Source organism: Citrus clementina, unplaced genomic scaffold (assembly GCF_000493195.1).
Source record: "Citrus clementina cultivar Clemenules unplaced genomic scaffold, Citrus_clementina_v1.0 scaffold_9, whole genome shotgun sequence".
Lineage (NCBI taxonomy): Eukaryota > Viridiplantae > Streptophyta > Magnoliopsida > Sapindales > Rutaceae > Citrus > Citrus x clementina.
In genome coordinates, this window is record NW_006261964.1 from 2,619,077 (window position 1) to 2,761,596 (window position 142,520).

General features: G+C 34.6%; 15 protein-coding genes across 25 annotated transcripts; 6 read left to right on the plus strand and 9 right to left on the minus strand.

Moving 5' to 3' along the window:
- The first annotated feature begins 5,385 nt into the window (after nt 1–5,385).
- On the plus strand, nt 5,386–12,534 carry LOC112096619 (H/ACA ribonucleoprotein complex subunit 1-like). The gene is made up of 4 exons (XM_024179977.1): nt 5,386–5,673; nt 6,194–6,285; nt 6,708–6,858; nt 12,250–12,534. Exons 1-4 carry the CDS (start codon nt 5,386–5,388, stop codon nt 12,532–12,534), a joined length of 816 nt encoding a protein of 271 aa, XP_024035745.1.
- A 1,691-nt stretch (nt 12,535–14,225) lies between these two features.
- On the plus strand, nt 14,226–20,122 carry LOC18032245 (translation initiation factor IF-2). Its single transcript, XM_024179978.1, has 2 exons — nt 14,226–14,553; nt 19,752–20,122. The coding sequence occupies exons 1-2, from the start codon at nt 14,226–14,228 to the stop codon at nt 20,120–20,122; spliced, it is 699 nt and encodes a 232-aa protein (XP_024035746.1).
- Nucleotides 20,123–20,956: 834 nt separating this feature from the next.
- Nucleotides 20,957–25,403, minus strand: LOC18032243 (protein ABCI12, chloroplastic). Its single transcript, XM_006419708.2, has 7 exons — nt 24,741–25,403; nt 24,239–24,355; nt 23,346–23,582; nt 22,885–23,049; nt 22,675–22,750; nt 21,759–21,823; nt 20,957–21,291 (listed from the first exon to the last, which is right to left on the minus strand). The coding sequence occupies exons 1-7, from the start codon at nt 25,119–25,121 to the stop codon at nt 21,139–21,141; spliced, it is 1,194 nt and encodes a 397-aa protein (XP_006419771.1). The 5' UTR covers nt 25,122–25,403; the 3' UTR covers nt 20,957–21,138.
- A 3,410-nt stretch (nt 25,404–28,813) lies between these two features.
- Nucleotides 28,814–33,357, minus strand: LOC18032236 (galactokinase). Of its 3 annotated transcripts, none has more exons than XM_006419712.2 (13): nt 33,069–33,357; nt 32,478–32,662; nt 32,329–32,375; nt 31,977–32,071; nt 31,771–31,853; nt 31,552–31,620; nt 30,799–30,984; nt 30,452–30,586; nt 30,145–30,279; nt 29,925–29,995; nt 29,753–29,830; nt 29,295–29,436; nt 28,814–29,203 (listed from the first exon to the last, which is right to left on the minus strand). In XM_006419712.2, exons 1-13 carry the CDS (start codon nt 33,229–33,231, stop codon nt 29,093–29,095), a joined length of 1,500 nt encoding a protein of 499 aa, XP_006419775.1. In that variant the 5' UTR covers nt 33,232–33,357; the 3' UTR covers nt 28,814–29,092. The 3 variants fall into 3 exon arrangements, with proteins under 3 accessions (XP_006419775.1, XP_024047135.1, XP_024047140.1); XM_024191367.1 differs by having other exon boundaries at nt 29,753–29,842; XM_024191372.1 differs by lacking the exon at nt 31,552–31,620 and having other exon boundaries at nt 29,753–29,842.
- Nucleotides 33,358–36,311: 2,954 nt separating this feature from the next.
- On the plus strand, nt 36,312–39,533 carry LOC18032231. Its single transcript, XM_006419713.2, has 2 exons — nt 36,312–38,866; nt 38,959–39,533. Exons 1-2 carry the CDS (start codon nt 36,812–36,814, stop codon nt 39,382–39,384), a joined length of 2,481 nt encoding a protein of 826 aa, XP_006419776.1. The 5' UTR covers nt 36,312–36,811; the 3' UTR covers nt 39,385–39,533.
- Nucleotides 39,534–40,166: 633 nt separating this feature from the next.
- On the minus strand, nt 40,167–49,300 carry LOC18032224. 3 transcript variants are annotated; one of them, XM_024179104.1, is made up of 15 exons: nt 49,196–49,288; nt 48,837–48,962; nt 48,130–48,211; nt 47,246–47,349; nt 46,892–47,018; nt 46,630–46,724; nt 45,627–45,750; nt 44,429–44,509; nt 43,216–43,314; nt 42,716–42,874; nt 42,547–42,607; nt 42,394–42,464; nt 41,809–41,853; nt 41,031–41,207; nt 40,167–40,932 (listed from the first exon to the last, which is right to left on the minus strand). In XM_024179104.1, exons 2-15 carry the CDS (start codon nt 48,872–48,874, stop codon nt 40,429–40,431), a joined length of 1,767 nt encoding a protein of 588 aa, XP_024034872.1. In that variant the 5' UTR covers nt 48,875–48,962; nt 49,196–49,288; the 3' UTR covers nt 40,167–40,428. The 3 variants fall into 3 exon arrangements, with proteins under 3 accessions (XP_024034872.1, XP_006419777.1, XP_024034873.1); XM_006419714.2 differs by having other exon boundaries at nt 48,837–49,300; XM_024179105.1 differs by having other exon boundaries at nt 48,130–48,278; nt 48,837–49,300.
- A 2,396-nt stretch (nt 49,301–51,696) lies between these two features.
- On the plus strand, nt 51,697–56,998 carry LOC18032221 (glutamine synthetase leaf isozyme, chloroplastic). Its single transcript, XM_006419715.2, has 14 exons — nt 51,697–52,025; nt 53,057–53,326; nt 53,509–53,548; nt 53,648–53,751; nt 53,830–53,878; nt 53,967–54,073; nt 54,355–54,442; nt 54,578–54,706; nt 54,798–54,872; nt 55,290–55,343; nt 55,423–55,460; nt 55,559–55,718; nt 55,803–55,863; nt 56,428–56,998. Exons 2-14 carry the CDS (start codon nt 53,073–53,075, stop codon nt 56,565–56,567), a joined length of 1,299 nt encoding a protein of 432 aa, XP_006419778.1. The 5' UTR covers nt 51,697–52,025; nt 53,057–53,072; the 3' UTR covers nt 56,568–56,998.
- A 388-nt stretch (nt 56,999–57,386) lies between these two features.
- LOC18032220 (membrane protein PM19L) lies at nt 57,387–58,368 on the plus strand. Its single transcript, XM_006419716.2, has 4 exons — nt 57,387–57,543; nt 57,636–57,855; nt 57,967–58,012; nt 58,126–58,368. Exons 1-4 carry the CDS (start codon nt 57,417–57,419, stop codon nt 58,243–58,245), a joined length of 513 nt encoding a protein of 170 aa, XP_006419779.1. The 5' UTR covers nt 57,387–57,416; the 3' UTR covers nt 58,246–58,368.
- Nucleotides 58,369–66,825: 8,457 nt separating this feature from the next.
- Nucleotides 66,826–67,935, minus strand: LOC112096696 (F-box/kelch-repeat protein At3g23880-like). The gene has a single exon (XM_024179993.1). The coding sequence runs from the start codon at nt 67,933–67,935 to the stop codon at nt 66,826–66,828; it is 1,110 nt and encodes a 369-aa protein (XP_024035761.1).
- A 35,912-nt stretch (nt 67,936–103,847) lies between these two features.
- LOC18032218 (guanylate kinase 3, chloroplastic) lies at nt 103,848–106,239 on the minus strand. 3 transcript variants are annotated; one of them, XR_002904952.1, is made up of 3 exons: nt 105,201–106,239; nt 104,197–104,267; nt 103,849–104,093 (listed from the first exon to the last, which is right to left on the minus strand). XR_002904952.1 is itself a non-coding variant. In XM_006419718.2 (2 exons), exon 1 carries the CDS (start codon nt 106,068–106,070, stop codon nt 105,210–105,212), a length of 861 nt encoding a protein of 286 aa, XP_006419781.1. In that variant the 5' UTR covers nt 106,071–106,239; the 3' UTR covers nt 103,848–104,267; nt 105,201–105,209. The 3 variants fall into 3 exon arrangements, 2 of the variants coding, with proteins under 2 accessions (XP_006419781.1, XP_024038406.1); XM_006419718.2 differs by having other exon boundaries at nt 103,848–104,267; XM_024182638.1 differs by lacking the exons at nt 103,849–104,093; nt 104,197–104,267 and adding an exon at nt 104,592–104,813.
- An 812-nt stretch (nt 106,240–107,051) lies between these two features.
- On the minus strand, nt 107,052–107,534 carry LOC112096697. Its single transcript, XM_024179998.1, has one exon. The coding sequence runs from the start codon at nt 107,532–107,534 to the stop codon at nt 107,052–107,054; it is 483 nt and encodes a 160-aa protein (XP_024035766.1).
- A 562-nt stretch (nt 107,535–108,096) lies between these two features.
- Nucleotides 108,097–112,538, plus strand: LOC18032217 (BTB/POZ and MATH domain-containing protein 2). Of its 2 annotated transcripts, none has more exons than XR_002904787.1 (4): nt 108,097–109,008; nt 109,659–110,007; nt 110,821–110,974; nt 111,522–111,601. XR_002904787.1 is itself a non-coding variant. In XM_006419719.2 (4 exons), exons 1-4 carry the CDS (start codon nt 108,605–108,607, stop codon nt 112,079–112,081), a joined length of 1,212 nt encoding a protein of 403 aa, XP_006419782.1. In that variant the 5' UTR covers nt 108,102–108,604; the 3' UTR covers nt 112,082–112,538. The 2 variants fall into 2 exon arrangements, 1 of the variants encoding a protein (XP_006419782.1); XM_006419719.2 differs by lacking the exon at nt 110,821–110,974 and adding an exon at nt 111,900–112,538 and having other exon boundaries at nt 108,102–109,008; nt 111,522–111,798.
- A 1,711-nt stretch (nt 112,539–114,249) lies between these two features.
- Nucleotides 114,250–119,884, minus strand: LOC18032214 (mitogen-activated protein kinase 15). 3 transcript variants are annotated; one of them, XM_024178235.1, is made up of 11 exons: nt 118,482–118,812; nt 118,328–118,332; nt 117,670–118,078; nt 117,382–117,509; nt 117,208–117,267; nt 116,672–116,821; nt 116,385–116,540; nt 116,085–116,296; nt 115,539–115,640; nt 115,227–115,387; nt 114,250–114,941 (listed from the first exon to the last, which is right to left on the minus strand). In XM_024178235.1, exons 1-11 carry the CDS (start codon nt 118,585–118,587, stop codon nt 114,661–114,663), a joined length of 1,770 nt encoding a protein of 589 aa, XP_024034003.1. In that variant the 5' UTR covers nt 118,588–118,812; the 3' UTR covers nt 114,250–114,660. The 3 variants fall into 3 exon arrangements, with proteins under 3 accessions (XP_024034003.1, XP_006419783.1, XP_024033935.1); XM_006419720.2 differs by lacking the exons at nt 118,328–118,332; nt 118,482–118,812 and adding an exon at nt 119,097–119,884 and having other exon boundaries at nt 115,236–115,387; XM_024178167.1 differs by lacking the exons at nt 118,328–118,332; nt 118,482–118,812 and adding an exon at nt 119,097–119,884.
- Nucleotides 119,885–124,094: 4,210 nt separating this feature from the next.
- LOC18032209 (endo-1,3;1,4-beta-D-glucanase) lies at nt 124,095–127,043 on the minus strand. Its single transcript, XM_006419721.2, has 7 exons — nt 126,818–127,043; nt 126,430–126,451; nt 125,781–125,904; nt 125,584–125,674; nt 125,361–125,450; nt 124,995–125,095; nt 124,095–124,425 (listed from the first exon to the last, which is right to left on the minus strand). Exons 1-7 carry the CDS (start codon nt 126,963–126,965, stop codon nt 124,285–124,287), a joined length of 717 nt encoding a protein of 238 aa, XP_006419784.1. The 5' UTR covers nt 126,966–127,043; the 3' UTR covers nt 124,095–124,284.
- Nucleotides 127,044–135,155: 8,112 nt separating this feature from the next.
- On the minus strand, nt 135,156–137,757 carry LOC18032205 (endo-1,3;1,4-beta-D-glucanase). 2 transcript variants are annotated; one of them, XM_024185092.1, is made up of 7 exons: nt 137,610–137,757; nt 137,215–137,236; nt 136,723–136,843; nt 136,526–136,616; nt 136,253–136,333; nt 135,876–135,976; nt 135,156–135,305 (listed from the first exon to the last, which is right to left on the minus strand). In XM_024185092.1, the coding sequence occupies exons 1-7, from the start codon at nt 137,755–137,757 to the stop codon at nt 135,165–135,167; spliced, it is 705 nt and encodes a 234-aa protein (XP_024040860.1). In that variant the 3' UTR covers nt 135,156–135,164. The 2 variants fall into 2 exon arrangements, with proteins under 2 accessions (XP_024040860.1, XP_006419786.1); XM_006419723.2 differs by having other exon boundaries at nt 136,253–136,342.
- Between the last annotated feature and the right edge of the window lie 4,763 nt (nt 137,758–142,520).

Sequence of the window (142,520 nt, forward strand, 5' to 3'; positions counted from 1 at the left end):
ATAGAGTCAAGCAGATGGTGGGACCCGGAGCTTACAAGCTGGTTCGCACGGACGGCCACGAGGTGAAACGCCCATGGAACGCAGCACACCTCCGAAAATACATCCAGTAAGACTTGTTCACATTTTAAAGCAATTTCTGCTTGTGCTCTTTATCTTTTATTTTTATGTTTTATGTCAAAGCAAGTTCATGTAAAATCAAAACCTGCAATTAATGGAATGTCGAGGAATGTCATTCACTTGAAACTGTGATAAATCTTCTAAGGCATGCAAAGGCTCACCAAGTCTCAAAGCCTGTTTTATGGCGAGACAGAAGCCAAGCATGCCAGGATCTGCTCGGCCGCGAGAAGGCTAGCAGAATCCCAAGCTTTGAAGAAATTACCTAAGGCATGCAAAGGCTCGACAAAGTCTCAAAGCCTATTTTATGGCGAGACAGAAGCCAAGCATGCCAGGATCTGCTCGACCACGTGAAGGCGAGCAGAATCCCCAAGCATCGAAGAAGTCACTAAGGCATGCAAAGGCTCGACAAAGTCTCAAAGCCTGTTTTATGGCGAGACAAAAGCCAAGCATGCCAGGATCTGCTCGGCCGCGAGAAGGCTAACAGAATCCCAAGCTTTGAAGAAATTACCTAAGGCATGCAAAGGCTCACCAAGTCTCAAAGCCTGTTTATGGCGAGACAGAAGCCAAGCGTGCCAGGATCTGCTCGGCCGCGAGAAGGCTAGCAGAATCCCAAGCTTTGAAGAAATTACCTAAGGCATGCAAAGGCTCGACAAAGTCTCAAAGCCTGTTTATGGCGAGACCAGAAGCCAAGCATGCCAGGATCTGCTCGGCCGCGAGAAGGCTAGCAGAATCCCAAGCTTTGAAGAAATTATCTAAGGCATGCAAAGGCTCGACAAAGTCTCAAAGCCTGTTTTATGGCGAGACAGAAGCCAAGCGTGCCAGGATCTGCTCGGCCGCGAGAAGGCTAGCAGAATCCCAAGCTTTGAAGAAATTACCTAAGGCATGCAAAGGCTCGACAAAGTCTCAAAGCCTGTTTATGGCGAGACCAGAAGCCAAGCATGCCAGGATCTGCTCGGCCGCGAGAAGGCTAGCAGAATCCCAAGTTTTGAAGAAATTACCTAAGGCATGCAAAGGCTCGACAAAGTCTCAAAGCCTGTTTATGGCGAGACCAGAAGCCAAGCATGCTAGGATCTGCTCGACCACGAGAAGGCGAATAGAATCTCAATCCTTGAAGAATCAAAGGCAGGTAAAGGCTCATCAAGTCTCAAAGCCTGTTTTATGGGGAGACAGAAGCCAAGCGTGCCAGGATCTGCTCGACAACGAGAAGGCGAGCAGAATCCCAATCCTTGAAGAATCAAAGGCATGCAAAGGCTCGTCAAGTCTCAAAGCCTATTTTATGGCGAGACAGAAGCCAAGCGTGCCAGGATCTGCTCGACCATGAGAAGGCGAGTAGAATCCCAATCCTTGGAGAATCAAAGGCAGGCAAAGTCTCATCAAGTCTCAAAGCCTGATTTATGGCGAGACAGAAGCCAAGCGTGCCAAGATCTGCTCGACCACGAGAAGGCGAGCAGAATCCCAATCTTTGAAGAATTGAAGGCACGCAAAGGTTCGTCAAGTCTAAAAGTCTGTTTTATGGCGAGACCCGAAGCCAAACATGCCAGGATCTGCTCGACCACGCGAAGGCGAGCAGAATCCCAAGCACTGAAGAATTTTCAAAGGCATGTGGCAAAACCATGTGCCAAGCCAGAACCTGCTCGACCAGACAAAGACGAGCAGATTCTCAAACGAAAAATAACTCGTAATTACAACACAAGAGAGTAATAAAAAATATTTCTATTAATTTGTTAATAATTAACAGAGGAGATAATCTTCACAAACATTGTTCATTACAATACAAGAAATATATCAAGAAGATGGTGGATCAGTAAGCCGAGCAGCATCGGTTGGCTGGACCTCCTCAGGTGCAGGGGGGGTATCACCAGTTGCGTCCGGGGGTGGTGCTCGCCTCGCCAACATCAGCAGGTACTGCACGAGGAGGAGAGTTTTCCTCCTCAATCACGATCGGCTCTACCCCTTCAGCGTCTTCCTTGGCCGCCTCCTCGTCCATATGTCGAGCAACACCAGCTGCAAGGTCATCCATCTTCAGATCAGGGTGTTGCTTCCCGAGGACGGCCATGATGCAACGATAGGAATGCCGAAGTCCCTGGTCGTACTGGTTGTCAGTCTCCTTCTCTAAGTTCTCGACCCGAACCCGGTGGGAATCACAGAGAGATTTGAGCTGAGCCTCATGCATAGCCTTCTGCCTTTGAAGATCCTCCTTGACCCTGGTCAGCTCTTCCTCGAGGCCTCTTCCAGTCCCACGCGACCAAGAACCGCTAAGTTTCTACTGCTGGTCCATTACATTACCCAACACCAGAAATTGGGGGACCGGTGTTTGAGGGAAATACTTCGACGAGACCAGACGTGATGAGCAGATGTTTGGTGGCAGAAGTCTGCGAGCAGGTGTGTCCTGTAAGAGCCAGGTAGCAGGGAAACAGGGGTAGGAATATCCTGCTCATCCACGAGCACGTCATCCGCGAGGCCAATTTCCCGTTAGAGGCATAAGGCCATTCCTGCTAGGAGTCGAGGCGAGGAGACCCGGTCAACGACAGTTGGAAAGACGTGCGTTCCTATCCGAGAATCAAGGCATGAAGTCCATCTTCATTCGCCCACAAATGACTACAATGGGGCATCCACATCCGAGGGTGGGGAGAATAATGGGCGTGGACTACGGAAAACTGGGATTCAGAGGAAGCCTATAAAAAGGTAGCCAACGAAGGTAAAAGGGTTAGCAATTTTGATTCTCAAAGAGAGAAAACAACCTAACAGCCATAAGATTTGTGGCAAGCGTTCCCCGAACCTTCATATCTGACTTGAGCGTCGGAGGGTTTGCGCCGGGAAAACAACCGGTGTACTCTGACCTGTCTGTGTGCGCAGGAACCTCTGGAGAAGAAGCTTTACGAGGAGAGATCTTGGTCGTGGTGAAGTTGATCGAGCAGAGACCCTGGTCGTAGAACGAGGAGAACCAGAATCTCGCATCAACACCAACAAAATTTAGTTGTTGGAATCACTCTATATAAAACATTAAAAAAAAAAAAACAACTAGCAAGCGGTTGAATTTTACATAGGCTACACATTTGTCAAATAATAATTAAGAAAACCAAACATAAGCATTTTTCTCGACAAAAACCATGCATTCTCATAAAAAGCAATTTGAAAAATAGATCAAGCAAATTTCAGTAAACATTCCAGATCACGGTCCAAAATCATCAAGAATTAATCCATTTTCATAGTTTACATAACATATCCAATGGTTATCAACTTAAAAATCAATTCATTTTCGGTCACTGCTTCAATTTGTCAAAATCTTAAAACAAAATCCAAGAAAATAATAAAACCCAACTTCAATTTTAAACTTCCACAGAAATACACATCTTCCACGCTCTTCAATCAGTGGCTGTTCAGATGTCGGTCATCATTAAAATTCAGTTCAAAATATAGTTGATCTCATAGATTTGTTAGTTTAGTGTATCACATAGTGCCTCAGCTATTGCTAAATTCAGAGGGTATTAAGTTATGTTCAGAAAAAACAAGAAGAAATGAAGCTAAGCATTGTCCGTGGGTTTGAAAATGGGTTACTACCCCCCTCGGGTTTCACTAGCTTCAAAAGCATCATGTGCATTCTCTAGTTGCTCTTGTCTAATCATTTACCGTATATCAGCTTTTGTAAGATTTAAAAATTAAAAAATGGGGCATTTACGTTGTTGCCCTCGACTATCTAACGGGTGCCTAACTCTTATACACAGCCAGGGGGAATATTGTCAATATATGCATACATTCTATCTAGGTGTAGTAAAGGCAAACCTCAGGAGTGGTTTTTAAAAATTACCCTGCCATCAAAACTTCAATCTTTTCACTATTATTCAATCCAAGGGCTTAAAATTATATTCATTTTAAATTTATGCTCATTTAATCGGTATATGGCATATGAGACTATTTGTACTCTAAATTTTATTTTAAATATTTTAATTTTTAATAAAAATATTCTTAATATAATTAACTTATTAACAAGGACAATTTAATAGAGTATTATTAGAGCATCACCAAAAATTTCTTTAAATAAGATTTTATTACTTATTTGATAAACCACATTGATATTTAAGGCTCCAAAAGACACTCAAATAAAAATCTTCAAATAAAAAATTATTCTCTTTCTTTAAATTTGGAGAGTTGATTTCTCTCTCTTCAATTTATATTTTATTACTTTTCATTGGAGAAAGAGAAAAAAGTACTTTAATTGCTATTAACTTTTCCTTTCAAAAATAATTATTTGATTAAAATAATATTAACTTATTTCTATTTAAAGAGTTTTTTTGAAAAATATCATATTTTTTCACCTTTTTATTTACCACATAAGTAAACAAATAGATATTTGAAAAGTAAAATTTATAAAAAATTTTAGAGATGCTCGTACTCTTGAACCTTGGCACCATTTAATGTGCACTCACTTCATTAATGCTATTATATAATCCTATAACTTTCTTCAATATCAAACATAATTTGTTATTTGTAAAAGAAAATACTAAAGGTTAATAAATATCCAATAAGTTGCCGACTACAGAAATTGAAAAATAGTTTTTGTTTATGTAGGAAAAATAAGTATCATTATTTTGTTTTAGAGAAATTAAAAAAAAAAACCTGTAAGTTCCAAAAAGAAGAAAAAGAAAAAGAAATCAGCTGCATATAGCTGTTGCTTGAAGATTTTCAAATAGAAATATAAAGTCATGTACTATTTAACAAAACCAAGATAAGAAACTTTAGTAATTTTATATGATTTATTGAACAAATTTGCCCCAACTAGAACAGAAAACCTAATCTAAAACTGAATAGAACAGAAAAATTATCGAAATTAGTTGCACTAGGGATTTCTATGTTTGCATTTTGACTGAATGATTTTTTTTTTTCAAGAATTTTACTTAATTCTTTTTTTTTTCATTTAATTAAACTGAATAGAACAGAAAGCCTCTGCCATGTTAGCTGCGACGAGTGGATACGACACATCGTTATCAATTAATTAAAGACTCCACGTTCTATTCAGAAGCTTTATTAGCCAAGAATAGCTAAAGCTAGTTGCAACAACTTAATTGACCAAAGAGGAAACCCCACCAAACAAACAAACAAATCCTTACCATAAATTGATTCATAATATATTAGTATTTCAATTAGAAATATAAATTGAATTCACACTTTGTTTTAGGGAGGTGCCAAATGGTCCCACTGGTTACTTATTTACATTTACGTGTTATCGGTTTCTCTAATTTGAGTGGAAAAAAAAAGAAGATAAAAATCATGAGGTCGCCGAAGCTCACAAAATTGTTAGTTGTCATCTCAATTATTGTCCTCGTCTCATCAACAGAGGCTGCCAAAGGTGGTGGAGGCGGCGGCGGACGCGGTGGAGGCGGCCGCGGACCCAGAAGCGGTGGAGGGATGCGCGGCATAGGCGGACACGGTTATGGCGGCGCGCGAGGAGCTGGTGCAGTTGGCGGCAGTCATGGGACTCATGGCGGGAGTCATTCATCTGCATCCTCAAGGCTATCGCTCAGTTGGATTACAAGTTTATTTTCTTACGCTGCATTGGTTTTATGTGTTCTTAATTTCTAATTCATACCATCAACTACTAAGATTTGAAATTTTACCTTGCAAATCTTTTTTTTTTTTTTAATTTTATGTCTCTGAATTTTATCCTTATATATTTCAATCTTGTTTTCTCAATTTTATTTTGAGAATACAAGTCTGAATTTTTTTTCTAAGATATTAATATATGCTCACTTACAATTGATTTAGAGAAATAACTAGCCATTATCAAAGAGAGCCACTTGTTTTCTCTCAAACCCATCCCTTTCTCTCTCCTCTTCTCCAGCCTTCTGTTTGCTCCATCTTCAACCGCTCCTCAGTTTCGCCATAGTTGGCTCTTCATCCGGTGGAAATTTTGGAGGGTAAGTTTTAAAAACCACCCTGAGGTTTGCCTTTCCTACGCCTAGAGAGAATATATGCATATATTGACAACATCTCCCTGGCCGTGTATAAGAGTTAGTCATCCGTTAGGTAGTTGAGGGCAATAACGTAAATGGTCTATTTTTTTATTTTTAAATCTTAGAAAAATAACAAGTCTATGAGATCAACTACGTTTCTATCTGAATTCCGGCGACGACCGGCATCTGAACAGTCAGTGATTGAAGAGCGTAGCAGGTGTGTATTTATGTGAAAGATTAAAACTAAAGTTGGGTTATATTATATTCTTGGATTTTGTTGAATTGTTGCTAGTTATATACTTGACTTTTTTATATAGTTAATTAAAATTTTTACAAATTGAAGCAATGACCGAAAATGAACTGATTTTTAAGTTGATAATAATTGGATATATTATGTAAACTATGAAAACAGATTAATTCTTGATGATTTTGGACCATGATCTGTGAATGTTTACTGAAATTTTACAGCCAAAATATATATTTCCAGGTTTAGTGATAATCTTTCTTCATGTATAATCTGCAATGTTAGAGCTCGTGCCATTGCTTATCTAATTTTGTATTGCTACATCTAAGATTGTTCGTATAAAAGATGGCATTTATTGAACTTGTTAAGCTAAATATTTATGTTAATGTATGCAGCTTAGTGTACTTTGACATTGAGGCAGTAATTGATGATGAAGTATTTGTAGTTGGTTTAGCTATTTCAGAGCAGTATAGTTTGCACAAGATGTGGACTGATATTAGGGATGTTTGCTGGGGTCACTCTATTAGGGATGCGAATGGGATCAAGGTTCAAGTGATGTTATTACCTAATTGTCACTGTTAAAATACTTAGTTTAAAGGGCATTTCAGTCTTTTTAACACTCAATTCAATTTTGTTTTATATATGATTGTGTATTGTCAAAAAATAAATTCATAAGGGTATAATAGTCTTTCCACTACTCTAAACCATTTGGCTCCAAATGTAAAAATCATATACAGTATCAAATTATCTTGTCATTCCTTGAAATGTGTTGTGAAGGGCATTTTTGAACATTCCCTCAACTGCCTAACGGATCCTAACTCTTATACACAGTCAGGGGGGATGTTGTCAATATATATATATATTCTCTCTAGGTGTAGTAAAGGAAAACCTCAGGGGTAGTTTTTAAAACTTACCCAAATTTTGGATGATGTAATTTTATTTTTCTTTTGAGTAGGACTATTAGCACCCCTTCAAAATATTTTTTAAACCTTTTTTTTTCAATTATATTTTATTTAATACTAAAAATACCCTTTTTCTAAATAAACACTATTTTTATTTATAAATCTTACAATTTTCTAATAACTTTCTCACTCTTTTAGTCTTAATAATTATATTCCTCTCTTCAAACTTTCTTTATCATTTAATTTTTTTAAAAAAAATCTAAAGGAAAAAGTAAGAAAAATCTTATAAAATATTGAATATTTTATGGGTCCAATACAATTTCATCGTACATATAAACTTTGGGTGCAATAATTAGTTTGAGAATCCTTAAAAAATTATATGTAGTGAGATAAAATTTTATTTAATATATTTTCTCTCAATGTTGTATCCTAATTTTGTTGCTACATATATTACAAGAGCATTATTTTGGCTTAAAAATTTGCTTCTTAAATTTAGATTAATTTAATGATTAAATTTTTTTTTATAGATCGCTTCTTAAATTTAGATTATTCTAATGATTAAAAAAAATTTATATTGTGCAAGCAAAATGAAATTGAAGAGAGAAAGAAAATATAAATAAGATTAAAATTTTATTTATATTTATCCTTTAATGTAATTATAATATCACAGGGATTTTATAAGATGAATGAAGGGGTGCCAATAGTTCAACTCTTTTTTTTTTGTCCCCTCACTATGTGTACGGTCCCAGATCTTGATCTTGATCCGCTCAGGCCCAGATTCTGATTTGGAGTGGGTATATACTTCGTACCCATATTTTGATCCGGTGTGCGTATGGCTTTATCTACTGTTTTTTTTTTTTTTTTTTTTTTTTGCAGTTTTCTACTGTTTTTATATGTTATGGTATGTTTGTTTTCTAGTTTTGCAGATTCACATCTTGAAAAAGTTAGAGGATTTCATGCTATAACAAATGGGTGAAGACATAAAATATGCTCCTGTACAAATTGGAAAAATCAAATTTAAAGATGGAGAGTATTATATAATAGAGCTTCATCTAGTGAATGACTCTTTGTTGGGTGCTCTTCTTTGTTGGAAGATTTACTTCACTCGAATAACTTTAATACACTGGTTTTTGCTCTTATTCTTCAGTGTGGAAATGTATTGATTCAACCAATTGTGTATTTGTAATAGATATCTATTGAGATCATTTGTATAATATTTTGTGTGTATTAGATGTGATGGTGTACTGATTTTCAATTTTTCACTTATGGTGAACGAAATGTTAGCTTATTTCCAAAAAAAAAAAAAAACCATTATCAAAACTGAACTCATCAATGGGAAAAAGAATAGCATATGAAGGAAAAAAGAAAAAAAAAAGGAAGATGACATTAATGAAATGGCATGTCGCATACATTAATTCGAAGATTTTAAGGAATTAAACTTTAAAATGTAAGTGTTCGACTTCTAGTTATAAAATGAGCCTGTAATTTAGGGTATGCCATAGGTTGGGAACAAGGTTTGGATCTTTGAATGACATCTTACCAAATAACAATCGCAATGTATTTAATAATAGTTTACTTTTTATTTCATCATTAATGAGATAATTCATAACATTATCAATAAATTAATGAAGCCTTAATGACATGTCATGTAACATATCATTGAAAAATATTCTTTAAATAAGATAAATTTAAACATGTAATTAATACTTATTATTAAGGTTTTTTTTTTTTTTAGAAATGGGAACTCCTTAAAGGGAGTTAAGATAAAATAAACTGGGAATAGGTGAACTCATACCTATCATGGAGAAAAATGTGATTAATAGAAGATAGAAGAGAACTAAAAATATGAAAACTCAAAGGCAGAAAGTGTGCATAATTAGCAAGAGCATCAACAACAAAATTCGTTCGACGATAAATATGCTTAATTTCCACATGCCACTCTGGTTTCAAAGGTCCTGAATAGATTGGACAAGCTGAGAACAGCCATTAGTGGGAATAGAAGAGCTAGCAACTAATTGAGTTACACATAAACTATCCACTTCCAACAATATCCACCGAATTCTAATCTCCCCAACAATCAGCAAACTTTGATAAAGACCCCAAAACTCAGCAATCGTAATCGAGCAACAATCAAACCCATATTTAACCCAAATCCCCGAATCCACTTGCCGTTATAATCCCGAATGATACCTCCAGCACTTGAAAAGCCAGACCTTTTGCAAGAGCTATCCGAATTGAGTTTACACCAAGGCCATACAGGAGGCGACCGATGAATCCATACTTCTTTCATTTTGGCTGCCGTAACTAACAAAGAATCATTAACACCTTGATTTTCCTTAGCCCGCACATAATGTCCTAAATCATGTAATTGCTATAAACATAAATTATTCTTAGTACAAGAGTTTCTTATGAATAATTTATGGAATAAACAAATATATAAAGTAACTAAATAACATCCATACCATGCACTATATCCATCTATCCTGCCCTAATACTCAAGAGAAACTAACATTTCCTCCTTCACAAAGGAAAAACAATTAATTCTCTCATGACAGAGTCACATTATTCTGGGTATTACTGTTAAAACCCTCCTGGTTTGTTTGTTTCCATTTCCATTATTCGCGTGTGATATTAATTGACCTTTTAGTTTATTTGAGTTGATAATAAAGATGAGGTCTCACTTGTCACCGAATAGCTCACAAAATTGCTAGTTGTCATCTCCTCCTCTCATCCTTAGTGACTGCCACAGGTGGTGGACACGGCAGCGGTGGGGACATGGTGGTGAAGGCAGTGGACGCAGTAACAGTGGCGGTGGCCGCGGTATTCATGGCAATAACCATTCATCTGCTCCTTTCTGGGCTATCGCTTAATTGGTTAACAACTTTGTTTTTGAAAGCAGCATTAGTAATACTCCATTATGCCATGTAGAAGATTTGAAATTTCTTTTCTATAATTTTTATTTTGTTTTGTTTCTAGTATTCTTGTTATTGTTGGACTGGATATTATCAACCAAAAGGATTTTGTAACGATGATGTGGTTAGGGAGTACGTATTTGGTGATTTGTTATAATTCTCCAGTGTGATTGAAATTATATTATCAGATATTTCATATTTGTAATGAAGGTGGTAGCTTCAGAGTGGCCTAATTTATTATTATAATTAATTAGATGCAAACAAAATCAAACGAATTCACATTTTGTAGAAGAAGGTTTGTTAATTATAAAATATTGTTGTTTTACGCGCATCATTTTATGATTATTTTTTATATGATTTTAATATTATGTAGTAAAGATCATAAAAATTGGAAATTAACATGAAAGATACCAAGCAATTATAAAAGATGTTCTTATGCCTTCTTATAAGAAATTACATGCGCAATTGGAAAAGAAATGAGGTCCTCACTTAGCACCATCTCTCGCAATATTGTTGGTAGTGCTATCAATTGTTGTCCTGTGATTATCACGAACCATGTAATTTCGGAAAATTTGCTTACAGTCCCTTGCGAGAGCTTCTTCGTCAGTGCCTCTATTTTCAACAGGTTGCAATGCTAGCTTGTTCGATTTGTTGATTAAATTCCAAGGTCTTCTTTTTTTGTTTCCTTTAATTTATTAGCGAGTGATTTTGGTTTCTTTATAATTTGAGTTGAAACGATCAATGAGGTCTCCTTCTTATTTCTTGTTACCGAAGGTCAGGAAATTGCCGGTTGTCCTCTCGCTTATTGTCCGCATATTCTCATCCTTAGTGGCTGCCAAAGGCGGAGGACATGGCGGTTGCCGAGGACGCAGAGCTGGTGGACAGAGTAGAGGTGGCACAAGCAGGAACCATAACCATACATCAACTGCTGCTTCTAAGCTATCGCTTTGCTGGATTACACATGCTGCATTAGTTTTACTCCATTGTAAGTGATTCAGATGTAACGATAATGTGACTACCCATTGCGGTTGAAAGTATTGTATATATTAAAGCAATGATCACGCTTTAGATTCGAGAATTAACTCCGAAAGATACGAAGCAACTATAAAAAGATCGATGTTCTTCTGCAATTCTCATAAGAAATTCTCCTAATTGGATTGGGCAAAATGAAGTCATCCTTAGCAGCAAAGCTCACAAAATTCTTGGTGGTGGTATCAATTACTGTCCTGATAATCATATCATTGTCGTCCTCATTAGTAGCCGCCAAAGGTGATGATAGCGGTAGACTTGGTGGAAGCCGCCGCTGCGGCGGTCATGCCAAGAATCATTCATCTACTTCCGCAAGGCCACTGCTTAGTTCAATAACAAGTTTCCTTTTTTACGCTGCGTTGGTTTTACACTATGCCATGGAACATTATGCATGCATGAACATTTGAAAGTTCTTTAATATCTAGTTTTTTTGTTTTTTTTATTATTTGCTGGACTGGATGCCGTTAACTGATTAAATAAAAGAGTTTGTTTCATTTTCATTCCCTAGTTTTAATTTTATGTCTAATTTGCGATGAGAAAGACATAGATTAACGAAGTTCAACACTTGTTTTCTGGTCCTTTGTTTATTTCTCTGTATGTCATTATCTAACACATATGTAATATGTAAGTACCAATTTGTAACAACAATAGATTTTGACATTAATTTCGCAGTCTTTTCCTTTCTAATTAAATTTCTGTGTCATTTAATTCTTTGACCATTGGATATATAAATCTTCTCCTCAAAGTGTTTAAGCGCGTGTTTCAATCTCCCAAGCAATTCAGTCTAGCATTAAATTAATATGAAATAAATTAAAAAAACAACGTTGACAATATATTTTTTATGCAATTTTATTTAGGTCTTTCTCTCATTACAGGAATTTGTATGTTCAAGTTATATGACTCTCCATCTTTTCTTTCCTCTCTATAAATAACAACCCTCTACCTCTTGTAAACATTTGCTATTTATTCTTCAAAAGCTAGCTCAAATAAAGGGTTCTCACTGCAGCTGAAAATCTGTAAGCTTTCTTTTCTTTCCATTTCTGCGAGATACTGATTTAAGACACTTCTGTGACTTGGTTTCGTTTGGCATGCAGTTGATGTACATGGGGCCTCATAAGCTCATGAAGTTCTTGCCGGTGTTCATCATAATTGTGATTGTTCTTACGTCATCTGTTGCTTCTGCTCAACGTGGTGGTGGTGGTGGTGGTGGTGGTGGTGGTGGCGGTGGAAGAGGTGGAGGCGGCCGAGGTGGAGGCACAACAAATCGCGGAACCGGAGGAAGCTCCGGTGTAGATAGAGGGAATATGGCTCCGTTTAGCTTGACTATTATATGCTTATCATCTTATGTTGCATTTGTTTTACGGCATGATGCCATGTAACTCTTTGGAAGCTCATTTATGACTTTGCTTTTTATTTAATTTTTACATTCGTCACATTATTATGATAATATATTAAAAGCATGCGCAACAGCGCAAGATAAAATAAGAAAAGTAGTTAGAGAAGATAAATGTTGATTATAATATGATTTCCTTTTGTCCGTGGTTTTATTATGGTGTTAAAACAGTAAGTAATTGTAGATTTGGTAATTAACACGAAAGATACGAATCCCATAGCCCTTTTTTCAACCCAAAAAATTCTACCTACTAAATAGTTAATTGATACCCACCGTTAAAGAATGGGAATTAAAATGGTGTAGCAATATTTACGGATCATATTATAATTTTAGAGGAAAAATAATAACGATAACAAAGAAGGCAAGACATTGTGCATCACAGAAAAATGTGTAATTTCAGTCTATCTCTCTCTTTAAAAATTGGTTTTTCTTACTAGTTTTAGTAGAAATAAGAAATTAAATATCGACTAGGATCCCCCCATTCTAAACTTTTCCTCAGCCAAATTCATTTCCGTAATTGATGCATGATTAATAAATGTGATTGATAAGTAAGAAAACATGAGTACTAAAATATTAATGATGCACTAATATTAGTCATAGATACACGACAAAATCTTTAAAAATATCAAGAGAACCAACTTATGAGTGGACCATAATTCTTTAACTTTAGGGGTATGATACAAGATTTATAAGCATCCAACCAAAAGATCAATTTTACTAATCAATGTGGACATAATTTAATAATCTCTCAATAAAACTATTACCAGACCTCGGTTTTTTTTTTTTTTTTCCTCTAACACAATTAGTGAGTTGTTCTACCACTACATTCTGACTACTAAGATTTGACTATAATACTCATTTTTTAGGAGCTGAAGCTTGAATTTTTAAATATCTAATTTTAAAAAGACTAATTTATTAGATAGAGAGATATATAATCCTCATATAAACTTAAATAAATATTTTTTCTTAATCAATATAAATCACAACTCAACACGTAATTTTGTTTTTTACTGAAGATAGATTTGGTTTCCATCCATTCAATATTCTCATTTAAAAAAAAAAAAACGAACTCTTTGTACTTGTCAGCTTGATAAAGGAAAACAAGTTGGGTTCACTCAGTGGATGGTCCATTGGATATATCACTAACCAAATCAATTCAATGTTGGAGACTTTCAATTCAAATCGATTGGCCATACAGAATACAATTAAGAGATAGGCATGTGCGGCTATCGTATTTGACTTTTCGTAGTCTGTTGTTTCTGGTCACTTCGTAGTGTTTTCCTTATTGCTTTACCATGTCATTGTTTGACTGACCACAAGATGAATACAAGTCTCCTGATCAATTATTTAAGCGCATGTTCCATTCATACAAGTCCCCATATATATATATATATATATATATACATGAACCAATAAATAAGTTCTTCATCAATCATCATCGTAAGGATTTACATCCACACAATTTCTGAGCCTATCGACGTTTTCCTTTTTCTCACAAGTTTGAGTCTATCGACAATTTCTTTCTTCTCTGTAAATAATCCTTTACTAGATATATTACAGACTAATTTGCTCAATCCCTCAAAGCTAGCTATCTAGCTATAGCTACTAAAAAGGCTTTTCAATATTAATTTCTAATACCTGACCTTCTTTGTCGCGGTTGATAAGACGACGCGTCACATGAGGCCTAATAACAAGCTCATTAAGTTCTTGGCAGTCTTCCTCATAGTGATCGTCCTCATGTCACCTATAGCTGCTGCTCAACGTGGTGGCGGTGGCGGTGGCGGAGGTGGTCGAGGAGGCGGAGGCAGTGGCGGCGGTGGAGGCAGCCGAGGAGGAGGAGGCGGAGGAAGTAGACCAATTGGTGGAGGCACACCAACCAGAGGTGGAGGTAGGCCAGTCAATGGAGGCACACCTGCCGGCGGAGGAAGAATACCGATTGGTGGAGGCACAGTTACCCGCGGTGGCGGAAATGGAAACGCAGGAGGAAGCTCTGGTGTTGGTAGAGGCAATATGGCAAAGCTTAGCTTGACTACTATAAGTTTATTATCTTATGTTGCGTTTATTTTACTGCATGGCGCCTTGTAAATTGTTTGAGAGTTCTTTTTCTGTATTCCATATTCTTTGTATTCTTGAATATTTTTTCAATCGTTCAATTTGTCAATAATATATACTCAATAGGAACTGCAATATGTTATTTACCTTGAAGGCTTGATCTATATATCAAACTTTGTTCTATATTTCATACTCATTTATACTCTTTATTGAGGAATATATATAATCAACTTTAGTAATATATATTTTAAGTAACAATTACATCAAGAAATGTTTTGAATTCATCTACAACTTGTTGGTATGTGGTTGCTGGTTAGTTTGATTTACAAATTATGTGAATTCAGCTTATCCAGCTGGCTTCTTCAATATATGAGGAGACACAATTGATGTCGATTTATTTTTGGATTTTTATTCTTCTGTGTATGTCTCTTCATTTAGAAATGCATGACATATAAGATTAATCGACGAATTGGAGATGCTTTACATATACTTGCTTTAATCGACGAATTGGAGATGCTATACGTATACTTGCTAAGAATGAAAGACGCTATCTGGTTATGAATGGTTTTATAGAAATGGCATGATAATATATTCAAAATTAGTTGAAACCGCCCAGCTTTTCTTATGTACAACATTAAAACAGCACGTCGTTGCGTGTTTTACACTTCATTGATTATAACCCTCCCCTACCAAATTGGGCAACGAGCTTACGACTACATTACCCTAAAGTTGTCGCTAATCACCTTTAATAATAATAATAATAAATCTTCAAACTTAATTAATAGCAATAAAATTAAAGTGAAAATAAGAGATTTAAGGTTTAAACTCCAGTCTCATAAGCCAGGAGGAATTTGGATTGTTATTAAGCTATAATTTGAAATAATATTAATCTTAAAAAATATATGAATCTTTTAAATGATTTCTTTAATTGAGAAAACATATGATTTTTTTTTGACAAGGTCACTTTAGTAATTCTAACTAAAGTATTCAAAGAAATCTTTTCTTGTCGAACTGACTCCACTCACTTGAAAGTTTTCGAATATTTTCACTTTTTTCATTTTTTTTAAATGAATGAACCATCACAAACTACTTCTCATATTTCATAATCTAAGGTTTCTAAATAAATTCTCATCCTAATATTTCAAGATCACTCAACAAATTCTAATGTGTATTTTACATAAATTTTACACTTGTCACAAAAAGAAATGATAAGAATTTTTTATGAGTTGATTAAAGAATATTAAAAAAGACTGAATTTATTTGATTGAATCAATTAAAAATTATGGGAACATAGAGAATTATGCTGACTGATCCCTACTATATCATTTTAGAAATCAAAACCTTGACACGTATCATATGAATGAAGTTATTGTTTAGGTTATGATGTTAATAAATGTTGTTCGATAGCTCAAAGGATTAAATTGTAATAATTTAAATGTTATATTTCGTACGATAAACGTAGTCTATTATCAAAAACAATGAGGCGGCAGAGGTAATGGTGGAGGTGGCTCTAGATCAGCCATCGTAGTGCTATATATGGGTATGAGATAACGCGATTCAAACTGCTTAAGAACAACCATTACGATCACGTGACGTGAGCACATTTTTGTCCCTCGAATTTTGAATTTGTTGTCAACAATTTAATGGTAGAAAAAAAGGCAACTACAGAGAGAATGTTCTTTTAATTCCTGCCCAAAAAATAAAAACAAAAATTGTTCCGAATTTTAATTTTTAGGCAATCGTATAACTGAAGTAGAAAGAGAGATCGGACAAAAATATGACACCATTTATTTGTTCAACTGGTAAATTAATCCTCTATATATGTAGTATAAAATTTCTGCTCGAAAGAAAATTAAATTTTACCAATTTACTTGATTGACTCAAATAAAGAATTGATGTTGACAACTCTTACAATTATTTAGTTTTAGAAACTAAAACCTTGACACGTATCCTATCAATGAAGTGTATAGCCAGCTAAAGGTTTTGATGTTGTTCTTTGATAGCTCAACGTATTATATTAGTTTTAAATTCAAATGTTACATGCATACACGAAACATTTATCGGTGCCGATATTCTTACAACACTTTGTACAAAACTTTGCACAAAACGGTGCGTTTTGTACAAAGTATAAAACCCACTTTTTACTGCACAGTTTAACAACACACACACATAAGGGGAACAAAACTCAGCGTCTCTCTCTCCCATCTTCTTTCTTTCTCACGAAACCTCACCAAACAGCTCAGATCTTTCTCTCTCATTCCCACGCCAGTAACAGTCTCATCTCCGTTCTCCCTTGTCGCGTAAATGATGAAAAAAATGTGCTATAAATGAGGGAGACGCATAAATTATAGCATAAGCTCAATGTTTAGGGGCTGTAATTTTTTTAAAAATTCTTTTCAAATAATGGTAAATATAATTTATTCAACAGAGTAAAATAATTTGAGAGAACAAACTAAATTTTCCAGGTATTTCATCAAACAATCAAATCATAACATGAAAGGTTGAAATAAACATGATTCCCAAAGGCATCGGGTTTTGCATAATTTGATTCTAATTTACAACACTCAAGCAAAAGACCACCACCATCCATAGGTAATTCAGCACAATGTCTTAAACGAGTTAAAGATTTCAATTAGAACAATGAATTGAAACGGGTGAGAGAGAGATCTTATGGTTGCTGCGCGGCGAGAGAGGTTAGAATTGGGACTATTAGCGGCGTGGAGACTGGAGAGAGAGATCCGAACTGTCTTGTGAGGGAGAAAGGAGGCCAGAGAGAGAGACCCGGGTTGTCTCGTAAGGAAGAAAGGAGGACGGAGGGAGAGAGATCGGAGCTATCTCGTGAGGAAAAATGGAGGAAGAAAGGAGACTTCTGTTGGGTTTATTATATAATATTATATTAATAAGGAGACTTCTTGTTGTGTGGAGAACGAAGCTACTGGGTTTTTGTTGCAGTGAAAGGAGGCAGACGCGAGTGGAAAAATTATATTGTGAATTGGCGTGTGTGTCCGTTGTTACAAAGAGCATTTGAAAAGTTGCACAAAACGCACCGTTTTGTGTAAATCTTTGTGCGCAAATTTGTGAGAACATCATTTTCCAACATTTATTATATTGAATTTAAAGCGACATCCTATCCTTAAAAAATAATAATAAAAAATAAAAAGACATAATCTGTTTCAAGTGATCAGTGATCACTTAGTTTTATATTATATGTCCAGAAATAATCATCGACCCTCATTTCCTCCCTCTCTATGAATATATGACCCATTAATAAACCTCTACTTACGTGTTATAGTTTCTGCGTGCGTTTATTGACATTTCAAAGACTTGCGATTCGTTCATTCTATGCGCAGTCGAAGAGATGAAGCCTCACTTGGCACCTAAGCTCTCAAAAGTCAAAAGTTTTGGTCGCCGTCAGCATAACTGTACTGTCTTCAGCGGCGGCTCTTGGAGACCGTGGGGGAGGCAGAGGAGGTGGTGGTGGAGGCGGTTCTGGCGGCAGCCTCGGTGGTGGCAGATGAGTTATTGGAAACGGAGGAAGAGTTTATGGTGAATGCAATACGGCCTTGCTCAGTTTAACTAAGTTTGTGTGCTGCCCTATTTTAGTTTTATTAGTCAGGGAAAACTTTTGAGTAGTCTTGTTGTATATACCTTTTTTTTTTTTTCTCCCGTTGGATCTTACTATGTATATCTTCCAATTAATTATATAAAAGTAATTATTTACTTTACTAAATTTTAATGCGAGAAGGGGTGAATAAAGAAAGTGTTGTTACTAAAACCCGATCGAGCTAATGAGAATGATCAGATTGTCTTGTCAACGCTTTAATTTATTAGTTGTAATAAAATTTGAGTTGTATTAATGCTCCCAATGATATGCAACAACAATAAATAGTGAGGGATGCTGGATTTTTTTTCCAATAATAATTCTCTGACGCTCAAGTCAGTTATCAGGTTTTTTTATCCAAAAAAGGAATGATATCTCAAAAATTTGTAATTCTAATATTTTCAGACTGTTTACTCACTTGAAAAAAGAGACCCCATTTTAGAATTTTTCTCTATTTTTATAGACAATTGTCAGTGTTGATTGTTCTTCAATGTGTGACTGTTGTCCAATCGAATTCGCTACTTGAATGCAAGAGTTAATACGCCTGTTTGTGTGATTACTATGCTACTGTTATAACGCTTGATTGCTTTAATCATCGTATCAGATTATGCCTACACGTTACGAGCGTTAAATAAATCCTAACGATCTAAAATTCGAGATAAAACAAATGCGACCTAATTATGTTCTCCTTACTGAGTGTTGATCGAGTATAAATATGCGACTTGATTCTTTTCTCCTTACTGAGCGTTGATCGAGCCGGAACATGTGACCAAATGTTCTTCACCTCGAGCTATGTAGCTCTATCTTTTTACGCCCTAAACAGAAAGTATCAAAAATTTTATCGTATATGCATAATAACAATTATGTCGTAGAATAATGTTGTTTCCCATTACCTTGTATACTTTATAATTACTTATTCTGGAATCAACGCAAAATATGTAACTCATGTAACTCAAAATAACTGATATTTAATATTTAGTCTATTTTATTTTTGCTCCATGCAACACGTCAATCAAACCATTCAACCTAGGACTTCACATAAAAATATCAACCTATGTTTTAAAACTCACTATTATTATTATTGTTTTAAAGCATGGCATAAAGCCATAAATATCTCCTAAAAAATGTATTAGAAGTATTAGAAAGTTATGTAAATATTCTTTTAATCCCTATAGTTTTATCTAATTATATTTGGTGAGTGAACTCAAATATGATAAGTGAAAACCAGACCCTCATATTTTCATCATCGTCTACCATTCAATCTGTCGACTTGGAAGCATCTGAAATCAAAGCAATAAACCTTGATATTCCCACACAAACTGCTCAGGGTTTCAAAAATAATTGGTTCTTGCAACGGCTTGTTATGAATTGCTATTATACGACAAGCTATAGGATTCCTGTTATGGAATCCGTGGACAAGATGATATGAGGAAGTATCAGTATCTAACTCTCACAAATTTCTGATCAAATTGGATTTGACTACGATCGATTCACCGATGACTATGTGATTCTGAGGATCCACAATGATGGAAAACACCATGTCTTGACAGGAAGGGAATTTGTGGTCTTTTCACTGAAAACAGAATCCTGGAAGAAGGGCAATCTCCCCTGGGAAATTGTTTCTCTTGCTAAGGCACAGTCAGGGATTTTGGTGAATGAAGCTCTCCGTTGGAAGATAGAATATGCCTGTTTAGAAAGCATTGTTTTGTTTTCAGCTTTGATGCAATCCTCCGTTACGTTTGCAACTACATATAAGCAGTTTCGTACTTTTCTACCACCTAAATGTATAGGCAAAGAACTTGATATTGGTGCTTTTGGCGGTGTCCTTTGTGTCCTTCTTAATCATGATGGAGGCTATTTTGAAATGTGGACAATGGAAGACGGCCAGAAGCAAAATTGGATTAAGTTGATTGATGAGTAATCCAAAGTTGACGAGTGCTCCTCGTTTTTGAAGAATTGCTCCTGCTGTACTACTACTTGGTACCTGTTTGTTTTACGAAAAGTGGTCAAAATCCTTGTGAAGATAATGATCGGAGCCTGAATTCGGTTTTAAGGATCACATGTTTCTTTTATACGATCCGGAAGAAAAGGCATTCAAAAATTATTTTCAATTATGATATAATTATTTTCTCCTCTTATTTTTGTCATCTTTATGATATAATTATTTTCAATTTCATTGATGACAAGAATCTTTTACAGGCAATCACAAGAAGAGGAGAATAGTTCTGCCTTCTGCGAGGCATCTCAAATAAAGCAGAGCCTTCCTATAGTTCCATTAGGAGGAGTGTCCCTGTATTTGGCTTTTTCTATAATCTACCGTTAACAGTTTTATATTTATTTTAAGAGGTAAATCACACCGTTCGCCGTTTAAGTGCTATTATTTGTTTCTTCTCCCCTTCAACCCTTAAAAAATAAAAATAAAATTAAAGACCTCGCCTCGAGCCCTCGACAAGGTTCATTAAAATAAAATAATATTAATATAATATCTCAAATAAAACAGCCTAATAATTGAGCACTTGTTATTGAAAAACTCATGAGTAAACCAAATCAGGAATTACACATGAATTAAAGCATTTTTAATTGTTACATTCTAAATTTAGTGCAAAAATGCTTTCTGTTACCATTTGGATATTGTTGGTTGGCCACATCTCATATGCATGTTCAATAACATAGCTTTGAAAATTCTATTCTTGAATCATCATGCAGTAAAATTTGTTAATTCTATTCTTGAATCATGCAGTAAAATTTGTTCTAAATGTAACTATATTGAATCATCCACTAAAAAGATTATCCTGTCAAGATTACAGCACCAAAGTATCAACATGAGTTCAGATCATATCAAATCCAGAACTACAGAATAAAAACAAGAACCCAATTACTCTCAACTGGTATTTTGATACAAAAAGAAAATTACCGCGGCGAGCGTGAACATGGGTATCAAAGAAGGAAGCGGTCTGACACAAGTGCAGCACCTACAACACCAACCAGGCAAAACAAGGACACAAAATCTGCCACCCCAATGGACGAATTTGAAAAGGAGTAAATTTTGTGAGTGCTGCTGTCCCCCCGAAAGCCTCTAACAATCATTGCCTGTAAGAACAATAAAGAAGGTAAACAACTATTTCAGAATTTCTAAAATTAGCAATCTTCCAGCTACTTATGGCAAAGAGTCAAAGACTAGTGATAAACTATGAGATCGAAACTTATTTAGAATTTAAAAAATGAAGCAATCTTTCAGAATCTCAAGACATGTGAAAAAGGTTAACAAACCCAGACATTTTTCTTGCAAAAGGTCTCAACTCTCGAAAACAATTTCTTCCATACATCCTCTAACCCACTCATTCAATGAATTCTAACTGACGACAGTAGTTTCAATTATTCCCAAGTCTGTATGATTTGAAATTATGCATTGCCAATATATAAAAGCAATTTAAGAGAGCTGATAACCCATTGAAAGATTGTCCATGAGCCACATATTCTTGGAAACTACTAGAGCTCAGATCAAGAAACATCATAACTATGTAATCGAACAAAAAGGCATAATGTGTCCAATAAACCTGAGATATTTGCTCAGCGTGGCCGAAAATATTTTTGAAGATCCGGCGAATGTAGGAAGCAAAAACTGCAAATCCAAGAGAAATTTGAAAAATGTGTTAGGATTCAATTATACAAGCAAAAGTAGATAAGACCAGAATGTATACTACTGTTAGATACGATTGTCATTGCAGATATACCCAGATAAGGTTTCATAGTCATTTATTTTCACTGACAGAAAGTGCCGAAAACCGACAAACCAATCTCAATCTGAAACAGAGGTAAGGAAAATTATTCATTCACACATTCTTGTTACTTGTATCATCATATAATTATTAAATACAAGTTCACACTAATGCAGGAAAACATTAGAGATAGAAAGGGTGCTGCTACAACAGACACAGGACCATATTCAAATAAAATCTAATGGAGATCTCAGAAATAAGAAAAAAGACTCAGAAACCGTTTGACATAAATATGAGCCGCAGCTCGGTATGTATCAACAATCCAGCGATGCCCATATCATTTTTGGCTAAAAGTTTGAATTTAAAACAGCAAAGCCTAGTAGGTTTGGGATTTCAGAATTGTTGTAAACATTCTAAACTATGATGTATTCGATCATGAAAATAAGATTAGAGAAGGAAAGTGTTCCCAGACAACCTTAATATTCAGAGTTATTCAACAGTACAATAAAGTTATGAATAGTTTGAAACTTCAGAATACTAGACAAACCAGGATTACAAGTTTTGTGACCAAAACATATTTTTCCATGAAGCAAAAAATGATGGAACGCATAATTGAAAATTTGCCATGCATCCAAGGAAAATTCTAAAGTTTTCATTAGCCGCTAATGCTGAATAGCAGTGCAAATATAAAAATTGGAAACAAAAAATAACAGAAGCAAAAGAAAAAAAAATGCCCTTCGAATATAGAACTTACTATCAATCGTCTCCAGCATTGTCAATTGTCTCCAATTTATCCTACGAGATACTATTCCCAATGCGACATTACGTACCTACCAACACAAATAGTGAGAATTCTTTCTTATAAAAAAAAGAAGCAGTAAATAGATATTGCGAACAATTACATATTCATATAAATCTTTGATAATATTAATATTAGAAAAGGAACAACCATTCCCTCTCTTACCTCATCAAACACTAGACTGATGAATCTCAATGAAAGCAAAAGGGTAAGCACTATCTCAGCCACCGGAACACCAATGTATGTCAGAGGAAGCATAAACCACCGCAAAGCAAATGCAAGTTGTTCAGGGGTAGTGGTTGCCAGGCAAAGGCTTGAGCTTTGGAAGATCTTTCACAAAAATAGAGACCTAAATCTCAGAATAATCAAGAGTTCATTTGTTTTGAGAAAATCAAGTCTAGTATGCCCCATATATATGAATGTTCTGTATATTCAACAAGTCATTTCAGATATTCACATAATCCTCTTCTCTTTTTGATTTGTCATGCAACTCCATATTGAAGATATGTATTTGCAGGTTGGTTTACTAATTCAAATGTTTAAAGAAGGATTGCAGGAGCCATCCCCGCCCCAACCCCACAAGAAAAGAATAAAAATTAAGAGAGAAATAAGGGGAAAAAGCTTACAGTGAAGGTTAAGCAGGCAGCTGTGCTTGCAACTGACAAGCCTTTCCTCGTAAACTGTAATGGTCCTAGCTTCATTATTAAATAAGAATAACCTCCCAGAGAAATAGGAAGATTAGGCAAACCCGTGATTGCAGAGGGAGGGGTTCTTGACTGGACCAGAGAAGGTACACCATCTGAACCTAGCCCCAACATTATAAATAAAACTCCAGAAAGCAGCGAGACTCTTCCCAGTTGATCCTACAAGTGTCATTCAAAATTTTACAAGATAATAATGTGAAACATTTATTAAAAGAAAAAAAAATTGCATGGATTAGCAACATGTAGAAAATTACATCTACATTACATACGATTGCCAAGATCACCATTCAAATATAGATATGCTGGTATTAACTTAAAAATAAAAAAAAAATACCATAGGGAAAATCAAATAAAATCAATCAGCAGGGGATGGAGTCAGCAAGAAACATGACATTTCAGACTAAAGAAACTATATTTTTCTTTACATTCATGATGAGTTAACATAACCCAGCAGACCACAGATCTCAACATCTTATACAATTTTATCAATACATCCATCAACGTTGTACCACTTGTCCAAAGCAAGCCAATTTTCTTAGAACTCATTGTATCATCTAGCAAGAATCAGAAGAATTCGCCTGCAGTTGTACAATCACACTTGCAAAGCCAGATTTTCATATCAATGAACTAATCACCTATTCATGATGCAATGGTTTAACAGCCTTTTTGAAAGATACTGCCTTATTGTAACATGTCGGTTTAACCCAATAGATTAAGCAACAGAATAATACACGTCAGAGAGTTATACACGGACACCACAGCTTTGTCCAAACACATCGGCCTTTATAGTTAAAACATGAAAGAAAAACACTTACCATCCACACTTGTTTTGGGAGGATCCATATTGACAGAAGAGCTGTGAATACCACCAGCCCAAACCGCATTAATATATGTGATCGAGCTGGTAACAAAACAAGAGCCAAGAGCCATACCTGAAGAGTCAATGTAATTGGATATCCAAATTAGAACTTTTAAAAGTAAAAGGTTCCATCAGCAGATATATATAAGTTACTCAATTTGATTATTACACAAAATCAACCACGTTTAAAATCAGGCACAATTGGAACTTTAGAGTAAAACAATCTGTCCATAACACAAATGTCTCTAATTAAAAGTCATAATCTTAAAACCAATTTAAAAAAGAACTAAAAACCAATTTAAAAAGAACTAAAATTTGTATCCACCAAAAAAAAAGAAAAGAAAAATTCATTTCTTGAACAAGCCCGCATATTTTTGAACATTAACAAACAAAAACATCAAGTAAAAGCAACAATAAAGCAAGACAACAACAAAACTAAGATTAAAAATAGAAATTACCAATTTGATTCTAGCGTCCACGGAATGCAAGAATGTGGAAGGGGAAGCAATGAACTGGTAAATGGGACTGGCAGTGGCAGTTGAAATCAACCTGAAAACTTTATCAGCCGAAAAAGCTTCGGTGGGCAACCAATTCACCCAATTACTAGCTCCGTTATTATTGTTTTTGTCCCGCACTGAAGCCCTAATTACAAAATCTCCATTTTTTTTTAAAATTCGTTTCTGGGTTTTGCTCAGCGGAAGATATAACCTAGGGTTCGAGCAATTTCGGGCGAGAATCAGAGTAGAATTTGAAGGAATTGTGGTTTTAGGATTTGGGGAGAGAAATTGGAAAGATAAACTGAAACTGGCCGTTGGATTTGAACTGTGAGTGCAACTCATGAGCCTGACTCTCAGACTGCCCCCCAGAAGGAAAGAAACTATATTCGTTGACGGTTGAGTTGGTGCAGTACTTCTGCTTTATTGTGGCGGGAATATGGTGATAACTGATACGAGGATAATTGATAATTCAGGAAAAAAAAAAAAGGATATCAAGACTTTTAAAGCACGCCCAAGTTCAAGCCCAAAGCCCAGTTGTTCTTACCTCATTTCAACTTTCAGATTAAAAAAAAAAAATGATATGGAGATGAACTTTTAATTAGTTTGGATAATCGACTTCTGAGTCCTAATAGCTGACTTGAGCCTACAATAAGTTCAAATGATCATGTATAAGTGTCAAGATTCGAACTATTCACTAATTTACCATTCCCAACTATTAACTAGTGCTTCATTAGTGAAAATAATGTGGTGTATTACTCATAGCTTAACTCAATAAATTATTTCTCTACCAATATACAAAATGGAATTGGTACCATATATTGAGTCAAAATCAGTATAGTGACAAAATTCTTTTATCAACACATGAGGGGAAAGTTTTTCAGCTTCATTCACTAGTCTCTGCAATAAAGTCTTTTCAGTGATGACCGACTGCATGCGCAAGAAGCAGAACTGACCAAGCTAAAGGTATATGATAAACTAAGCCTCCTTAAATTCAGTTGAATTAAGATTGATCCTGTATAATTTTAAATCCCGTATAGTGATCAAGTGATAACGCGATTGGTTCACATCCTGATCCTTTGTTTTGCCAAATTAGAAGAGGCTAGGACTTCCCTACCATCTATAGATTATACACAAATACCTTAGTCTGAAATTTCAGCTCAGTATATAGATAAAACAATGTTGCATTTTCCCCATGAAATCTTAGTTGAGATATTTTTCACATTGCCTGTCAAGTCTCTGGTCGGTACAGCTCGAGTGTGAATCTAAGCCATGGCTTTCTCTAATTTCAGATCCTAAGTTTGCTCTATTGCGACAACAGCAAGCGTCTCAAGAAGATAAAATCAACACTCACAGAATCCTTCTAGCAACAACACTAATCTTAAATCCTTAGACTGCTTGACAGAATCTTTAGAAAGCCTTCATTTTCCCTGGAGGTTACCAGATTCCATTGAAATCATAGATTCATGTAATGGCTTGGTCGTCTAGCTCTCACTCATAATAGCACAAGGATTACTTTATATGGAAGCCATCAACTGGTATTTATAGAAAATTACCAGATCTTGAAGTTCCATTTGTGGAAGTTTTTATCTATGGTTTTGGCTATGATTTATTCTCCAACGAGTACGGGGTTTTTGTCAGAGTGCTGTCAATGAAAGCTAATACATGGAGAAAGATACATTATTATGATGCGATTAGTTACATATGCCCTAGAAGATTAGATGGGTGCTTTGTCAATGGAGCCATCCACTGGCTTGGCAGTTTGCCTGATTTATCGTATGTCCAAATAGCCAATGTTCCTTCAGCCATTGTGGCTCTTGATTCAGCAAAGGAGAGTTTTTATTTCATCTTGCTGCCCATTATTGATGGATTGCTTTATCTAAAATTTATTGACTTGAGCATTATTGATGGATTGCTTTGTCTAATCCGTAGTCAATATGAAGGATACTCTTGTTTGAGCTGTTGTCAATCTCAATTTTGGATAATGAGGGAACATGCAGTATGGCTTTCCTGGTTTAGATTAGCCAAAATTGAAACTTGTAACGAACTTGATGATCATTGCAAGTTAGGTGACCCTGTGCTCACCAAAATATGATGAATTGATTATGAAAAAACGGTGGCATGAATTGATAAGATGCAATCGAATAAAAAAGACCATTGAGATGAGTTCTTATAAATTGAGGTGGTGTGAAGATAATGAATGCTGTGTAGCAGTTGCTTGCACTGTCTAGTCTCAGCCAATGTTTCTTTATGACCAATTGACCATACAACAACTTGGCTTTGTTTTGGTTTATATTTAGTATTTTTTATCCCTTTGTATTGAGTTTCATGTTCCTTTTACTTGCATTGTGCCATTGTGATGTGCATGCTTAACTGACAAAGCCATTTAGGCTTATTGGAAATCAAAATTTTGCATGTTCTGCCTAAAATTTTTATCAAACTGGTTACTCTTTCTCCTGGCCGATGTTTCTACAAATTCCCAAGGTACAAAATGAGCTTAGCATCCTTAAATACAGTTGAGTTAAGATTAGGCAGTACCTTTACAATGTCATGTAAAAGTGCGATATATGCACACAAAACCTGATGAATTAATTTTGTTGTTAAACTGGGATTAATAGGTTGTTAGTAAAGTTTAATTTCGGACCCAATAGCCAATAGATAAACAATGGTGAATCTTCCGCATGACATCTTAGTTGAGATATTTGTAAGATTGCCCATAAAGTATCCTGTTCGGTTCAAGTGCGTATCGAAGTCATTGCTTTCTCTGATTTCAGATCCCAAGTTTGCTGTATCACAACAACAGCAAGCATCTCAATGCTCTGAATCAACACCCAGAGGATCCTTTTAGGAACAATATCTAGTCTCAAATTCCTTTTGACTGTTCAACAACATCTTTAATAAGCCTTGATTTTCCATTGACTTGTTTATTCAGCATCGTAGGTTAGTGCAATGGCTTGGTCTGTATAGTTCTTGACGGCTAATAAAGATTTCTTTATATGGAATCCATAAACAGGTGTATACTTAAAAATATCATATTGGATATGATTGCTCCCCTAATGATTACAAGGTTTTCGATGCTGATGGCAATGGCAGTCGTCAGGTTCTTGATCCCAACTATCAAAGCGTTGTCCAGGTTTACTCACTGAAAACTAATTCACATAACTTTAGTTTGATAAACTGTAATATGCTATGCGAGTGCTTTTCCAATGGTGCTGTCCATTGGCTTGGCAGGATTCCTGAACATCAAGAAGGAATTGCCTATTCTGCTTTGCGCATTGTTGCTTTTGATTTAGCCAAGGAGAAATTTCATTTCGTTTCCCTGCCTAATATTGCTGATCCGAGGTTTCTTTTGTACAAATTGAAGGACGCCTGCATTTAAACAGTCGTGAATTTTGGATGGATGGTAGCGAATTGAAGATAGACGTTGAGCTTTGGATGATGAAGGAATATGGTGTGCAGTCTGGGAGTATTGAGGCTTGTGAAGAGCTTTATCATGGTGAGATGGAGACACTGTGCTCAATAAATGTGGTCAAGTCATTCTGAAAAACTCGCGGCATGAATTGATAAGATGTAATATTGAAGAAGAAACAGTTGAAGTGAGATTTCTGATAGAAGATGGTGCAAAGACTATGAATGGTGTATATATACTGAGTCTGATTTCGCCTGATTATCTAGATAAAGTGAGCTGATGTTTTCCGTGTTCCAATCTTTTAAGTTATTCACTAGTGATTTTGCTCAAGCGACCAAGATGTCTAGGCTAATTTTATATCAAAATTTTTCATGTTCTGCCTAAAATTTGGCTTTAACACGCTTGACTTGTTTAATTGCATCTTCCTGAAATTAGTAATACTCATCTATGCGAGTAATGCACAAGCCACAGAGCTTATCAAACAGGCGAGCCACTGGGATGCTCCTACAAGCTTAAAGATATAGGATAGGCAAGTTTTAATGATAAAGTGATAAGCGATAATGATATGTACAAATCCCGATAGAAGAAGTATATTAGATGAATAAGTAATTCTTAATTAATTTTGGGAAATTTAAAGAAGATTAAGAAGTCGGATGTTACCACGAACTATGTAAATACATCACATATATTATACACAGGCAGGCACAAATATCTTAGCATTAAATGATGAACAATGTTGCATCTTCTTTCCCATGACATCTTAGTTAAGCTATTTATAAACTGCCTCTAGATTCTGTGTCTGGTGCGGTGCAAGTGCGTATCAAAGTCATGGTGGGGCAAATTCCGCTAGAGGTTCGGATAATGCAAGCTCAAATTTTATTCAACTTTGATATCAATTGGACAGAGACTAAAACTTGAATTTAGCGGCACCACTTGATGGCTTAGAGGCAAAAACATAAAGGCCAAGATCGTTATTGTTGATTACGCCTCGGTCAATTCTCGACTGGTAGAATTGTTCCTGATAAAATATAAAAGAGTCCATAGATGTTTTTAAGATTCATTTATAAATTTATGAGCGGAAAATTTCAGTCAAAATGTTAAAAGAGTACCTTCAAGTTGAGGATGAACTGTGAATCAATGCTCTCTTTTACCAAAGCAACAACACAACCACCCCAACCAGCCCCTGTAAGCCTTGCCCCAAGAGCACCATTATTCCGACAAACATTCACCAGTTCTTCCAACTCTGGGCAACTAGTAAGAGAACAAAAAACAAAAGAAAAAAAAAAGGTAAAATGTAAATCTGACTGCCATGCTTTTCCCATGAGGTGATTTTCTATTGGACTACCTATGAAAATTTTGTTTTGGGTTGGGTGGGAGGGGGTGTGGTTGGTGGGGGCGTGTGCCCTGGTTTTCTTGCAATTGTCACCATCGAAATCAGAATCTCATGGACGCGTGCAGAACTAGTAATACTAATGACACACAAAATAAACACAATGGCCACAAAATTTTTGAATTCATAGGGACAAAAAAATGTAAAAAAATGTGGAAAGCACAATCATGCATGTACCTGCACTCGTATAAAACACTACAGCTGTGGTGGCTGTCATTCATAAGGTCACCAAGCTTCTTCAGTTTGTCTTCCTCACTGCACAACAATCTTCAAAAGTTATCTTGAAGGTTTTATTGACAAGGTATACAGAGTATGAAAACAATAGCCTAAACCAACAAAAAAGACTTACCTTAAATTTGAGGATACAGTGTCCTTGAAAGCATGTACCCTCTTGGCTTCAGAGTACACGTGGGCAGCTCTCTGCAATGAGGATGTTGATAAAGAAAAATGAGAATAACACTTTCAGGCTAGTGGTCAAAAGATTAAGAGCAACAAAAGTTTACAAAAACCCATAACTCTCATATGATTTTGAGTAGACGGTAAATTTTGCTAAATGACAAAACAAGTACCTGATGTAACTTGTATTGCTTGGCAGCATTCAGTACATCCAGAGAAGATGAACTATTTGCAAAGATGGACGTTAGCTTTTCCTCTGTGATCTTCTCAATGTCCAAGGCTGTGTATGGTTCCTTGCGTAAAAATTCCTTCAGCAAAAGACAATATTTTGCAATTTGAAAAAAATAGGGATCAACCACAGAGAATAAGCATGCATAAACTAAACCAAAATGATCCAGATGCTGTGCAGATAGCAGAATTTGGTTAACAATTAATTAAAATAAACAGCAGAAGGAAACTCATAATATAAATAAGTAGTACCTTAACAGCAAATACAGGATCAGAAGAACCATTTTTACAAGCAAATGCAACACACAACCCTTCAACATCAGAAAGAGTTTTGACTTTTGATATTGCCTCTTGTGGTTTCATTCCAAGCTTTATTGCAAGTACAATCTGAAAATTCCCAATGACAAATAAGCACAATCAGATAACTGTAGAAAGTTGATATATTCTTGAAGTTACAGAAAATAAGGCATCCGCAATTTGTTACTACAAAGACAAATTTTGACACTGGCCAAGCAAGCAATCATCTCTTTTAGTTAACCGAAACGTAATTAGTCTGCCTTTCCAAATTGCAGCAAACCAAACCAGAATATATAACTTACAGCAGTCAATCGGCATTCAACAACTCTGTTATTGTAATTTGAAGCAGCAGTAATAGCCTTCAGAGATTCTGCCAAAGAATGGGCTACCACAAAAGTACCTCCAGCAGGAAGTTGCACATCAGTTGTTCGAATAGGGTTGAAATCAATCAGCTCAGCAAACCCAGATTTGGCCATGATAGAGATTGCCTATGATGGGGAAAAGGATTACAAATGATGTGTCATTATCATCAGGTATAGCAACTCGATGTAGCAGAAAATTAAACAAATGAAAATCAAAATTGTTATGCATCAAATCAAATTACAGAGGGTTGAGGGAAACATCTTTAAACTAAAAATAATGTCTAACTTCTAAGGGGAAGTATAAAAATGGGGAGATGAACTGGGCATCCACATGCACAGAGTGGGTAGGTCAGCATGCACCAGCAAAGACGTAATTCTGTGTAAACTGTCGCTGCATTTGAACAGAGACCATAAAAATCAATTGATCAATCCATGGTACAATGTTCAAACTACATGATGCAACACCATCCCAAACAGATGGGGAAAAAATGAAAATACAAACATGGTACTACCAAAGCAGAAAATTCAATAAGAAACTGAGATCAGAAACTCTTTGAGAGCAATCCATGATGATACTAGCCCCTAATACAACACAAGCATTTACAGAACTAATCTCCGGGAAGAAGGATCACGCAGGATAACATTCAGGATATTTCAGTGATATTGAGTAGGAAAGAGAAAAATGTGTATAACCTGGTCCATTCCACCAGACTGTGTTCCAATATATTGTTCACATTCACATGTAAGTTGCGCAATCTCTTTCTGTCAAACAAGGAAAGACTCTTAAAATTTTTAAACTAAATATCTTACCACTGCATGGGCAGGTGAGTTCACCCATACCTAGTATCAAAACACAACAAAATTTATCAAAATTTTCTGAAAAATCAGAAGCACAACAAAAACACTTCTCACCTTTGGAACTTCCACGCCGAAAGCAGCCATAAGAGCAACCGTTGAAGAGCAAACAAATGCTGTGGAGCTGGATAGCCCAGAACCTAGATTAAAGAAAAGCGAGTTAATGTGATTAAACAACTGAAATTTAGTAATAATAACAACCGTTTCTCCCTTCATCAGGCACAGTCAACGCCATATCACATGAAATTGATCCAAAATTTTACCTGTTGGAACCGTGCCATCAACAAGAATATCAAGTCCAACCGGTGGACCAACATCCAATCCTTTAGCTTTAACATATTCATAAAAAGCTTTATATCTGAAGAAAACAAAGCACTAGAAAATGCCTACATAAACATTTAACTTAATAATCCCGACAGTTAAAAAGTTTAGTAAAAACTGAATTCAATTAACTTGAAATTTCGAAATAAAGTGAAATCCTTCAAGACCTTGTAACTAACGCTTCAGTTTGTAGTTTAGTTTTAATCTCCAAAAACATAAGCTTTCTTCAAATTACAGGAGCATAAATTAGCATAAACTAGCAAGCGAAATATGAAACTAGAGTCTATGTCTCACCCACAAATGAAATAGTGGCCCCATTGATGATGCTTCATGTCAATTTCCTGCCCAAAAATACAACAGCACATTCCACCAGATAAATCACACAAATATTAATACAGGGAATTAAAGCACACACCACCATCTCAACAATAAATGTAATGCACCTGATCAGGTTCAGCAGGATAAGTACACATATTGTACTTGTCACTAACATTAGCTATTTTAAGAACCTTTTCAGCCTCTTTTGAATCGTGCTTCCTTATTGCCACGATTGCGTCTTGCCGAATCGCCATTGGCAGTACAGAATATCCTTCATAATCAATATGCTCCCCAATCAAGTTCACTCTCCCTGGCCACACAAAATCAAAGATTAATCATCCACTGTCCATTTTCTCCATCAACAATAAAATCATAAAAAATAAATAAAAAAAGAAAAACAATTCTCCGGTCCTACAGAAGTCGATTAAAATAAAATCAAACTCTTATTAAATCAAATAATAATCGAAACTTTTCTTTTCTTTTCTCTCCTTGTTCTCAGTAACCAAACGGACGAACTGGACTGAAGTGTTTTTAATCAAGTTCACACTCCCTGTTTAGATACAATCAATCGTCAACCGTCCATTTTCTTCATCAAACGTCTAATAAAGAATAATAATAATAATAATAACACTTTAGAGAAATTATTTTAAACTCAGAATCCTATATTAATTAATTTTTTTCAAAAAAATCCGAAAATTTTTCTTTTATATTTTGACCTGGAGATCGCGCGTAGACATCGGGAGGCTGAGCAAAGACTTGAATGAACTTTGAATTCAAGTTATCGAAACGACGTTCAGCCTCTTCCAGCTGCAATCCTTCTCCGTACACTGCCTGCAGTGACCAAAAAGTCGGCACTGGTAATTCTTCGTGCCTCGCCATTTTTTTTTTCTAGTTTGACCTTTACTTGACCGTCGACTGCTCAATTCAGTTACATTCCACAGTTCAAAAGTCTGTTTCAACCAACCTTGAGACCTGAGTCAGGTCTATTAATTTTTTTTTTTTTTCATAATCCCAGAAATACTCTTTTTAAATATATTATTTATTAGTATTTAAATCCTCCAAATCGAGTGCATGAAATGTAGCGGTTATATTGAGATTCCGTGAGATACTAATTTTTTTTTTAAAGAAATTATTATTTGTATATTTTAAATTTATATTTTTATTAAAAATATTATAATATTTTAAAAATATATTAATCATTTACCTTAAATTAATAAAAATTATCTATCGACCATAAAATTATTAGCTACCGTTTAAAAGTTAAAAAAAATATAATAAATTAACGATTTTATCTTTAAAATTATTATTTATATATCTTTAAAATCTCTTATTATTACTTAAATACTTTTAAATAATTATGATAATTTAAAAAAAAAAGTAAATTAACTAATTAATAATAGATATTCATGTCTTCTTGATCAACAGCCGTTTGTAAATGATTGTGTCAACTTTGGGAACGAACTTCGGGAGATATTAAAAAAATGTGGATGAAGAATTTTGAAAACAGCTGTTACGTCTACTATTGCCACGTTGTTTCCAAATATTTTTATGAAATATTCTAGTCTAGCTAGTAAATATCAAGTGCTTGCCAAATAAAGTTTTATGATAAGAAGAAGCAACAAATTAATTTATAAGTGGCCACCGATTAATTAATCTGGTCAAGATTAAAAAGAAAAATTAGGAAGTCCAATTACATTAATGAAATCGTGAGTTATTATTGGCCTTTTGTTGGATGACTTAGATAAATTTTTAATTGAAAAATAAAGATCGTATCACAAATTAATGACTATCATGTGTTTAGTAAGAATTGAGTTCTTATATTAAAGAGATAATTTCACAATAATGAATGACATGTCAAGTGCCACATCATTTAAAAAATAAAAATTTTATATCCCAACTTTATAAATATCATTACACTTTTAACTAAAGTAAGAAAAAAAAATCTTTATAATTTTGTTGAATTTCAATTACAAATTTGGATGAATTCATATATTGATTTGTGAATTATTTTGTTGAACTCCAAGCTAGCATTCTCAGTAGCTTTTATTAAATTAATGCTTGGCAGGTCTCCCTTAGGGGCTCATGTCAACTCTTCAAAATATTAATATGTAAGGTGTGATTAATGTAAAAATAATCACAACTGTTGATGTGATTGATTTTTATTTCAGACTTTCTTTTAAATCAAGTTTTGTGGCTTATTTTTTTTTCTTGAGGCGAGTGCTTCAAATTAAGTGTTTCCTTGTTGTTAATTGTTTTTAAAAAAAAATTATAAAAGGTGCCGGGGTTGCCGACAACAACCTTTCAAGGCTTAAGTTAGCCTTTTAAATTTGATTGTAAAGAGAGAAATTAGAGAGAGAATGACAATATTTTCTTATCCTTTTTTCTCTTACCTTCAAATGGGAAAAGTACCATATAACTCAAATACTTTATTTTTATTATTTATATTTTCAATCGACCGATTGTGTTACACCGCATATTTTATACAAGATTGTACGAGTATTTTAGCTGTAGAAATATTATTGTTAATTATTGAAAAAAAAAAAAGTTTGTGCTTATCGCACAAGCATCCAAATTCTTTTCAATGTTTTCTCTGTGAAAGCTAATTCCTGCGGAAACATACATAACCTTGTAATAAAGATTGGTGTAATAATGAGGCACACAAATGGAAGTGTCCGAAGCCAAGGACTCACATGCGACATGTAATTAGGTAAATAAATTACAGCTTTCAAATTCATTGAAGTACATTCAATGTTTCAATTACTAAATAATAATAATAATAATAATAATAATGAAAGAAAACAATAAATGTCCTCACTAAATTCTTCATAACTTATATGAACTTAAGAGTGAAGAATGAATTTAGTTGCTGTTGAGGAAAAAATTATACAAACTTGCCCTAAAAATATTAATTAGCCAATTTTGGGCTCATCCCATCTTGTCTTATCTATGACTATGCCTACTATATTATTGATTTAAAGTTACAAAAAATTCATCTCTCTCAAGCTGGATCCTTTTTTAAAACGTGCTTTTTCTAGTATGTTTAAGACAAGAAGCAACAGCAACTTAATTATTAACTAAAAGCTACGAACGAAAGAGATAAGATGAAAGGACAACATTGGAAACTTAAATTATGCAGGAAGATATAATTTGACAAAGATTTCGCTCAACGCAAATCAAATGTTATTATTGGTTACCATTGTAGCCTTTAACTTGACTCAAGATGACTCTTATCCGCATGTCCATTTTTGCAAGCTACAACTTATCCAAATTGCCCAGTTCACGCGTTTGAAACACCTTTCAATAATGAAGTGACCACAAAAAGTCTAGAAGATATAATGAGTAAAGCAATTGTAGTGGCAGAGTGGTAAGCATCATTATTATTGTTATTATTTTGAAAAAAATTATTATCTACCATAAATGAAAATTCAATTCTTTGTCGGTGATAATTTTGAGTTGGGTTTACTTCTCCATTATAAAATCTCTTTGTCCGTGAAAGGAGTTTGATTTACATATATAATATTTTTGAAAATAAAAATGAAAGTAAAAAGTATGAGTTGAGGGATTCAAGTGGAAACAAATAAAGGGTTAATTTTGAGTCATCGCTCTCATAAATTGATTATTTTTAAATAACTCCTTTATTTTTTAAAATCTCAATTAAAATGAGGGTAATTTAATTTTTTTTCTTTTAGAAAAAAAATAATTTAAATATAGTCAATTTACGAGAGGATAATCTAAAATTTATTTATAAATAAATAATGCCGGTTTGTTCGTTAACAAATTACACAGTTTGAAGTTGGCAATCATCTTAATCTTCTGAGTACAAATCATATCCTGATTTTTAATGAACTTTTAGTTGAAAAATGTTTCCAACTTGTTCTCATCTTTAGAAGAACAAAAAAATTGAGCGCCACTTGTTATCTAATTGTAAGTCAATGCTTCGGAGAAGAAATTTTATGGTATTGTTTCAAAGAATATGATAAATTCCAAGTAATTTCCCATGGTTATAATTGCACCCTTTAATTGATTTTGATTGCTTCCCCAATGGCTTTGTTCTGCTACTCAAATAAAGAGGGAAAAAGTTTGATGACAAAAGTAGAAAAGAAAAATCGCTTTTGGTTAAGCAGACTAATAAAAGGAGCTTTTAGCATTTGGTTGTTTGATCAAGAAACTTATGAGCAGCAAACAAAAGACTTTAGGGGTGAAAGAGGGAAAAATCCTTGCCCACCAAGCCATAAGAGCTGGACCCAATAAGAAAATATAACAAAACTTCCTGGGAAAATTGACAGAAAGAGAGATAACTTAACGTCATATTTTGCTTTTTTATTTTCGCATAAGAAACGTGCACCCCAAGCTCATTCTCTTCTTTTGCTTATAAATACCCAACACTTCCCCCACTTCAAACCAAACATAACCATTATTAACAAGCACTAAGTTTTGAGAGCTGTTTTGATTCTGCAACATGGAACGCGGGGTGTCCACAGACGATGATGGGAGCATTCATTTGAATGTCCTTGAGCTTCCAACACTTAGTGAAACAGCAGGTTCTAGTACCACCATTTTTGAACCTCAGAGCAGCAATGGAAAAGGAGATAGTAGCAATGCAAGTTCTGTTTCTCCAATGACACCTGTGGTTCGTGCACCTGAAAAGAAACTGACCCTTTTTGCTCTGCGCCTTGCAATTCTTGAGAAGACAGCTACTGGCCTGGGAACTCTTGGGTTCATCTGGGCAACAGTTGTTCTTCTTGGTGGTTTTGCTATCACCTTGGATAAGACTGACTTCTGGTTCATCACCATCATTTTGTTGATTGAGGGTGCCCGTATATTTAGCAGAAGTCATGAGCTAGAATGGCAACACCAAGCCACCTGGTCACTTGCAGGTGCTGGAATTAATAGTTTTCAAGCAATCAAATCTGGCTCACATCATCTCATTGAGGCTGTCAAATCAATGTTCCGGCCAATGGTTATTGGAAACCACAGTCAAAGGACTAGGGAGAAAACAGAAAGAAGTGTTGGATCAAGAAACTGCCAGAGAAAGCCAACCCGGACATGGGAAAGTGCAGATGTTCCACTTTTACCATATGCTCAATGGGTGTTCCTTACAAGAAATATCAGTAAGCTTCTCTATTGGCTCCAGCTTGCATCAGCAACAGCCTGCATAGTTCTCTCACTGATGAAGCTGATAAAACATAACTACGGGGATGTAGCTAAAGGAGATACTGACAAAAGGAACCGGGAAGCAGCTCTGAATATTTTCTACTCCTTGGCCTTGGCAGAGGCTTTGTTGTTTCTGTCGGAGAAAGCTTACTGGGAGTGGAATGTCATTTACTGTAAGCTACTGGAAGAGGTGAACAAAGAATGCGACTTGGGGCCCTCAGGTATTATTTCAATTCGAAGGTTTTTCTATGATGCATATTCAAAATGTGTCAATGGAAGCATCTTCGATGGATTGAAAATGGATATGGTTATTTTTGGTATGGAGCTCCTGGATTCAAATTCTCCTGATGAGCAGCTCATTGGAGCTAGAATTCTTCGCCAATTTGCAATGAGTAAGCGGTTTTCTGATGACACCCTCCAGAAGATTGCGATTAATCTCTCTGTGATTGAAAGGTTTGTTGAAATGTTGAACTGGAAAGATCCACAAGAGGAAGAGATCAGGCGATCAGCTGCAGAAATATTGTCAAAATTAGCTGGCAAAAAGCAGAACTCTCTTCGAGTAGCTGGCATACCTGGAGCAATGGAATCAATATCATCTCTGCTCCAAACAAATAGGAGCTCTGGTGCTGCAACTGATGAAATTGGTGAAAAGAAAATCATTCTTGATCATGCAAATTATGGATTCTGGACATTTAATCATTTAGGACTTCTCATTCTGAAGAAACTAGCCCGTAACCATGATAACTGTGGAAAGATTGGAAATACAAGAGGGCTGCTACCAAAGATCATTGATTTTACACATGCCGAAGAGAGTTTGTTAAGGAATGAGCATGACACATCATCTCAGATTCTGACTGTGAGGCGCTCCCTCCAACTGGTAAAGATGCTGGCAAGCACAACAGGTATCACAGGGGAACATCTTAGAAGAGAGATTTCAGAGGTGGTTTTCACAATCAGTAACATCAGAGATATTTTACTACATGGAGAGAAACACCCATTGCTGCAAAAGTTGGGCATTGACATTCTAACCAGTCTGGCACTAGAGGAAGATGCAACAGAGAGGATTGGAGGCACGGGTGGAATGCTCAAGGAATTGTTCAACATTTTATTCAAAGAGGGAATGCCAGAGAACCAGAACTGTGTAAGAATTGCCGCAGGAGAAGCACTAGCAATGCTCGCATTGGATAGCAAAAGTAATTGCCACCGGATCTTGAAATTGAAGGTGGTGGACAAGCTAGTGGAAACATTGGCAGTCCCGTTGGTTCGTGTAAATGCTGCAAGAATCTTAAGAAATTTGTGTGCCTCTAGTGGAGCAGATTGCTTCAATCAGTTAAGAGGAGTCACAGCTGCTGCTCCCACAGTAAGTGCTTACAACAAACTATTTTCTTCTCTTACCAAATTTTTATTCAAACAGAATAAGAGTCATAGTCCTAATCCTGTTCTTCAATGCAGATTCTCAAGGCAATCACATCAGAAGAGTACAAATTACAGGAAGTGATGGTTGGACTAGCGGCACAAGTTTTCAGATTCATGACTCCTGAAGAATCTAGCAACATTTTCGAGAGAGCTGGAATTATGGAAATCGATTTAGCTAATACATTAGTCCAGATTCTGAGGAAATACCAACACCCACCAATTAAGGTTCCGAGAATAAGGAGGTATGCCATAGAGCTGGCAATTTGGATGATGAGAGACAAGGCAACAAATGTACATATTTTCAAGAATCTGGGGTTGGAGATGGTGCTAGAAAGTGTCATTGAGACCACAGCAGAGATTGAAAATTTCAATATCTTCTCAGGCACTGTTGGAGTAAGCCGGCACAGCGTATCAATTCACTCACTGGCTGAAACTGCATTGATGTTGCTGATGGGTGGATAATGCCATACAAAATGTCACTGATTTCCAGAATCAGTTTTGTGCATTGGAGAAAAATTTTTAAAAAAAATTACGACACTCTTGTAAATATGCATGCATAAAAGCCATAAAAGATTCCTTTTCTTCAAGTAATAAAGATGTCAATTATATCATTCTACCTACCAAGATTCATAATGCCTTCTGTTGAGATATCACTGTCACGTGTACTGTAGATAATTAATCTAACATTTCCTTTGAAATATTCTGCCAACTTCTTGTTAAATAGGCTCATGGTAAGATAAAGATGAGCACACTGAATTATGGGGCCGTGCCCAGACAAAATCACACTAAAATCATTCAAGGAAAAACGAATTCTGTAAAAAATAACTAAGAAAGCTCGATAAAATTCGATAAAATGAAACAACAGAACAATCACGATGTTTCCGAGCACTTACAGTGGTTCATGTCCGACCAGTGCTTCAGAGACTGAAAAATTGAGTAGAGCAAATCGAGCAGAGCACGAACTAGAAGAACATGGTGTTTCTGTAAGAGACGAGGTATGGACAAAATGACTGTCATGTTGCGAAGGCAAGTGAATTTTAGTTTAACATGGTCTAAGCTAGTTTTACAAGTCTTTATCGTAACGTGACACCGTTGGTAGAATCGAATGCTTAATATAAAGTGAATTTGTTGAAACGTTTCTCAGTTGACAGTATAAAGCTTACGAGTGAAAGCAATCAATTGACACGCATGGCGTCACCCACCAGTATTGCATTCTCAAGTGTTGGTGAAGGATACAGGGGAAATGAGGAATCAAAATCAATTCATACCGGGACAGAAAAATCGTTATCCTTGTTGAGGTTTGACAAAAAGAATAATTACACACTTCTCACAACGAACAAGTGTGATTGAATAGAAAACATTGTAATCATGTTTTTAAGCAAATTCACAGGACCTAATTTCTTTCCTTTTGATCAATCATTTTACATCACTACAATTCCTGAAGCTATCTTAGTTACAAAAAAATACATCATCGGACAGATTTTTTACTGTAAGTCATTTAGATTTTTATCTGTTCCGAAAGAAGTTGAGATCCCAACGACGCATCAAACCCTCCATAACATGTCCTGCTGGGTTCTTGACAACTGTCACTGTGGCTTTCGTATTACTAGACACATCGGCATCTGCTGAGCTTTGGGTGCTTGCTGTTGCTGAAGTATCAGTACGAGCTGACGTCCCCGTGCTTGCAGATTCTACGCTGGATGGAGGGGTGTCAAATGCATCCCCGACTGATGACACACTTGTATCAGGAGATGGATGTTGGGGAGCTAAATTGCGGCTATTTACTAAAGAAGTAGAAGTTGACTCTGTATATATCGGCCTCAATTGCTCTATTGAAGAGGAACTGGTTTCAGACTCTGAAGGTTTACAATGGTCTGTCGTGGAACAATCATTTGTGGCACCTTGACCTGAAGACTTGAAAGAATCAGCGGCCACAGAGGTTGGCTGTTCCACTTCAGGGTGTCGCATCTCCAAGTCCTTTAATGACATAATCACTGCTTCCATGAACATCTGAAATAGATTTGAATCAATGAGTCGTAGGCGATGAGTTCATGAGATGAAAAACTCTGGATTGAGATATTAAAATAAATTAAAGAAGTTTGTCTGACCCTTTCTTCCTCCTCCACATTGCTTGGGAAACCTGCCAAATCATCCAGTTGATATTCCACATACTGATCATCATCCATGGCTGTCGGGACATGAGGGCCATATGGATGACCGTCAGATAATTCAAAGCTTATCATGTCGGATGCTGACCGGCTAAGTGTACCACCAATTTGTTTATCCTGCAATTAATATCATCAGTTTTTGGTGAACTTTTCATTCGTTCAGTTTCTTTCCTACCTTCCTTTCAATTCTCTTATTTTCAATTTCAATGTTAGGAAAAATCCCTTTTTTTTTTAACCTTCCTTGGAGGCAAACAAGGGAATAAGTACGTTGAAAATCTGTGATGGTAACAAACAAGCATCACTTAACATCCTAATGATATCAGAAATACCGACAATGTTAGAATAACAAGGCACCAATAGTTTCAGGATATATTCTGATAATTCGAAACACAGGAAAAAAAAAAAGGTAGATAATCATTTCAATGGTGACATGTAGTCCATGGATTGAACTGATTGATCAAAGTATCAATTTGTCACAATTCAGTTCAGTTTATGGTAATAGAATGATTCTTTGTAATGCTGCCAGTATTTCAGATAATCCATGAAAAAAATTATCAATATCAAGCTTCCACGGGGGCATTTTGCTGGCCAAACCACTCCCCCACCAAAACAAAAAATTTTTTTGGGGTTTTGGTGGAAGAGAATATAGGATCAAGATTCAAGATTCCAGATTCAAGCAAGCGAGAGAGTCAAATTAGAGGAAAAGGCAAGAAGATACCGTAGATACAGGTTCATTGTCTTTCGCTGATATATCCGAAGGGACCTGAGGAGAGTTAAAAAATTGTTAGACTAACCACCAAGTTAATTATCTGAAATTCAAGCAATATGTTGCTAAAGCCTCAAATACTACTTCCTTTTCAAGTCGATAAAGTGGCCAGTGTCAGGCTATGCTATGGACGCACTGTTACATAGTTTTAGAGTTCGTCTGTGTGTAGATGGTCGGGATCTTTAACTTGAATGTCTGAGTTAAAATTTTGACACATTATTGATAATTTATCTCACTTAATCCCATGATGTGCAGTGTTGTTGACTTGGCCATATGAATGCTACATTTTGACTTTAGAGCCGCCCAGAACAATGCATTACTTCATATATTACTTCATATATTTCACAAGCCTCTGTATGCATCTATAGAAAAAAGGAATATCATAAAGTTCTACAATTCGTTCATATTCAAAACCCATACACTATTACACCTGTAATATACTAATTTTAAGGACAATTTGTTGACCTAATACACTATTTTTGCCAGTCTTTTGCAATACGTGACAATCTGACATGCAACAAGCAACAAATAACTAACCTCAGTCCGACTCATTGGTCTTTTCGAACGAACTTGTTCAATTGCATCTGCTGTGCTGGTTGCTGAAGGTTCTGCAACAAAAATAATACCTATCAATAGGAGAATGGATAGTGAAGAATGAAAATTTTAAAGTATTGGGTGCGCGATTCATACCTGCAGATGCAGTTGAAGGTTCCTGGAAATAGCCTAGTTCATGCAAGGTGCTCAAATTACCCTGAAAGTAAAAAAATTAACTATTGGTAAAGGGTTGTTGATATGAAATCTGGAGCTTCCAATAGAACCATGAACTACAACCAGATGCATTGCAGCTTAATTTATTTACCTTACCAAAGTAATCATGCATAGTGCCTATTAATGTTGGGCCCACCTCATCCTCTGGAGGTTGCAGGACATTGTGGAAAAAAATATTTATAGAATCAAAGTAAAATTGTGGACGTGGAGAGTTGTGGTCACCCTCAAATTTGATAATGTTCTTGTCTCCCTGCAAAAATCATATATCAAAAGTACATTACGCAAAAGATGAAATAAGCAGAAAAAATGTGGGAAGGAAATAGAGAGGCAAAGCTTCAAATGGCAAGTAGAACATTTGATGGAGACTCACAAATCACTCAAGTAGCAAAGTTTTCTAGGAGAGAAATCTAGCAGGCCCTTTTTTTGGAGTGGGGGGGCTTTTTCAAAGGGTTGAACTAGTCTAATAACTTCTGTGATACAACTTTCCAATAAGGACAGACTGCAGATATGTACATGCAAATAGATGCTGCAAGCCTATATGATCATATGCAAATTCTATTAAATTTATATGATGGCTGGGTAGAGACTTACTGCATAAGCTTCAAATATACGATCCGAGTGATGAGGGTTAATAAAATCATCTTCAACAGCATGTCCAAATAAAACTGGAACAAAGCAAGACTTTGCTACCTGTAACAGTTACGAAGTTATTAGACAAAAAAACAATACCAGTAATAACAACAAAGTATACAACAATCATCCCATTTTCAACTCTATAATTAAATTTTTTTCACTTTTTCCATGATATTTATAATCAGTTGCACTGTGTCCACCAGAATCAATATCCTCTGTTACTTTTATAGTCATATAGAACTAGAAGCAAGAAGAATCACAGAAACAAGGGCATGAAGTAATGGTAACTCAAGCCAGAGTTTCATCAATTTGCAATAAGTTAAGAAAGATCTTTATGGTTAAAAATCCAGGAGAGCATTGGAAGACAAATTCAACAATTTCCACTTCCAACATATACGATTTCATTTTCTTGACTCACAGACACTACCACTGCCTTTGCATACTTCATCATGCTCTGTTAATTCAGATAAGCTCTCAAACATTATCATGCTCAGGGATGAGCTTTCTGCAACTTGCTGAAGCGTCCAAATGTATGCATTTTTGCTTCTTGACTCTGCTTAATTTTTGGCACTAACGACTGAATTGTAAAACTGTATGGAATCAACCCAAATGCTCAATTGAGCTCCCATCTTCATGGATCAATAATTACAGCAACGACTTACATGATACTGAGAGAGATGCAGAAGGAGCCAAGAAACAACTTCACCCCTTTAAAATAATATTCAGCCTTTCATCTTACCCGTGCTTTTCCACCTCTAAATTAAGTTCTCATCTCATTCTTGAAGTCTGTCTTATTGTCTGGTTAGATTATACATCTAACAATCGGCATATTTTTAAGTTTCTTTAATTATCAAACAGAATTTATTTTAACATCCGTATGTTTTAATATTATGAAAGACATGTTCCACTAGCAACATATTGAATTAAATAGTGGTAGCAAAAAATTAAATCAACTTGGATACGGTTCATAGAACTCGAAATGAATTACAGTAATTATGCTAAGCAGTCTGACTTATAGGCAGGTATAATTAAATAAATTAAGAAGCTAAAGAAACTGACAGGACTGAGAAGAGCATTGGCTCATAAATATCAGCCAGAGACTGGACAGCCCCAACTAATTAGCCAGAATAAGACAACCAAAAAATAATAATAATCTCAAATAGAATAAAACCTTAATAGTGTTCAGGTCTGTTATGTCAAACTTTGCCTTCTTTTGGATAGCTTTTCGCATGTACTGGATAGCAAACTTTACCTAAAACAAGCAAAACAAAGTGTCATGGTATTAGAAAAATTACATTCATAGATTCAAGGATTTTGTGAACAAACACAGAGTGAGCAGGAAAGTCAAGTTCTAATTGAAAAAAACACATGATGGTTAAAAGCAAAACTAACGAAGACCAAACATCATCAGCATGCAATATATGACACCAAATAGCCCTCACCATGCACAGAACAGGACTGCAATGTCTTGAAACTAAAATCAAAGACGAACAAAGAGAGGACAAAAAGTTAGAACTGACAGAATCTTAACAGAACATGGTCATAGAATGGACGTTAGAAACTTAGAATTCATAGTGGATGCAACATGAGGACAATATAAATGAAGACACTCATAATAGCAGCTACATTGTGAATTTCAATGGAGGAAACAATTATTTGAAGAGGAAGATATCAAAATGACAGTGCAGAAAGGAAAGGGACTTCTAAAACAACCCGAAGGACACAAAATGAAAATACCAATGCCCAAAAGAACCAGCATTCTATGAAAGGACATCAAGGAGACAATAAAGATGCCAATTCTGGAGTCTCTTTCTCTTGGGGACCTCATGTAGTATTATTTTAAGCATTCCCAGTTCCCACATTCCTAATAGTGTAAAGTTGCTGATCACATTAAAAGAGCCACTCTTTTCTTTCTTTCTCATTTTCAAGTAAAGGGAGGAAATTGAAAAGGAGAAAGTTCCTATCGTAGTAACACAAGGAAATTCATCAATCTAGTGTCCTAGCAACCTACCAAAGATCTCCTAATCCTGACTTTGTGCTCTCCTAAAAATCAAACAGCTTGTATGGGGTAAAAGAATGGGTAGACAACCCTCAACAAACCATCAATATCCAGTACCCAGGACTAGCAAAAGAAAATCTGAAGAAAGTTACAACTCAAAAGGATGGTTGGTATAGTGTCATAAATGTTATCCTAGCATGGTTACTTCAATAACAATATTGCCACCAATGATTTTTCAATAATAGAATGCATTATATGAAATTTTTGTCTGGCACAAACTGTTCTCATAATCAAAATAAAAGAGATATAGGCCTGTAATCCAACAATTAAGCAATTGATATATGTACTTGGGTGCAATAGATTTACATACAGTAAACTTGGGTAATCGGATTTTATAGGTATCCACGAGTTCCATCATCAGGTCAACCAAATCAGAGAAAGGACTGTCAAGAACCATTCCAGCAATTGAAGGATCCTCAGCTCCATACAGCAGGCTGTGATAGACAATGTTTATTGTTAACAGCATATAACTAAGTATAAGTTACAGCTATACGAAAAAGAAATGCATTCAAACTAAGAAAACGAAAGGCAACAAAGTTTACAACACTTTCTCGTTAATAAACAGAGTGACGATACAAGCAGTGCACACAAGTAATATGGATTGCAGTCAAGCGTTCCAAGAGAGAACTTCCAACAAACAATAAATGATAGTAATTAAGAAATAAAAGCATAATTTAATCCTTTTCCTTATAAAAAAGAGCATGCGTTTGTCAAGTAGTAAATGTGCATGACTTCAGAAATTAATAAAAATGATTTTCAGTGGAAAGGTTGCACCCAATGCAGGCAACAGAAGAATGACTTTAGATCAATAACAAAAAAAGTTGATAAAAACAACAACTCCAGCACAGAGCAACAACTTGGTTATCACCAACCCAATTAATTGGCAAAAACATGACTCTTCCTTCAGCCACTATAGAACTGTTTACCACCATGTGATATTGTCAAAACTGTAATCCTTCCAAATACACCCATAATCAACATCAAAGCCAAAAACTTGGAAATCCCCATAATCACCATTCATTTCCCCATAACCCAACCCCAAAGAAATAGATCACGATAATTTATTCAACTGAAGTTCTATATGATCATCTTAAAAGATGCAAACCTAAGAAAGCAGTTACTAAACTATGTTGCTAGCAACTACCATCCAGTAGAAGTTTATTGAATTTCATTATTCAGCACAAAAAAGGGAAAAAGGTGTTTAAAACCTTTTTTTTTAAATTTATTTATAGGAAACAAAAAAGATGCCTCCATTTAACACTCAATATATGCAAGGTCAAAAGGAATATAAAGCTCATAACAAATAAACAAACCTAGTGACTGCACCCATTGAACGTCCCCATAAGCCAATCATAGAGACATTTCCATCGGCCCGCAAGTAATCAACCACGGCCTTCAAATCATCTTTCTGAAAAACAAACCATCAACTTCAGATGGACCTTATTTACAAGAATAAAGTTCAACAAGATAGATTATTTATCTCAAAAATGACTTTTTTTCCCTATAAAAATTAAAATTTAAAAAACAAAAATCCTAGGCATGCAATTTCTTCCTGCTAGTTAGCCAGCCACTTACTTCATTCCATCCTAGAGTAACATGCTCTCCTCCAGAAAGCCCAGATCCAGAAAAATCAAGGGTGAAAACAGTAATATTTGAAGCCAGCAATATTATAGCAGCTTCACTAGCATCAGCCCTGCAGCCACTGCCAAAGATCAAGATATACTGCTGATTAGCATTCTGTAACTAGTTTTCAAGTGCATAATTTGTAGATAAAAAGCAATGAGGTGTGTTGAATTCTTTTTTCTAATGAAGTTTACAATTCCTTCTTCAAAGCATAAAGTTCCAAATTGCAACCGGGAAGAAATATGATTTATGGAAACCAAAAATAAACAAGAATTGCACCCTTATCAACAAAATATGTTTTATCACCTGTTTCCATGGCAGTATATAACACAGGGAAGAGGCTTTCCATCTGGATTAAGAATGGGCACATAATGGCTACATTGTATAACATCTCCACGTTTGTTCTTAACCTGCAAAATGTTCAGAGCTCCATAAAAGTAAGACCTTTAAGATTGCAAAAAGACAAGGGAAACATCATTAAAAGGTTGCACGAGGGTAATATTCAACCAAAAGGAAATATCATAGAAAATGCTCTTCCAATTGTCATAAGATTTTTATCATATTTTACCAACAGCATCATCACATTTTAAAATCACTTTTAAAGTAGGAGATATATATACTATCTGTTGAATGTTGCTATGAAGCTATGGATTCCCAAGTGATCTAGAATTGTCAGGTTGTATTTCCCACATAAGCCTGTCTCATATGACAGGCACAAGCCAAATATGTCAAGTCCATTTACGAGGATGTTGTATATGTTTGATGTGGATGCAATTTAACATGACTAGTACCTGAGTTTATAGACCCAATGCAATTCTACAATCCCACTGGATCTTAAAGAAATGGAAGTTTTCTAGACTGAGACATAATTATGAGTTACAAAGTGATCGCCATTTTACCATCCATTAAAACGGAGGACAATTTTTTCAGGGATCACCATCTACAGAGCTGGCAACAAAGAGTTTAAATTGGTCCTCACATGCTCCAACAAAATACTATTCATTTGTTTGATTCATTTATTTACATCAACTTACTGAACTGTAGAAAATAATGTAGAAAGCAAAAAAAAAATGGAACACAAAATACATGCCTAACACTTTGAAAGTCTAAAAATTATCTTTCAGCAACTAAAAAGGTCCAAGAAGATAAGATCAATATGTAAATTGAATATGCCTGATCGGAAACATTACCTCTATATCTTTCCTTTGGTACCACTTCCCTTTGAGCATGAATTCTTGATCCAACAAATCATGTTCTGGACTGTATTCAGCTCTGCATCACGAAAATATATAGACTTATGATCTTTTCATTTGACTCAAGCACAGTTTCTGTTGTCAAACTGAAAAAATACAAGACAATAAATTATTCAGGACCTACTAGATTCAGAGATCCAAAATCCTGATTTCTTAACTTTCGTTATCACATTAAATTAATTATATGAAAACCAAGTCCACAGATAACTAAAACAAGAAAAACGATCCCAAAGCCTCACACGTCACCCAATCCAAATTCCAATTGAAGTCAATAACAAAAGTTCATTTTTGACAAGATTAGCACTAAAAACAAATACCATAAAGAAATAATTTCAACAGTATAGAATTACTCTCAAGTAACCGTCAAATTAACTCGAAAAGATCTATACTTTTGAACACATCCAACAAACAGGCTAATTCAACCTAATTCAACATCCACAAAAATTTAACAGCAACCAAAAATTGATGCAAGAAAACTAAAATATATCTCAAATCTTTTCCTCTAAAAGCACCAAGTCCGAATTTATTTCCTCGTCCTCATCAACCAGACACACAAAACTTGGAGAAAGAAAATCAACCCATGTAATATTATAAATAAAATGAAAAAATGAAAAAGAAAATGAAAAGATTGAAGATTTGTTTACCTGGGTGGCCGAATTATGAAGTTGACAAGTTGTTCCATGGAAGAGATTCAAAATTATAACGAAATGATCCTTCTTCTATCTCTTTGTAGTTTCTGTCTCTCTCTCTCTTAGCTGGTCTTTGGAATCCTTTAACGCATTTAAAAGTTTTATTATTATTATTATATGTACAAGGTAATACTATATTGTTGTTATTATTCAAAGATCGAGATTCAAGAAACAAGAAAACATAAGAACAAAGAAGCTTCTTCTGTTTGCGTCTCAATATGTTTTATTTTCGGAGGAGAAAGAAAGCAGAAGCAGAAGCAGACGCAGAAGCAGAAGAAGAAGAAGAAGAATAAAAGAAGAAAAACAAAAACAACCGGCCAACGTAAATGCTGCTTCCGTTTTCGTTATTTTCGCTGATTCTTTGTTGTTGTTTTCATTTTGTCTTCATTCTTTTTCTTGAAAACAAAACCAACTAATAAGCCTTTTTTTTTTTCCTGTAACTTTCTTTTTTAAAAAAAGGTTCTAATATTAAATTCAATTAAGCTTTTTACCAATGTCTCTCTCCCTTTTGTTCTCTCTGTGCATGTTGTGGACACGTGTGAGTCTTGGGAGTTGGTGGGCTCTCACACGTGCTTTCTCTCTTTGTGGTTTTCCACTAGTGTGAGGCTGCTCACACGTGTCGAGACTGACGATTTTGCCACACCAACAATAAATTTAATAACATGTGAATCCTTCACTCTTTGCGTTTTCACAAATTACAAGATAGTTGATCAATTTATGTAAAATGGATCCCAAATAATCTTGAGGATAGTTTGGTCATTTAATGGTGGTCAGGTCTTATTTGGACAAATGAACAAACTATATCTATATTTGTGAAAACTTTACCCCATTTTTATGTTTTCTTAAAGATGGCTAAAAGGTTGAGTTCGCAAGATTGTTTAAATTTGTAAGAGATTACTACCTTTATTTTTTTTTCCCCTCTAAGAAGGAGATTAGTATTTATTTCTCTATAGGTTTTATAATATTTCATTATTATTTATTTATTTTTTTGTTATTGAGATAATTTTTTTTACTAAAACATTCTTAATGAAAACATATTTCCAACTATTTATGTTTTCTAGATAAAAAAAAATTTATTAATGGAACGACTTATCAAATGTTTAAGAAATACTACTGTATAATAGTGATTTGCTAAAATGGTGATTGGTGGTTGGTGATCTAAACTTCAATATTATAATGGTATTTTTTTTTGAAAAAATAAGTTTTTTATTTTAATAAGGTTGGGGACCTTAATCATAGTGATTGGTGAATGGTTAGGAACTTATTTGATATAAAAGGCAAATTATTCATTATTTGTGAAACATAGAAACTCGTGGATCTAGATGTTATTTATCCTTTTAATTTTATTTTATTTATTTATTTTGCTTTTACTAGTAAAATCGCTCATTGCTTTAAAAACATTCATTAATACGAGTAAAAGCAAACATGATATCATATGAAAATAAAGTCCCAATTTGCAACTTTATCATGAAAATTTAAACTGGCTAGATTTATTTTTGACTTTCCGCATGAAAAAAAATGAAAAGTTTATAAATTGTTTGGTGAGTTTCAAGGGCCAGAATAGAAAGGTAAATGCAGTGATGCTAACTAGATACCTTTCTTCGAACTAGATGATGTGAAGCAACACCCACCACACCAAATGTTGCACTTGACTTAATACATTATGATCTGTCAGCAACAAAGAAAATATAATTATTATTCATGTTGTCTAATGGCAGACTTTTAAAAACATTCCCACTTCATGCTAACCTTCTTAGGGAATCATTGACTTTCTTCAGATGCATAACATTTTTCTATGCAATGATGAAGTGCAGCCAAATGAATTTGAAATCAAATGGGTCTGAATTTGATTTGAGCTGAGGCTGAGGGTGCACTTAATTCTTGTTGTTGGACTTGCTGTCCTGGCAAATTCTGATGCTCTTGGCCTTGCCTCCTTTTGGGTTACTTTGTTTCTCTGCTTTGTATGACACAACTTTGCACTTTGTTGTGTTCCTTTTGTAATTATTCTCTTATGCTTAAAATATAAATATATTTGACAGCAGAAACATGGACCAAACCTAGCTTTAAACTAATATTATATTCAAAACCTAATAGTTGCAGTTTGGCAATTATCCATAACCACACAGCAGTGACAACAGGAGTTGCCAGACTCACTGCAAAATTGCCAATATACATAAGCCAGGCTTTTGATTTCTGTATCACTAAAATTTCTTGAATCTTGATCTAAAACAATGCTTGTGACCATAAATTATTCCATCGGCAAATGGCAGATTCTCAGCCATTGGATTAAACATGTGCATATCCGCTCCACATGAGGCTCCTCATCCAGTGGTCCCACAAATATGGTAAAGAAGAAATGTCCTAATCTCCAACAACTATTCTCAAGCATTGATTGGATTATTGCAGAACAATATAAGGTTCAGTGTCAGACATCAGCAACTCAAAACTATGACTGAATCTTTTAGCTTACAAATGCCAAAGATTAGTGATCATGTTTTTTCTTTAACCAAGAACCTTTCACAACATTATCTTGAATAAGATAAATATAAACTCTGAATATACATAATATAATAATATCCACAAACAAATGATAATTCTCTTGGGTGGGGAGATTGATGGTTGATTACTGCCCTTGGGGGATGAACATGAGACAAGCTCAAGTGTAGGGACTTGAAAGCAATATTCTTGGCAAGCCCTTGTTCTTTTAATCTTTCTTGCTCTAAGCCTCTAACTAGCAATATTAAATGTCACGCAAAGCCTTGACTAACATAGAAATTCTCGCATTGTTTTTCTTAACACATAGTACAAAGCCAATGTAATTAATTATGTGGCAATTTTTGCTACTCTGTCACGTTGAGGAGGAAGGAAAGAGAAGTTATAAAATAGCATGGAACCTTATCTAAAGATGTTGAAATATAGTCCAAGTTTCTCTCTTGGTGTCACCAAAGAGACCAAAAACTAATTTCCTCCACTCAATCAAAGCACACCCCTATCTACATGGGAAAAGCCAACAGACCATTTACATTCCAACCTCTCTTATAAGACTTTCCTGCAAAACCAACCATTTGAGTCTTCTCTTCTTTCTTTCTAATCGGACCCTGCAGCAGATCAGCATTTTGGTTTTACTCTTCAACCAATTTTCAGGTTAGTTTTTTTTTTCTTTGGCCAACTTTGTAATATTTTTGTTGACAATGGCTGTATGTGATATTAGGTAGCGAGATTAAATAACTGACTCAATGAGTAGAGTAGGAAGTAGTTGTCTGGTCAGCTTGAAACCGTGAACTTATTTATTTTCTTTAACTGAACATATAAGTTCTTAGAGTTGATTTGACCGCAGGTTCTGGTTGAAAGAAGAATGTTTTTCCCACTTTACCCTTATAAGTTAACTTGCTTTTAATTCCACTTTGAGACACTTCAGAACTGTTTCTTGTTTCTGTGTTTTCCTGCAGTCGTATAATTGCTCTAGCATTGTACATCTACATTTCTGTTTTGTGCTTGTAATATATGAACAAGAGACTTTGCAGAAGCTAAACCCTCGAAACCCAAATGGATGATACAATAGAAAGCTAAGAAATGGAGGGAAGAATGAACCAACTCCTGGTCATCCAATTAATAAGCATAATCAATTGTTTTACACTTGCTATTTCTAGATCATTACGTATGGTATTATTTGATCTGAAGAAAGATATATTTTTAATCACATTAACATATATGTCTGTAGTCATTTTTTCAGAAAAAAAAAGAAAAGAAAAAAAAGTAGTAATAATAATAATAATTTGTTGACATTCTGCACAGTATGAAATCAAGAAAGAAACAAATTAGCTTCACTTAATATCTTTTTAACTAATGTGACACAGAAAATTCTGTGAGTTTGATTTAATCAAAGAAATGACATTGGATAGGATGAGTTGGTGGAATAAAATGGTGTACAAAATATAATTACACGAGATATGGAATAAAATTGTATAAGGAATATACATACTAGTCCTATGTTAGTAGAAGAGTGGAAACAAAAATATTGTGATTGCAGATGTGTCGTAAAGTTTGTGACTCAAATTAATCCTTTTCTGATATTATTTTATCTGCTTTGATAATGACTAAAACTGATGGGATTTTCATGTTTTCAGTTAATCATGTGTTTGAAGTTGTTAATTATAGTTGGTTTAACTTTCTAGGGAGGAGTAGGTGAAAATGGCGCAGATTTTGGCACCTTCTATGCAATGGCAGATGAGGATGCCTAAGTACTCAAACATTGCAAGTCCTATGACAACAAAGATGTGGAGTTCTCTGTTGATGAAGCAGAACAAGAAAGGAACAAATAGGAGTTCTGCCAAGTTTAGAGTGCTTGCTTTGAAATCTGAAGACAGCACTGTCAATAGGCTAGAGGATCTACTCAATTTGGACATCACTCCATATACTGACAAAATCATTGCCGAATATATTTGGTATAGCTTCTTTGCTAGTATAAGTTTCTAAAATGCATATAACTCTTTCAAGCTATTTCTTCTTTTTCCAAATGTTGTTAAGATTTTATTTCAATTTTTTTTTACTCATATCAAACTACACGTGGGTTGTTTTCATATGAGCACTCATAAAGTCAAAATACTACTATTTCATGTTGGAACAGGATTGGAGGTACTGGGATTGATATGCGTAGCAAGTCAAAGGTAATATAAAGTTATTAATAGAGAAATATTTCATCATTTAATTTAATGTCTGATAGTTTGTCTGATGTATTTTGCCAATGCTATTTTTAATATTTTCAGACCATTTCAAAGCCTGTTGAGCATCCATCTGAGCTTCCCAAGTGGAATTATGATGGATCAAGTACTGGACAGGCACCTGGTGAAGATAGTGAAGTAATTTTATAGTAAGATCCTGTGAAATATTATTCCTTTATATTTCTGTTTAATGTCACACAAAGATTTTAATTGAACCTTTTTTCCAGCCCTCAAGCAATTTTTAAGGACCCCTTCCGTGGAGGAAACAACATCTTGGTACGATTTTATAAAGTTAAATTGGTGGTGCTTCCAAAATCACTGGTCGTTTTGAAATCTTTTGATATTGTATTATTGTTTTTCAAAGGTAATTTGTGATACCTACACACCAGCAGGCGAGCCCATCCCTACAAACAAACGCCATAGGGCTGCTGAAATTTTCAGTAACTCGAAAGTGTCTGCTGAAGTTCCATGGTCTGTATATTTCAATTACGTTCACCTTGAAGTTCAATTTCCAATCTCAGATTATATATTATTAATCTCTTTGTGAACATGTTAACTATATATATATATATATATGCATATGTATGTATTCACTTTGATTCAACGAATGAAATATAAAGTTCTTGGAACAAAGAACCTTATTTGTTGGAACAAAGTGATTCAAGTGATTATAACTGCAAGATTTCTGTTTGTATTATCTAAAATTTCAGCTGTAAATATGTGGATAAAAAATTTGTTAATGTTGTAATTAGGTTTGGGATAGAGCAAGAGTACACCTTACTTCAACAAAATGTGAAATGGCCTCTGGGTTGGCCTGTTGGAGCCTATCCTGGTCCCCAGGTAATAAGTTAGTTGACAATCATGTGTCAGTATATGCATTTTGGACTACTGCAATTATGGAAAATTGTAGATTCAAGGGTATCATTATATTATTGGACTTGAACTTATAATATACATTTCCTTATCTGTTTTCAGGGTCCTTATTACTGTGGAGCTGGGGCTGATAAGTCGTTTGGCCGTGACATTGCAGATGCTCATTACAAGGCTTGCTTGTATGCTGGCATTAACATTAGTGGCACCAACGGGGAGGTTATGCCTGGCCAGGTTTGGCATCTATCCTATTTATTTATTAACTTTCTATATTTATATTCATGATTTCTTTTTGCATTCCTACTAATTTTGCCTTGCCTTGCAGTGGGAATATCAAGTTGGTCCCAGTGTAGGCATTGATGCTGGAGATCATATATGGTGTTCGAGATACCTTCTTGAGGTAAATCTTCTAGATTAATTTTTTACAATTCATGGGAACTACTTCTGTGGATCTAATACCGACACATGTTATCCATAAGAAAGTATTTGATTATTGCAAACTAAAGTCTCTATTGACCCCCAAGTCAATTCCTCTTTATAATTTTTGTATTGATATTATCTGCTCTACCTTCCCTGACAATATTTTACCAATATTTGCCCAAAAGTATAGTTCAGGTTCTTCTAAGTATAATTGCTGAATTCATATCCTTGATGTCTTTTGTTTGAGAATCTTTATTGCATGTGTATAGAGTTTCTGAATGAAATTCCCCTAAGATCAGTAAAGTAAACCTTAAGTCAATCATGAATAGCAGCTTATGCTAGACGACCATGTTTCTGTGTATCATTCTCTGACTCTGTTTCTTCTCTGTTCTGACAGAGAATCACTGAACAAGCTGGTGTGGTTCTCTCACTTGATCCAAAACCAATTGAGGTAAGATGAAGCTCCATCATGTTCAGTTCTTGCTACTCATTACAATTAGTTACACCACTTACCTTCGTGGCGTTGACAGGGAGACTGGAATGGTGCTGGATGCCACACCAATTACAGGTAATCTGGACACTATAAAAATTAAATGATATCTATGTGAAGCAGTTTAAATTTCTGTGGCAATTCAGCACTTTATAAGTAATTTTTATGGTTTACAGTACAAAGAGTACGAGAGAGGAAGGAGGCTATGAAACTATTAAGAAGGCAATCTTGAATCTGTCCCTTCGCCATAAAGAACACATCAGTGCTTATGGTGAAGGAAATGAGAGAAGGCTAACAGGAAAGCATGAAACAGCTAGCATTGACTCATTTTCTTGGGTATGCTCAGAAGATGGCCCCATTTTCTAAGAAAAAGAAGATTTCCTCTTAAGTTTAATGTTAAACAAACTTTTCAATGTTCAGGGTGTGGCAAATCGTGGTTGCTCAATCCGTGTGGGACGTGAAACTGAGAAGCAAGGCAAAGGTACTATTATCAAGAGCGCCATGAATAAACTTCTTTAATAAATGGTCATTGTATGTAATATTGTGAAGTGGGAGATGGTTTTGAACTTTAAGTGCACTCGCAAATTGAAGACAATTGTGACCAAAAAAAAAAAAATTACACTGCAAATGGGAAAATTATAGTTCAAACCTTTTTAATGCTCTCACAATGTTAAAAGATGAATATCCACTTCAACTTCATCAATCTAATTAATTCCATTTCCTCTTTGAGCTAAATTAGAAATATGTAAAATGCATTTAACATGCCCTTAAGAAGGCATTATTACACATAGATATCTGTCACATCTGATCTTTCATAAAATTTCTGATTGCAATTTTATATGCTTCGCTCATTTATGACTAAACTCTATATGCTATTATTGTTATTTTCGTTGCCCGTGTTCTTGCTAGTATCTATAAAAGTGCTCTTCTTTCCAATGATTTTCTCAATCTCCAATTACAGCTTTATTATTTTGAGTTGTGAATTTTTATTCCTAATCACCAACTGATTTGTGATCCAAATTTTTGTTGCCTTTATTTATGTCAGGTTACTTGGAAGATAGGCGTCCAGCTTCAAACATGGACCCTTATGTAGTGACCTCGTTACTGGCTGAAACTACAATATTGTGGGAACCCACACTTGAGGCTGAAGCGCTAGCTGCTCAGAAGTTGGCATTGAATGTCTGAAGTTGATTATAGATCAACTGAAGAACTTGAGAAGCAGTCTCTTGGATTTAAAATGCCCGTGCTTGGGGGAATACTTTTCCCTTTCCTTTTTAGTTCTTTAGGGAAGAACCTTGTAAATAAAAGGTCCCGAAGTTAATGTTCATGCCCAAGTTAATCGATCCTCAGATTGAAGATATATCCTTCAGATCAGATCAGTTCATAGTTGGTTTCAGGTTTACGCATGTTTTACATGGATGCTTGGACCATTAATGTTCTTTTGGACCATATCTTGAATGGCTTTTTATACCAGTTCATCAATGCTATCGCGTGTTTTTTAGCCATAAAAGGAAAAAGTGTTGAGTAGAAAATTCTGAAGCTGACTTTTTTCTTCTGAACAATGTTTTGGTCAGAAGATGCTACATGTAGTGATTGTGTCCTAAGCTTTTTTATTTTGGCTTTTCCTTTTTTACTTTAACCTGCCAAGAATGCAGAAGAAAATGGACTTCCCGGAAATGTGGTTTCGCCAAAAGCAAAATTCTGTCCCGTTACTGAAGTCTGAATCAGAGCTAGACTTTATTCTTTTTTGGTTGGCACAGCAGGAAAGATTTATTCCCGATTAAAGTTATGTTTAACAATGTAATTGGATTCTTTCCCCTTCAGAGTTGCACACCAACAAAGGTTAAAGAATCAAAAACATTTCTTTGAACTTAAGACACTGGATTTTAATAATGAAAAGTTAAAGCACAAACATTAGAATTCCATGACAGCCACTCTTGGAAGAACATCACTTTGCTTATATATGATACCTCTAAGGCCAAAAACATTAACCCAGCTCAGATTTCCTCTTCATTATTTTTGAGTCCCAAGGCCATGGCTTCTGGAGGATCCAAATCAGCAGCCTATATCCTCTTAATACTCAATTTGGCACTGTATTTCATTGTAACAGTGATTGCCGCATGGGCGGTTAATCATGGAATTCAAAGATCTCGCGAAGCAGGTAATTTGAGATCATTAAAAACGATAAATCAGTTGAAACATTCTTGAATTTTCCAAGCAAATGGTAACTTATTATTGTAACTGTCCATGCAGCATCTGTTCTCTCACTTCCAGCAAGAATATTTCCAATCTACTTCCCATTCGGAAATATGGCAACCGGTTTATTCGTCATTTTTTCCCTCCTTGCTGGTGTTGTTGGCATGGGAACTTCCCTCGCTGGGCTTCATAACGTTTTTCAGTGGGATCTTCCCAACTTAAATGCCGCAGCTGCCTCTTCTCTGATAACTTGGGCACTCACTCTACTAGCCATGGGGTAAGTACCTCTGCTAGGCTTCCAAATTTTATTTTCCCCTTCCCTTAAAAATCACCTGTTCATAACATATTGGAGTGCCACAGTTTCATACAATTTTTCCATTGTCTACAGATTGGCTTGTAAAGAGATTGACATTGGCTGGAAAGACTCAAACTTGGTAACCTATTAACCTGCATTTATTTAGCCTTCTAAATATAATTCATCATAATGGGTTAGGAAAAGGAAACTATACTAACGAAAGACTAATGGTGTTCTTGTAATGGGATGCAGCGGACCCTAGAAGTTATGACAATAATTGTGAGCGCGACGCAGCTGATCTGCACGGGTGCTATCCATGCCGGGGTTGAAGATGCGGCATGGAAGAGGAACCGGATGGTGGGCAGAGTTTGAGTTTCCAATTTGATTCATAATGCTTAATGCATTCTTCTGTATGTGTATGTCAAATATTAGTGTGTAAATGATCGTTGATTCTAAAATCCTCATTTGAGGGATTTTATTATTTTTATTAATTTCTTTTTTCTGGCCTTGAAAACTTGAAAGATTTGTCTTCATCTTGTTTGACTATGGATTGTGTATGTTATATTAATTCTTATGGTGTTCCCAAACATAATAATAAAGCAATTACGGTAAAGCCAATTGGGCGAGGTGCTATATTTTCATAATATATTAATTATAATCTAACATATTTATATGTTATCGTAATGTTATTTTTTAGTGTTTATATTTTTAAATATTATGTACAAAATAATTTATCAACCACATTTTTATTTTCAGTGGAAACTAATCATCTAAGCTTTGTAGATAATGGCTTCATGGATAGTATCTACATTTGTAAAGCTATATATAAAAGGTGATTAGAAGAATGTTTTGCATTCTTATTTAAGGCCTCTCAAAATAAATGTTCCCTCATTTCAGAAGAGAATAAAACCCTTTTTTATGTTGTTGTAAGAAACCAAGTCACTGATTTTTACAAGATGTGCACAACTACTATAACACCCCAAAACTAACACGTGCAGAGCACGCGATGAACGAGATTATTAACAACTTATAATTCTTATAATTCTTACTCATAAATTTCAAACTGAAATACCTCAAATTTTTTTTCAAATAAATTCACAAATCTATATGTTTAATACTAAATAATCTCTCACAAATACGTAAAAATAACAAAAGTCTCAAAACTCCAAACTACTAGTTCATAACACAAATAAACTTAAAAGAAACATGAGTTTATTCCTCATCTTATTCAACTAGCAAAGGAAACAAATCTCTAACTCCAATAACTTTCTGTTTTCTATGAATGTGTTGTACAATTTTCTTTCATAATTTACAGTGCTTTTGATATTCTGGATTACTATAAATTTATGTCATTTATAGGGGTAAAATATCGTTTTATGAAATTTATGGATTATAATATATGTTTAAATAATAAAGAAGGCTTGTAATATTTTTTGTATCGATAGGCCTAGTGTGTTGGGAATGATTTTATTTATTGAGTTGAAGGTTCACTCCTCGTCATTACCTTTTGCAGATTAAGTTCCTTATTAAGAGATGTGCTTTTTTTTTTGTTTAAACCAAGAGGTGGTCCTGAGTGAGCCCTAACTGTGGTAAAGATTAATTTCTTAATATTCATTAACTTGTTAATAAAAATTTGTTGATGGGTTTTGCTCGTGTTAGTTAATTATAGCTTATACTAAAACCAGCTATTTATGGTTAAAAGAAAATTTATGAAGGAATTGAGGAATTAAGAATGAAAAGAGAAGAAATGGTAAATTAAGTGTTGGAATTATTTTGATAATAAATTTTTAATTAAAAAGATGGTGCAAAGATTTGTGGGTTCAAATAGCTCCACCTAATAATAAAATATAAAAAAAGGATTTTATGAGCATTCGAGGGAGGTATGTTTTTGCTTTTAAGACCTTTGCTTTTACTAAATACAGTTACTACAGTTAGGAAATTGAGCTTCCTCCCAAGACCACTCTAAGCAAATTGTCAAGCAATAAATTAATAGAAAAAATTAAATGGAGAATACATCAATCACACAACACAAGATTTATGTGAAAAACTCTAAATTCGGAGAAAAACCACAGTGGTTGTCAAAAGACAACCAGAGAAAAATATTCACTATGTGAAAAATTATTACAATCAATCTTAAAAATAATTTTCTCTCACCCAAACCCCAAATACATGATCCCGAAAAATATCCCTTAACAAAGCAAACTCATAATACCTATATTGAGGAACCAAATGCTCGTTCAATATAACTACATACTTAAGAACATTTCTATTCTTTAAATTTGGATTGCTTCTCTCCATGGCCAACATTTCATGACCATTTTCTGGAGCAATGCCGAAACTTCTTGCTTCTCTAGTATTTTGGATGCCAAGCTCTCAAATGAGAGCTTACTTTTTATAAGCAAAATTTTGACTAAAATCAAGCCATTTTTCAACATTCAAAATAGCCACCATTCAACATTCAAAATGTCAAAGTTAGGTGAGCCATCAAATTTGAAGCCACCTTATTATTATTTTTTAATCAATTTTCAACAACTAATAGAGGAAGAAAAAAAGAAGAGTAAATTTTAAGTTGCAAATTACTCGAACCAAACTAATTTAATAAATCTCACTTATTCGAGCGTTTTTAAATTTAAAAAAAAAAAACTTAAACGAATTAATTTTTAGTGCAATAGTGAGTAGAGAGAGAAAGAGACTAGTAAAGGGTAATTTTGAGATTTTTAATGAAACAACCCACCCCGAAATCTCAGGACGAGTCTATCTAATCTCGATTGATCAAATTAATAATAATTCCAATATCTAAGAATTCTACCAAAAATTCAGCAGAGTCTCCTTTATAGTTATGACATAATTATTATTTGTATCATGAAATACGACTAACAGTACGAAATAAAGCTCAAAACCAAACTTTGGGATACATAAAATTTCAAAATTACCCTTATTTCCAAAAATTACCAAAATTACCCTGACACTGAAATTTACCGAATTACCATCGAAATCATAATTTATCGAACCATCCTCAATATCTTAAATTACGAAATTGTCCTTAATTCGAATAACAAAATTAATCACAAGTTTTGAATTTAAAAAATTACCCTCGAAGTGCGAAATTACCAAAATGTCCTTAACAACGTAAATTACTGAATTACCCTCTAAATCTCAAATTACCTCTCCGTCTTAATAAAAAATTACCAAATTATCCACCATTTTCAGAAATTACAAATTTACTCCAAAGTTTTATGAAATTACCGAATTGCCCACACTGGTCAACAGTGACCGAACTTCAGTCAACGACGACGGGAAGCTCAGGTTTGATAGTTCAGACCTCGGTGAGTCCAACGGTGCCGGCGGTGACCTGTCACACGCGGCGACAGCGGCCGATCGAAGCTAAAAAATCCGTGAGTTTCCCAGTGGTCATTCACGGCCAAGACGACGTCCCCAGTGGTCGTGGTAGGTCGGAAAGTGATGAGTGTGAGTTGAGGAACAAGATCTAGGTGGTGGCGTGGCTATAAATCTGGTGGGATCGACGGCAACAAAAACGGGTTGAGTTGCGGCTTTTCGAGCTTCAAACGGCAGCATTCCAATCGGTTTTCAATGGCGAGGACGGCGGGGATGTGACCGGGGTCTCATAAGCTTTAGATCGGTAGCAAGCTCGGCCGGTGAAGTGGCCGGAATCGGCTGCTGAAACCGGGTCAAGGACGCGGGTCGGATTCGGGTCAACCTCTCTCTCTATTTTTTCTTAATGATATTAGTTTTTTTCTTCTATTTTTCTAATCAAGTTCATTCTTAGAACGATCCTCTCTCTAAACTCACTCACCACAATCCAACCCTCTACTTGATTTCTTCGTCTCAATCTTTTGTTTCGCAAATCTCACTTTACCAATACCATCTCTATCAAAATATTCATCAAAACGCCACCACCTATCATATACCATATGCACAATTTTCATACCACATTTAGGGGCCTTTTTGTTTTTGGGACTTGATGACTTAATTTTAATTAATTAAGTCATTAAGTTCATTTTTTAATTTAATAAAAAAATTTATTATCAAATTATTAAGTTATTAAGCTTTTTTTTAGGTTTTTTGCTAAATTTAAAAAGTCTGAATGATATCATTAAAATATATTCTCCAAATATCCCTATCTAATTAATCAATTTTCATTCTTAGCTAAATAATATTTAATAACTAGCTCTATTTCTCATCTCTGTAACTTGTGATAATATAGTGATAGAATATAATTACTTTTATCTTTTTATTTTCTACACAATTTTTTATGAATATTTTTCATATAAAAACATCATAAACTATAGCAAAATTGATTCACATATTAATTAAGAATATTAGAGGATTTTATTCAATTGAACATGATTTATGTGATGATAATAATAGAACCTCTATAAATTAATACTCAATAAATTAATGATCTCTATTATATGATAAATTTTCATAACCCAACTTCGTCCATTGGATTTAATAATTTTGATAAAATAATGAGATAATAATTTTCTAAAAAATCTTATATAACTTTGTGGTCCCATTCAAATCATAAACTAATAATTTGCTAAAATTACAAATGTTGTTAACTGTGATATTTTAATTACATAAAATATGAATCTTGTGTTACTTGTTTTTCTTAGAATTTAACTATAATTGGATCTCATCTCTTATTTTTCTTATTACATTTAGAAGCTCTAGTGTTGACGTCTCGAATTGTAATAAGAAATTATGAACTGTTGTTCATGCCTTGGGTGCTTCCTCACGAGTAACAGGCTCCAAAGCTATCGTGTCATCCTCAGCTTCTTCGTCAATGGGATTTTCATTTTAGCAAAGATTTCTTCTAATATTTCTTTAAGTTAATAAATTATTAATTTATTGATTATTTAATATCTCTTTTAATTAATAGATTTTATATAGTCACAACCCTATTCATTTATGGAGATTCTACTATATTATCTTATTTATATTCTTTGAGATATTTATTTTTTTCACATTTATAATTTCTAATGGCATAAATGTAAAATACTAGTTTTTAAAATTTTCAAGTTAAAAAATAAACAATTTAGTATTTATTTTTAGATTCACACATAAAACAAACATATAATTTAAATTGAGACATTTAGCTCTATTCAAAATTTAGACTAATTCAGGTTAATTGAGATTTCAAAATGGTATAAAACTTCTCTTCTCTAATATATTTACTTATATAATAGTTTTCTAGACCAGAATTTTAAAGTGCGGGAAAGTCCAGGAAAGCTTTAAAACCGCATGACTTTAAAGACTTACAGTTTTAAGCCTTTAAAATCATGTGGTTTTAACGCTTTCTCGGACTATCCCACACTTAAAAATTCTAAATTGGAACATTTCTATTACTTATATACTCACATCGCAATTTTAATTGTGAAGCTAGCTGGGAAAAGGAGAACGGAGAAAGAAGCAAAGAGAGACTACCATGATGAGATGAAGAGTTTAGGCAGTATTTTTAAGATTTTTTTATTTTAAAAAAAAAACTTATGGCCGTGTAGGCGGATGATGAGTCAATTTGGTTAATTGGTTTTGAATAAAGGTTTTATTTAGTAAGGGTGGGCTATTTGCATTCTAAAAATTACTTTAAACATTGTAAAAATATAATTTGATCAATTACTTATTTGGCCTCACTCCCTCTCCCTTATCTCCTTTCTTTATCAAAATTTATCATGATACATGAAGTAAATATTGCATTTAACAAATAAATTTTTTTAAAAATTAATAAATTCAAACCTATTATAATCTAAACAAAATGGAAGTATCAATACCCATCTTGTAAAAATAAAAATAAAAGTTTCCATACCACTTTGGATAGATTAGAATTATTTTGATCAAATCTCATTAGCACAAACTCTAAATGATAATTTTAGGTAAATTCAACGGTGTTATAGTGAAAACTAAAAGAAAGATAAAGTTGATTTAGTAAGAAAGAATAAAAAAATTGAAAAGAGAGAAAAACTTGTTTAGTTTTTAACCATTTTAGAGGGAGAAAGTAGTCAATCAAGGGAAATTTTGTAATTTTCGAGAATTAATGAATTAAAACAAAAAGTTAAAATTTGAGGATTACTTTAACTAAAAAAATGGGTGTTGAAATGAAAATAGTGGGTTCAAATAATCTTACCTATTTAATAAAAGAATTATTACAATAATATCCATCAATTGAATTACTATTAAAGATAATTTTTTGTAAGTTAATATTACACAATTACTTTGAAGAGATATATAACACACTCATTATTTAATGTATAATCATGATGTCTAAAACCATAAAACTTTTAGTTCTAACATCTTAATCAATATTTAGATGAATAATGAAGAAATCAATAATTTGAAAAAATTTTACCTACATAGTAGGTTATTAACGTTAATATATTTTTGTCAAAAAAAAATATTAGCACTGCAAAATAGCCCTCTTTTTTAGCTTTTGATTGTTCTTCTCCTTCCTCGTCTTCTACTTTTGCTTCTTCTTTTTTCGGTATTATTTATAGAATATTTATTATTATTATTTTCCCATTGCAAGTTGTTTTGGTGCAAAATCTAATATTGAACATAAATAAATAAAATCAATAACCAAAATTCTGTTAAATAATTTGTTTACAATATGACTTAATTTTATTTTCATAAGTATGTGTTACAATTTTAATTGGGTCTATTGAGTAGTTTTATTGGTGTTTTAAGTAAATAAAGTTAATTAACTTCAATAGTTTAAGTAAGAATCTTTTTGGGATTTTAAAGTGTGTAAAAAGTTAAACTTCTTTATTAGAAATTAATATATAAGTGTGCTGAGTAATATAGTGTTCAAAAACAACTTTTAACGTGCAAATAGCCCTATTTTTTGTTTTGTTTTGTTTTTTGGAATTACAGTATTGTCTTTGATAGTAAATTAACTTAGGTATACTATGGTAATAATTTTTTTTTTTACAAAAGCATGGATATACAAAACAATTTTTAGAATACAAATAGCTATTTAACCGACATAAAATTTTATTTTCTTAAAATCTCTAGATCTCCTTAACCGTAACTCGCACCTGTTAAGAACCCTTCTGTTCAACAAATTCGCAATGATTTTAGTTGATGCTAAAAGGAAAAAAAAAAATCTTTGAATTAATAGTTACGATAATTTCCCGATGAGTTTGGTTCATGGAAAAAGAAAAAAAATTTAATATTTTAATCGCAATTTTCGTTTTTGAATAAAAGAAAATTTCATTAAGCAAAAGAGGAACAAAAAGGAAATTGCATCAACTAGAAGGAAAATTACAAGAATCCGTTATTAGGTAAGCCCCACTGCATGGAGTATAATGCTCTCGAAACACGGAAGGGTAGAATCAAGTAAATTCATCACATGATAAACCCATGTTGGCCAGAGAATCAGCTACTTAATTACCTTCGCAGTAATCATGCAAACTTAAAAAAAAAAAAAGAGACATATAATATTACGTTTCACGATAATTAATCCATGGATTTTGCATGCTCTAAGGAGGTCTGAAAGAGGAATTATTAGGGCAAAAAATTGTGGCAGGCGATTCTCAACAATTTATTTGTTTTAATTTTAATTGTCTGGTTATTTTAATCTTATGAAATACTGTGGGTTAGCTGTTTGAGATTTAGTGGGAGTTATTTGTGTGGATTGTGGTTAGTTTATTGTTTATTTTTATGGATAATCAGATCACCATTTTTTTTAATAAATATCTTTTATTCATAATAATAAAGTGCTGAACAATTATAATTTTACTACAAATCGAGTTGTACGTGGGAGTTTGTTGATTTCTACAAATTAATGTGTCTGAGTTTCCTTTAATTAACTCTTTTATCTTTTCTCTTTAATTTGATTTGTTGTTACAAATACTTATTTGGTATCAAAGATTGGTAACAAATAAGAAGCAAATCATTACAATGGAGCAGCCACTAGAAATGATGTAGAAGATGATGATTGCTATGATTCCTAAACAAAAAGAAATTACCAAGAAATTATTTTGCAAAATAGATGAATTCATCTTCAAGTGGTCGTAATGTCAAACATATAGATGTTAAAGCCCAATGTCACCTACAAATTGAAGACGTGGCTATCTCGTGTGGAGAAGGAAGTTGTTCTCCAATAAACTACCAATGTGGCAATTTCGGTGGAGCAGGAAGTTGTTCAACAATGCACAATTATGCGAGTCCATTACAAACTCAAAATGTTCGGCAAGTTCATGTCCCATAGCTGTTCTCTTGTGATCCAAAGGTGCAAGGAGTCTTTTTCAATAGGAAAGCTAAAATTCCTAGGTACTATAATCCAAAATCATTCATTAACAAAGGGGAAAATGCCCTTTTTACACCTACAGTTTCATACAATAATCTATTTCATCACTATTTTTTAAGCAATAGGTGAAAACATTCTTATGTTAATTTACTGTTAGTTTAATGTCTTTTGCTAGTAATTCATTAAGGGCAACATAAGATTTTCAATTAAACTAATACAAACTATTTTAAATAAATTTTTACATAATTAAAACCACTATAAAATATACAAAATTCAGTAACTTTTTTTAATGAAGTCAACGATGATATATTTTGGTATAGTCACTGAATAATTACCATAAGAAACAATCTATAATTAACACAATGTTTTCAAATCATTGGAAGAAATGCTCAAAAGTACTGCCAATTTTTATGTGTTTGCACTGTGTTGAATATTTTCTTAATCTTCAACTCAATTCAGAACATTGCACCAATTTGAGACTTTAAGTACTGACCACACCTCCCATGCCATAAGACAACTACAGTAATCTACACCAAAAACTTCAATATAATATAGAAACGCAAAAAAAGTAATCGAAGACAGGAGGATTGTTGTTGTATAATCTGCACTATTAATTTATTTCCATGTCAAAAAAACTCATCTACAATTACTGCTGCATCATGCATCCTTGCTGCCATAGTAAACATTTAACGAGTAAGCGAAGTTAGACTCGGTGTATATGGCATATCTATATGGAAGGTGAATTGTTCCATGCCCTCAATATTAAATTTTCTGAAAGTCTTCTTCTCCAGAGAGTACAAATAGAACACTTCCTTGCCACGGCAGGGATATGTATCTTTCTCATGCAAGAGAACTTCACCAGTCCCATTGTAAAAAAAGACAGGAGCCAAGTATAAACTGTTGTGTAGTTCTTGCAAACGTGGAATGCACATTGATTTAGTCCAATTGTGTTCATTCCTTGTCCAGATATCAACATGCGCTCTTCTCCTGGCATGACAATGTATCAAGCCGAGGCATCCGCCAAAATCGAAAAGATCAAATTCAGCCCCTTTGGCTACATCATCCGGTGGTAGAATCACACGAAAATTTTCATCTACTAAACTAAAACAAAGAATTACACTTGACCCACCAAAAAGTGCCCTCCAACGGTCCTTTGTGTCCTTGATATGATCTATCCGCCAATAGAGACTTCGATCAATGAAAGTCGCTGAATATTTGCGTTCATAGGACATTGGGAAGATATAGCAGGGGAGTATCCCAGATTTCCAAGAATCGGAATTTGACGAATAGATCTGAAAGACCGTTATCCCATCACCTTTTACAAGTCTTACAATCTTATAATCATTGGTGGATTGGTCGAAACAAAATCCATAAGTATTTTTGTAAGTAAATCCGTACATTTTTTCAGTCAGATCAACACCTGATATTGGTACGGCCTTGTACCTCCCCGTCCACGGATTCCATATCACCAAATCTGCTTCTCCTGCATGTACATCTGTCTGAACAACAATACATAACAATCCATTGCAACAACCAATCAACTGGTGAAGTAGTTTTCCTAGGTTAAAATTAAGATTTCGGGCTTTCATATTGTTTGTATTTGCTCCAATGTCGACAGAGTGAATGGAGTGAAGAGTAGAAAAGATAAGCTTGCGATTATCAGAATTAAGCGCATTAATAAAAGAATGCCATGCCTTACTGACACGTTTGAATCTCACCAGTGATTTTGCAGGGAGTCTTGGCAAGATGGTGAAGGTGACATGATCCGGAATATGCCTTTTGCCGTCGCTTCCCATACTCCCTTTTGCTCCTCTCTATAATTAGGGTTTCCTAATAATTTCACTGCACTCTTCATTTATAAGATATATATACTTAGAGCATCTCCAAAAGCCTATATAAATTTTACTCTTCAAATACTTATTTGCTTACCTATGTGGCAAATAAAAGGGTGAAAAAATATGATATTCTCCAAAATACTCTTCAAATAGAAAAAAATTAATATTATTTTAATCATATAATTAGTTTTTTAAAGGAAAAGTCAATAGCAATTAAAGCACTTCTCTCTCTTTCTTCAATGAAAAGTAATAAAATATAAATTGAAGAGGGAGAAATTAAATCTCCAAATTTGAAGAGAGAGAATTAATTCTTATTTGAAGAATCTTAATTGAAGTGTCTTTTGGAGCTTTAACTATTGATGTGGCTCTTCAAATAAGTAATAAAATTTTATTTGAAGAGTCTTTTGGTGATGCTCTTATACAAGCCCTATTTACTATCAGGGAAAGGATATCATTAAGTAAATTAGTTGAGATTCTACACTTACTGCGTTATCTCTATGACGTAGGGCACGGCAAGAATTAGAAAAGAGTAATAAGTGCTGTGTGTTGGGTAACTCTACTCCGGTATCAAAATCGTTTACGCAATTTTCATTTAAGAATAGGGTCGTGCTAAAGTTACCCTTAATATATAATAATAATAATAGAGAAAAAAATTTTGCTAAAATTAATTCGTTTAAGTTTTTTTTTTAAATTTAAAAACGCTCGAATAAGTGAGATTTATTAAATTAGTTTGGTTCGAGTAATTTGCAACTTAAAATGTACTCTTCTTTTTTTCTTCCCCTATTAGTTGTTGAAAATTGATTAAAAAAAAAAATAAGGTGGCTTCAAATTTGATGGCTCACCTAACTTTGACATTTTGAATGTTGAATGGTGGCTATTTTGAATGTTGAAAAATGGCTTGATTTTAGTCAAAATTTTGCCTATAAAAAGTAAGCTCTCATTTGAGAGCTTGGCATCCAAAATACTAGAGAAGCAAGAAGTTTCGGCATTGCTCCAGAAAATGGTCATGAAATGTTGGCCATGGAGAGAAGCAATCCAAATTTAAAGAATAGAAATGTTCTTAAGTATGTAGTTATATTGAACGAGCATTTGGTTCCTCAATATAGGTATTATGAGTTTGCTTTGTTAAGGGATATTTTTCGGGATCATGTATTTGAGATTTGGGTGAGAAAAAATTATTTTTAAGAGTGATTGTAATAATTTTCCATATAGTGAATATTTTTCTCTGGTTGTCTTTTGACAACCACTGTGGTTTTTCTCCGAATTTAGAGTTTTTCACATAAATCTTGTGTTGTGTGATTGATGTATTCTCCATTTAATTTTTTCTATTAATTTGTTGCTTGACAATTTGCTTAGAGTGATCTTGGGAGGAAGCTTAATTTCCTAACTGTAGTAACTGTATTTAGTAAAAGCAAAGGTCTCAAAAGCAAAAACATACCTCCCTCGAATGCCCATAAAATCCTTTTTTTATATTTTATTATTAGGTGGAGCTATTTGAACCCACAAATTTCCTCTTTGCACCATCTTTTTAATTAAAAATTTATTATCAAAATAATTCCATCACTTAATTTACCATTTCTTCACTTTTCATTCTTAATTCCTCAATTCTCATCAATTCCTTCATAAATTTTCTTTTAACCATAAATAATTGGTTTTAGTATAAGCTATAATTAACTAACACGAGCAAAACCCATCAACAAATTTTTATTAACAAGTTAATGAATATTAAGAAATTAATCTTTATCACAATTAGGACCCACTCAGAACCACCTCGTAGTTCAAATAAAAAAAAAAATTAATCTTTACCAACCTCAAAAGTTAGTGAATATCCATAAAAAAATCTTATATAAAAAAATGGATTAAAAAGTGAAATTAATTTTTAGTATACATAATGTTCGAGTAGAAAAAGACTATGTAATAGTGAGTAGAGAGAGAAAGAGATCAGTAAAGAGTAATTTTGAGATTTTTAATGAAACCACCCACCCCGAAACCTCAGGACGAGTCTATCTAATCTTGATTGATCAAATTAATAATAATTTCAATATCTAAGAATTCTACCAAAAATTCAGCAGTCTCCTCTATAATTATGACATAATTATTATTCGTATCATGAAATAGGACTAACAGTATGAAATAAAGCTCAAAACCAAACTCTGGGATACATAAAATTTCAAAATTACCCTTATTTCCAAAAATTACCAAAATGGCCCTGACACCGAAATTTACCGAATTACCATCGGAATCATAATTTATCGAACCATCCTCAATATCTTAAATTACCAAATTGTCCTTAATTCGAATAACAAAATTAATCAAAAGTTTTGAATTTACAAAATTACCCTCGAAGTGTGAAATTACCAAAATGTCCTTAACAACGTAAATTACTGAATTACCCTCTAAATCTCAAATTACCTCTTTGTCCTAATAAAAAATTACCAAATTATCCACCATTTTCAAAAATTACAAATTTACCCCCAAGTTTTATGAAATTACCGAATTGCCCATACCGGTCAACAGTGACCGAACTTCAGTCAACGACAACGGGAAGCTCAGGTCTGATAGTTCAGACCTCGGTGAGTCCAACGGTGCCGGCGGTGACCTGTCACACGAGGCGACGACGGCCGATCGAAGCTCAAAAATCTGTAAGTTTCCCGGTGGTCGTTCACGGCCAAGACGGCGTCCCCAGTGGTTGTGGTAGGTTGGAAAGTGATGAGTGTGAGTTGAGGAACAAGATCCAGGTGGTGCGTGGCTAGAAATCCGGTGGGATCGACGGCGACAAAAACGGGTTGAGCCGCGGCTTTTCGAGCTTCAAACGGCAGCGTTCCAGTCGGTTTTCAACGGCGAGGACGGCGGGGATGTGACCGGCGTCTCATAAGCTTTAGATCGGTACCAAGCTCGGCTGGTGAAGTGGCCGGAATCGGCGGCTGAATCCGGGTCAAGGACGCGGGTCAGATCCGGGTCAACCTCTCTCTCTCTTCTCTCCTCTCTCGCGTGCGGCGTGCCCCTCTCTCTTACCTTTTTTGGAAACCAGCTCCCCCTTTCCATTTATAGAAACTTTTTTTTTGCTTAAGCTTAATACAAATTAAGCTAATATCGGACCTGTGACAAAAAAATAAAAATCCGACTACCCGAACTTTTAATCGTGCTTGATTTGTCTCGAATTATGTTGTGACAAATTTATAATTAATATCGATGGGGAAAAATAAAATAATGCACATAATTAGAAAAATTAAAGTGCATATGTTACATTTAAATTTTAAATTCTTAATTATGAATTATTTTTTAAAATTGGTGTAGAGATGAATCTGATGGGTTCAAATTGTCATATCTTTTATTTTTTTGGTATTATTTTATAATATTTATTATTATTATTTTCTCATTGCAAATTATTTTGGGAGGATGTTGTGCAAATTTTATTGAGCTCGCAAGTGCACGAATCTATTGTAGAATAGATTAATGGTGACGAGTGTCGATCCCACGAGGAGGTGAATTTTAATTATGTGTAGAATTAATTTTCTAAGTGAATAGTTGGATTTGTGGTGAAAATAATTTGGAATATCATAAAATTTAAATTAGAATGGCGGGAATAAATTAAAGCGAAATCTATTGAAATGAAGCACTTGGGTATCTGAATCTGCACCAACATGCACCATGAGCTAAATATTTCTTATTAATGCCAATTAAATCATGAGAGGGGTTTCTACTCCTCATAAACCACACTGTAATCAATATAGTGCTAAAAGTTTATCGTGCCAAATCATAATAACCTTGTACTAGGGAGCCGGTTAAACTAGTGCGGTATCTAGACAAGATTATTACTATTTGTTGACGAAAAGTCAAAACATCCACAATAATTAGAGGGGAAGAGAAAGTAAATTTACCAAATAAAGCCCATGGTACATGTTAAGACTTTACCTTCAACCGAAGCTTGAAAAAAAATTAGCTACTCATAATTGAACTATGGGTAAAATGAGAATTTATTAAAATACGTAGAAAATATAAGGTGGAGAAGGAATTACAGAAAATGAAACTAAAAAATGAATTCAAGGGTATCAAATTAGGAGGGGAGCCCCTTTTTTATAGATACATTGAGTAAATAATAGCAATCAGATTAAAAACAAATTGGATGCTCAAGATTGCGCCACGTCATCGGTCAACAGTACGCGGTTTCACCACGAGGTATGGACAATAAGGCGGCTTGAATAATGATGCGGTTTGGTTGTAAATAATTTTGTGTATATGCATGTACTGTACGCACGATTTTTGGTCCACTAACATGCTGCCACGTCACCGATCAACAATACATAAGAATTTTAGTCCAATAGGATCGTGACACCTCACCGGTCAATGTCATATCATCGGTCAATACCACATCACCGATCAACAGTGTCGTGAACAGTAACATGGACAGTACTGTACATGTGAATAGTACCGTACATGTGAAACAATGCTATTTTTCCTTTTATGCTCCTACTAAAGTTTTCGGCTGTCCTGAGTTCAAAAGTGACGTCCGTTTTACTGTTTGATCTCTCGTTCATTGTAAAATGACCATGATGCCCTTAAAATATATAAAATACTTAATTAAAATAAAACACACATAATTAAATCACAAGAGACTTAAATACATAAAAGTAGGGGTGTTAGTAAAACTTGAAATGTAAAATGATGATTTTCTCCTCTATAAATATACACTTTCTAATACTCAACACATCCTCCAACTAGCTTATTGCTAATCCCTAGCAATTAAAGCGAAAATAAGATTCAAACCCAAAATGATTTTTTCTTTTTAAACACTCGTGTTTATTCAATTAGACTAATGATAGCAATCAAATAAATTTATAAGCATTATCTCCAATATAAAGAAATATCACTCCCACATTAACCATCCGTATGAATCAGCCCAGTAGACTTTGTCACAACTACTTTCAAGAATGGCATGCCAAACCCCAAAATCTAACTGGAAATAATGACACTCTCACAAAGAAATTAAACCCAATAAAAATAGTCACTCAAATGAATGGTAAATTAAGATAAAATAATAAAGAAGTGATATCACACACTCTCACAAAGATTAAAGAAATAGTCCATATAACTAGCTTCTACTTTAGACTATAAATCCCTAAAATCAAGAAAGACTTCTATTAAGATGTAACATAGGCTAGGGACATGACTAATAAAGGAAGGGAAATACAGAAAAAATATATATGTTTGGGAAAAAATAGAAATCTTTTGGAAATTACAAGGTACATTTCGCTTATTTATTATTATTGTTATTATTTTTTCTCTTTTTTTTCTCTTTTTTCTTTTTTCTTTTTTCTTTTTTCTCTTTTCTCTTTTTTTTATGCAATTTTTTTTGTATGGCACAACTTTACTGAATAAAATAATTATTTATATTTTTCTCAAATATGAATAGGTGATGGAACTTGTAAGCCATCGGGTAATATTCCAAATCGGAGTAGGTCAAGATGATAAGTTGACAAAGAATTTTTTTTTTTATAAAAGGCTCAAAGGGTTAACTATGGATATTTCACAAAAGGGATTGCCAGAAAGGCTCAAATGAGTCAAAGATGGCATTTCCATCGTCTTTTAGGGCTCTAAATAATCTTCCATATGTACTAGTTAGATGGACCTCCAGATGTAGCAACACGCTTTTTTTTTATATTTTTTATCTTACAATTTTTTTTAGACGGTTGACTCAAAAGAAATCTAAAGATCATATATAAAATAATAAACTACTAAGTTGTATGAAGAATGAACAAAAATGGTAACTCTCCAAGAAAAATGACAGGCTCAAAGCCTCACTTGAAATTTATTATGACATGTGCATTCCTTTAAGCAACTCATATGTGTCTCCGACATCAACATGTAGAGTAGCAAATATAATGTAACATCACTTAAGACCAAAGATAATACAAATACTAAAATTTGAAAGTCATCATATCATCCAATGTTAAAAAAATTCACACAATTTTTTTTCAAACGACAGTCTACCCCCAACCTATTCTAAACATGAAAAGAAAATATGCATGCAAAAAGGTAAAAATGATGCAGAAAAACTAATTAGAAAAGTTACACTTAAAATGATAGAAAATAAAATGATTTTTTTTTAAACTAAGAAGATGCATTTCTAAAGTCACTACACTCCATATTCAGCCATCTTCGACTCAAAAAGTTTGAATGTGTATATTTATAAACAAGAAATTAGAAAGAAGAAGTTAGAAAAAAAAATGATTGTCAAAGCTTAATAAAGAAAAAGAAAATATTTGGAATTTTTTTGTTTTTTTTCCCGCCTGTCACGCGGGTGACCCGAGTTTGATCCCGGCAATGGCGCTAAAAACTTATTGTGCAAATTTTATTGAACTCGCTAGTGTACGAATTTATTTATGTATAGAATTAATTTTTTAAGTGGATGATTGGATTTGTAGTGAAAATAATTTGGAATATCATAAAATTTAAATTAGAATGGCGAGAATAAATTAAAGTAAAATCTATTGAAATGAAGCACCTGGGTATCTAGATTTGCATAAACATGCACCATGGGCTAAATATTCCTTATTAATGTCAGTTAAATCATGGGGGGGTTTCCACTCCTCATGAACCACACTCTAATCAATATAGTGCTAAGGGCTTATTGTGCCAAATTATTAGGGGTGGGCATTTTACCCGATCCGACCCGACCCGACCCGATAAATTTCGGGTTTGGGTCGGATCGGGTCGGGATCGAAACCCGATCGGTTTGAAATTTACAAACCTGATCGGGTTGTGATCGGTTCGGGTCAAACCCGACCCGATCCGAATACCCGATCGGGTTCTAAAAAAAAAAACGTACTGACCCGAATTGACCTAATTTCAACTGACCCGAACTGATTGAATTGACCCGAACTGACCCGATTTCGACCGACCCGAATTGACCCGAACTGACCCAAATTGACCCGAACTCAATCCTACCCATTTTAAATCCAACCCGAACATAACCTGAATTAATGACCCGACCCGACCCGAACCGACCCTAAGATAGTTCGGGTCGGTTCGGGTCGGATCATTAATTCGGGTTATGTTCGGATTATTCCTTGTTTAACCCGAACAACCCGAAACCCGATCGGGTTGACCCGAACCCGATTTTGCCCACCCCTACAAATTATAATAATCTTGTACTAGGGAGCTAGTTAAACCAGTGCGGTATCTAGACAAGATTATTACTATTTGTCCAAGAAAAGTCAAAACATCCAATATAATTAGAGGGGAAGAGAAAGTAAATTTACCAAATTAAGCTCATGACACATGTTGAGACTTCACCTTTCAACCCAAACTTGAAAGAAAATTAGCTACTCATAATTGAACTAGGGGTAAAATGAAAATTAATTAAAATACGTTGAAAATATAAAATGGAGAAGGAATTACAGAAAATTGAGCCCAAAAATAGATTCAGAGATGCCAAATTAGGGGGGGAGGTCCCGTTTTTATAGATATATTGAGTAAATCATCGCAATCGAATTAAAAATAGTTTGAACGCTCAGGATTGTGTCACGTCATCAATCAACAGTACACGGTTTGACCACGTGGTTTGAACAGTCAACCGGCTTGAACAGTGACGCGGTTTGGTTGAAAATAATCCTGTATATATGCATGTACCGTACGCGTAATTTTTGGTCCACTAACATGCTGCCACGTCACCGATCAATAGTGCATAAGAATTTTCTCCAAAGGAATCGTGACACCTCATCAGTCAATGCCACGTCATCATTCCGTATATGTGAACAGTGTTGTGAACAGTAACACGGACAATACCATACATGTGAACAGTGATATTTTTCCTTTTATGCTCATCCTAAGGTTTTCGACTGTCCTGAGTTCAAAAGTGATGTCCGTTTTGCCGTCTGATCTCTCATTCATTATAAAATGACCATAATGCCCCTAAAATATATAAAATGCTTAATTAAAATAAAGCACACATAATTAAATTACAAGAAACTTAAATACATAAAAGTAAGGGTGTTAATAAAACTTGAAGTGTAAAATGACGATTTTCTCCTTTATAAATATACATTTTCTAACACTCAACAGTTATCCCAAAGAGCATTATTACGCTGCCCGTTACACTTGGTAAGTTACCTCACCATGGTGTTCATATGATTGATTTTCTTATTGTGGATCACTTAGGTGCCTACAACATTATATTGGGTAGGCCGTTCTTAATAGCAACTAAAGTGGTGGTATCTATGCATTACCTCGCCATGAAAGTCCCAGCCACCCAAAAAGTTATCACCATTAAAGGGGACTAGTAATCAGCTCGTGGTTGTTACTCTGTGGCCTCCAAAGTCATTTACCAAATAGCTTCCGATCTGCCAATAAAGGGGTACCCCAGTGGTAGCAAGCCCGCACTTTATCCCTCGAAGCGAGCACTTATTAGATAGCGGAGAGCAGTACTAAAAAAAGCTTCTCAGGTAGCTAACTCACTAAAGCAATCGGGAACCTCGCTAGTGGGTGTAGAAACAGTTGCTCCGGATGACTCAGGGGTACCCTACGGGAACTATGTTGAGCCCAAATGTGAATTTGAGGCACTTTGGATTCTCGAATATTCAAAGATGAAAAACGGGGTACCCCGATTGAAGACCTTGTTTCAGTCTCGATTTGTGCCACTGGCCAAACAAAGACCGTCAAAATAGGCTCCAACATTTCAGAAGAACAACAAAGAAAATTCATACTACTAGTAAAGTGATAACACTCTACCTCCTTCTACTTATTTTGTTTGTTTTCTTTAATGCTTGTCTGTTTGAAATATATGCTTGGCTATGTAGGGTACCCAGAGTGTACCCCAAACTAGTCAGTTTCCTGAGCCTTTAAGGACAATAACAAGTGATCATGGGATCTCTCATATTCTCCTTAGGATAACAAAATAATGTCATATAATGATCCATATCGCCACTCTCCATGAATGCATTTTCTTTACAAAGTTTGATAATGTGTGCTCTTTTATTTGCCTCTCGATTTTTTATATGGATGAGTAGCTTGAAATACTATAAGAATATGTTTACCATTAAACTAACTCTATATATTTCGTTAAGTATTGTTTATTATGACGCAAGAGGGTATCTAGAGATCACTTTATTCCAGGGTATCTAAGGTACCTGACTTATCCCTGATTACGATAATCTACTCAACATCAGACCTAGCAAAAGGGCACGCTAGTAGCCGCCTTTATCATTATTTGTTCGCCATATTTGATTCTGAGCGAATGGTGGATCATGAGGTTTCGACCATCTCGCATAAGGGTAGACGAGCAGTCACCTTTATCTCAATTTATATTGTTTATTTGATTCCATGTGAATGGTGGATCATGAGGTTTTTGACCATCTCGCATAAGGGTAGGCGAGCAGCTACCTTTATCTCAATCTATGTTGTCTATTTGATTCCACACGAATGGCAGATCATGAGATTTTCAACCATCTTGCATAAAGGTAGGCGAGCAGCCCATCTTTATTACTATTTGTCTTGCATATTTTAATTTAGAGTGAATGGTGGATTATAAGGTTTTCCATCATCTCTCAAAAGGAATCGCCACAAGTTTTGTGAAGATTTACAGCAAGCATTTCTATGAAAATTGTCATACGCTGATAAAGGGTACCTGAGATACCCCAAGCCAGAAAGTCACTCTTTAAATAAATCAAGAGGAACTCTAAGAAAGCTTGACATAAACAACAAGTATATCCGAAGGAATCACCATATGTTTGAAAAAATTGGATTGTTCCGTCATGAATTAACAGCAATAAGCATGTCTAAGTAAATCGTGATACACTAATGAGACAAGATTAAGGGTACCCATAGTACTCAAGGTATCCTATGACAGAAAATCATTCCTCGTATACATCAAGAGGAACCCTAAGAAAGCTTAAGATGAGCAGCAAGCATATCTAGAGGAATTGTCATATGTTTGATGAAATTGGGTTGTTCTGCCATGGAGTAACAGATAGCTCAATGAATATCCAAGTTTAGGGTACCCAAGGTACCCCATGCGCCTCGTCAGTAATGCCGAACAAGGTTACACAGCAGGATAGTTATCTTCAACTTCATCCTTGAGGATATGAGGATCAACAAAAGTGCTAGAAATAACAGAAAAGGAGCCTTGTAATTTTCTTTTGTCCCCGCAGCAAGTGGAGGAATGTACCATTAAATAAAATGGAACTTGGGGTAACTGATGAACCGCTTTTCAAATGGCGAAAGAAGGCATCAAAGCCTTCACCACAGCAATCTATACACGACAATCGTTAAAAAACTAACTATGGGCAATGGTGGGGTACCCTAACAATACCCTCAACCCATATTTGGTGTTTTTCCCTAGAAATAGATGAAAAATTTTGATCAATCAGCTCCGTCCTTTCCAACATGTCTAAATTGGTAGCCATTTCTGAGGAAAGGAAACCCATCTTCCATTTTTGGGTTCTCAGGGTACCCCTAGAGGCGCCCTCTACCCAACTGCTCATCGTGCTAAACTTCATATCACCACGTGTCGCTCCTACTTTTTATGTAAGTTTCTTTTGCCTCCAATACTTCTCGCCAAAAGAAACTAGAGAGATGTTGTTTGGGGGAAAAAACAGGAAAGATAGCAGAACGCATCGTGTCGACGAATGGAATAACTTCAGTGTAATCTGAGGTATCCGGCATGATTCGAGGTACCCCGCACGATTAGAGGTATCTGGCATGATTAGAGGTACCTGGCATGATTAGAGGTACTTGGCACGATCAGAGGTACCCCGCATAACTCAAGAGTAACTCGAGGTACCCCGCATAGATTGGGGTACCCCGTATAATTTGAGGTACCTGGAATAACTCTAGCATAATTCAAGGTACCCGGAATAACTCGAGGTACTCGAAATAACTCCAGCATAATTCAAGGTACCCAGAAAAACTCGAGGTACCCCGCATAATTCGAGGTACCCCGCATAACTCCAGAGTAACTCGAGATACCCTGTATAGATCAGAGTACGCCACGTTTCCAGAAGGGTGAGATACGCCGCGAACGACTTCTTGATTCTCAAGCATGCACATAACGGCCCAAAAATCATAAAAAGGTAAAAGGACGTGAGAGGCTTGAAAAGGGATAGCCAATAGCCAAAAAAGATACGTCACGTGGTAGCTGAGGTACTTCATATATAAAGGTGTCTAGGTTTTATTCTCCAAGATGTTTTCATTCACTCATGAACACTCACACTTTGAAAAATATGTTTTCTTCAACCTTAAACCCTGATTTACAGAGGGTTGGCCAGCTCTCTTTGCCATCAAAAGCTTGAGTTTGCTAACTTAAGCTTACTAACTTGAGCATCGGAGTGTGAACGCCGGGGTACCCCGGCTTCACCTCTAAACTCTATTTCACTGTTTTGCAGGCGTGAAGCTCATTTGGAAGGACTTTTTCTTGATTCTAACCTTTCTCCATTGTTGCCACTACCTCTTTCCTTCTCACCTCCCCCGAATTTCAGATACACTACACACAACAAACCAGTGAGGAATCCCGTCTCTCCTAAAAATACAAATTCATTATTCTAGATAGATTTCTCTTTTCCTACCCCCAAAATCTGTCGAAAACAAAGGTTATATTTTACAGCGTTTAACATTCTAGATTAATTCCCAATCTTTTGAAGCTCTCAGGAATCAATGTCTCACCTAAATAAATAACCTCATTGAGAGATATGTGCAAGTTTATTTATTTCTAAATATCCTTAACTCATCCTTTCGAATACAGGTTTATGGGCCTCTCATTATCTACTTCAAACCTCCTTTCTTTTATATGAATTTCACAGGAAAGAAAGAATAAGCAAACAATCGACAGAATTTTGATGGTTATTATAACTTTGATAAATTTAATTGAGCAGCCTCCTGCATCTAAATATGCTTTATTGATCTACACAAGCAAGAAATTAAGCTAAAGACTTTGCAGAGGCTGTAACGACTCTAATTACATTGCTAATTTAAGGCTTGACATTTGGGCTTATAAGCACTTAGATCCCTCTCTTTATGAACTGGCTTTTAAAAATAAGTTGTACATAATGTGTGCCTAATAATTGGTAACAAAGAAGAATTTTTTCCCCCTATGGAAGGCCCTTGTCCCAATATATAACACCCATAGGTTATACACTAAGTTACTTTTTGTTGATACAATCAATCACTCACTCCCATTAATCAATTTCTTATTCGATTTTCACCCCACATTCCAAAAAATGTCTTTATATTTGTCTCTCCATATCATGCTTATGTACTCTTTAGAATAGAAGAAAAATATTTGCCATATGTTTACAATTTAACTAAATTCTAACAATATTTATTGTTGATGCTAAACCTATGAACAATCAAATATGCATTTATGTATGGTTCCTGATATGTTGAATTTAATCTGAATAATAACAATAAAATTGGTCAAAAAATAAAAACAATACAATTACTAAATCCAAAAGCTTTTCTATTAAGAATTTTTAATGGTTGCCAAAAGCACCGTTCTCTTTCTCTCACATACTTTTTAATTCATTTTTTCCACTTCACTCAACCCACCCTCAAATGCCATTTGGGCTTGCGGTCCTAAGTACTCCATATATAAAATAGATTTATCGTTGTATGTAAGTTAGATCTCTTAACTATAATACACGTGTTTATATTTCGAGTCTAATAAATTTGATATTGAAAATATCAAAATATTATGATAATTAAAAAAACTATAAATTAAAAATATCTACATAGCTACCCTTGAAGCTCTAGTCAAAATAATTTTTTAAGATAAAATTATTATTTTAGTATGAGATAAGTGTATACCATTTTTTCAACTTCCTAGTTAAAACATCAATACGGTATCTACAATAAATGTCACCATATAACGACAAGATTACGCCATTAGTAGTCTCAATTTGACTGCTATAGATGTGCCTTGACACACTTGAACACAATATGTTGCTGCAAACAATAAGGGGGAAAAATCAAAGTTAAAAAGTATAAGTCCTAGAAAAGCTAGCTATGAAGTAAAAATAGAACGTAGATATCATATGGATATATATTTATACACATATACTTGAAAGAGACAACCAAAATGGCTTACTATGAAGTAAGCAAGCCGCCCCTAGTGACTTGATTATGGGGGTTCCTTTTTTTGATATTGGTGTCAGCTGATGTGATATAATAACAATAGCATCAATGATGGGATTGCATTCAGTAAAAAATATGACGGTTGATGTAAGATGTTTAAACGAAGAACAAAAAGAATAGTCTAGACAACTACTACAATTAGTTACATAAGATAATTAAGGATTATTGACATAAGAGTCCCTGTTGTTTTCTATATTTTCTTAAAAAGCAAGAGATTTTTCCATTCTTAATGGACAGTTCCTGTTTATGTAAATTTTTTAACACCAAGTTCTGTTGACTGTGATTGACCATTAATTTTAGTTAGGGTGGAAGGGCAAACTTTATTTACTCATTAAACAAAATTAATTGCTCTACACCTAAACTAATTTTTCATTCTGATTTGGAGTTTGTAATTCTGTGTTCTTGGACTTGGGGTCATCTGGTGGATTTTGTGATTCATTCCTTGAATTTCTTGGAGCTGTATTCCATTTTCTTTTCTCTCTTCTCTGCTTCAATCTTTCAGCCATGGTTTGAGCTTTTGTCCACGAACCATAAGACAAATCTTCCCTGGCTTGATTTTCCTATATTGCACATTCTTTGTATTGATGCCCAATGCGACCTCAGTAGTAGCAAAAATCTTGTAGCTTTTCATATTGGACTGTTATTAGAATCTGGTCATCATCTTTTCTAGTTTCCTCCTCCTGTACATCTTTATACATTTTTCCTTGTCCCTCTGCTTAAGTATCTTCGTGTTCCTTCATTGTCTCCAGTATTATTATTTTTGTTAATGGCTTGGTTATATTGACTGACACCCTAAGCCGACTGATCTGCCTAGTGCAGAATCGTGTGGTTGAGCAATTACTAGTATTACTGTGACTACCACTTCTGGAGAAGTATAAATGTAGTGCAAATAGATGCAAAGAAAAATGACACAATAATTTTACATGGTTCAGCGTAAAACCTACGTCCATGGACAAAAATTGGAAGATAATTTAACTAACAAATGAGAATTTACAAAATTTATAAAAACTCTCAACACACAAAACCCCAATACACCCAAACGGAACTTTACTAGAACACTCAAGTAGAAGCTCTCTCAAATCTCTTAAATTGCTTCATTTGCAATTGCTCTCAATTCTCTTAATTGGAATGATAAAACAAATGAAGAACTAACTCTCTATTTATAAGGAAAATTGGTTGCACTATTGCACCAACCCCAATAATTTTGTCAACAAAAATTAGGTGCCTACCTTAGTAATGTCTTTAAATTTGCCTCTCCAATTTTAAATGCATGCATGTGTTTTTCTTTTCAATTTGAATGCATGTTTGTCAATTGCATGTACTAACCAAATTTGAATGCATGTATCGATTTTTTCAACAATTCTCCACTTCGGCGAAAATTTATCCAAATCTGAGCCGACTATAAAATTCCCCATATATCAAATCATCCTCAAATCTCTGTCTTTTCTAACTGTTTTTAAACTTGTAAGATATTGATTAAGTTTAGACAATTCTCGAACTTGATCACCGTCACCACCTTGGTCAACATATTCGCAGAATTTTGTGAAGTCTTAATTTTCTGTAGAAGAATCTTTCCTTCATCAATAATTTCTCGCATAAAGTGAAATCGTACATCGATATGCTTTGTACGTGCATGATAGACTTGGTTTTTTTTAAGTGAATAATAATTTGACTGTCGCAATACACATTAATGTACTCTTGTACCAATCCCAAGTTTTCAAGCAAGCCTTATAACTAAATAGCCTCTTTAACACCCTATGTAATTGTCATGTACTCAGCCTCTGTGATCGATAGTGCAGCTGTAAACTGTAGTGTAGATTTCCAACCGATTGGTCCTCTAGCCAAAGTAAATATATATCCGGTGGTTGACTGTCATTTGTCCAAATCACCAACATAATCATAATTGACATACCCGATCACATCTTGACCAGGTGTATCATCTCGCTCAAATAGTAAGCCAACATCCATGGTCCATTTCAAATCTTGCTAATGTCTTTTGCCATGATTATGCATATACCTACTCAGTATACCATTACATGTAAAATGCCAGGCCTTGTACACATTATTATATACATTAAGCTAACCACTACATTTGAATACGGAACTTATAACATGTATTCTTGTTCCGCATCTGTGGAAAGAGATAGTTGTGCAGAAAACTTAAAATAAGAAGCCAACATGATACTTACAGGTTTTGTATGAGATACCTAGGCAAACTTACAATTTTCTAATTCCTACCTAGCCAAAAAAATAAATGGGGTCTAACTACCAATTTCTATTGTTCAAACAAACTGTATCTTGTGGTTTCTTTGTTTACATCCATCCAAGAGGAAAGAAGCCCCAGATATCATAAGGGTTCTTTGTAACTTCACTCTTTATAATATTCTTCTTTGCATCTGTACCCTGTAACTTACAATAGGAAGACATAGGTTAGATTGTAATTATTAAGGGTAGAAAGTTGGAAAAGAGAATTTTGGGTAAAACATGAACACGAAGTCCTAACCAACGCAGGACTCAAGTGATATAATAAGTTATATACCTAGCAAACGTGGCTTGGTCTTAATTAAATCTTAAATAAAGATGCATTTTGATAAGAAATGTGAAAAAAAAAAATCATCCGAGAAAATATAATGACCCAGCCTGAAAAATTGTCGGCAGTAATAGAAAAAAAATTAATAATATGAATTGAAGATATGGGATTGGCCTAACCTTTTGCTTGAATCACGTTCTCTGCAACGAGTAAGCAATGTTAGACTCGGTGTATATGCCATATGTATATGGAAGGGGAATTGTTCCATGCCCTCAATCTTAAATTTTCTGAAAATCTTCTTCTCCAGAGAGTATAAATAGAACACGTCCTTGCCATGGCTGGGATATGTATCATTCTCATGCAAGAGGACTTCACCAGCCCCACTGTAAAAAAAGACAGGTGCCAAGTATAAACTGCTGTGTACATCTTCCAAACGTGGAATGCACATTATTTTAATCCAATTGAGTTCATTCCTTGTCCAGATATCAACATGAGCTCTTCTCCTGGCATGACAATGTATCAAGCCAAGGCATCCACCAAAATCAAAAAGATCAAATTCAGCCCCTTTGGCTACATCATCTGGTAGTAGAATCACACGAAATTTATCATCTACTAAACTAAAACAAAGAATTACACTTGAAAAAATTGTCCTGAAACGTTCCTTTGTGTCATGGATACGATCTATCCGCCAATAGAGACTTCGATTAATGAAGGTCGCAGAATATTTACGAGCTTAGGACATTGGGAAGATATACCAGGGAGTATCCCTGTTTTCCAAAAATTGGTATTTAATGAATAGATCTGAAAGTGCGTTATCCCATCATCATTTACAAGTCTTACAATCTTATAATCATTGGTAGATTGGTCGAAACAAAATCCAAAATTATTTATGTAACCAAATCCGTACATATCTAGAGTCAGACCGACATCTGATATTGGTACAGTCTTGTACGTCCCCGTCCACGGATTCCATAACACCAAATCTGCTTCTCCTGCATGTTCATGTATCTGAACAACAATACATAACAAGCCATTGCAACAACCAATAAACTGGTGAAGTACTTTTCCTAGGGGAAAATTAAGATTACGGGCTTTCATATTATTTATATTTGCTCCAATGTCGACAGAGTGAATGGAGTGAAGAGTAGAAAAGATAAGCTTGTGATTATCAGAATTAAGCGCATTAATAAAATAATGACATGCCATACTTTATTGAGGCAAGAAATTGTGGCAGGCGATTCTCAATATTTTATTTAGTTTAATTTTATTTTTATTAGTTATGTTAATAGTATGAAATATTATCTTATAGTGGGTTAGCTGTTTGAGATTTAGTTGGGATTATTTTTGGGGATTGTGGTTAGTTTATCGCTTATTTTTATGGATAATTAGATTATAATATTTTTATACAAATATCCCTAATTCATAATAATAAAGTGCTGAACAATTATAATTTTACTACAAATTGAGTTGAAGGGGGAGTCTATTGATTTCTCTAATAATTAATATGTTTTAGAAGTCTGAATTTCCTTTAATTAACTCTTTTATCTTTTTTCTTTAATTTGATTTATCAAAGAAAGACAACAAATAAGGAGGATATCCTTACAATGGAGCAGCGATTAGAAATGATATAGAAGATAATGAATGTGTTTTGTTATGTCCCACATTGGCTAGTAAAGGAGTGATACTTGAGTTTATAAGGAGGTTGGTCACTCCATCCAAAAAGTTATTCTTTTGAGTTGGATACCTAGAAATCCTAGACCGAACCCCCCAATAATTGGCATCAGAGCTAGACCTAATAGCCAAAATGTAGTGGTGGAACAACTCAAAAGTGTCAGCTGAAAGAACCGGAGTCTAGTGGAGGTTTCTTCTAGGGGAGGATTGGGACGTTGTGTCTCACATTGGCTAGTAAAAGGGATATACTTGGGTTTATAAGGAGGTAGGTCACTCACCCAAAAGGCTAGTTTTTTGAGTTTGATACTTAGAAATCCTAGGCGACGCCCCTTCCAAAATAATGCTATGATTCTTGAACAAAAAAAAAATACCAAGAAATTATTTTGCAAAATAGATGAATTCATCATCAAGTGGTCATAATGTCAAACATATAGGTGATTATTCAATGTCCTCGGTTAAAGCCCATCCCAATGTCACCTTCAAAGTGATGATGTGGCTATCTTGTACAAAAGGAAGTAGGGATGGCAAAATTTGGATCCGAATCCGGAATTACATTTTTATATCCAGATTCGGATCCGCATGCGTAAATTTTTTATATGGAGCCAAATGCGAGTAATATCCGTCCGGATTGCGAGCAAATATCCCGAATATCCGAATCCGTAAAAATTAAATTTAATAATTAAAAATATAATTTAAAAATTCAACAATTTCCCAAATTAAAAGCTAATCCCAAAACCTATTAAAATTTACATTACATTGAAATTAAGGCATTTAATTAAAGTGATTAAATGAATCAACAAAGAAAATCATTCAAAATTAAACTAATTGAATCAGCAAAGGATCCGACGAGGCTTGCCAAGACCATTTTAATTAAAGTGCTCAGACAAGGCTTCTCCAATGGCGACGATTTGACGGCAAGAGGCTTCTCTGATGGCAAGGATTCGACGGTGGCGAGGCGAGGCGTGCAGCGACAACAATAGAATCAAATCATGGCGTGCAGCATGCAGCGACAACAACCGACTCAGATCAAGGCATGCAACAACAGCAACCAACTCAGATAGAGGCATGGACACGAGGCTTAGCCAAGGCCGTGAGGTAGACTGCGACACCCTTACGGAATTAGGGGGATTTTGGTGTTAGGGATTTGTGGGTTGTGGATGTTGGTGAAGTATTGTCAATTGTGAGCGTGTGAATGCTGTGACTTAGGTTAAATTTTTTTTTAAGTTAAGTTAATATATAGTTTTAATTTAATATTAAAAAATTAACTAGATCCGAATATCCGACTTTTCCGAATCCATGCGGATTTTAATTTTTTACATGTGGATCCGCAGTTTTTAATATGCGGATCTAGATTTTTCCGGATCCTTGCGGATGCGAGTTTGATTCGGATTTTATTGCCATCCCTAGAATGAAGTTTTCTCCAATAAACTAGGAATGTGGCAATTTCGGTGGAGGAGGAAATTGTTCAACAATGCAAGAATTATCCGAGTCCATTACAAACTCAGAGTATTCGAAAAGTTCTTGTCTAAAGTTGAGAGTATTCTCTAGTCATCCAATGGTGGAAGGAGTCTTTTTCAATAAGAAAGCGGGTACTGTACTCTAAAATCATTCATTAACCGAGGAGAAAAAGTCTTTTTTACCCGGTTTCATACAATAGTTTATTTTATCCGTACATTTTAAACAATAGCCTAAAACATCTTTGCATTACTTCACTGTTGGTTTAATGTCATTTACTAGTAATTCATTGAGGACGAAATAGAGTTTTCAATTAAAATAATACAAACTATTTTAAAATAAAAAATTTTACATAATTAAGTAACACTACAAAATATGCAAAATTTATTAATTTTTTTTAATGAAGTCAACGACAATATAGTTTGACATAACCACTGAATAATTGCCATAAGCAACGAAGTATAATTAACAAAATGTCACTTCTTTTTTAGCCCTATCGTCATCCCTCGTTCCTCATTACAGACTTCAATCAGGAACAATTTCCGTCATCGATGTCCTGGTACTAAATTCTCATTGCAATTGTAACATAACACTTTTGCACGACGATCTTGCATCTCAACGGTAGAAATTCATCAAATAGAATGATTTGGGTATCTGAAATTACCTGTTTTGTAACTCCCACATTCCTTCTGAACTCCTCTATTAAAATAAGCTTCCGCTGAGACATACTTCAAGCTTCATGTAGATGGGTAAGACCAATAGTATCTGTTAAGGTTGTGCGTCGTCTAGCCAATACATTAGCCCTTATAGACTTCTTTAACCTGCTAACAAATAGATGACTTAGTGCACTTAATTAAGGGTGTGTTTGAAATTGAAGTTGAACAGCTGTAGCTTAAAAGCTATAGTACTAAAGTATTTGGTCACTAGCTGATATAACTTGAAAGCTATATTCATATGATTTTTTACTTGTATAATGAAAAATCTATTATATTTTTAATAATTTTATCAAAAAATTATTTAAAACTTATATTTACTATATATTATTAACTTTTATTTTATAGTTACATTTTTTTCCACAGTAGTTGTACCTTAAAAGATAAAGCACCTCAATCTCAAACGCACCCTAAGAAAGTCTACTTTTGATAACAATTTCTCGTACTAGGTTTAGTAGTCACAAACATTTACCAGTTGTTGCAGCTTAGTCAAATCACAAAAGAAATCTTGAAACTGATTAGGACCAAATCGGGCATGTAATGCATCTCTAAATTCATGGCAATTCACATCTCCCTCTCATTTTTAAGTGTCTAGTATCATAATTGTGCTCCCCGTTCAGATGAAAAGATGTGAGTGTGAATCATGTTCAGTTGTATGGTAAAAATCAAAGAATTGTTCCACTTTACAGATATAACTTATCGTGTCCTCTTTGCCTTGAAAACGTGGAAAGACCAGTTTTATAGTTTAAGCTTGATAAGGCTATGGCAATCCACCTTAACGATATGCATTCAAATGGCTACCCCGCTCTTCTTGTTGATGGAGTAGAGACACAAAGTATTCTCCTTCCTCGTGAGCTTGAATAGGTCTCACATTGATTTTTACAAATAGTTCCTCCAGCTTTTGTAGAATTTATTGTTGACCACTAGACAAAGGACCCACTTCATTCTCCAACTTCTCAACTTTAGAGTCCAGGCCCTGTATCCGATAACAGTGTGGTACCTATCGAACGGCGTTCCTATTTTGTTTCCGTAAACCTATGATGATAGTTAAACCATAGAAAATTTGGCTTATTGAGGAGCTTTGGCCACCGTAAGGTCCGTAACAATTGAACTTAACTTGATAATTTTTTGATATCCTTTCACGTTACTTGCATCGCCATTAAATAAATGAGTTACAACTAAAACACCAAATAAATAAGAAGTAAAATCGTAACAACATAACTATATAAACACTAGTCTATACTAGCTTACTGGACTCAACAACAGCTCTTAACATATTCAACTAAAGGTAAATAATTATCTTAAATAATAACTTACAATAAAAGACATAAATTGAAACTTAAAAAAAGGTTTTTTAGTCATTATCAAAGATTGACATTTCTAAAAATCAATAGCTAAAGATTAATTGTGCTATAAAGTACCGATGAAAAAATAAATAAATAAATAAAACTTATTGAATTGAGTAGCCTCAATAATCTCATGGCAATGAAATAATGTATAAATATGAGAAGGATCGGTGATCCTGTATAAAAATTACACTATTTTTTAATACCAATTATAGCCCTTAGATTAGAGAATGATAAATGGCCTTCAAAGATACGCATCGAACAAGTATAGCTATCACTATATTATGTGATTCATATTAAAGTAAATGGTGATTATCCACCAACCACTTGTTTTTTTCCAATATTTTTAAAAATACACAAAAAAAAATTTTTTACAGTGGTCCACCTGAAGTTAACATTTTTTCACTAGTCCACTCCCGTCATAACACTGTTAGAATTTTGTTGACACCATAAGGGCAAAATTGTCATGTCACCACAATAGAAAAAATGACAATGTTTTATGTTCTTTCTTTTCTTTCTTTTATTTTGGACATCTGTTAAGGTTTTGTTTTTGGATATTAGAAATTTTTGATTAAATTTAAATTGTTTTATTTTATAGATACACGCATAAGATGCAAAAGTAATTCAAATCTGACATCAAGGATGGAAATGGAAGTTTTGCTGGGTTTCTACAGTACCGTATTGAACTTGGAAAATTTTAAATGATATATTTTTGGTATTTATTTAATGCAAATAATAATTTTACATTTAGGGGCAAAAAAGTCATTTGATTAATATTCTATTAAATCTATTAACTGCGTTATGACGGAAGTGGATGAGTGAAAGGAATGTTAACTTCAGGTAGAGGTTACCCAAAAAAAAAAGATTTATATGTTTCTAAAAAAGCTGAAAAAAATAGGTAGTCGGTAGATAATTACCATAACTGAAAGATGGGTGAGGAATAGTTCCTTCCATGCTCTCGGTAACAGAAAACATTCAAAAAAATTTAAGACTGAGGACACTGAAAATTTCTTCGAGAGCAGCCAGAGAGAGCTAATTTCACCTATTCCACACCCGTAGGGTTAGACAAATCCTGCCATTACCAATTCCAGCTATGTTTTTGTTATACAATCCGTTCACTTATTTGTTCAAACAACCAAAATATAAAAAAATTAAATAATTATTCATATACAGCAGTGATTTCTCTCTGTATTTATTTTCTTTCAATTACATTACAATTTGCTCATATTTTTAACTAGAAATATATCTTTCTTTTTGTTTTTTCATTTAGTTCTGCGAGGATGCAGACTAAATATCTTGACCAATACAAGTTAGATCTACTTCTCAATCTTTAAAATAAAATTAATTACCCTACAAGTATCCGGCCCACCAGAAGGGACTCGGAGCCTTATAATTTCTCTTATTCATTATTATTATTTTTTCCTTAATTTTGCTAGGTAACGGCGTTGCCGAATTAAAGGAAATTTTGATGGAGTGCGCAAGAAAAGAAGATAAAAGTTACAAAGAACAAGCAACGACGCTGATTGGTACCAATCAAAGCTTGACTGTAATTGTTAAGTAGAATTCTCTCGGGGAGAGAATAGACCGCTGAATTTAGATAAAATACTTGCTGCCCTTCTTTATTGAATAGGATGAAATTTAAGTACCTCAATTTTAACGACTACTAAACTCAAGATCACAATCGCTATAAACAACTCATTATATCGCAAATAAATAGCCGAACGGCATGACCTATTCCTTTGCAAACATGTGAACATTGTCCATCAACTTCGATTAGGACCCTCTGACAGGAACACGTTGTGAACCTCCTGGCTTATCAGATGCTTTTACCAATACCTCCCAGAAATGGCAGGACCTTTTTATTTCCGTTTGAAAAATGGTACGCCCACGCCATTTAAAGCTCCCTCGGCAGGGAACGCATTCTAACTCCCTAACTTGAGTGTCCAAACTAATTAATTTATTCACATTTTAAACATATAAAACGGCATTTTATTTTTCTTTTCGGCCTTGCCGTATTGTGCTGAAGGGGTTCTAAAGGGATGGTGGTTCTATCATTGTTGTTTTCGCTAATAAACAGCATTGAAATAAATAATTACATGCCAAGAGCACTACATTCTATATGCAATTGACAAAAAATTAATGTGCCATTGATTACTTTCTATAAAAACTAAACAGTACTCTTCTAGCATATAGTCACATAAAATGCAAGTTCCGTAATGAAACCTAATGCTCTGTTTTAACAAGGTAGTTTTGCCATAAAAATTGAAAGAAATGGCACAATAATATATTCCGCGTCATTCAACATTTAGCCTATGTCGATAAGTAGAGGCAAGGAAGATAATTCTGTTAACAAATGTGAGTATTGTACGACCACAGATTGGAGACCGGCACGCACAACCCAATAAAATTACTTATTATCAGTTGAAAACAATATTCCTTGAAGCTCCAAAAAGCTGAAAATCAGTCCCAAACGTATGTGTGGGATAATTTCCTACCTAATTGGAGGGAAAACAAATGTAACGAGAAATTTGTCGACGAAAGAATGCTAACTAAGAAAAATTTGAAGTTCAGAATTTTTATAACACGCTGAAACATAAAAATAACCAAAATAAAAGACAAGATTAAATAGTTTATAGGGTTCTGCCCAAATTTAGCTACTACTATTTAGTTAAAAAGGTGTGGAATTACACAAAATCATTATTCTATAGTCTCACACCAGTGATGGAACTAAATCAAGGATTCAAAAGCAATTCTATAGAAAAATAAGCCATACTTTATGGAGCTACTCATGTCTACCAAGCAAAGAAAGAAACAAAACAACACCAGCTATCTAATCCATCTCCTTCTTCTTCCATCTTGCTCTTCGCCACTGCCTTCTTTGCAACATTCTTCTTCTTTTGCTTGTCCTGTCCAAATTCTCCTGTAGCAAAGATGGAGTATACAGCATCATAGAGACTAATTAAACAAGCGAAATTACTGCTACATGATGGGACAAGAAAGTTAAGATGACCAAATTAAAACAAAAAGAAAAAGATTGAAAAAAAAAACAAACAAGAAACCTATTGGCCGAAGTGCTTACCTTTATTTTGTGGTTAAAAGTTAATAGAATATCCAAGCTTTACCCTAATGACACGCCAAATAAGACGATGTAATGTCCAGAGCAGAGGCCATGAGAGTACACTCGCGCCAATATACCATAGTAACGACGAGCCGCCCATACTTAGAGTAAACCATCCAAACCTTGTGTGGAACGACAGAATAAATATTGAGCAAAACTCAACCAGAATAGATATTGTGGCTAGTAACAGACAGATGTGACTGATCATTAACTGAAGTGGTATGCAGTATAGAAAACCATTTACTGAATGCCGTGACATGATTAGATCCAGAAAAAGGGACAGCGACACACTTGAGGTTAATATGGCAAATCCATGTGCCGCACCAAAAAGTTTAACTAGAACCCTTTCGACTCCATTACTGAGTGGCACACCATTATGTTCTCCTGGTATTTCAGAAGGAGATCCTGTAAACACGATTGTGGCATTGAGCGTTGTCACCACCAAACAGGTTCCGGCTATGGTTGTTATCCATTTGCTTGCACCTTTGACTAAATCTGCATGTCGGTGGAGAAACAACTCCAGGGGAGTTGCACCAAGTTCACATTTAGCAGTTCCTTTAATTGCCCCAAGCTTAGTTTCTAGAGAACTCCCAGGTTCAGTTCCTTTAATTTCCCCAAGCTTAGTTTCTAGAGAACTCCCAGGTTCAATCCCTCTGGTTGCTCCAACCTTAGTTCCTCCAATTCTCCTATGCTCATTTCCAGATTCCCCATGCTCAGTGCTGCCCTTGATTCTCTCATTTCTAAGCTTTGGAATAACAAACCGTTCTATTTCCTACAATCAAATTAGCAAACAACTATTTAGAAAAATAATATAATCTAAATTAAAAATACATAACACTGTAATATATAATCAACTAGGAATAATGTCAAAACATAAACTTCACCATGAAATTCAACAATTCTTCCTGCAATTGTACGACTGGCCATGATAAAGCATCGCTCCCCGTATTAGTGTATCTTGCAGCACAATGAAGGATATTTTCACCTTGCTTGTCTTTTATGTCTAACAGCTGCTCCGTTCTGACACCACCACCATACAATAGCCTCAACACACTCCTCTGACCGTGAAGAACTGCTACATGAAAAAGAGTCTGGCCTTTACAATTCAATGAATTAACCAACTCAGGAAAATCATTGACAATAGTAGTCAAGAACTCCATATTGCCAGATTTCGCGGCAATGAACAGCATCTCTGAAGCTTTTGCCATAAATGAATCTTCTCCTCCCTCACTCAGGTCCGTAGAATTCAGTCTTCCCCAAAGATCTTTGACAATCCTAAGAGCCGGATTCACTTGCCCCTCCCTTCTTAAGACTATAAAGAAAACGGAAAAAAAAGGTTATTAATTCAAACACTATAAACCTATCATGAGAAATTGTGTGTAATGTACAACAACAATTATCAAGTTTGGAATCATTTTTTAGTAGTATTTATTTTGTAATGTTACCAAACGTCAGCATATGGTAAGATTTTGTAAAAAAGATATATGAGCTACAATTTAATAATTAATAGCAACATTTCAATTTTCATTATAATTTGTATTAAGTTAGAAGCATCAATATATAATTTCCATTAATGTAGCCATTTAAAATTGCTATACCATGGTAGCATTTAGATAGTAGCATATTCAGAAGGATATGTATTATATATATTAAATATTGCAGCATTTTAGAAATGCTACCAACTGAGTTTAGTCTCAATAGGGAAAAATATGCTAATGAACCCCTCTTACATGAGTAACATGAAGATACAAATAAAAATTATTTCACTATCATTCTCTTTTACACCCCAAATTTGGAATGTCTCGTCCTCTCTCTCTCTCTCTCTCTGTGTCCTGTTCTTTTTCTCGGAATGGGGCTTATTTCTAACTTTTTCCTTCTCTCTTACTAAAGCTGTAAGTACTTTCGAATTTCTCATCCTTCCTCAGTAAATCAATGACCCAAATATGCTTTCATTCAAGCTGAGATAATTATCTTTGTTCTAATAAGATTTATAAGTTAGGGTTTTGTTAAAATTTATCAAGCTTAGTGTGATTATTCTCTCCCAGCTGTCTTCTAATATCAATAATTAAAGCCTTTTATTTTCATCTATTGATTTTTCAGATGGGATTTTAATTTCTAATGAGTAGAGATGAATGATAGGTTTCTAACCAATGCAATTAATGTACCCAATTTAACTCACAAGGGGTTAGATTTTGGGTTATGTGTAAATAATAATGTATCTATGAATTGTATAAGCTATAATGAAGTATGAATTTTTGCTTCATTTTTGTAGGTTGGATGCAAGCAATTTTACACACCAATGTATGTGAATTTATTATTTACTTCTGGAATTGATATTGGAATGTCAATCACTGGCTTTTTCTGTTGGACATGTGCATAAGGATTAAAAAGCCGTAGTCTTCACTTATTGATTCTGTTTCTCATTTTTTTTTTTTTTGGAAGTAATGTTTAAACTGTGGTTAAAAAATAAATTTGCATTGCTCAGTAGATATTCAACTTTTAAGAGTTCAACATTCATTAGTAAATTTATTTATATAAACTGTTCCTGAAATTTCTAAGATTTGAAGTTTTACAGTGGTAGGGAACTCTGTAATCAGTGAGAGGAAACACATCATTCAGTTCACTGCATGTATCGGAAAATTAGAGAGAAAAAGTTGTTAAAAATGCTTTCGAATGATTGTACGGATAGAAATAAGCCTATTTTTGTTCCTCCCCACTAAATTTAACCCGCGTATTAGGTGATACTTGACTATAGCAAAAGCAGTCATCTCAGCTTTTTCATGCTTATTAGAGATATTTTGCTTTTTCATTGATAATTACTGGGTAATATTTCTTTGTTCTCTGTGCTTATGTAAAATCATTCACTTGTTTTCTGAATTTTCATAAATCAGGTTGGCCTTTTTACGTTCCATATTTCTGGAATCCCTAGTTTGTCAAATTATATATTGGTGGAGAAGATTAAACAAAATGAATAGTGTTGTTGTTAGTTCGTCTTCTTATCATTTAGAATAATCTACAAAGGCAAATCTTTAAGTAAACTCCATGTGTAGCTTCGCCAAACCAAAACAATTCAACGTAGTTCACCATTAAAGTTCTTATGTTGATGATGTATATTTCAAGGTTCCCCAGGATTTGTACATATTATTTGTCGGTCAATAATATTCAAGAAAATATCAACGCAACATTAGTAAAATGCTACAAATACTAATATAGGACATTTCCAATGCTATAACATATAGGCAAATAACATTCCCAATGGTACTAGATATTTCTAATGATAGAATTTATCGGTAGTAATGATGCACGATTCATTTATTGAATGCAAGGATGTATTATAAAAGTTGAGTATATGAGAAACTAACCGTAATTGCAAATCCTCTCATACACTCCTGGAGTAACAAGAAAATCCTTTGGTCTTCCAGCCAAGGTCTGCAGAGGTTTCCAGATCTTATTCTCATCCGGAATATCATGGAGATTTGTAATTAATGCTAATGCAAAATCTGGTTACCAAAAAAAAAGAACATTTAAATTTATAAACATATATAAAATGAGGAGCTAAGGTAATGATGAAAAAAATGAAATAATTTTGAAAATAACAAAAAACTTACCATATTTGCCAACTTTGATGCTAGTAACAAAAGCATCGAACAATTGTGCCTCTGTGAAACTAGCCTTATGCTCATCGTACAGATAGGATGCTATCTCCATTTGTTCGAAGTACAAAGCCTTGCAAAGTGGCGTGGCCTGATCGTGCCCCAAGACACTCAATAAGCCCCCGTTCTTTGACAACATCTTCACCACTGCATCCCTGTTTCCCGCAATAACAGCAATGAGGAAAGCAGTGTTTCCCTGCTCGTCTCTTAGTGCCAAGTCTTCCACTTCCATTCTATCCACCACTTGTTCTATAAAATAAGGGTGCTTTTCGACGGCTGCCAAATGAAGAATTGTATCTCCACGACTGGTGATGGCGGCACGTATCAAGTCAGGATTTTGCTGAAATTTAGTCTCAAAAGCTGCCCAATCCCCATCACGAGCAGACTTTTGTAGTTCCCTCCTGACTGATAATACTGTTTCACATGAAGAGATAATCAAAATAACAGTTTGATTGAATTGAAATATAAATTATAATATTTTGATAGAGAGATATCCACCAGTAGATGAAGGAAGCACAGCTGGCGGATTTTCTTCGCTAGTAGATGAAGGAAGCACAGCTGGTGGATTTTCTTGGCCTTGATGACTTGCTGATCCCCCAGTAGATTACTGAGATTCTAATTCTACATTTCTTTGCTCTAGTCTTTGTCTAATCAACTCCTCATTTAATAGTGCTCTTGCTCCTCTTGAACTTTGCTGACCAGATCCTAAAATAACAATTCCACATAATTTTAAATCTGAGAAAAAATTAGACACTTGTTACCAACTCTAATAAGAAAAGAGAGTGCAAATACCCGTTAAAAAGTCCATAACTTTCCCAAAAATAGTCGACATTTTCTTCTTGTTTTCTAAATAAATAACCTTCAAAACAAAAAAAAAGATGTTACGTTATCAGTGGCAGTTGATCCACAAATGCACAACTAACTCTATAAAGCAAGAGACTGAAAATGCTATAAGAACATGGAAGAAAGGTATTCATTCAGATGCTTTTGAGTAACCACACACCTCTACGCAATCAAGGATGTATCGGATTAAACTTGCACTCTTCGAGTGAGTGTCAACTCCAAAAAAATAGAAAGATCAGAGATGAATATTAAGAATGGAAAGAGAGGTTGAGAAAGAGAGAAGAGTCGAGAGAAATAGAAAGAAATATTTTGTTTCCTCCTGCCCCAAACGAATTCGTTCTGCTCTACATATATTCCTCTGTCTAAGACGTTAGCAAAAATATTACAGCTCAGCAACTTCTAACAGAAAATATGACAGCAAAAACAAACCACCAATCATAAGGTACTAGCAATTTCACTACACGACATAATCCTTAAACAACTCAGGGGCTCTTCTAACTCATGTGCTTGCGTACCGTTCCTCATGAGCTGATTCTTCCTCAACCTGTGATGTGGCTTCCTTCATGGGCTGTTCATAATTGGACTCGTTGTTGGGCTGCCCTTCTTGTAAACAATCTGGTTGATCTGGCTGAATGTGGAAGGTTGTATCAACATGCATCCACTGGGAAACCAGAGTCTTACTTCAAGACTCTCACTAATTGGAATCAAAACGACCCCCCACCTTAGTTACCAGTACTTATTACTTAAAAGCCCGACTAAATTACACCCTAAATTACTTTTCACTGATTCGAAATATCTCATGTGTGTGTATATATATAATAAAGTTCTAGATAGTTCCTAGTGTAGCAGCTACCACATGGTTTTGAAATTTTTGACTGGACTTTGGGTTACATAAAAGCTGCATGCAGGCAGACGCAATATGTTATTGCCATATTTACCTAAGCAAATGAAACTGATCACTGCTGCAAATGAAAGGTTTCTGTTTCAGTTAAATATATAGTTCTGAGCTCTCAGACTCTCAGTCTGAGGATGTTCGGTAACAAACAATCTACCCTGACCTTGTTAACTGCTAGCAGTGCTCTTCCACATCCCCAACTAGCCGATCGAGGTCCTAAAAAGCAATTGTGGACAATATGGAACACATATGCAATAGTTTTTCAGTTAAACTATTGAAACCTTGCCTACGCCTAGGACGTGCTGGGCTGCCTCCTTGTAATTGAGTTTGAATTAATGAGAGTTGAAAGTGGACTCAAATAGCAAATTTTAATTTTTTTAAACATCAAAAAGGAAATAATAATGAGAAAAAAATTTATTTTTTAAGTTTATACAGGAAATTGAAAATAGATGAGGAGATTGACAAGGGTGAGGATTAATTAGTAGAATCATGTTGATTAGAATATGAAATATTTTGAGGAAACATAAAAATGAAAATAGTATCATGGTCATGTGGATGTAAAGAGTTAGAGAGAGAAAACATATTGGAGTTTAATTATATTTATTATGTCCTTTAATATAATTAGGGCACGAGAAGAGTTTTATAAAAAGATTATAGAGGGTGCCAATAGTCCAACTCCTAAAATAATTTTGACATCCACTCCTAAAATAATCATCTCGCTATTTTAAATATTTGACCAGCAAGTTAAATTTTTTTTAAATATATAGTGTAAACATAAATTTCAATAATATTAAACCTTCATATATCTAAATTTTTATAAACTTTATTATAATAAATTAAAATAAGCAAATTACATTTTCTCAACAATTTTTTTAAAAATTACATTAATTCACTAAATTGAAGTATATTAAAAACTTTATTACATTTGCATGACATAACACTAATAATAATAAGAAAACTTAACAAATAACGTTGCACTAAATGATACTGCCAATTCAATTCAAATTTGATAAATAACTCACAATTCATTTGTAATTTAAAAATAACATAATATTAATTAATAATAAAAATTCATTAAAAAATAGAGCAAAACATTCTTAGATTTAATTTTATTCATTTTAAATTCATTTATTTAAATAATATATAGTTCTATAATTTAATTAAAAAATTAAGATATAAAATTGAGAGTGTGCTTTTGCAAGCTTTCTCAGGTGCTATGTTTTTATGGCTGCGTGCCTAAAAAATTAAGTTTAGTCGAGCATACTGCATAGTCTGTATATGGGCTCACGTGCATATTATATCATGCTGTGTGATATGTCGAAACTTGCTTGTGGCATACCATGTTGTAGTGACGTGTACCATGCCTCGCCTAGCCCATTGGATATCTCTAAACGTATATAATAAAAGCCATTTATTAAACGACACCATTACTTAGTTGTTTAGCAAAATATATAAATTTTTAATTCTTTTATGGAATTTCTTCACAACAATTATTAAATGAAAATAAGGACAGGGGTAGATGTTTTCATTATTACTGGAGACGATTTCACCTTTAACAACCATGCATGCAAAATTCCCCTGATCACTTTTTAATTTCCACAAAAATCCAAAGAAAAGTGTGAAAATTTTCATGAGTTGGAAGAATAAAACATGAGAAGTCAAATAATTAAAACAACATTGAGGTTTATTTGGATGAACTTGTATGACTATGACTAATTTACTTGTGAATGTTCATGAAAGAATAGATGTACAAGTAAAGATATAAAAAATGAAGCTTAATTATATTTATTTTTAATTTTACTAAAAAAATTGACTGTAAAATTTTTTAATAAACATAAAATAATTTAAATAGTTTAATTTGTCTTGCAGACTAATAATATTAGAATATTTTTAAAATATAAATTGATTTTTAAAATGTAATTTATTATATTTATTTTAATAATATATTTGTATTTATTATAAGAATTTTAAATAAATCTTTGTGTTAAATAGATTTTACAATTACTAAAATATATCTCATGTATTAATAATATTAAAATTATTTTATATAATATTGGAACAAATTTAAATTTTTATATATTTATTTTAATATTATGTTTCTATTTATCATAAAATTTAGTTTAATATAATAAAGATTGTAAAGTATTAAAATATTTTTTAAATATTGAAATTATTTTAAAATATATATATTGTTACATTTATTTTAATATTATATTTCTATTTTTTATAAAACATTTTTTTGAATTAATAGAGCCAAAGAGTGTTTTAGTTAAAAGACGGTCTTAATATCTCTTATTGAAAATATGGGGGTCTATATGACCTTTCTCTAAATCCTAGTCGTGTGAATGTCATTCTTCTTAACAGGAATAACAAAAGGATTATTAATTCTTTATTGGCTTATTTTATAATTAAGGTTACTATGTTTGCTACTAAAAAGAATTATTAACTAAATAAATTAAAACACTTTTACGTTGTTTTGTATATTTAAGAGTATAATATTGTTGTGTTTACTTATTGGAGTGAAAATGAAGAGTGTGAATTCCTCCTACTCATTTTTGGGGTGTGGAGTAAGATTCTCACTCTCATAAGGAGAATCCACTTCCACCTCTTGTCTTTTTACCCTTACTTTATTAAATATAATAATATAATTATATTTATTAAGATAAAATAATGTTACATTTGTTAAAAATAATTATATTAAACTTTTTAAATATATTATTATTTATTCATAGATAATTAATAATATTACTACATATTCATTTAATTTTAATAGTATTATAGTTATTTAATGTTAATACTTAATAATAATAAATAATCTATTGTAAGAAAATAACAATTTTGTACTATCTTATATCTTATTAACTCAAGAGGATTACAATAAACCCCTAGAAAGGTTCTGCTAGAATTTAAAAAATCCCAAACATTACGGCATCTAGAAGCCACACGGCACTTTTGACACACAGTATTCTCCTTCCTCGTGAGCTTGAATAGGTCTCACATTGATTTTTACAAATAGTACCTCCAGCTTTTGTAGAATTTATTGTTAACCACTAGACAAAGGACCCACTTCATTCTCCAAACTTCTCAACTTTAGAGTCCATGCCCTGTATCCGATGACAGTGTGGTCCTGTATAAAATTGCCTCAATAATCTCATGGCAATGAAATAATGTCTAAATAGGAGAAGGATCGGTGATCCTGTATAAAATTTACACTATTTTTTAATACCAATTATAGCCCTTGGATTAGAGAATGATAAATGGCCTTCAAAGATACGCATGGAACAAGTATAGCTATCACTATATTATGTGATTCATATTAAAGTAAATGACGATTATCTACCAACCACCTGTTTTTTTCTAATATTTTTAAAAATACACAATTTTTTTTTTTGGGCAGTGGTCCACCTAAAGTTAACATTTTTTTCATTGGTTCACTCATGTCATAACACTGTTAGAATTTTACTGACATCATAAGGGCAAAATTGTCATTTCACAACAATAGAAAAAATGACAATGTTTTATGTTCTTTCTTTTCTTTCCTTTTATTTTGGACATCTGTTAAGGTTTTGTTTTTGGATATTAGAAATTTTTGGTTAAATTTAAATTGTTTTATTTTATAGAAACACGCATAAGATGCAAAAGTAATTCAAATCTGACATCAAGGATGGAAATGGAAGTTTTGCGGGGTTTCTACAGTACCGTATTGAACTTGGAAAATTTTAAATGATATATTTTTGGTATTTATTTAATGCAAAATAATAATTTTACATTTAGGGGCAAAAAAGTTATTTGATTAATATTCTATTAAACTTATTAACTGCGTTATGACGAAAGTGGATGAGTGAAAAGAATGTTAACTTCAGGTAGAGGTTACCCAAAAAAAAAAAAAGATTTATATGTTTTTAAAAAAGCTGAAAAAAATAGGTAGTCGGTAGATAATTATCCTAAAGTAAAATATATCTTGATCACTTGCATACCATAACTGATTGGTGAGGAATAATTCCTTCCAAGCTCTCGGTAACAGAAAATATTCAAAAAAATTTAAGAGAGGACACTGAAAATTTCTTCGAGAGCAACCAGAGAGAGCTAATTTCACCTAATCCACACCCGTAGGGTTAGACAAATCCTGCCATTACCAAGTCCAGCTATGTTTCTGTTATACAATCCGTTCACTTATTTGTTCAAACAACCAAAATAAAAAATAAGAAATTAAATAATTATTCATATGCAGCAATGATTTCTCTCTGTATTTATTTTCTTTCAATTACATTACAATTTGCTCATATTTTAAACTAGAAATCTATCTTTTTTTTTTAAATTTTTCATTTAGTTTTGCGAGGATGCAGACTAAATATCTTGACCAATACAGGTTAGATCTACTTCTCAATCTTTAAAATAAAATTAAGGGTAAAAGTTTGTTTAGTCCCTATATTATGAGGTTAGTGTTCATTTAGTCCCTGTATTTTTAAAAACACCTCAAAACGTCCCTGCTACTAAATATTGACACTTATGCCATTATTTTTTATTATTTTTAACTTGTTTTTACAATATTACATTTTTATAATAATGTTTTTTTTGGATATTAATAAAAATTAAATTATCAAATTAAACTCAAAAATAAAATAAAAACAAAAAAAGTATATATTAATTTTTGTGGAAGCTCACGTATGTCTAAAAAATTAATATCGTAAAAAATTACATTATCAATTTTTTTAGAAAAATTAATATTTTAACTCAAGAGTGTGTTCCACAAAAATTAATATATATATATATATTTATTTTATTTTATTTTTTGGTGTTAAACTGGTAATTTATTTTTTTTCTTTTTAATAATGTCTAAAAAAATTATTATAATAGGGTTATTTTTTTCTTTTTAATAATGTCTAAAAAATTATTATAATAGGGCAATATTATAAAAATAAGTTAAAAGGAACAAAAGATAATGGCAAAAGTGTCAATAATTTAATGGTAGGGATGGTTTGAGGTATTTTTAAAAATATAGGGACTAAACGGACACTAACTTCAAAATATAAGGACTAAACGAGCTTTTACCCTAAAATTAATTACCCTACAAGTATCCGGCCCACCAGAAGGGACTCGGAGCCTTGTAATTTCTCTTATTCATTATTACTATTTTTTCCCTAATTTTACTAGGTAACGTCGTTGCTGAATTAAAGGAAATTTTGATGGAGTGGGCAAGAAAAGAAGATAAAAGTTACAAAGAACAAGCAACGACGCTGATTGGTACCAATCAAAGCTTGACTGTAATTGTTAAGTAGAATTCTCTCAGGGAGAGAATAGACCACTGAATTTAGATAAAATACTTGCTGCCCTTCTTTATTGAATAGGATGAAATTTAAGTACCTCAAGTTTAACGACTACTAAACTCAAGATCACAATCGCTATAAACAACTCATTATATCGCAAATAAATAGCTGAACGGCATGACCTATTCCTTTGCAAACATGCGAACATTGTCCATCAACTTCGATTAGGACCCTCTGACAGGAACACGTTGTGAACCTCCTGGCTTATCAGATGCTTTTACCAATACCTCCCAGAAATGGCAGGACCTTTTTATTTCCGTTTGAAAAATGGTACGCCCACGCCATTTAAAGCTCCCTCGGCAGGGAACGCATTCTAACTCCCTAACTTGAGTGTCCAAACTAATTAATTTATTCACATTTTAAACATATAAAACGGCATTTTATTTTTCTTTTCGGCCTTGCCGTATTGTGCTGAAGGGGTTCTAAAGGGATGGTGGTTCTATCATTGTTGTTTTCGCTAATAAACAGCATTGAAATAAATAATTACATGCCAAGAGCACTACATTCTATATGCAATTGACAAAAAATTAATGTGCCATTGATTACTTTCTATAAAAACTAAACAGTACTCTTCTAGCATAGAGTCACATAAAATGCAAGTTCCGTAATGAAACCTAATGCTCTGTTTTAACAAGGTAGTTTTGCCATAAAAATTGAAAGAAATGGCACAATAATATATTCCGCGTCATTCAACATTTAGCCTATGTCGATAAGTAGAGGCAAGGAAGATAATTCTGTTAACAAATGTGAGTATTGTACGACCACAGATTGGAGACCGGTACTCATAGCCCAATAAAATTACTTATTATCAGTTGAAAACAATATTCCTTGAAGCTCCAAAAAGCTGAAAATCAGTCCCAAACGTATGTGTGGGATAATTTCCTACCTAATTGGAGGGAAAACAAATGTAACGAGAAATTTGTCGATGAAAGAATGCTAACTAAGAAAAATTTGAAGTTCAGAATTTTTATAACACGCTGAAACATAAAAATAACCAAAATAAACGACAAAGATTAAATAGTTTATAGGGTTCTGCCCAAATTTGGCTACTACTATTTAGTTAAAAAGGTGTGGAATTACACAAAATCACTATTCTATAGTCTCACACCAGTGATGGAACTAAGTCAAGGATTCAAAAGCAATTTTATAGAAAAATAAGCCATACTTTATGGAGCTACTCATGTCTACCAAGCAAAGAAAGAAACAAAATAACACCAGCTATCTAATCCATCTCCTTCTTCTTCTTCCATCTTGCTCTTCGGCAGAATTTTTACTAATAGAATTATTATCAAGTCTGTTTTGATGAGACTAGATAGACTCGCCTGGGGGGATTCGAGGCGGGTCGTTTCAGCGGTACAACAATTTCTTTTAAAAAATTGTTTATTCGTGCAAAGGCAGGGGCCAGTTAAAGTTTTGAACATTGGCTCAGTTGGTAATACATGCCTGATTAAAAATTAAATATTTGAGAGAAATTTCAAGCAGGTAACCATGTACATCGTATAATTACATAACAACCAACTCAGGTTCCATGATGTACAAAACTCACAGGAAAACCAACTCTCTTTGGGAGACCTCTTGTTGACTACTTGATGAAGTTCTTCTCACCATTGCTTACGACTATTAATTTGATACAATACATAATATTAACCATTAGTGAATGCAGTTTCCTCACTAACAATAAACATCGATAAACGACTTCAAATAATCATATAAAAAGGGACATTTCCATGCAATGTCTTTAAAGGATGACAAAATCATTATTCTAGGCTATGCATATAAAATGTGAAATATAACTATAGTAGAAGCAAAGTGTATAAAAATGCTAAAGTTTGTGGATTTTAGAAAATGCTTCCATTCATAAGAAGGAACCAGAAACTAAAATTAAGAAAATAAAGACAAAAAGCAATAAACAAATTAAGATATGTTCACTATATTCTGAATAGAATTTGATATGGCCCTATGTTGACCTAGAACAACACTCTATGCCAAGATACAGAACATTTTCTATCATCCCCAATTCTACTTTCTGTGGAGAAAAGTTGAACGCCCAATTACGCAGTCGATTCTTACCTTCTAAGACCTTCAGTTTGATGTAGTCGATTCTTACCTTCCTTCTTACCAGCACCTCTATTTCATCCAAGTAGTGGGCATCCATTTTTCAGCCTAAAATACATTGTTATTTCTCTAAGCATTAACTAAACTTGTATCTATAAGCTATGTTGAATAATATAGATTAAAAAAATTAAAATAAAATTAGTTAAACCCAAATGTTGAACAATCAAAATACATTAAGAATCCTAACCATCTTGTCTACATTGAAACTACCTAAGACTTTGTTCACAAGGGGTAGCTGAAGGCCCAAGTCAGAACACTTGGAAAGTCATCACTCTTTTACCATTCAAATACATCCATTACCACGTCAATAACTCCAACCATCCACATTCATATTTCCACCAGCTATAACTAAAATTTCTAGAACAGTCAATTGATCGAATTTGAGGTATACAGAAACTAACATTACATAATGAAATAGAACACTTAGAATACTACCTCCAAGGTTCAAATGACAGCACTTCTTTGACGAACCTTCGCCTTCTCAGCATCAATTACAGACTCCACCAATTTCACAGCACTATCAAGCTTCCCTTCCGCATTCACCACAACATAATCGAAATTTTTCACGTGTTGCACCTCCTCTCTAGCTGTAGCAATCCTCACTAACAACTCCTCCCTATTCTCAGTCTTCCGCTCAACCAATCTCTCCACCAACGCCATCTCACTCTCTGCTGCCAGAAACACAAACACTGCCGAGTCCCCCAAAATCCTCCTCAAAGTCCGAGCTCCCTGAATGTCCACTCTCAACACAATATCATACCCTTTCGCCATGTACTCCCTAATTTGCGTCTTTGGAATCCCCTTGTAATCCCCATACACTAATGCATATTCCAACAGCTCATTTTTATCAACCATTTGTAAAAACTCCTCCTTTGACACAAAGAAATAATCTTTCCCATTCACTTCACCAGGCCGCATTGGCCTGCTAGTAGCAGTGACAACAAAATGAAGAGAATCACGAGATTCCCTCAGCTTCTTTATAACAGTATCTTTGCCAACCCCACTTGGACCACTAATTACAATTATCAAAGGATTGGGAGGAGGACAAACCGGATTTGAATCAAAGGCATGACCCAATGAAGCTTCAAGCGACCGTAAAAGCTCAATTTTGTTAACAGGGGCGGCCTGGGTATGATTCATTCTGATGTTTGATGAAAAAACAAGCGGCGTTGGAGTTAAAGACAGAGAGTGATCGAATCTTTGATATTGTTTTTCACTTTTAATGGGGTTTCTTTGGAGGGCAAATGGGGACTTGGGTTTTGAGATGATGTAGAGAGAAAACGAAGTGGAGAGTCGACGAAACATCAGGAGAAGATTGGGCGTACTGTTGGGATCACAAATAGAGAAACGATTATGGGTTTTGTTGCAGACTTGCAGATCCGGTTAATTTAGGAGATTCTGCTCTTCTCTTCCGTTTTCGTTTTGTGACATCATTAGATACCGATATCTTTTCTGTGCGTCGCACCTTTTTTATTTTCTTTTGAAGAGATTATCATGTAATAACATGCAGATTCCTATATTTTGTAGATTTCTCAAACTGAGACATAGTTTTTTTTCCATTTTTTGTAGTAGGTCCATAAGCTTAAGGTAGCGTTTTAATTTTAATTTTTAAAATCTGAATACAACTAAATTTAGTTGAAATCTCAATAAATTTAAACACAATTATTTAAATAACATGTTTTTTTTTTAATAATGAATATAAGTGACTACTTATGTATTTGTTAAATAAAAATAATTTAAATATAATTATTTAATATTTATGTCCTTATATGTTAAAACGAATAAAGAGATGAGATCTTATAGTTTACGAAATAATTATATATAATAGAGATATTATTTAGATATAAATTTTATTTTTTATTCAGATATCTTTCGATTCTAATAAAATTTATAAAAAAAATTACTCTTTACATTTGGATGTAAATATTAAAAAATTAAATATAAATTATTAAAAAATGAGTGAATTTAAAAAAAATATGAAATTAATAAAATTTTAAACTTTCAGCACTTAACATATAATCTCTAAGTCTAGAGGGTGATTCAGGCAATTCATGGAGGGTTTTTTTTTTTTTTTTTGATGCAAAAGTGTTTAGAAAGAACCTTTTTTTCGTAATATTAAATAGAATTTAGATGTGATTATGGTATGCTTATCAAGAAATCTTAAGTGTACCTTCTGCAGCCTAGGTTCTTTTTTTTTTTTGGAAACTAGAATTTCATTTATTGGAAGAACTACATATTTTTATCCTTAGATACATAAGTGGAAATCTCACTTGGAGCTTCCTCAATTCATACTTGCTCTATAGTTTGACATAGAGCTAGTTTCACAAGATGATGCGCCGCCTCATTGCAAGTTTGTGGAGCAAAGAGCAATTTTACAATGCTATGCGAAGAAGTCAAAGCTTCTTGTATTTCAGAGATTACCCACCCCACTTCGCACCTACTTGCAAATTTGTTTCCAATGAGATTAACAACATTAAGAGAATCAGATTCGATTATGGTCGGAGTCAACCTAATGTCGCTCGTTAGCCTAACTCCTTTCTGTACAACAAGGGCTTCCACAAATTCTACATCTCCTAGAAAAGGTACTTGAGAAATGGAGGCTGCCATAACGTCGCCTGCTGAATTGCGAACTAGGACTCCAATTCCAGCATGATTAGCCCTGGAACTGACAGCTGCATTAACGTTCACTTTATACCATGGCTGGGGTGGACTTTGCCAAGCCTGCCTTGGGTTATTTGTCTTAGAGTTCCTATCGACTTGACCTTGCATTGTACCTGCTCTAAGTGAAGCCACTAATTCTCAGCTCGAGTGACAACGTCTTGCAGCTCACGAACATCATTATCATGGGTTAGATAATTCCTCGCTAACCAAATTGACCAACAAAAAACCACCCATTCTTCAAATTCATCTTTTATTAAAAGTGATGCTATATGAATGGAAATGTTAGAAAACTCCATTGGCATTGTACTCTTGAGGCTATAATAGAACCTTGTCAACTTCCAAACTTTTTTCACTTGTTTACACCCCCACAAAGGCATGATATATATCGTCATAATCAAAACCACAACAAGGGCATATAGGAGCAACTAGAAGCTTTCTGTTATATAAATTTAAATTGGTGGGTAGAATGTTGGAAAAAGCTCGCCAATAAAAAAAATTTGATCTTTGTTGGGAGAGATAATTTCTAAAAATACTTCTACCACCCTTTTTGATTACTAAAGGTAGATGGCATATCTTTTACTTTCATATGAAATGCCACATGATAACCACTCCTGACTTTATCTTGACCCCGGTTGTCGTATGTCCACACCAGCTGGTCTTCCAATGGTCTTCTAGGCAACGGTATTTTGAGAATTTGGTTTGCGTCTTCTTCTAGGCAATTCAAGGAGGTTGGGGATCTCTGTGGTACGATTGAAAAACAATATCTTATTTTATAGATAACGTAAGACTTTAGTGATTATATATGTTATTGTCTCACATTTAATTTTTTGGGTAATTGTTTAATTGGTGAGCCTGGTCGTGAGAAAAAGGAAAGATGTATTTTTAAAAAAAAATTAATTATGGCTTCACGCTGCTAAAAAAGCACCATCACCGTCTCATCATCTTTTCGTTCCTCAAATAAAAATCCCAAAATCGCCGTCTCTTGTCTCAGATATTACCATTAACCTCTTGACCCAAAATACCCAAATATCAATTTTGATTTTTGTCCTTCCAAAATCCCAATTTTCCGATCCCAACAACGGCGCCGAAACCCTAATTCTGGAATTAACCCAAATAAACAAAACACGATAGAATAATTTGTTTGTCACCCCATTCAATCAAACCCACCACCCTTGTTGATGGGCACAATTAGGGTTTGCAAAGACCCTACAAAACCCTCGATTACTCCAGTCACAACCTCCACTGCTCGCAACGAGACCATAAATGGGTCCCACCAGTTCAAGATCAGCGGCTATTCGCTTTCGAAGGGCATGGGCATCGGCAAGTACATAGCTTCCGATACTTTTATTGTGGGTGGGTATGCATGGGCCGTTTATTTTTACCCGGACGGTAAGAGCGCAGAAGATAACGCGGCTTATGTGTCGTTGTTTATTGCCTTGGCGAGCGAGGGAACAGACGTGAGAGCGCTGTTCGAGCTCACGCTTTTGGATCAGAGCGGGAAGGAACGGCACAAGGTTCATACCCATTTCGGAAGAACCCTTGAAAGTGGACCCTACGCGCTTAAATATCGTGGCAGCATGTGGTGAGTCTTTTTTTTTTTGCCCTTTATTTGTGATTGTTTTGTTAGTTATTGTGTGATTTGATGTTAATGTTTTAGGATGCAAATTGAGGCTCAGTCCCTGTAAATTTATGCGGCTAATATGTGTAGGAATCTATGTAATAAGATTGTAAAAGTCAAGAAATGCGGATTTTGTGGTTTTAGAAGTTAAAACCAAAAATTGTGCTACCGGTTGATGAATTTAAGTACCAAATAGTGGATTTTGGAAGTTTCTAGTGTTGGTTGGGGTTGTACATGTTTACTTAATTCTTGTTAGAAGGTTATTTATATATTGTATATCTGCATTTGGAGAGTTTTACGATTTTTGGGGTTTTTTATGACATTCATGGAGTTCAGTTTGAATTACTCTTGATTCTTGCAAGGTGCTTTAGAATTTCTTCTACAATTCACTGGGTGGCTGGTCTCTACACTTTTTTTTTTTTTTATTATTGCAAAAGCAGGGTCGTAGGAGGATGGTTTGTATACGGATGTTCTATGATTATTAAAACTCCATTGATCAGGCGAAACCTGCATTGGCACAGTTGTTCTCTTTTCTGTGTTGTCAAAGAACTCAGTGCTAGTTCTGTTATTTTCTGTGGTCTTAATTAACCGGGTTCCATTGTTGGGTATTTCAGGGGTTATAAACGCTTTTTCAAGAGAACTTTGCTGGAGACATCAGACTACCTTAAAGATGATTGTCTCTCAGTTAGCTGTTGTGTTGGGGTAGTTAAGTCATATACGGAGGGACCTAAGACATACTCAATTCCTGTGCCGCCTTCTGACATTGGTAAGCAATTTGGGAAGCTTTTGGAAGGCGGAAGGTTTACTGATGTGAATTTTGAAGTTGATGGAGAAAGTTTTGCTGCCCACAAGTTGGTACTTGCTACACGTTCACCTGTGTTCAAGGCACAACTTTTTGGTCCTTTAAAGGATCAAAACACTCAATGCATTAAGGTGGAAGACATGGAAGTCCCAGTTTTTAAGGTTTACTCTCTCTCCTCTCGCTCTCTTCCTACAAACACCGGTCTTATGCATGTTGTTTTCGCGCATACGATTGCTAGTGAACAGCATTAATTCGTTCCTCTATGTTGAGCTTGTTCTTTTGAAAATCTATTTTTGGCCCCATACAACTTGATGTAGTTTCTATCGAAAGGAGAAAAAAAAATGTATGCATGTGTGGACATATAAATCATTGTCTCTGTTCTTGTTTTCCTTTCCCTTATCCTACATTCTTCCACTATTTTGTTGAATGCTAAATGCTTTACACTATAGTCTTGGCTCCTGTCATTGAAAACCGTGATTGGCTTCAGTCATTGGAGACGAAAAATTGAACCTTATTGCTTGCTTTTATTTGTTTGTTTTTGTTTTCCTTTTCTTGCAGTCTTTTTTGGAAATGGATATCCTTCCCACAACATGTCACAAGGGAGTTTGAGTTTTTAGTAATGTCTTTGGTTCGGGTGATTGGGTGAAGGCTCATTCCATTTTCATGTTTATAAAATGGCATTGATAGATTATTAAGCTTATGCATTTTGACTGTTGTGGTGGACGTTTCTTCTGCTTTTGGCTATAATAGGCTATTAATAGTTGCAAGATGGGTTGGATTACTGTATACAAATAGTTGTCTTCACCTAATGTGCTGCATATAAGCAAACGTATTTAAATACTCCATTGAGCTCTTTGGGAACCTTTAATTATGATCTGTATGTTATCTGTGATACATAATTTATAAAATTATAGGAAGAGGTAGCTTCATCTGTTGGTTGCCTTTGTGAGGTGAGTAATTACATTGTTGTACAGGATGATATGTACAATTGTACATCTGGAACCTTCTCCTAAGGCGCTGCTACTGTACCAATATCTTACTCAACCTGGCTGAGGTTTACAATCTTCTTGCTTCTATTCCTGACTGCCGCTGCTATTTGCATTATTTCTATGCCTGAGCAGTTTTATGGTATAAATATTTTTATATTTTGAAACACCTGTTGAATATAAATATAACCTAACTGTTATTTGATTTGTTGAGCATCTATTTTGAATGTTTTTTTCTGACAATGTCTCAGCTGTGTCTAGCAGCGCTCAAGCCAAAAAGATAGTTTGAGAAACTGCCATGAGACAGTTGTATCCAACTATTTGGGTTGTGATTAATATGTAATATTCTAAATTGAATCAACTTTAACGTTCTAAATTTTTGCTGGACTTGCTATTTTGATTCAGTTTCTTAGGATTTTACTTAGCTCACATTGCTATGGATTATAGCAAAGAGATGCCGGCATGTGTTTCTGTATCTCTTCCTTCTCTATTCATAATTTATCTTTTTTCATCTAGGCACATTCTTCTTCTAAGTTAGAGTTGGTGATTATATGCTGCTCTTTGTTCCATTTGATGAGGCTCTGTGGAATGTTTAGTCATAGTTTGGTGTTGCACAGTGCATAAGTAAGCTCGGATGTAGATTTGGATGTAGATGTATTCTTGCTAATGTCATTTGGATATATGCACAGGCATTATTGCATTTTATCTACTGGGATGCTCTGCCAGATATGGAAGACCTTGTTGATCTGAGTCCAAAATGGGCTTCTACACTGATGGCTCAGCATCTTCTTGCTGCAGCAGACCGGTATGCGCTTGAGAGGCTCAAATTACTCTGTGAGGCTAAGCTCTGTGAAGATGTTGCTATAAACACTGTTGCCACCACGTTGGCCTTGGCAGAGCAGCATCACTGTTCCCAACTGAAAGCTGTTTGTCTCAAATTCATTGCATCACCTGAAAATTTAAAAGGTAGATAAATTCAGACTTCTTGCACTATGATTTATGATATGTTTGGAGAGCGTTCTTTGATAGCAATACTAACAACAGGATTTGTTGACCTTTTTTTGCAGCTGTGATGCAAACAGATGGGTTTGAATACTTGAAAGAAAGTTGCCCTTCTGTCCTCACCGAACTGCTACAATATGTGGCCAAAATAGGCGAGCATTCTGTCATTGCTTCAGGGCATGGGAACGAGACATTACCAGATGGCTGTGATGTCAATGGGAGGCGGGTGAAGCAGAGGGTACATTGATAAAGGAATGACTGGTCTTCCATTATCTTTACCACCCCGGAAAAAAAAATGTTAGGTCCAAACATTTTTGGATTATACTAACAGTTGATAAATTATTTGTTAAATATAATATTAGTGGTTCATTAATATTTTCTACAATTTTTGAACATCTGGGTGTTGAAAGTTTGTTTCCTGTGCAGTTCCTGGAAGTTAAAAGACTGGTGAATCGATTTTAAGCTGCACCTGCAGCGACTGTATGTGCTTTGCTATAAAATTTGTTTTATCATCATTTCATACATATTTCCGAGAATAGGTAGGGGAAAGCTTGTGTAACTTTCTAAAGGGATGTGTGCCCTTGACACCCTTGGCTATAGTGTAGATACGCATATTATAATTTATATCTTTCAGATGGACGAGCGCATTTAAGAAAAAATACTCTAGACAAACAAAATTGAATTAGAAATGAATTTAGTTTTTTAAATTTTTATTTTATTTGAGACTTATGTCATACTTGCATTTCATACATGAGGTATATGGTTTGTATCTCAATAAGTATAGCATCTTACATGTCTTTTCTAAATCAATAACAAACTACGATTTAGTAACACGACTTAAAATATAAAGTTAGGAGCTATCTATAATAACTAGAGCTGTCAAAATTTAACGTGATTCGATTATCTAAAACAAACCTGAAATAAGTATAGGTGATCAAATTTGATACCATTATTAGATGGGTTGGATTTGGGTGGACACTATTATTTTCTGAATTGGGTTAAGGTTAAAGTTCGTAATCTATTTACTTTATCAATGACATGATTACATAATATTTTAGTTATAAAATTTTATGTAAATTTATAATTTTAATAGTGTAAATATGTAAAATATTAGTAGATATGTATAATTTATAATATTGATATATAATATTATTTGCATATATGTAATTAAAACTGTAATAATATAAATATGTAGTATTTTGGTAGATATGTATATTTTATAATATTGTTAAATTTTATGTGTGTATAAATTGAGTGGGTTAAAGTTCTTCACTCATTTATTCAATCAATGACACGATTACACATTGTTTCATTTACAACATTTTATATAGATTTATAACTTCAATAATGTAAATGTATAAAATATTAATATATATGTATATTTATAATATAGATATAAATATTATTTGCATATATGTAATTAAAACTTCAACAGTGTGCAAATATTTGATGTAAATTTTATTAAATATATAGATATTAAGTGGGTTATTCGATAACTCGTTTATTTTTCGTGTCGAGTTAGAATCTTAATATTTTGATACGATTATTAAATAAGTCATGTTTAGATCAACCTAAATATGACACGACACGAAACTAATACGACGCCGTGATCTATTTGGTCAGCTCTAATGACAACTATGTAAACATAGTATTACTGTTACATTCGGTTACCATTTATAGTTAGCCAACCAACAAATACCATAACTTGTACCCGATGGTGATGAGGTCACCAAACAATTCAAAATATGCATATAATTTTTTTACCAATGATTACGAATATATTAGGTAAAATTTTTGGTAAATTTGTACTTAAATTAATAAAATAACTTAATCCCAAACAGGTACAAAATATGAGAAACGAGTAAAAGAAACAGGAACATTATTGGTTCTGATGTACTCGAAATTTATTACATTTCTAAAGGTTTCGAAATCAAAAAGACGTCATGAAACTCCAAAATCTGTGGGATCATGGAAGGGGGTTAGTGGCGTCCCTGGTGAAAGACTTTTGAAGAATGCCCATCATTTCACATTTGGAAGCACCGGGCTGTCTCGTAGCTGTGTAATGTGTGTGTTTATTTAAATAATTTATCTGGTCTTTCTCGAATCGTAGTTCGGGGATCCCAGGTCACCCATTTAACTTGAGTTATCAAACTAACAGCTGCTTATGTGTTGAAATTCAGACGCCCCAGGATTTGACTGGCAATCTTATTAAAGGATATCAAACTGAATTTTACATCAACCTGGTAAGCAAGAGTCCGTACATGGTGCAAAAAGCCGACAGATACATGTTCGAACATCGATGAAAGTTAATACAATTTTCTCTACGTCCATGGAGAGGAAATGAAAATAGATGCACTTATTTTTTCAGTAGCAAACTAACCGTAATGGTTGTGGCCCAAAATCAAACAAGAAATGTGGAACAAGAGGTAATAACTTATAAATCAATTTGAAAAGAATTAGGAGACATCAGAACTTTGCAATCAACGAATTGCCCTGCCTTTTCCAGATATGTTATCACATTAGAGATCCCTTGTATCTTGGTTATCGATCTCATCATACAGGAAGAGGGTCGTGGACAGTTGAACCCGAACTAACCCCTCCTACGTTTTCAGTTAGTGCTATAAATTACAACTTTTAGGGCTTTCTCCAACATAAAATATCAAACTCCTAATCCTTTAAACTCTGAGATGGTATGTAGCACCAGGAAAACATACCGTGTCTGATATTTACCACTTGCGAGCAGATCAATCTTGGATGATGTGTAACTAGCATCATCAAGCGGAGTGTAGACGGTTGAGTCCACTGTTGGAACGACATAGCAATGAATCAATACCAGTTGCTTCCAGAACCACCTTGGGCAGCAGCAACTTTCCTTGCTATGTACTGAGGCTTTGGCTGCAATCCATTGGAACCTTCAACAGATTCATCATTCACCCTCTCGTTTTTACATGCTGAGCTTCTTCTTGGATATGAACTGGCAGCATATTGAGTTGAAACAGCAGGATTCCTAACCACTCTCCGCTGATCAAGAGCCTCTGCAGCTGCTGCTGCTCCACAATTGTTGTAACGCAACACTGAACTGACGACTTTCCCAGGTCTTGCGGCACCTGCTACATCAAAAATCATTTAGCAGACAGTATATTATAAACGTGCAGGCTTGAAAAATTACATTTTCAACCAATAGCCATTACAATTGTTTTTTTTTTTTTTGGCAGATTAAAGTACTGTGTTACAGAAGTTACAGAAAGTGTCAAGAAGCTGAATGAAAGTGATAGACATTGGGTTAGCATTCAGTAAGAAACCACCACTGAGAGATAAAATTTAACGTGAGTAGAAACATATTTTAAAAATCATGCTGTAAAATCCTAGGATCAAAATAAAATAATTCTTGCCTTGCATACCCTGTGGAACTTGAATGGGGAGCCTTGCCATAGGTATCCCAGATGTCCTATCCATAGGTGGTTTCTCAACTTCTTTAATGGAGCATTTGGAAAGATCATCTGTAACAGCTGCTGAATTCTGTACCGTTTTATCAGAGTACAATACACATGGTCTGCATACATAAAATCTCATAAGCATACTCGGAAATGACAAATAAAAGAGCACATATAGCAGTGATACAGACACATATTTGATGATATAAACAGGAGAAGTGAAGCCTATAGATGGATAGCAGCATACCAAATTTGCAAAGATGTAGATACCTGGGTAATGATGCATGTTGCCTCTCAGGTGGAGCAACAGTAGAGCCCTTTCCATAATGCTCCTCGAGGTAAGCAAACTGCTTCTTGAAATGGTCAACGGCACTGCAAAGAGTATATAATTAAATAACAACTTCCACAGCACATGCTTTCATCATACTTCAAAACAGAGAAAATTTCAAATTTGAGGCTGTTTAAAGCAGCATGATATTCTAATATTGAATTAGAAACACCAAATCCAAAAGGACCTTCTCAAATAAGAAGTTCCAAATAAAATCCAACAGAAAACCACATAGATTTTTCTATGCAACTGAAAACAATTGCCCCCCCCGAAAATGCAATTTATTGAGAACAAAGTTAATGCAAATGTATAAGTATCATCAACAATTAATGACAACGGCACAGGAAGGTGCCCAGCAAAAATATAAAAGGTTCATGAAAGATTAACTAGACAATATAATTTCCTAACAATGTCTAAGGTTGAAATGAAATCAACATGAACAAGGGTGTTTCAAGCAGTAACACAATTAATTGGTTTCCATAAACTACCTTGGATACATGAAACCCGTTGGCTCAGAACCTTCTAAGAACTCTTTCAGCATTTGAGGATGGTATTCAAGAATTTCTCGATATATGAGCTCTCTTACATCTTCTTTTGTTATCCTTCGTCTCTCGAATTCAAACTCCATCTTGGTAACTGGTTGAGCAGAAGGTTCTCTCTCAACCTTAGCTAAACCCTTAAAATATGGATCTGCAAGGGCCTAATACAATGAAGGAGGACACAACAGGACATCTGTTAGAAGAAGGGTATATAAGTAAAGAAGTAGAAAAAGAGCCACTAATAATCACCTCCTCTGCAGTAGGCCGATCCTTGGGCTCAAACGCCAACATTCTTTCTAGTAATCGAAGTGCAAGTGGATTTGCATTGGGGAACTTCTGGGAGAAAGGGATTGGCTTCTTCTTTCGCATACTGCTTAAGTATCTCCGAGCTTTTTCATTGCGTACCTGACAGTGTAGTATCAATACTTCAGGAAAAAAAAAAAAAAAAAAATTGCAAAGACCAAGAAGCAAAACGGAGCAACACTGCACATAAAACCATCATAGCCACACCAAATGATGTTTAATAGCAAACAGACCCTGGCAATGGCTTCGGGAGATGGAGTTCCCAACAGATCAGTCATGATGTCTAGCTGATGGACAACGTTCTTCCCAGGGAAAAGAGGCTTCCCAGTTAAAAGCTCAGCAAAGATGCACCCAATGCTCCATATATCTATTGCCGGTGTATACTGTAAGCAAAACGAGGGTGATTAGAAAGACATGCAAAATTAAAATTTATGAGAGAATTCTGTTCTGCCAAAATGACCATACTTTGATCTTAATTATGCTCCAATCCAATAGACAACCAGGTAAGTTAAAATTGTTATAGGATATTATCGATCCAACTAGTAAGGAAGAATCTACTCCAAATAACACACTAAGAAAATAGCACTGTGGGAATAATAGGAAGGAAAAAAGTGTTATTGGAGGCTTTTCAAATTCATGAGTTTACACACGCACACAGAAAGGTATAAGCACTCAAAAATGATTGTTTGATACAGCACAAGAATCACGATACCAGATGCATGGATCAAGTTACTTCTAAGGAAATGGTAAGGGGTAATAATTCTTGCACCTTTGAGAAAAAGGATCCACATAATTCAGGCGCTCTGTACCATCTTGTCGCAACATAGTCCTGTTAGTACAAGGAACCATAAATATTATTTGCACCAACAGACCAAGAACCAACATTCTGTAGACCATTTAAAAATTAATTTCCATATATATTGCAGGCTTATAGAGAACTTACTGTCCAGAATATAGCAGTAGGAGTATCATTGAAAGCAACCCTTGCAAGTCCAAAGTCACAGATCTTGAGTTTACAGTCGGCATTTGCTAAGATATTTTTGGGCTTCAGATCCCGGTGAAAGACATTTGCTACAAAAACATAACAGATTGAAAAATAAAATTTCAGACTGGAATGTCCATTAGAGACTACCGAGAGTAATTTCCTTACATGAGCCACATCCACAATTCTAAATGTACCACAAGCACATAAGAGGAAGAGATGTTCTCCAATGAAAGAATAAGATCTAACCTGTGTGGATGTATTTCAGACCTCGTAGAAGCTGATAAAGAAAAAACTGGTAGTGTTCTGGAGTCAAATCGTCATTTGCTTTAATAACCTGGTGTAAATCAGATTCCATGAGTTCAAAAACAACATATATGTCTTTGAATTCCCTTCTGGAAGGAGGTAACAAGATGTGTTTGATCTCAACAATGTCTGGATGACGCAAGAGTCTAAGAAGTTTTATCTCACGAAGGATGCGGGTGGCATCAGAAACATGTTCGAATATATCATTGATTTTCTTAATTGCAACCTTTTCTCCAGTACGCGTGTCATATGCTGAGCAAACCACACCATAGCTTCCTTTACCTATTACTTCCTCTATTTTGTACCTGCTACCTTCCCCATACTCAGTGAAAAAGTCCACATCTGCAGATGACTGCAATACCACAAGTATATATAAGCAACCCACTAAGTATTATTCATATCAAATCAAATCAACTTGTGCAACAAATATAAATCCAATACTACCAAAATATACAACATGCATGTACCACCAACACTGGCAACTATGCTTAGTATCACAAAAATTTGCGGACATTGTCCAAGTAATTATTGATTTTAATGAGTTCCATCTCCAATCAAACAATGTATGAAGAAATCCAAGAACTTAAATTTGGCTACACACCTTGTCTGCAACCTCTCATCACCAAGGTTTAGTATAGTGGTCAAAGGAATACCTTGAGGTAAAAACAATACATACAGTAAAGTAAATGAAAAAAGACTACAATCATTGACTATGAGGACATCAGTTAATGACCCTGAAAAAGGGAGTATTTAACTATCATTTAATATAACATTTCTCCTCCAGGGCAACGGCAACTTCATAAACACAAAGGCATACAAAAGAATGGGAGAAATATTAGAACACAAAGTTGTGGTTGCCATTTGCCATCTTCCACAATCTGTAACGAGAAGTGATATATCTCATATAACAAGTAATATGCCATTTACAGTTCCTAAACCAATTCTCAACCCAAAACACACAGTGAAGCAAACACACTATGAAATTCTTACATGACAAGAATGATAGGGTCCACAAAATTACAGAAGGGGATATAACTATGTGACAGAGAACGTGAGACATGAAGATGACATGCTGATCCTTCCTATCCAGATACAAGAATTATACCCACTATACAACAAAAATATTCCATTACAATTGGACCACAAAATTTTTAAGCATAATAGAGAACAAACTGAGATTTTTTTCCCCCAATGCCAAGTAACAAATCAAATTACCAATGAACTAAACATTAACAACAGATTATGCCCTCAATACTACTCGTTAAGATCTTGCGCGAATGATAGCAACTAACACAAATCTACACACATTCGCATACAATAATTATAAATAAACAAAAGCACACGCACATCTAGGAAATGATTGAACTCACCTTTTTTCTTTGATCAGGCTGCATCTTAGCAACAAAGCATCAAGATCTTTCAAAGCAAACAAATCAACTTGAGCAGCAACTCCAGCCACAAGATCACACAAATCCAGATAACCAAATCCCAAATTCCACTAAAACAAAAGTATCCAGAAAACAAAGAACACTAAACTCTCGCTAAAATGGCAAGATCACAAAGAAGAGCTAAAAAAAGCAATAAACGGAAAAACCTAATCTTTAAAGAAGGCTAAAGCAACAAACTTTTGAACCCAAACAAGGACCCAGATACTAAATGTTAATTTGTTTTTTTTTTCTTTAAGTAAAGAAGGAATCAAACAAAGAGAATACTTGAAAACACAGAGTGGCCAAAAGATAATGGCGGAGTCGTCTAAATGTAGCTGGAAAAAGAGCGATAACAGATCAAGTTTATTTTTTATTTTTAATTTTTTAAGCGGAAAAACTTAACTTTGTGAGAATCTAACTGAAGGTTGGAGACGATAATAACTATTTCTTTTGCTTTGCGTCGTGAGAAAACAAATGGGTATATACGTAAACAAAAAAAAAAAAGAGTTACTGTTTTGAGAATTTTAAAACTTATGCGTTTGATCAGATGAAGAGATGGAGAAGAATAACGAAAGCGCTTCTGCTTTTATGGAAAGTGCTTTTGTTGTTTTGGATCTTAAGCTGGCTTAAGAGAGAATGGAAATTTACGTGTGCTGTTGTTCTGTACTTGTTCCGAGTTGAAAAGCCTTTTTGTGAATGAGAGAGAGGAGAACAAGCGACGGAATGAGATTTTTTTCTTTTTTCATTTGCTATAGTAATATTTAATATGTTTTGTGAAAAGACCATTCTGCCACAAAACTTTGATCATATTACCTGTAAAAATACCAGTCTGCCCCACGTAAATTTTTATGATCACTCTTTTTAACTTTCCCTTTTTGGTTGTTTATATTTTATCTGAGGTGATTGGTGAATGGTGATTAGTGATTAGTGCAGCGGCTTTTACCCAAAAAGGAAAAGAGGTTAAATTGATTGTTTTGTTTATATACTTTTAATTATATAAGTGATTAATTTTGGGGTGGTGGGAAAGAAGAGATAAGATAGAGAATTGGTGAATCGCATGAATGGCTGAAACTGATTTTGCAGTCCTTTGTGAATAAACCATACAATAAATTAACAATGTGATTTGAACTGTGCATAGTGTAGACAGCTTGCTGCCAGGTGGTGCTTTAGCAACTAAAATAATATTATAAGCAATTGATCAATAAGTGTTGACAATTTGCTTTATCTTTGTTTGGATAGGGACACGTTATTGATACTATGTTATAAACCCAAGTACCCTTTGAGCAGCATGCTCATGAAATGATTGTGCATAAATGTTACGATCCGAAAAATGATATGCTTAGAAGTGTAGTATGTACAATCAATTTATTTATAGAAACTCATATGAAAAATAAACGTAAGTTTGGATTTCCAAATACACAAATTTATACGTGCACGTTCCAAGGTCCATTTATCCAATTGGGTAATGCAAAGAGATAAAGAAGAATTTTGAAGCAATGTTGTGACGCTGGAAGGGGATGAAGATGAGAAACATGGTGAAAACTTGACAGGATGGATGTCCATGTGGCGGCACATGGGCTTTGATTGAAAGAATCGTCGGTTTATTTGTCAAAACCAAAATTCACACACATTTATATATATGGCAGATAATGACCTCATAAATTTAGTGTGTGTCTTATCCTCTCCATGCATGAATTGACATGATGATGTGATGATATATATATATATATATATATATATATATATAGACATGCATAGTATTATGTATCATGTAACACTTCAATAAATGACATGAAAATGGTATGCTTGGGAGGTGAGTGGGATTATATGACATAAAAATTGTTAGTATTCACATTTTTGTTTCAGTGTAGTAAAGTATTAACATAAACGATATCTGTTCATATATGTAATAGAATATTTAAAAAAGAAAAATTATCATTTGTATACCCTTAGTTTATTCCATTATAAAAAATACTACAACACTTTGAAGGTGTGTCAATCGTTCACTTTAAATTAACAAAATGTATTAGCCGACCACCAAACAGTTAGTTGTCGTTTAAATATGATAACGTTAGAAGAGTAATCTTGTCTTTTCATATAATACAAGTGATAAAAAGAGAATTTAAGAATATAGAAGTGATATTTTTCAAGGATAACATTGTTAATTCACTGTAATTCCGTTAACTTTCAAACGGCAATTAACAATTTGGTGGTCGGCTGGTACATTTCGTCAACTTAGGGTGGACGATTGATATACCCTTAAAGTATTATAGTATTTTTGATAACAGAGCAAATATAGGGTATACGAATGATAATTTCTCTTTAAAAAAAGATTTTGTGATAAGGTTTTAAGTATAATATTATGGTATGTGTAAATTTCATTTAATGCACTATAATTTTATTATGTAGTTTTTTTGTCATACTAATGATGTAGTACCTCTAGTGTAAAAAAGATTTTCATAAATCAAAGATATAAGCTGCTAAAACAATTCTTGACAAGCTCCATAAAATTGATTTAATTAGTAAAATCTCTTAAAATTCACACAAATGAGATGAGAATTTAATTATTATCCAACAATGTAAAAGAGGAGGAAGAAGAAAGCTCTACATTAATAATACTGCATTGCCGTGATAGTATTAATCAACCACGTCAGATTATTGAATAAGTAACGCACAAAATCATGCACCATCATAGCCGATTAAAAATGAAAATTCTGCAGCAAAGAAGGGCCAAAATTGGGCAGACAAAAAGTGAAAGTGAATAGAAAGCCAGGGGAATTTACTAAAAAATTGGAGTAATTGCAAAGTCCACGCGCACAGCCTGTGACCGTGCCGTAACCGACTGCCATTTCCGGAAAGCGGGCCCACTCTTGGCAGCAAGAGAAGGAGAAGGACGCGTTGTGTGTGGAAAGAGAACGCGCGACCCAGCTCGCTCTCCACTTGCATGCCACGCCACGCGCCTCGCGGACTGTCTCGCCGCGTGATGACCAAGAGCTGTTATTTGTGTCCGTTGAGCTGTTCGCAATTACAATAACGGACCCACGTCACCTCTTTTTGATTTTTTTCTTCTTTCTTTTCATTATTTTTTTCCTCTGCTCTTCCTAATATAAAATTCATTTCAATTTTCTTTATTTTCCAAAAAATAACTCACTTAAATCGATTATATTATAGTTAGCGACGTCATCATTTCCGTGGGAGCAGACCTGAAAGATCAAGTCTAGCTAAATCGAGGTTCAAATGTATTTAACAATAATAATATTGTAAATATCTTTTTAATATTGATTACACATCATATTATTATTTATACAGTTATTTACAACTGTTTTACAACTGTTATTACAGTAGATATTACACTAATATTTATAATCAGATATACAGAACTAGAACTTAGATTATTACATTCAATCAATAAAGTACGTGCCCAAACAAGTAATTGTCACAGATGAGGGATGTCTCTGCTTCACTCGCATTTCGTAAGGGAGAAAGATTTGTAAATAAACTGCACACAATCATACATAATTCTTAATTGAGAGAGTTTAATTCTAATATTACATGTCGCTCATTTATTAAATAATAAATTTTATAATTTATAAAATAACTTAACCATCAATATTATATTAGTTGAAATTCAAATTAAGATATAATTGCTACTGTCTAGAAAACTCTTTTTTTATTTTTAAAGAAGCTGTGAATCATATAATGAAAATTATAAAAATGGTCAATCTTACCAATGTTGTGTGTTTTGAGTTCAGCCCACAGAACAATTGTACATAATTTTTTTCATGATTTTTTCTCTCACCCGTAGTTATGCCTATCAACTTCCTAATTCGGTCAAACATTTATTTAGACCGTGGTTCTCAAATCCTCCAACAACCCCGGAACAAGATATGAAATCATTCATTAAATAAAAATCCCCTTTTTTCCTGCGTGAATTTTGAAATTTGGAATGGGGGTTTGTTTTATCTAAAGCCAACTTAACTTTATCTTATGTGTGGCCCTTGGGCTTTCAAGTGTCCAATATAAATTATCGTGCCCTCACGTCTTATGTGAATAAAAAACACTGTGAAATGCCCACCACACGCACACTGGGAGCAGCCCTGGAAAAATCATCCGTTCATTTTTCATCTTGTCTGTTTCAACTTTCCCTCTTTTTGGGATCCATGGCTTTCTTTAACAATACGTGTAAATGAAGCAAGTAAGAGATAGCGATATCCATTTGATGTCTTCAGTTGATAAACACCAAAATAAAGTGGCCATTACTGAGTTGGAAAGAGCACCACATACATATATATCTCTTGCTTAGTGAGTTTCACAATCCCACTACCACATGGCACAAGGAGCCTTTTCCTTCGTGCCATTGTTTTTCACTACAGATTTTAAATAAGATTGCTTAAACTTTCTATTCCTTTCTCCCTACTCTTCAAAAGACAACACTTGTCCACAACTTATAATAAGATCAGTTAATATGTATATATACACAAACACATACATGCATACAATGGGCTTCAGCGATGCACTGCCTCAGCGAAAATATGAGCAAATTTCAATACATATGGTGCTGATTTCTTACTCACTGGACACGATTTTATTCATTGTTTTCTACAAAAATCACACATGCTAATAAGTCTGGGTAGTTTTTAGTCCCTGACAATAAATAGATATTGAACTATTGAAGTTATTACACATGGCCAGCACTACATATTCATCCAGGATTCAAAACTAATCATCAAAAAGCAACAAAAGGTAGACAGCACACCTGGCCTGAGTACTATGTTCAAGGTTCAATTCCTAGGATAACAAAAGTTTTTATTGATCAAGATTTTGTAGCACATTCATCAATCTTCCAAAATTCAGCATCTTTAAGAGAAAAAATTTCAGGAAATATTGGATCAAGAAACAGCAGCAGCAGCATAAGAAGAGTGCAACAGACACCCTTCAGCAAAAGCCTGACCACATCTAGACCAAAACATAAGGTACCGAACTACCAATTTTTCGTTCATCAGATATGCTTTTATTGAATTCGACATGAAAATCACACTCAATAAAAAGTCCGCATAGGTATTCAATTATTCATACATGATAAATAGAGTTTCAAGTCTTCATACAACGAGCACTACTATTATCTATCCAGTTACTTGACATACTTGGCAAACCACTCCAGCAAGTTTTGATGGGCTTCCTCTGCAGCCTTCACAGCAGTTTCATCTTCTACATTATATCTCACTGTCCATCCATGAGCCACTTTAGGAAATATTTTCACAAAGCTATCAACCTGACAAGAACCAAATGGAAAAGTCATTCAAGCTGCATTCAACAAGGTAAAATAATGGTAGTAGTAGAATGATTGAAACTTGAATGCAAATCTGTTACAAATATACGGCTAAGAAAGACAAGGAAAATTAAGGATATGAAAAGCAATTTGATGGCTGCCCCATAGAGAGGTAAGGCAAAAAGCAATTTCATGCTGCTGAATGCTGACCCCAAGTATTTGGAATAAGGTTTTGGGATTAGTTTCAAATTAGACCACTGAAATGGTAATTGGTAATCCCATTCAATCAAAAATAATTTAGAGACACGGCATCATCACATGATCACTAACCCATTACTCAGTCAATATCCACGTGTTTTATGTCACCAACCAGAATAAATACCTGATGTCTGTCTCATTCATTCCAAACCTAAGATGAATTTTTATTTGCTATGTGTGGAAACAAAAACAGAAGAAGGACAGACTGATATAACATTGCTTCGAAACTGAAGATGCCTGCTAGTAGTTAAATGGAAAAAAAGCAAAAGATCACAAACAGACACAGATTAGAACAAAGCACTGGATTTCCATACCCCAGATTTGGCATTTAAGGCCTCTTCAAATTCCTTCACGAGAACTGGTGGAGACAAGCGATCAATTTCGGCTCCTAGAATTGAAAGGGGAACCTCAACCCCTGAAGGTAAAGCCGAACAATATGATTTTTTAATCCAAACTTGCAAACAATAAAGCTTAACAGAACAGTCCAACAAAAAGAGAAACAAACTTAAAGAATTTCTCTCAACCTGACAACCAAATACAATGATCAAAACTGATGTAAGGACTTATATGTAAGAATAATGCATACATGTTCAACCATAAGCTATTTCTCACGGAAAACACATACTGTGAAGCTGAAAATGCTATAAACAACAAGCATCAGAATATCTAAGAATTCATACCCTTGATATCATCTACAGTGACAAAAGAGGGATGTAACAGCACAGCAGCTTGGATGAACTCACGTTTTGCTAGTTGAACAACCACTTTAGCTGAGAAGAAAATAGAGTTGATATTAGTTAGTTGAAGCTACACGGTAGTGCTACAATATGTTAAAATATCTTGAGACTATGATAATGAAACTATAATAAACAATAGATGAATAAGGCAGAACATTTATCTTACCGCCCCAGCAGAAGCCCGCAGCCCCAATTGAAGTTATACCTTTACTCTTAAGAGCTTGAATAACTGGCTTTGCCTCTTCAAATCCCTTATCCTATTAGAAAAATAAATGGCTCAGTACTGATACTTTAACATGGCCCTCTGTAACAAGATAAAATAATTAAATACATTTGATCAAGTATCAGCAGGCTGGAACCAACCACACCATGATCTTTTATCCATTCTTGTAGAGGTTTCCCACCATCAGCTACATATGGATCCCCATGAAAGAAGTCAGGAACTCCCACGTAGAATCCAGCTGCTGCAACCTTGTCTGCAAGCTTCCTTTAATGAAGCAAGCATCTGATGTTAGCTCCTAGATGAACACAAGGTAACAATATAATAGCAAACCAGCAGACAGATATACACATATTTATACACAAATACTAAATCACAGTACCATTGACCCATTGTTATTGTAAAAAATATCAATTAAATAAATCTTATATTAGCATCTTGAAATATGCTTAACTGGACTAATGACTCCAGAATCAACAAATTAATGGAAAGAAAAAACTATTGATTATGCTCAAATTCTCCCTCTTTTATAATTCCCTTTGGGATTTTCTATCAAAATTTCTCTTGCAGAGTCGATTGGATTAGAGCCCCATCTAATCTCGCTGTAAAGCATTATCAAAATCTCATTAAGTCATTTGGGTAAGAAAGAGGTCAAATCACACTTCGATTAGAGTGTAACCGAATGGCATTCGTTTGGACCACTACTAGAATGACATCTAGTGATCATTTATCCTATTAAATGCATAAAACAAATCAATTAGCTGTAAAAGAAAGAAATTGAGTAAGCCATACCTCAAGTTTGGAGCTTCATAACCTGCAAGATAAGGCGAAGACAAGTGAGAATTAGAAGCTCATAGAGAACAGAAATAAAGGTGAACAAAATAGGTAGAATTAATACGAAATCAAGTGGAGGACAAAGAGAACCGAAAAACACCCTAATTAAGCATTCAAAATCTACATAAACACAAGCAACCGAGAGGACAATTTGAAATGAAATTTAACCAGTGAAAAAAAAAATACAGCAAACACCGTTAAAACACACAGACAGAGAGAACTAAAGCAAAAGAGTAAAACAAAAGCAGCCCAGATGATATTTTGCTCAAATAAACGCAACCCAGATCATAACTTGCAGTGAAAATATAAAAAGTGAATGGATATAATACTGAGATGGGTCAAGTACCATGAATGTCGGAAATGAGAAGAACGGCAAGCTTGGAATCAGGAGAGCCAGTGACATAAGCGTTGAGTCCACCGAGTTTCTCAACATGACCTGCTCCACCGTTTGGATTCAATGTCGGTGGATTTGCACAGCACTGAGGACCTGACATTTTTCTTCTGCTCAACCTTCCTTAGTAAGCATAGCGGTTTAGAAAACAGTCTCTTCTGATATCGCCACTACTTTTATGATTTTATTTTTAGGGTTATTTTTACATACCTCCCCTGAGGTTTCACGTAATATCAATTTAATAAAAAATATCTCTGTATTTTTACATTCCTCCCATACAGTTAGTATAAAGTTATATATAGCATCAATACACAAAGTTAAAATCGTAAAAGTTTATTTAAAATTCAAAAAAACTTAAAAGTTCACTGTAATAATATGGGTAATCGCGAAAAACCTGCTGCATTACTTCATTATCCGGTCCAAATCATTAACAGAAAAATAATACCTTCACAAAAAGTGTAAATCTTTTGCAAAAAGATTTACACTTGCACGCAAAAGATTTATACTTGCACAATTTACACTTGCATGAAAAGTTCACCCCCAATTATCATCCAAAATTATATTTGGGTTTCAGTTTAATTCGAGTCAACAAGACAAGAGAAATTCACAAATCAGCCTAATAGCCACTTCCTCTCTGATCCGGTCACCCCTCTCGGTGATTCCTTCATGCCGCACCATGTCTCGCCGTTGCAGCCCACGATTTCGTTTCCCTAATTATTAGCCATTTAAGTCCTCGTCTTCATTTTTTCAGCCGCACCAACAGAAACAAAATGGAGAGACAAGAACAACAAAAGGCCAGCCGCTTGGTGTTTGTGTTGTATCCATTTCAAGGCCACATAAATCCTATCCTTCAGCTTGCCACCATCCTTCACTCAAAAGGCTTTTCAATCACCATCATTCACCCAAAAGGCTTTTCAATCACCATCATTCACCCAAAATTCAACTCTCCCAACTTATCTAATTATCCTGAATTCACATTCATACCCATATCAGATAACTTACCTGAAAGCCAAGACTCATTTGGGGATTTTGGCATCGTTTCCGCTCTTAATAAGAATTGTGAAGGACTGTTGACTGAATGCATTCAACAAATGTTGAAAGCAGAGGATCCGTAAGATCGGCTTTCGTGTATCGTTTATGACAGCGTTATGCACTTTTCTCAAACTGTTGCTGATCATTTAAAGCTTCCGGGAATCAGTGTTCGTACTGGCCCTGCTGCCACAATGTTGGCCTTCGCTGTCTGTCCTCGTCTTGATGAGAAAGGTTACTGGTAAAGTTTGAATACTTCGTATGAGTGGCTGTCTTGGGGACTCTGTTTTAAATGCCACGATTTCATGCCATAAAGTTTGAATACTTCGTATAATTGTCTCTGTCTGTGTGTGTGTGTCAAATCCTCGTCGCGTTATCTTGCTTTTCCTTTGGCCCCCAACATTCGATTCAGAAGAGAATAATGCTTCCGAGGATGCTGCTACAGAAAGTTTTATCATCCTTCTGTTGCGGCATAAACTTCATATTTTTATGAATCGTTTGGTGGGTAATCCTCTACTAGTGCTGGTGGGTGGGTTGATTCGGATTTATTAACGTATAGAATTCGTATAGCATTCGGTTTTGTATATAGAAGTCATATAGAATTCGGTTTCATATTTAAAGCAATTAGATTTGTATATATATTATGAATCTGTAATGCTTTTCTAGTTAGGATTCTATTCTTTAGGGTTGTACATCTATATATATATGTAGCAACGTTAATGAAAAGACAAGAGTTTGATTCATAAGCTCCGTTCTTTATTTTACATGGTATCAGAGCTTTGCTCACTTATCAAATTATTATCTTCGTTCTTTTGCCTTTGTTTAAATACTCATGGCAGATAGTCAATCATCAAAACAAACTGCCATCCTTAATAAACAGGAGGATGACGTCTTCCTTGTCCATCCATCAGATAGTCCAACTGCTGTTTTGGTCTCTCCTTTACTCACGGGTGATAACTATGGTACATGGGTAAGGGCAATGACTATGGCTTTACGAGCGAAAAACAAGCTCGGTTTTGTTGATGGAACTATATCAAAACCAGATGAAGATGAAGATGATGGTGGTAGATGGCAGCGTTGTAATGATCTTGTTGGATCTTGGGTGTTGAACTCCATATCAAATGAACTTGCGGGAAGCGTGTTGTATGCACAGTCTGCTAGAGAAGTATGGCAGGATTTGCAAGAACGTTTTCAGCAGACCAATGCGCCAAAAATCTACGAACTCAAACAGGCCATCTCTAATTTACGACAAGGAGATGCATCTGTTTCACTTTATTATACTCGCATGAAGGCGCTTTGGGATGAGTTGAATTCTCTACAACAAGTAGGACCATGTACTTGTGCGAATGCAAAAACTGTCAGTCAAATGCAGCAACTAGATCGAGCTATGGAGTTTCTTCAAGGATTACATGATAGATATGCAGCAACGAGGAGTCAGATTTTGTTGATGGATCCTTTTCCTTATGCAAATAAAATTTATTCCCTTGTGAGGCAAGAAGAAAAACATCAAGATATTCACGCTATAGGGGGATCTCCAGAAGCTGCAGCATTGACAACACAAAGCCGAAATTCATTTGGAAATAGGAATTGGAATAACAATTCTGCAGTAGATAACAGAGGAGGAAACTTGAATGCAAATGGGGGCAGACCATCGTGTGAACACTGTGGAAAATTAGGCCACACAAAACAAAAATGTTTTGAGTTAAATGGGTATCCACCAAATTGGAGAAGACGTGGACAAGGTAATAAAAATGAGATTAAAGCTGCCTTGGCAACAAATAGCAATCAAGACGTCGAAGCACCAATATTTACTCAAGAGCAATATCAAAAACTCCTAGCTATGTTGTCCTCTTCAGGTAGCCTACATACTGCGAATCTTGCAGGTATATCACTTAATTCCTCTTTATCACATACTTGGATCATAGATACAGGCGCTACCAATCATATGTGTAGTTCGCTAGATTTTTTGCATTCCTATGAACCATGTCATGTTCCTCTTCACGTTCAATTACCAGATGGTACAGTAGCACAAGTCACTCACATAGGGAAAGTCTCCTTTTCACCAGATTTTTTATTAGACAAAGTATTTTACATTCCGAGTTTTAAGTTTAATTTACTGTCTGTTAGTCAGTTAACCAAATCAAATAGATATAAGGTAATTTTTTCTTCCAATTTTTGTGAGTTTCAGGACCTATACACGAAGAAGCAGATTGGCAAGGGTAGACTTCGTGAAGGTCTTTTCTACATCCAACTTCCAGCTGCATTTTCTTTCACCTCCCAAATCACCTCTACACATGAGATTGATCTTTGGCATTGGAGACTTGGCCACCCTTCTCTTGGACGTTTAGAGCATTTTTCAAAAACTTGTCCTATGGTTAGTTTTAATGCTAACATTAAAATTTAATGCTAACATTAAAATTTAATGCTAACATTAAAATTGTGCGTTCTGACAATGGGACTGAATTTCTTGTTAAAGAATTACAGAAATTTTTTTTAGACCAAGGGATTATTCATCAAAGAAGTTGCGTTCGAACACCGCAACAAAATGGTGTGGTTGAGCGTAAACATCGCCATCTTCTCGAAGTTGCGCGAGGTATACGTTTTCAAGCCAATTTACCAATTAAATTCTGGGGGGAGTGTGTTCTTACTGTAGCGTATTTGATCAATAAATTGCCTAGTGATGTTCTTAATGGAAAAACCCCACATGAAATGCTTTTTGGTATAGCACCAGATTTATCACGCCTAAAAGTTTTTGGTTGCTTGTGTTTTGCCAAAAATTTACAAGTTAAAAATAAATTTGATCAACGGGCAAAAATGGGAATTTTTATTGGTTATCCTTTTAGTCAAAAAGGATATCGGATTTATGATATTGAATCTAGGACAATCTATGTGTCACGTGACGTTCTCTTTTATGAACATATTTTTCCTTTTAAGGATGTTAAATCACCGGTTTTTTCTACACATGTCACTAATGAGTTTTTATTTGATGAAAATTTTTTCGAGTCCAATATTTTTTTATCATCTTCTCCTAATGACAACATAAGTTCATCACATGCTCTTCATGAACGTGACCCACCTTTGCAAGACACAGATCCATCCGTGACCAATTCTTCTTCTCCTAACACCACTCATGAACACATCATCACTGAAACATCACCTACCCAACAGCCTAGTTCACCAGCAGATGCAACCTTAGATTCATCACTTTCTTTAGGCAACCAAACTATCCAAACTCCCACACGACCCCAACGTGATAGACGCCCACCAGCTTACCTTCACGATTATTGTACTCTGGCTTCTCACAATTCTACCCCTGCTGATCTTATTTCTTCGTCTCCAGGTAAGAAATATCCTCTTCACAATTTTATTTCTTATCATCGTTTTTCTCCAGCACATAAGTCTTTTTTGTCTGCCATTACCTCTACAACCGAACCAAGTTTTTTTCATGAGGCAGTCAAGTTACCTGAGTGGCGCAAAGCCATGGAGGATGAGATAACAGCTCTTGAGAAAAATAATACGTGGACTCTAACTCATTTGCCGGATGGTAAAAAGGCTATTGGCAGCAGATGGGTTTACAAAATTAAATATCAATCCGATGGCACCATTGAGCGTTACAAAGCTCGTTTAGTTGCTAAGGGATATACTCAAACAGAAGGCATTGATTATCATGCTACTTTTTCACCGGTTGCTAAGCTTGTCACTGTGAGAGCTTTACTTTCTCTTGCGGCTGTTAAGGGATGGATTTTAGAACAATTAGATGTAAGCAATGCTTTTTTACAAGGAGATTTAGAGGAAGAAGTTTATATGCAAGTACCACAAGGTTTTTCTAAGCAGGGGGAGCATCTAGTCTGCAAACTCAACAAATCTATCTACGGATTAAAACAAGCATCCAGAAATTGGTTTTCCAAGTTTTCTGCTACCATTCAACAAGCTGGTTTTCGCCAATCTAAAGCTGACTATTCATTATTTGTAAAAACTAATGCCAAATTTTCAACCTTTGTGTTAGTTTACGTTGATGATATTATCGTAGCAGGGAATGATGCTGCCGAGGTTAGCAGAATTAAAGATTTCCTTGCACAGAAATTTTACATCAAGGCATTAGGGAAATTGAAGTATTTTTTGGGGATAGAAGTGGCACGGTCATCACGTGGGATTTTCTTGAGTCAGCGAAAATATGCCCTGGATATTTTAAAAGATGCTGGTTTACTTGCTGGACGAGTTTCTCATTTTCCAATGGAACAACAACTTCGGCTTTCATCTACAGATGGCGACCTTCTATCAAATCCCTCAAGCTATCGACGTCTTGTAGGTCGGTTGATCTATCTCACAGTTACCAGGCCTGATATTGTCTTTGCAGTGCATGTTTTAAGTCGATTTATGCATGAACCACGAACTACTCACATGGATGCTGCCATTCGAGTGCTTCGGTATTTAAAAGGCTCACCAGGCAAGGGTATCTTATTATCTTCAACAAGTGACTTACATATCAGGGGTTACTGTGATGCGGATTGGGGTAGTTGTCCTACTACACGCCGATCTGTTACTGGTTATTGTACTTTCCTTGGTGACAGCCCTATATCTTGGAAAACAAAGAAGCAAAATGTGGTCTCTCGATCTACAGCAGAAGCTGAGTATCGCTCCTTGGCTGATCTTTCATGTGAATTACAGTGGCTTAGAGCACTTTTTGCTGATTTGGGGCACCTTCAACATGATCCTATGACTGTCTATTGTGATAATCAATCAGCTTTATATATCGCCGAGAATCCTGTCTATCATGAGCGAACAAAGCACATTGAGTTAGATTGTCATTTCGTGCGAGAGCGTGTGCAATCCAAATTGTTATTACCACTGCATATTCCTACTTCCATGCAAGTAGCTGATGTGTTTACAAAACCTCTCGGACATGCTCTTTTCCATCATCATATATGCAAGTTGGGCGTTGTTGATCTCCACGCTCCACCTTGAGGGGGAGTATTAACGTATAGAATTCGTATAGCATTCGGTTTTGTATATAGAAGTCATATAGAATTCGGTTTCATATTTAAAGCAATTAGATTTGTATATATATTATGAATCTGTAATGCTTTTCTAGTTAGGATTCTATTCTTTAGGGTTGTACATCTATATATATATGTAGCAACGTTAATGAAAAGACAAGAGTTTGATTCATAAGCTCCGTTCTTTATTTTACAGGATTCAACTGCCTTTTATATAATGTCTTCTTCTTCAGTGAGCTATACAGGGTTGCTTATGTGTTCTGGTAATATTAGCAGGGAGAAGAAAATTTTTTTGACCCCAAATCTCCAACTTCTAAGCACTGTGAAATTTATGTTTGATTTCAGTATTTTCGGCTTTTGAATATGCTTGCACTGCCAAATTTGCTGGAAAATTGTACCTTTCAGCCTTGAAAGGGTATTTTCGTCCACTTGTTGGTCCACTAACGGTCAATTGACGGAAATACTAACTGCAGAAGAGGGATGTAAAAATACGGAGATACTTTCTATTAAATTGATATTACGTGAAACCTCAGGGGAGGTAAGTAAAAATAACCCTTTATTTTTATCCAATGGAGAGACCATACAGGTAAAAGTTCTGTTAATGGGGGACCTACGGTTGGTGAAAGTTTGAAGGCCGGATCACGCCGTGGCATTGGTGACTTTTGTCATTTCCATGTAGCATCCGGCATTTGTTTATTTTCCTGATTTTATTTGGAAAAGTACAACAAATTCGTATTTCTGGTTCGTATCATGCCACATGTACAGAGATTGGGAAAAATGTTTGCTTGGTCCATGCCTTTATATAACAAAAATAAGAATACAAACAAACGAAAATGTGACGTATTACATACATAACATTAGAGCTGGGAAAATAAAATTTGACGCGACCTAATTACAATACATGAATAAATAGATATGAATAATTAAAGTTAATAAAATTTTTAAAAGGATTGGATCGGGATTGATATCTTTTTTTAAAATTAAATTCAAATTAATTATCTTCACTTATTTATCCAATTAGTGACATAATTATGTTATTATTTTAAATTAATTTATAAATTCTCATCATTAAAGTTTAAATATTAGATATAATTCTCTTTTTTTTTCTTCTTTTGCTTTTTTTTTTTTTTTGCCAAAAGAAGGATGAGCATATGCATAATAATGTTTCATTCACAAAATTCTATATAGATTTATAACTTTAATAGTGTAAATATGTAAAATATTGATAGACATATGTGTATCAATATTTTACATATCAATGTCTAATATTATTTACATATATAATTAAAACTTCAATAATGTAAATGTATACTATTTTGATAGATATGTATATTTTATAACATTGATAAATTATATATATAAGTAACTATTTAATGTCAAATATTATTAAATATATAACTCATTTATTTTTTGTGTTGGTTAGAATATCAATAATTTGATAAGATTATTAAATGAATCGCGTTTAAGTCAACTTAAATTTAACACAAACAAACACTATTTTATCAGCTCTACGTAACATTTTAAACTTTAACTTAAGGATGGTAACTTTAACATAGGCCCGTTAATTAGCCCATCAATTTGGCTAAACAATTTTACGAGCAGTTATCTTGGATAGGTCACACGTGTTCGAGTTCCTACAACCGTTAATTCAGTATGGAATTATTTATTTATATTTCAAACAAAATTGATTAGCAGCACGGCAATCGAAATTTCTAAATTCCATGGAGATGTCTCTTATGCTGAGGTAGAAGCTATGGAATGGGGCATGCAGATTGCGAGAGAAGCTTATGTAAAAGCTTTAATCGTGGAGTCAGATTCACAAGGAGTAGTCAGCTTAGTAAACAATAGGCAGGGCAGTAGATCCGAAATCTTTTGGGTGGTTTCGGAAATTCAGAACTTAAAGGAAAGTTAATTTTAAGTATATACATAGATCTTGTAATGCCATTGCCCACTTTCTAACTAAGTTAGCTTTAGAGAAATGCGAAACTGAAAGGGTTACTACTCTCCACAAGTCATGGATCTGTTATCCTCTTTGAATTAATAGTATTCTCTTTTCAAAAATAAAAATTTGATTAGCAGCACGGCTTCAGCAAAACAATGACCACATCTAGGCCAAAACATAAGGTACCGATTTTTCAGTCATCAGATATGCTATTATGAAATTCTAAATGAACATCACACTCAATTAAGAGTCCAGATAGTTATTCAATCATTCACACATGATAAATAGACTTTCAAGTCTTCATGCGTCGAGCAGTATTATTTTATTCGTCCGGTTACTTGACATGCTTGGCTAACCATTCCAGCAAGTTCTGATGCGCTTCCTCTGCAGCCTTCACGGCAGATTCATCCTCTACATTGTATCTCACAGACCATCCATGAGCAACTTTAGGAAATATTTTCACAAAGCTATCAACCTGAGAAGAAGCAAATGGACAAGAATCTTTCAATGTGCTTTCAAGTTTCAAAAAGAGGTAAAATAACAGCAGGAATATAGTGATTGAAACTTGGATGCAAACTTGTTACAAATATAAGGCCAAAAAGGACAAGCAGAATTAAGGACTTGAAGCAAAGAAATTTGATGAGCACCGGATATAGAGGTAAGGCAAAAAGCAATTTCATGTTGCTGACCCAAGTACATTTGTAATTAGTTATTGGGATGAGTTTCAAATTAAACCACTGAAATGGTAATTGGTAAAGCAAAAATAAACTTAGAGACACGGCATCATCATGCAATTACTGACCAAGCAAACGCACAATGGTGCCAACATTTTCCAACCAGAACAATTGTGTGATGTCTCATCATTCAAAACCTTTTAAGATTAATTTCATTCAACAATATGCAGACACGAAAACAGGAGGAGGCAAACCCCAACAGAATTATATAACATTGCTTTGAAAATAAAGATGCCTGCTAGTAGTTAATTGGAATAAAAGCAAAAAGATCACAAAAAGAAAAATTAGAACAAAGCACTAGATTTTCACACCTCAGATTTGGCAGTTAAGGCCTCTTCAAACTCTTTCACCAGAGCTGGTGGAGACACCTGATCAATTTCGGCTCCCAGTACTGAAATGGGAACCTCAACCCCTGAAAGTAAAGATGAACAGCATGATTTTTGAACCAAACTTGTAACAATAAAGATTAAACAGAATAATCCAACAAAGAGAGGAACAAACTAAAGGAATTCCTCTCTACCCAACAACCACTTGCAATCATCAGAACTGATGTAAGGACTTATATGTAAAACATTGCATTCATGTTCAAGAATAAGCTCTCTTGCTGAAAAAACACATTGAGAAGCTGAGATTGCAATAAACATCAAACATTTGACAAAGCTGCATCTGAATATCTAAGAATTCATACCCTTAATATCATCTACAGTGACAAAAGAGGGATGTAACAGCACAGCTGCTTGGATGAACTCGCGCTTTGCTAGTTGAACCGCTACTTTAGCTGAGAAGAAAAGTGAGTTGATATTAGTCAAGTCATGGCTGCATGGTAGAAACTAAGGATTTTATATGCAACTTTTCTCTAGTTGTAGATGCACAATTGAGTTACAGCATGTTGATATATGAGAGACTATGATAATGAAACTATAATAAACAAGAGGTGAATAAGGCAAAACATTTATCTTACCACCCCAGCAGAAGCCCACAGCCCCAGTTGCAGTTATACCTTTGCACTTCAGAGCTTGAATAAGAGGTTTTGCCTCTTCAAATCCCTTGTCCTATTAGAAAAGTAAATGGCTCAGCACTGAAACATTAACATGGCCCTCTATAACAACATTAAATAATGAAATACATTTTGTCAAGTATCAGAAGTCTGGAACCAACCACTCCATGATCATTTATCCATTCTTGTAGGGGTCTCCCACCATCTACATGTGGATCCCCATGAAAGAAGTCAGGAACTGCGACATAGAATCCAGCTGCTGCAACCCTGTCTGCGAGCTTCCTTTATTGTTGAAAGCATCTGATATTAGCTCCCAGTAGAACACAGGGTAGCAATATGATAGAGCAAGCTGGCAGATAAATATACACGTGCTTGTACAATGTTTATAAATAGATACCAAATCACGGTACCACTGATCCATAGTTGTTTGCATGGGTATACATAATTTTAAATTTTCGATTAGATACCCCCTGAATATGTTTACGGCCGGTGATTGAGGCAGGTTCCAAAATGTACAAATTTTTCTCAACACGAAGAAAAACATAAATAATAATAGCAAAGACAAAAACACGTAGAAGCATAAATCAAGATAAGCTCACAAAACAAATCAATTAGCTGTAGAAGCAAGAGAAAGAAATTAGAGCAAGTCATACCTCAAGTTTGGAGCTTCATAACCTGCAGCAAGATAAGGCGAAAACAAGTAAGAATTAGAAGCTTATAGAGGCAGGAAAATAAAGGTGAATAAAATAGGTAGAATCAATACGAAACCAAATGGAGGACAAAGAGAACCGACAAACGCCCCAATTAAGCAATCAAAAGATAAATAAAAACACGCAACCCTGATAATAAATTGAAGTGAGAGAAACAAAATTAACTAGTGAAAACAAGAAACGGCAAACACAGTGAAACAGACACACAGAAAACTAAAGCAAAAGACTAAAACAAATGCAACTCAGATGTAATTTGCCCAAATAAACACAACCCAGATCATAATTTGCAGTGAAAATATAAGAAGTGAATGGACATGATACTGAGATGGGTCAGGTACCAAAAATATCGGAAATGAGAAGAGCAGCAAGCTTGGAATCAGGCGAGCCAGTGACGTAAGTGTCGAGTCCACCAAGTTTCTCAACATGACCTGCTCCACTGTTTGGATTCAGTGTTGGTGGATTTGCACAGCACCGAGGACCTGACATTTTTCTCCTGCTTATGCTTAACCTTCCTTACACTACTGTTCAGAAAACGCTCTCTTCTTTTATCACAAACGTTTATGATTTTATCCAACGGAGGGACTTACGTTACGTATATCTACTTATGTAGAGTTCAGCATGTTTACTGCCAGAGCTCTCTTTCCCTCCCAATTGTTTATATTTTCAAAAAGAAACATGTGGGCTGCGGTTCGTGAGAGTTATAAATTATTATGCGGGATCCCTTTGTAGCTTCCTACATTTTTTTATTTGGAAAGTAACAGTTTCTTATTTTTCAAGGGCCACATGCCACTCCGTTTTATGTATAGGTTCGCTGATTCGGAAGAACAATGTTTGCTTTATCAAGCCGCCGGGTCACTGGCATGGCGTTGGTGACTGGCATTTATTTATTTTTGTTCCTTTTGATTTTACTTGGAAGGTAGCAATTTCGTACTTTTTCTTTGGTTCGTATCATGCCACTTCCTATATATAAATTCGGAATAATGTTTGGTACATGCCACTAGTCTCTGCATAAAATGAAAATAATAGAACGATCAACATTATAACATGTTTTTAACTTTCACAGAAACTTGTTAATTTCTTAATTTGACCAATTAGTCTTCTGCAAATAATTTTTTTTGACTCGCGTTCCAGTCCCTTATACCCGCTAATTCATGAGCCGTTAATAAATTATGGAATTTTATAAACGGCCATTAGTATTTATTTAGCCTTATTTTTTTTTTTAAATTTATTGGTATTTATTTCTATTTTGAGCATAAATGTTATTATGTTAAGAACCAAACAAATTATTTACATCTACTAATAAAATCTCAAATTTTGAGCTTTTAAAAATAAAAATTAGAGAACTTATACCCTATTTAAAAAGTTCAATTGTCTAAAATATCCATTACTTATTTACACATTTATTTCATTATTTTCATATTATAATTTTTAAAAATTATCTATTAATATAATTTTTTAAATTTTAATAAAAACTGTCATTAACAAATAAACAACTAATTTTTCTGAATGAACACTTAATAAAAACTCTAAATTGAATAAAGTTTGTTTGAGAAGCTATATGCCTAAATTCGCCAAAATTATTCACACTTAAAGCAAAATTGATTAGAGTTTTAAGTAGCACTACAAATATTTTCGAAAGACATATTAAAACAAGTTAAACAAAATGAATTCTTTAAAATAGAATAAAATATTGTTTCTTTTTTCAATGAAGAAGGGGCATAAGCCCAGCGCCACAAAGAACCTTCAGCAAAAGCCTAGCCACATACGCTGCCAATTTTTCATTCATCATATCATACATGTTTTATTCAATTTTAATTACATGAACATCAGGCACACTAAATGTTGACATAGTTGACGTTGTCGACCAAAAATACCCCTGCCTCAACACCTTATAGGCCAAAGACCTCGCGCCAAAGTGGTTCCTGAGTTTCCTTGCCTGTCTCTTATCTGCGGGCAAAGTTTTATCTTAGTAGACATCGTAGAAGAGGCAAAGTATATCTTCGTCGGTACAGCACCCCATCGATCAAGGTGTATTTGGCTGCTTGACACCTGAGTTTCCTTGCCTGTCTCTTATCTGCGGGCAAAGTTTTATCTTAGTATATGAGGCTATCGGATCCATCCATGACCCTCCAGTATCTAAACACATCACTTTCGCTCCTTGCTTGATGCTTGGAAAATCTTTGACCTCCACAGGAACTGATCGCGGCATCTTCGCATCTGAAGCTACCGCCATTATTACCAGGATATCTGCTCGAAAATTTTCAGCCCTTGGTATCTGCTCGATTTCCACTGCTTTGAACTTGGTCATAATATGCTTAGAACATTTAAAATTATGTTTAATCATTTCATCTTTTGCTTGGAAGCTTTTGTTGAGGTGATTGGCAACTAGCTGGGAGTCTGTTCGAACCTTCACTTTTTTTGCTCGCAATGCTAGCACTAGCTTTAACCCTACAATGAAGGTTTTGTATTCCACCTAGTTGTTGGTGGCTTTAAATTCGAACCTTATCACATAAAAAACCATCCACCATCACTATCCAGATTCTATTAATATCTTCTTTATCCACTCCATCACTGCTACCCAATTCCCAGTTTGCTTCAATACAGTCAACCACGAAATCTGCTAACACCTGAGCCTTAATTGATGTTCAGGGTTGATAGCTAATGTCGAACTCACGTAACTTCACCGACCACTTAACCAAACACCCAAAAACTTTAGGTTTATGCATGACCTGCCTAAGTGACTGATCAGTCATCACAATTATTGGATATGCCTGAAAGTAGGGCCTTAATTTCTAAGCAACCATTACCAGCGATAGTGCCCACTTTTCTATTCTTGGGTATCTGGTTTCTGCGTCGAGTAACGTTTTGCTAATGTAGTACACGGGGTGTTGAATCTTTGCCTTCTTTCTTACCATGACCGTGCTCGTAGCCAACTTAGATACGACCAAATATAGGTACAATTTATCTCCTTCTCTTGGCGTCGATAATAGTGGAGCTTTAAGCAGGTACTGTTTCAAGTGCTAAAATTCCTCCTCAAATTCCGTTGTCCATTCCCCCATTTGTCATCAATTTAAAGAGAACATGGCTTTGTCCATTGCACACGATATAAATTGGTTTAGAGCGGCCAATTTTCCTGTGAGATTCTATATATCTTTGAGTGTGTAAGGGGGCTTTATCTCTATGACTGCTCGGATCTTTTCAGGGTTAGCCTTAATTCCTCTGTGGCTTATAAACCCCAAGAAGTTCCTCGAAGATACCCCGAACACACATTTTTCTAGGTTGAACTTCATTTTGTACTTCCTCAGTAGCTCGAAGGTCTCCTTCAAATGTATCATGTGTTTGACTGGATATTTGAACTTTATGATCATGTCGTTCATGTATACCTCCATTGTTTTCTCAATCAGTGGTTTGAATATCTTGTTGACCAATCTATGATATGTTGCACCTGCATTCTTAAGGCCAAAAAACATCTCCTTATAGCTCGAAGGTCTTTTTCAAATGTATCGTGTGTTTGGTTGGATATTTGGACTTTGTGATCATGTCGTTCACGTATACCTCCATTGTTTTCTCAATCAGTGGTTTGAATATCTTGTTGACCAATCTCTGATATGTTGCACCTGCATTCTTAAGGCCAAAAAACAGCTCCTCGTCATGCTCAAACATTAATATTTGGTTGTAACTCAAGAACACATCCATGAAGCTGAGTAGGCCATGATCTGTAGTTGAGTCAACTAATTGATCAATTTTAGGTAGCGGGAAACTATCCTTTGAGCACGCCTTGTTGAGATCTGTGAAATCCACACACATTTGTTATTTTTCATTTGACTTCTTCACTAGAACCACATTAGAAACCCACTCAGGATACTCGACCTCCCTTAAAAAACCTGCTCACAGAAGCTTCTCGACTTCGACCCAATCTTGGCGATTTTTCTTTGCTCCTCTTGCTTTATGCTCATTGTTTAAATTTATTCAACTAGTTCCTGTCTTCCCTTCTTAGCATCTTATCGAGTATCCAATGAGGTGATTTGCATTGTTTATTTGGTTGCTGTTGCATAACAGTCCCGGGCAATTCTCTGGTCTCTATTTACGATTCCCACAATGTCGTTCACTCGATATTTCGAGCTAAATAATGGTTTGATACTACTACCTTACTAATTCTAAAAAAAAGTTTGCCTAAGATTATTTGATACGGGTTATCCTTATCAACTACCATAAAATCCAACATCATGATTTTTTGGAATGGAGTAGAGTCTATTGTGACAAATAACTTGACCATACTAAGAGCGGTTAGTCTTCTTCCACCAAACCCTTTTAAAGATGTGCTGATGTTTTCTAGCCTTAAACTCGTAATTCCTATTTCATCCAAGGTCGATTTAAACAGGACATCTATCGAGCTCCCGGAATCTACAAGTATCCGATCGAACTTTTTACTTTCCACAACAGTACTAATTTCCATAGCATCTTCATGCAGATACAACACCTATTCCTCATTGTCATCAGTCCACATAATGGGCACCTACCTGGTCTTTGCTCACTTCGCATCTGGTAAATTGAATAAGATATCCCTGCTAGTCATTGCATACCTTGAGTAATTCTCCTTGGATCTATTTGAATCTCTAGCTAAAGTTGGTTCTCCAGCAATAACCCTAATTACTGGTTGTTCACGTCTTACATCCCCTACATTCTCCTTTGGTTTAAGCTGCAAATCTACTATTGAATATAATCCTTAGACAAAATTATCCAAATATCGATTTCTCACCAAATCCTCCACCTGATTTTTGAGGTCTTAACACTGGGCTGTTATATATCCATGAGTGTTATAGAACTCACGGAACATGTTCTTGTCTCATTTGTTGGGTGCTTTTGCTATTGGGGTTAGGGAATCTAATAAGTCGCGATCCTTGATCATGTGATATAGCTCCTTTAGAGGGACTTTCAAGGGAGTACATTGCTGATATGTCGGGCTTTGGTCAATTATCTATATAGTCTTGTCCCTAGGGAACTCTCTGTGTGTGTGGTTAGATGACCGAGTATCTGGTTTGTTGAAATTGTTTATGTTGTTGGTTGGGTTTTCTCAATTGATCGCGACCGGGAGAGCGAAGAGGTAGGATTCTACTGTGTTAGAATTGCCACAACCTCGCATGGGGTTGATACGGGAATGCCTGACTGCTCGTTTCTCCGCTTGAAGATGATTTGTCGCTTCGGAGGGGGCCACTCGCTTTTTGAATCTTTTTTTTTTCCTTTAACCC

Coding starts and splice junctions, on each gene's coding strand:
- LOC112096619 (XM_024179977.1), top strand. CDS start 5,386: ATGAGGTCGCCGAAGCTCACAAAATTGTTAGTTGTCATCTCAATTATT. Junction 6,286..6,707: donor GTGATTGAAGAGCGTAGCAG/GTGTGTATTTAT, acceptor TAATGTATGCAG/CTTAGTGTACTTTGACATTG. Junction 6,859..12,249: donor GGGATGCGAATGGGATCAAG/GTTCAAGTGATG, acceptor TTTGGCATGCAG/TTGATGTACATGGGGCCTCA.
- LOC18032245 (XM_024179978.1), top strand. CDS start 14,226: ATGAGGCCTAATAACAAGCTCATTAAGTTCTTGGCAGTCTTCCTCATA. Junction 14,554..19,751: donor AAGCTCTGGTGTTGGTAGAG/GCAATATGGCAA, acceptor ATGTCTTGACAG/GAAGGGAATTTGTGGTCTTT.
- LOC18032243 (XM_006419708.2), bottom strand. CDS start 25,121: ATGAGTTGCACTCACAGTTCAAATCCAACGGCCAGTTTCAGTTTATCT. Junction 22,751..22,884: donor TCAGTCTAGTGTTTGATGAG/GTAAGAGAGGGA, acceptor TTGTGTTGGTAG/GTACGTAATGTCGCATTGGG. Junction 21,824..22,674: donor AATGCTGGAGACGATTGATA/GTAAGTTCTATA, acceptor TTGGATTTGCAG/TTTTTGCTTCCTACATTCGC.
- LOC18032236 (XM_024191367.1), bottom strand. CDS start 33,231: ATGGCGAGGCACGAAGAATTACCAGTGCCGACTTTTTGGTCACTGCAG. Junction 29,437..29,752: donor AGTGTTTTATACGAGTGCAG/GTACATGCATGA, acceptor TTCTCTTACTAG/TTGCCCAGAGTTGGAAGAAC. Junction 29,204..29,294: donor AGTTCATCCTCAACTTGAAG/GTACTCTTTTAA, acceptor ATATTTTATCAG/GAACAATTCTACCAGTCGAG.
- LOC18032231 (XM_006419713.2), top strand. CDS start 36,812: ATGGAACGCGGGGTGTCCACAGACGATGATGGGAGCATTCATTTGAAT. Junction 38,867..38,958: donor TCACAGCTGCTGCTCCCACA/GTAAGTGCTTAC, acceptor TCTTCAATGCAG/ATTCTCAAGGCAATCACATC.
- LOC18032224 (XM_006419714.2), bottom strand. CDS start 48,874: ATGGAACAACTTGTCAACTTCATAATTCGGCCACCCAG. Junction 43,315..44,428: donor CAGACCTGAACACTATTAAG/GTTTTATTCTAT, acceptor TAACTGTTACAG/GTAGCAAAGTCTTGCTTTGT. Junction 41,854..42,393: donor GACCAATGAGTCGGACTGAG/GTTAGTTATTTG, acceptor AACTCTCCTCAG/GTCCCTTCGGATATATCAGC.
- LOC18032221 (XM_006419715.2), top strand. CDS start 53,073: ATGGCGCAGATTTTGGCACCTTCTATGCAATGGCAGATGAGGATGCCT. Junction 53,549..53,647: donor ATATGCGTAGCAAGTCAAAG/GTAATATAAAGT, acceptor TAATATTTTCAG/ACCATTTCAAAGCCTGTTGA. Junction 55,461..55,558: donor GGATGCCACACCAATTACAG/GTAATCTGGACA, acceptor TATGGTTTACAG/TACAAAGAGTACGAGAGAGG.
- LOC18032220 (XM_006419716.2), top strand. CDS start 57,417: ATGGCTTCTGGAGGATCCAAATCAGCAGCCTATATCCTCTTAATACTC. Junction 57,544..57,635: donor TCAAAGATCTCGCGAAGCAG/GTAATTTGAGAT, acceptor CTGTCCATGCAG/CATCTGTTCTCTCACTTCCA. Junction 58,013..58,125: donor GCTGGAAAGACTCAAACTTG/GTAACCTATTAA, acceptor AATGGGATGCAG/CGGACCCTAGAAGTTATGAC.
- LOC112096696 (XM_024179993.1), bottom strand. CDS start 67,935: ATGGGAAGCGACGGCAAAAGGCATATTCCGGATCATGTCACCTTCACC.
- LOC18032218 (XM_006419718.2), bottom strand. CDS start 106,070: ATGTTTCGTCGACTCTCCACTTCGTTTTCTCTCTACATCATCTCAAAA.
- LOC112096697 (XM_024179998.1), bottom strand. CDS start 107,534: ATGCAAGGTCAAGTCGATAGGAACTCTAAGACAAATAACCCAAGGCAG.
- LOC18032217 (XM_006419719.2), top strand. CDS start 108,605: ATGGGCACAATTAGGGTTTGCAAAGACCCTACAAAACCCTCGATTACT. Junction 109,009..109,658: donor AAATATCGTGGCAGCATGTG/GTGAGTCTTTTT, acceptor TGGGTATTTCAG/GGGTTATAAACGCTTTTTCA. Junction 111,799..111,899: donor ATCACCTGAAAATTTAAAAG/GTAGATAAATTC, acceptor CTTTTTTTGCAG/CTGTGATGCAAACAGATGGG.
- LOC18032214 (XM_024178235.1), bottom strand. CDS start 118,587: ATGGCAACCACAACTTTGTGTTCTAATATTTCTCCCATTCTTTTGTAT. Junction 116,822..117,207: donor GTGGATCCTTTTTCTCAAAG/GTGCAAGAATTA, acceptor TTTTGCTTACAG/TATACACCGGCAATAGATAT. Junction 115,388..115,538: donor CAACATGCATCATTACCCAG/GTATCTACATCT, acceptor TTATGTATGCAG/ACCATGTGTATTGTACTCTG.
- LOC18032209 (XM_006419721.2), bottom strand. CDS start 126,965: ATGTCAGGTCCTCAGTGCTGTGCAAATCCACCGACATTGAATCCAAAC. Junction 126,452..126,817: donor TCTCATTTCCGACATTCATG/GTACTTGACCCA, acceptor CTTATCTTGCAG/GTTATGAAGCTCCAAACTTG. Junction 125,905..126,429: donor TATGAAGCTCCAAACTTGAG/GTATGGCTTACT, acceptor GCTTCATTAAAG/GAAGCTTGCAGACAAGGTTG.
- LOC18032205 (XM_006419723.2), bottom strand. CDS start 137,757: ATGTCAGGTCCTCGGTGCTGTGCAAATCCACCAACACTGAATCCAAAC. Junction 137,237..137,609: donor TCTCATTTCCGATATTTTTG/GTACCTGACCCA, acceptor ATCTTGCTGCAG/GTTATGAAGCTCCAAACTTG. Junction 136,343..136,525: donor TGTGGGCTTCTGCTGGGGTG/GTAAGATAAATG, acceptor TTTTCTTCTCAG/CTAAAGTAGCGGTTCAACTA.